Source organism: Scyliorhinus canicula, chromosome 10 (assembly GCF_902713615.1).
Source record: "Scyliorhinus canicula chromosome 10, sScyCan1.1, whole genome shotgun sequence".
Taxonomy (NCBI): Eukaryota; Metazoa; Chordata; class Chondrichthyes; order Carcharhiniformes; family Scyliorhinidae; genus Scyliorhinus; species Scyliorhinus canicula.
In genome coordinates, this window is record NC_052155.1 from 22,285,914 (window position 1) to 22,428,107 (window position 142,194).

The window sequence follows — 142,194 nt, forward strand, 5'->3', positions numbered from 1 at the left end:
TAAGTGGAAGAGCCTTTGCAGATGATCACCAAGAGGCCACTGCAATTTCTTGGGAACATACTTGGGAATGAGAAACTACAATGTCTGGTATTGACTGGTAAAATGGAGGCAGCAGAGTGGGTTAGCCCTGCTGCCTCACGGCGCCGAGGTCCCAGGTTCGATCCTGGCTCTGGGTCACTGTCCATGTGGAGTTTGCACATTCTCCCCGTGTTTGCGTGGGTTTCACCCCCAAAACCCAAAGATGTGCAAGGTAGGTGGATTGGCCTCACTAAATTGCCCCTTAATTGGAAAAATGAATTGGGTACTCTAAATTTATATATATTTTTTAAAGTGAAAAGAAAAGGAGGCAGCAGAGCAAGAGGGATACACCTCTGCTGGCAGTGCATTTCATGCACCCACCGCTCTCTGTGTAAAGAACCTACCTCTGACATCTCCCCTATACCTTCCTCCAATTATGTCCCCCTCGTGACAGCCATTTCCACCCTGGGGAAAAGTCTCTGGCTATCCACTCTATCCATGCCTCTTCTGTAGTCAGCATTTTCCAAGGAGTACACCTTGAGCAGGGGAGTGGACATAAGGAGCACTGAGTAAACCCTCTGATTTCTGCTGACTTGAGGCAGTTCGTAGAGGACAATGTCCTGAGGGAAGGTAACATTGTTGATGGAGAGCTAATTGAGGGCTGAATTGGATATGGTGATCACAGTATAAGATAATTCTGTCTGATCTCAATAGGAGTTACTTGGGAGAGAGCAAGGGTTTAAAGGATACAAATTTCTGTCTTGCAAAGATCGAAACCTGACTCTGCTAGATGATAATGCATAAATACATCAATTTGCAAGATAATGCAAGACTTTAAAAACTTCAATTTGATGTGCAATAATTTTCTAAAATCTTGTATCAAAAAAATCCAATTACCATGAAAATGATGCTTAAAGTGACATAGTTGGAGGTTTATTTATAAATATTGCAGCAGTATTAAATGTTTGCCATTATTTTCGAGACTTTAAGTGATTAAATACGCTTCTGGCTTGTACTTGATTAACACAGCATCAGATGCTGTTTGGGCTGCCATGTGATTAAGTGATACTGAGAACCAGAGACTCATTATACACTTGCAAAAATTAGAGTTGGAAAAGCAGCTTGTGTTCCTACCCGAGGTACTGCTGTGGTTTAGATCTTTGGAAGATCCTGGTGCGGGATAGATTAAAAGACGCACTTTGTGCCCCCTCTTTTAAAACATGCCGTGAGGTTAATAAATCTAGTTTTAGGAAGGATAGACAGCGGTGCAATTAACCTGCCGTGGCTGGTGGAAGGATCTACAAACTAGGAGTGGGTCAACAAGAAGGGAGTTGTTGGAGAAGGAGAGTCTTTGAGGTGTGCCACACGTTAAGATGGCGGAGGGTAAAGGGCCTGTTCTGCTCGGCCAGTGATCAACAGAGCAGCTGGTGGACGTACTAAATGCTATGTTCAGTCAGCAGAGAAGGAAGGCCCTGGAGGACCCGGCCAATGCGGTGGAGCCGCTCAAAACAGGTATCGCGAGAATGGAACAGAGGCTGGAGTCCCAGGGCCGGGCAATCCAGAAAGTGGAGGAGGCGGTGAGGGAGCACGAGGAGCAGTTGGCCACGTGGGTGGCCGAGATGGGGGTGATGTGGGAAAACCAGAAGGAGGCTGGAGGAGGTTGGAGGAGGTGGAGGATCTGAAGACCTGTCGCAGAAGGCAAAATTTGAGGATCATGGGGATGCGCAAAGGAGTGGCCGGTTTACAAGAGATATAAAATAAATATAGGGGATCAAACAAGGCTGAGGAAAGGATGGGTAGGGCAGGTGTTTCATTGGGGACTGGACATGAAGACGAGGGGGGTGACGGTACTGGTAAATAAAAGGGTGGTGTTTGAGGTGGGAAACATTGTGGCTGATTGGGGATGGCGGGGGGGGGGGATTCATGATGGTGAGTGGGAAGTTGGAGGGGATACCGGTGGTCCTGGTAAACGATTATGCCCCAAATTGAGATGATGTGGATTTTATGAGGTGGGGGCTGGGGAAGATTCCTGAGCCAGACTCCCACTGGTTGATCATGGGGTGGATTTTAACATGGTCATTGAGCCAAGTTTGGACCAGTCAAGCCCAAGGTCAGGGAAGGTGTAGACGGTAGTGAGGGAGCTGACGGTGTTTATAGAGCCTATGGGGGTGCTGCACCCATGGAGGTTTGGGAAGCTGATGGCAAAGTAATTTTGGTATTTTTCCCATGTGCACAGTGTGTACTTCTGGATTGAGCTTTTTGTGGTGGATAAGGCGTTGCTGGCAGGGTGGTCGACTCTGACTATTCAGCGATTGTAGTTTCAGAACACGCGCCACACTGGGTTGATCTGCGAATGAACCGGGGCAGTATTTGGAGGCCACAGAGGCAGGGTTGTTGAGGGATAGGTAGAGGCTCCAGATGGAGTTCGGATTGGTGTCCACGGGGAGCGCAGTGGGACAGCTGAGGGCCAAGGGAGCAATTTATGAGTATGGGCGAGCAGGATGTTGGCCCATCAACTGAGGCAGCAGGAGGCAGCGAGGAGATGGGTAAAATTGTTTATTAATTAATTTACAGGATGTGGGCATCACCGGTTTGGCCGGCATTTATTGCCCATCCCTAGTTTCCCTTCAGGAGGTGGTGGTGAGTGGCCTTCTTGAATTGCTGCAGTCCTTGGGGTGTAGGTACACCCACTGTGTTGTTAGGGAGGGAGTTCCAGGATGTTGCCCCACTGACAGTGAAGGAACAGCGATATATTTCCAAGTCAGGGTGGTGAGTGACGTGGAGGGGAACCTCCAGGTGGTTGGGTTCCCAGGTACCTGCCCTTCTAGATGGTAATGGTCTTGGGTTTGGAAGGTGATGTCTGAGGAACCTTGGTGAGTTACTGCAGTGCATCTTGTAGATGGTACACACGGCTGCCACTGTTCGTCAGTGGTGGAGGGTTTGAATGTTTGTGGAAGGAGGAGCAATCAAGTGGGCTGCTTTGGCCTGGATGGTGTCAAGCTTCTTGAGTGTTGTTGGAGCTGCACTCATCCAGGCAAGTGGAGAGTATTCCATTACACTCCTGACTTGTGCCTTGCAGATGGTGGACAGGCTTTGGGGGGGTGTCAGGAGGTGAGTTACTCGCCGTAGGATTCCTAGTCTTTGACCTGCCCTGATAGCCACAGTATTAATGTGGCGAATCCAGTTCAGTTTCTGATCAATGGTAACCCCAGGACGTTGATTGTGGGGGATTCAATGATGGTAATGCCATTGAATATCAAGGGCCGGTGGTTAGATCCTTTCTTGTAGATGGTCATCACCTGGCACTTGTGTGGTGTGAATATAACTTGCCACTTGTCACCCCAAGCCTGGATATTGACCATGTCTTGCTGCATTTGGACATGGAATGCTTCATTATCTGAGGAGTTGTGAAGAGTGCTGAACATCGTGCAGTCATCAGCTTCTGACCTTATGATAGAAGGCAGGTCATTGAGTAAGCAGCTGAAAATGGTTGGGCCTAGGAAACTACCCTGCGGAACTCCTGCAGTGATGTCCTGGAGCTGAGATGCTTGACCTCCAACCACTGCAACCATCTATGACTCCAACCAGCGGAAAGTTTTCCCCCTGATTCCAATTGACTCCAGTTTTGGGCATGGACGAGGCTAAAGGGGTTCTGGCAGGGGTTTGGGGACGTAATGTCCAAGGTGTTGGGGGCAAAGGTGGCCCTGAGCCCAGAGGTAGCAATATTTGGAGTGTATAAAGACCCGGGGGTCCAGGGGGCGAGAGAGGCCAATGTCTTGGCCTTTGCCTCCGATAGCCCAGGGACAGATTTTGCTTGGATGGAGAGACCCAGAGCTGCCAAAAGCGGGCGCGTGGGTGAGTGTCCTGGTGGAATTGCTGAGGCTGGAGAAGGTCCAGTTTGTCCTAAGGGGCTCGGTTGATGGGTTCAGTCGGAGGTGGAAGCCATATATTGACTTCTTTGGGAAGGATTGATGAGTCAGCAAAGGGGAGGGATAAGGGGTTAAAATGGGGAAGGCAGGACGGGAGGAGGGGGCATGGCAGGGGGGGTCGATAAAGAGTGGGTGCTGATTATCATGTTGTATAATTTCACTCCTGCTTTTGTTTGTTTATGCAAAGGCCTGAATGAAATATTTTTAAAAAAAAGAGAATTCTGGAGGAGTGTAATGCAAATTCCCTATAAACATCTCAGTTCTGCGATCGCAGGTGGCCATGGAGATGAGAATTGAAAAGGAGAAAGAGCGAAGAGACAAATCCTTGGCGTGTTGAGTTACAGCCTGCCTGAACAGAGATAAGACACAGCTTGGAACTGTACCTGCAGCGTTGGAGAAGCAGAGAAAAACTGCCTGGAAAAGACCAAGCAGGATTCTTTTCAGGGTCCCGCATTGTGGACCTTCGTGCTGCCAGCGAGGGGTCGGAACATCACGTTCGGATCAGCATCCAGCACTGATCCCGATTTCTCCTATGCCCGATTCTCTGTCCCATCAGGGAATGAATTCCAGGCGTCCGGGACAGAGAATCCCGCCCATGATGTTCCAGAGGGGTCCAGGATGGAATCGCTCTGCCTCAAGCCAAGGAACAAAAAAAGGTGCAAAAACACTGATCAGTGAAGTATACCAACTACGGGAAGGGATGTCAGAAACAGATTTGCAAAGAAATTACAGAGAGGTGCAAGAATTATAGAGTAAAATTATAATGGGAGGCCTCAATTGTCAAAAGATGCACTGGAATAGGAATGGTGCAAAAGGAAGAGGGGCGAGAGTTCCTGCAATGTGTCTAAGATCATTCTCTGCAGCAGTATGTTTCCAGTCCAATGAGGACAGGCACTTTTGGATCTGGTTCTGGGGAATGAGTTGGCCCAAGTGGATCAAATAACCGTGCGAGGAGACAGTGACCATTGTATCTGGTTGGCAATCAGTAGCTAGTGGTGTCCCTCAGGGATCCGTGTTGGGCCCACAATTGTTCACAATTTACATAGATGATTTGGAGTTGGGGACCAAGGGCAATGTGTCCAAGTTTGCAGATGACACTAAGATGAGTGGTAAAGCGAAAAGTGCAGAGGATACTGGAAGTCTGCAGAGGGATTTGGATAGGTTAAGTGAATGGGCTAGGGTCTGGCAGATGGAATACAATGTTGACAAATGTGAGGTTATCCATTTTGGTAGGAATAACAGCAAACGGGATTATTATTTAAACGATAAAATATTAAAGCATGCTGCTGTTCAGAGAGACTTGGGTGTGCTAGTGCATGAGTCACAGAAGGTTGGTTTACAAGTGCAACAGGTGATTAAGGCGGCAAATGGAATTTTGTCCTTCATTGCTAGAGGGATGGAGTTTAAGACTAGGGAGGTTATGTTGCAATTGTATACGGTGTTAGTGCGGCCACACCTGGAGTATTGTGTTCAGTTTTGATCTCCTTACTTGAGAAAGGACGTACTGGCGCTGGAGGGTGTGCAGAGGAGATTCACTAGGTTAATCCCAGAGCTGAAGGGGTTGGATTATGAGGAGAGGTTGAGTAGACTGGGACTGTACTCATTGGAATTTAGAAGGTTGAGGGGGGATCTTATAGAAACATTTAAAATTATGAAGGGAATAGATAGGATAGATGCGGGCAGGTTGTTTCCACTGGCGGGTGACAGCAGAACTAGGGGACATAGCCTCAAAATAAGGGGAAGTTGATTTAGGACTGAGTTTAGGAGGAACTTCTTCACCCAAAGGGTTGTGAATCTATGGAATTCCTTGCCCAGTGAAGCAGTTGAGGCTCCTTCATTACATGTTTTTAAGGTAAAGATAGATAGTTTTTTGAAGAATAAAGGGATTAAGGGTTATGGTGTTCGGGCCGGAAAGTGGAGCTGAGTCCACAAAAGATCGGCCATGATCTAATTGAATGGCGGAGCAGGCTCGAGGGGCCAGATGGCCTACTCCTGCTCCTAGTTCTTATGTATCAGACGGTTTAGGCTGACCATGGAAATGGGCAAGGAACATCCAGAGCAGGGATAATTAATTGGGGGAAAGCCAACTTCGATGGGAGTCGAGGAGTTGGAATCAAACGTTGACAGAAAGGGCAGTGGCTGAACAATGGGCCACTTTCAAAGATAAAGTATTTGCAGGAAATATATTCCCTTGAAGGGGTAAGGTAGGATATATAAATCTAGAGCACCCTGGATGACGAGAGAGATAGAGGTGAAGATGAAAAGGAAGAGTGCATACAACAGCTAGCAGGTAGAAAGTATAATGGAGAATCAGACTGAATATAGAAGGACCAGAGGGGAAGTGACAAAAGTATTAAGAAAAAGAAGGGAGCATGTCAGCAGAGGTAGATTGTTTCTCCCATTCTTGCTTTCAGACATTTCTTTCCTAAAGACTTCCATTGCCTTTTTAAGGCTCTTTTTAAAGCCAATCCTTTTCGTTTTGTTGTCTGATTACAGCTTCAAGTGCCTTTTCTTGTTGAAATTGTCTTCTAGGCTAAAACCTGTTTGGCTTCTCCACATCTCTCTAGGTTGAACCAGTATAGACCAGAGAATGTGGCCACTGATAGATATCAATTGCAGCTTTCCTAAGACCTGAATTAGAGGGGAAAATCTGGCATGATTTCCACCGTCAGATGATATCCAAGGGTCCCCATAACAATTTAATTTGTTCATGTTGAGTGAGAACAGGAGTGAGCAGTGTGTGTAGTGTAGAAAGTCACCAAGCTTGTGACTTCCACCATTTAGAAGGACACGGGTAGCAGATGGACGGGGACACAATCAGCACTGAGTCACTTCACTCAGCATTCTAATGTTATTGTCATTGCTTTACCGGTTCGAAACCCTGGAACGTCCTACTACACAGCATTGTGAAAGTACCTCTACCACTAACAAGGACAGCCAGGAATAGCCAATAAACCTTTCATGTCAATGATACCCGTATCATAAAAATTTGCAATAACTTTTCAACAAACAATATAAATACACAAAAAAGAGAGAATGGGATGATTCATTGTGCTGTGAAAATCTGACCCGTGGGATACAGCTGGTTTAGCACAGGGCTAAAGAGCTGGCTTTGAAAACAGACCAAGGCAGGCCAGCAGCACGGTTCAATTCCCGTACCAGCCTCCCCGAACAGGCGCCGGAATGTGGCGACTCAGGGCTTTTCACAGTAACTTCATTTGAAGCCTACTTGAGACAATAAGCGATTTTCATTTCATTTCAGCTGACTTTAGACCAGTGCCCACAGAGAACAAATTCAGTAAAAAGGTATTTTATTCAGCAGGTAATTAATTGATTACACACAATCTACTTTTCGAACGCAGATTCCCAGAGTTCTAACAGCATGTAGACTATGACTTGTTATGTGATGATGTAAGGTTAACCCTGTCATGATATTTGCACCAGGCAGTCTCTTATCATTAGTGGCAATAATTTTCAAAGTAATGGCACTTGAATAATTGAACTGAGATTATTTGAATTAATTTTTTTTTTAAACTCCACAATTCAGAGCTGAAAGACGCTTCACAAAAGCCTCAAGCTGCTCTGGAATGTCCTCAACACATGTATATATGCACATATGGGCATTTTTGTTATTTTTATTTTAAATTATGGATCAGTGCAAACAACTGTACAAAAGCAGGAGTTATCAGAAGTCCAGGTCACAATCAGGTCGGTATTACTATGCAAATATCCTCCAACCATTTTAATGAATGATAAATACTAAGATAGAAAATAAAGACAGCTCACTGACAAGCACGTAACATTTATCAACTTTGCTCACTGGATGACAATTCTGTTAAATCACTCATCTGTACTTATTATCGTTTACTTCAAGGCCTCGATCCTGAACATTCCTTGCACTGACTGATCCTCAGCTAGAAATATAGATTTCTTTTAATTGGGAAAATTCAATTTAAAATAAAGTACTTTCCACATGCATAATTACAAAACAAAAAAAAGTGGCCTGGAGACTTTTCACAGTTCTTTCTGTAAGAAAACAAAAACCCCCATCTCCATTAAAAGAAAATTCAAGATTTGCCCTCTATGTGCTCACCAACACCATTTCATCTCATGGCTTTTAGATTTATACTTGGGATACTGTAACTTTCATTCACCAAAAGTGAACTGTAGAAAAGGATATATAACAATGGTTACAGTTCACTGCTCGTACAGCTTTCTGGTCAGAGTTTTAAGTGCAGCTGCAATGAGATAAATTGTGCAGAGCTCTTCAAATCGAGGTCTCCTTACGATCTTTGCTTGGAGAGGGTTTCAAAGTTTCCTTCACAGATTTGGGCTGCTCCTGCGCAACTCGTGTGTCGCTCACAACGTCCCTGTGTGGCTGAGCACTAGTGGCATTCTCTCCAGGTTCCTCCTCATCTTCCTGAGTCTCTTCCTCTTGTTTCAGTCTTTGCAGTTGTAACAGTCGAAGCTGCACTCGCAGCTCAATGATTGCCTCTCGTTCATCATGGATTGCTTGATTCAAGTGGTTGTTCTTCACCTGACACAAGAAAAAAGTGAACTTTAAACTGCCTTAGCCACAATCGGGGGAATTCATTAATGAAATTAAACTTCAGAGTTTTCTTGTTGAGCAAATAAAAATTGTAAAAATAAAACCAATTGCAAAAAAAAATGGCTGTGCTTATTTGTGCCGTGACACAAGGGGAGCACTTCCTGCAGTTGCAATCTCAGGGTCGGTAGTATAGTGCCAGCTACAAGCATTAAAACAAACAAGTTGGCTTGACGCAGACCAACAATAAGTTCAAGTTACCCATTTTAGGCTTGTCCAGTCCATAACCAGTTGAAAGTTATTGTACCTAGTCCACCTATCATTTATAAATTGCTCCTTCTGCAAAACATGCTTCTAGATGATTCATTAACGACGAAGATACATAATCAGGAGTTGTCAGCAAAAGATATCCTCATCTTCCAATGTGGAAAATTAATAGTAATATTAGGGGCAACTTTTGGTAAAATATCAATTAAAATGTATTTTGACAAACCTCACACAACGTGGGACTTGAAATAATGACCCTGGGATTAAGAGCCCTATTACGCATCAAATGAGCTACCTGGGCCACGTGGAAGCTCCTACACAAAGCCTTAACAGGCTGGATTTAATTTAAGGGGACAGCACTCACATAAAATCTCATTGAGATTGAGGTCCCATCACAGATTGGGAACTGGGATGAATTGTTGCCAGCAAATTATCTTTATCTATGTGCTACAATGAGATTGATGCCAATCAAAACTCCTGCCGTCCACCAGAAAAGCATCAGGAACAGTTGTTCATGCACTGGCAGTCAGAGTGGGCATGGTGTGCATGCCAACTGCTCCTGGCGGCTTTCCGGTTGTTGACAGGTTAGCACTGCTACATCACGGCGCTGAGGACCCGAGTTCAATCCCGGCCCTGGGTCACTGGCTGTGTGGAGTTTGCACATTCTCCCCGTGCCTGCGTGGGTTTCACCCCCACAATCCAAAGATGTGGAGGTTAGGTGGATTGGCCACGCTAAATTGCCCCAAAATTGGAAAAAAACTAATTGGGTACTCTAAATTTCTTTTTAAATAAATATTTGGAACACTAATGGTCAAGTCAGTCATGAATATTTGGAATGTGTTGTCTAATTGCAAGAATTTACTACAGTACCATCCATTCACTGGGCTGTCCAGAAGAATTCAGTGGCTCCTGTTGGAGCAATTACCAATCTAATGATATAAATTTACCTCCAACTCTTCATTTTGACGCTGAAGATCTTCCAGGATGAGCTGCAGCTCTTCCTCATCCTCACTCTCGCTCTCACTCTCAGAGGAATATTCCTCAGTTTCACTCCGCCCATGCTGTTGCTGTCGACTAAGCAGCACATGGAAGTGAGTCACATTTGTAGTCATTTTACTTTTACACATGGTATTTTAAATGGGTTTAATTTTCCTGCTTCCCTGTCCCAGTCTTGGATAACTATGCTGCCGACTGTAAAGTCAGGTATCTGGCCCACCTCCTTTCTGCTTTGGCACCCTCGGCCACCCGCCAAGCGAAACGCCTGAAAGAGGTGGAGTGCTGCCTGCTGCAGTAAATATCAAATGAATTGCTTAAAAGTGAATTGGACTAATTCCCTCATTTAACAGGGATGAAAGTTTGAGACGGGAAAGGATTTTCAGCTGGGAATGTCAAACAAGCGCAGGGTGGACTTATTGGTTGCTTCTCAGCCTTGTAATCTTAAAATCCCATCTTTCCTTGAATCACAATGACTTGATGCAACGTTAGTTGCAATAATGAATACAAGATAACTATATTTCATTAAAGTGCTAAAAGCAATAGAAATGTAGAATGTTTACAGTAGAAGAATACCATTTCACACTCTCATTTTAGTGTTTTCTCTCCACTAATTCCATTTAATTGCTTTCCATTTATACTCTAATTATCAGGTATCCTTTTTGCTCATTTTGTGCATTCACCCTCTCCTTTTGGCTGATCATTGCTGATTGCCTTCAGCCGACTACGCTCCACACTCTAAGTTCCCTCCTCTTCCAGCTCTCAATCTCTTTCTCCTCCTTCAAGACCCTCTTTAAAACCCACTGACTGAGCTTTGGTTAACCTCCTAACAGAGGTGATGCTGCCTGTGGCTCAAAGCCTTTCTGTAAAAGTTAAAGAGAAAGGAACTTGCATGTATACAGCAATGGCCCAAGGATTTTTCAGACAGTGAATTATTTTTGAAGTGTAGTCATTGTAATGTAGGGAATACAGAAGCCTATTTACAGTTAATAAGGTCCCACAAACAGCAACCTGATAATAACAAGATAATCTAATGTAGTGATGTTAGCCACGGGTAAATATTGGTCAGGACATCCTAGAGAAGACAGTGAAACACTTTTTTCAAATGAAAGGCAGTATATAAATGCACCCATCACTCCTATTTTGAAATAAAGTGATATATCCTCCAATGAAGTGAAAAAAATCCTCAGTAATCCCTCTATTATTCCCTCTATGCTCAACCTCAATATTCTGGGGTACACCCAGCCCTGGATATCAATTTTAATCACTTCTAGCCCCCAACAACTTTTATGCAAATTGGTTCCTCAAAACTACTTCGTATTAAGATCATTCTTTTTTCCACTGTCAAGTCTCCCAGGAACTGCGATTTTCTTATATAAAATGCTCATTTTTTGAGTGGCCTCACCTTTTTAATTATTCTTTGATCCTTAAAACTGTTGGGAGAGTTTTTAAGTAAATGTTTTAGCTGCTCTATAATGCCATCCACGTTTCCTGAAATTAATGTGCAGTTTCAGCAGCGACTGCACTATAAAAGTAGTCCATAATTGGGAAAAACCGATCACTTCATAAACATAACCAAGACCTGCTTAAATCCGGATAATTCATGCTCAACAGATAATGTGGGGATTTTAAGCACAAAAGCTTATTCACCAATAATCCTCCTCATCCATACAAAATTTTCTCAAGTTCTGCTATCTGTACAAACATTTATACCTTCACTCACCTCTGAATTTCTGCAATCTCAGCTCGAAGGCGTTCAATCTCCTCTTTTTCAGATGCAATCTGTCGCCGTAAAAACTGCTCCATGGCCACCAGTTCCTCCTGCTCGGTCAGGATTTCATTCTCCTTTAAAACAACCTCTCTATGTAAGAACTAAAGCAACTCGAGCAACGTCAAAACAGTGACAGTGAAGAACGGAATTCAACTCGGCTAAGTGCCGTGAATATAATGTATCACATAATACTGGAGAATGGCATATCCTGAATGATTAAATGATTAAATGACAAAACATAATACATAATAAACTGAAACCACATTTTTACTTCTTTATCTATTCTTCAAGGCAACTATGCATGGTAAAATATAATTCGATAGGCATCGTGGTTCTCCAGTACCTCATAAAAGTGCAAAAGTAAAATTCTGCAGATATTGGAAATCTGACATTTTTAAAAGAAACTTATAGCACCCAATTCACTTTTTCCAATTAAGGGGCAATTTAGCGTGCCAAATCCACCTAGCCTGCACATCTTTGGGTTGTGGGGGTGAGACCCACGCAAACACGGGGAGAACGCGTAAACTCCACACGGACAGTGACCCAGAGCCAGGATCGAACCTGGGACCTCGGCGCCGTGAGGCAACAGTGCTAACCACTGTATCGCCCTGGAAATCTAACATAACAAAATGCTGGCAGGGTAGCATGGTGGTGCAGTGGTTAGCACTGCTGCCTCACGGCACCGAGAAACCGGGTTCGGCACTGGGTCACTGTCCCTGTAGAGTTTGCATGTTCTCCCCATGTCTGCGTGGGTCTCACCCCCACAACCCAAAACAATGTGCAGGGTAGGTGAATTGGCCACAGTAAATTGCCCCTTAATTGGAAAACAAAATTAATTGGTTCTCTAAATTTATATTAAAAAAATAACAAAATGCTGGAAACACTCAGATCTGATAACTCTTTTTTCTCTTCACAGATGTTAACATTTCAGGTTTTAACGACTAAGGCTTGCTGTTCATCCATATGCTCCTGTGTCTTTCCATCAAGCCTGTACTCCCAACTGTATTATTTCACAGTTACCTACATTAAATTGCATCCATCACGCTTATAAAATATCTTCTAAATAACTTTTAAAAATCCAAGTATTTCTAACACCCTCCTGATATAATCTCAAATTAAGGATTCTAAGAGATGTTAAACTGGCTGATTCTAATTAGCCTACCCTGTCCTCTCTAACTTCATTCAACATTCTTGGGTGCATGCAATGGGGGACCAGTGACACATCCAGCCAGAGCTCTTCCTTTTCTATAGTATCTCTTAACAACCTTTGCAGATCTTTTTCTAGCACACCAGAGTTCTTACACAATTTTGATTTATCTGTCATATCGGCATTCTCCATAATTAGATTGCAGATCGATAGGCATTTTGACCTTATTTCTACTCTTCTTAGAAAACATAGAAAATAGGAGGGGGCCATTCTCTCCTTTGAGCCACCTTTTAGCTGATAAAATCTCTTTCTTTACACTATATGCTCGCCTTTTTCCTTCGCTTTGGCATTTCCCGACTTCTTTCTCATCCTGAATTATTTTTTTTTATTTTTATTTTTTTATTTAGATTACCCAATTATTTTTTCTATTAAGGGGCAATTTAGCGTGGCCAATCCACCTACTCTGCACATTTTTGGGTTGTGGGGGCGAAACCCACGCAGACACGGGGAGAATGTGCAAACTCCACACGGACAGTGACCCAGAGCCGGGATTGAACCTGGGACCTCAGCGCCGTGAGGCGGTTGTGCTAACCACTAGGCCACTGTGCTGCCCCTCATCCTGAATTATTAATGTTTTTACCCCCCTCAAGATTTTCTTGAGTACTCTTCACCCTAGTACGTGCTTCCTTGAAGATCATTTTATCTCTTCAGTTACCCATGAAACTCAATTACTTGATGCATCGTCTTTTCTCCCGAGGAAGATATTTATTTGATACTCTTCCCACCCCATATTTGAATATTGGCCACTGCAGATCCATCAACCAATTTTCTGCAATCTCAGCTCGAAGATGTCCAATCTCCTCTTTTTCAGATGCAATCCATTGCTGTAAAAACTGCTCCAATGCAACCAGTTTCTCCTGCTCGGTCAGGATTTCATTCTCTTTTAACAGTTGTACTTTTTGAATTGACATGGTCTCTTCACATGTTTTTCTAAAATGCATCTGTATACATTACATGTCATTTGCAATGTGTTTGCCCATTTCACCAGCCCACGCCCTCCCAAAATCTGTTTCTGTTCTCCATACTATTTATTACATTTCCAAGTCTTGCATCATTGAAATTGTTTAAATTATGCCCCCTACACCCAAGTCCAGGCCATCAACATATATTCAAAGAACAGTGATCCTAACACTGAGCCCTGGAAAACACAACTACATACTTCCCTCCAGTCTGCTAACTCATCATTCACCAATACTCTCTCTTTTCTCTGTCTTTTAGCTATTTCTATACCCACACTATAATCACTTCTTTAATCCCATGGGCTTCAATTCTGCCGAAAATTCTTGTGTGGGGCATTTTATCAACTACCTTTTGAAAGTTCAAATACACAACAGTCTCACTACCTTCATTAGCCCCCTGTTATTTAGCTGAAGAGCTCAAATCAAGTTTGTCAGACACAATACACCTTAAACAAATCTCTGTTGGCTATCCTTCATTAACCCATGCTTGTCAAAGTGATAATTTTGAAAAAGATTTTTAATTGAACACCCTGCATTCCGTTATCCAGGTTACAATATATAAACGGCATTTTTTCTGTTCTTTGGGGGTGTTAGCATGCTGGTGGAATGGTACCTTTTGAGAATATATATTTCGAGTGGACCAGAACTGTAACAAAGATTCAATTTCTTTATTCTGCATGAGTCACTTTTAAAAGAAGGAATTTAATTTAATTTTTTAGCAAATTGAAAGCTACTTGAAAATTATTTAAAACTCTGGAGTACACACACAAAATCTACGTGGAACTAAAAATTAATTGAGCACTGAATAAAGCTGAAACATTATTCTGCTATTGAGCATACCTGAGCAAGTAGAATATTGATAACTTCTTCTTCATTTTCATTCATTTCTTCTTTAGAAACATCCTCCTTGGAAAGGCTAGCAATTTCCTGGGCAATCTTTGTTTCACATTCCTGAAATTGCATATAAACAAACTGATAAAGTTAATGCACTGGCTATAGTTTCTGGTAGACAACAAACACTCCTGCCTCCTTGATTCCAGTCGGGTATTCTCCAACTACAATTATACAATCTTCTCAGGCAAAAGAGAGATCATTGCTTATTCAGTCAAAACGGAACACAATCTCGAGGAAAGCAACAGTCTTTGCATTCAAATTGCAAGTCAGTCACAAGCACCAAAGTCCAACAGGTCAACACATTTTGTGTGCACTGCGCTAGAGTGGAACATTCTCATTCAACTTCCAGTCCCAGTCAGCATTCACCCTGCAGTCTGCCCAAATAACCATCCTCAGTTGGCAGGAGATTGGAGGCTGTGTGCAAACGACAAGGAGCAGCTTCAATTTAAACATTCCCCTTGGTTCATGCACATAATACGTTTGAAAGAATAATTCCTCAGGTTGCTACGTATCGGAATTATTCATCTACACTGGCATCCACCTGGGAGGTGAATGGATCAAGAACTATAATCATTAGCAAGGATATGGAAAATATGAAAAAATATTTTGACCAATTCCTGATCTTATAACAAGATTGAGTCCTTTATAGTGAACATAAATTTAAAACGCTATTAGAGAGCGCTTTAGGAATCCTCAGGATTTGCCCAAGCCCATGAGCCCTGGGAAAACTGGCCCACAAAAACCAAGCTATTCAGTTATTTGAAATGTTTCTTACTCACTCGAATGTCCTATTCAATCTATGCAGGCTTGGGTGTTTTTATTATTAGGGGATGATGAATCCCAAATCAAATTGTCAAAATGTGTTAATATCACAGCTTGATAGGAGTGCAAATTAATTGATTTAAAAATTCATGGCTCACAAAATCAAAGCCAAGAAACTTTCATTGATGTTTTATTGCAACACGTTCTGAGAAGGTCTTTTACTCGCAATATATGAATGCTTCTCTTAATGTTTTATTACCGGACACAGTATAGAAGCAAGAGCTTTCTTGTTTCTTTGATGGCAAGGCCAGTATATGTTACCCATTCCTAATTGCCCTTGAACTGAGTGGCTTGCTAGGTCATTGAAGAGGGCAGTTAAGAGTCAACCACGTCGCTGTGGATCTGGAGTCACATGGAGGCCAGATCAGGTAAGGACGACAGATTTCCTTCCCGAAAGGGCATTGGTGAACCAGATGGCTTTTTAGGACAATCAATGATAGTTTCTTGCTCACCATTACTGAAAGCAGCTTTCAATTCCAGATTATTATTTTTTACTGAATTCAAATTCCACCAGCTGCTGTTGTGGGATTTGAACCCAGGTCTCCCAAGCACTAGCCTGAGCCTCTTAGAATAGTAGACCAGTGACATTACCACTATGTCACTGTCTTCCCCCAGTCCTCTAAAACTCACCTGCCTTTTTGCTTCACGCAGTTTACGCTTTAGGGCTGTTAAAATTCGCTGCACCTCCCACAATCTTTCTTCTTTGGATAAGTCCTTTATGCCAGCTTGCAGGTCTCTGTGCAAACAATTCAACAGGAATTCCTGGAGACAGAGTGAAAACCCAAGAGAGCATTGTACCGATCACATGAATCCAGAGTTTAAAAGATTCACACAGTAAAAAAAAACAAATGACCAGTGTGCTTTAATGCTAATTTTCCTTTAATTCCTCCACGACCACACATTCTCCAATCAAAGAGAAACAAAATATTCATGTTCCTGAACCTCTATTTATGTCACTTAGAGCTGACCACTAAGAGATTGATTGATTGATAGATATTTATTGTCACATGTACCAAAGTACTGAAAAGTATTTTTCTGTGGCCAAGGGAATGTAAACAGTACGTACATAGTAGACAAAAGAATAATCGACAGAGTACATTGACAAATGGTACATCAACAAATAGTGATTGGTTACAGATGCGGAAACTATAACTAACAAAAGGAATAACTGTATTGACCTCTCCTTGGCTTTTAGGAACATTGTTTCCGATGGTGGGGGAGTCTAGAACCAGGGGTCATAGTTGGAGGATGAGGGGTAAACCTGTTAGGACCGAGGCCAGGAGAAATTTCTTCACCCAGAGAGTGGCGAATCTGTGAAATTCACAACCTCAAAAAGTAGTTGAGGCCAAAACGTGTAATTTCAAGAAGGAATTAGGTATAGTTCTTGGGTCTCAAGGGATGTGGGGGGGGAGGAGGGGGGGGGGGGGGGGGGGGGGGGGGCAGGATCAGGGTATTGAACTTGATGATCAGCCATGATCATAATGAATGGTGGAGCAGGCTCGAAGGGCCAAATGGCCACCTCCTGCTTCTATTTTCTATGTGTCTATGTTTCCTTGGCTTTTGGGAAGTCAAAAGGATATTAAAAAATAGCCTTAACTACTCAAACCTACTAAAACTGCAAATTTAGGTCTGTTGATTTATAATGGAAAACCTATATCTAATATGATGCCGAGCATTAGTATACCAGCAGGGCACACCACTAGAAAATCCTGTCTGCTCAAGTTTGTGATTAAATCTGTTAATTTTTCACGGCAGTCTTTTTTCATCCTTCCCTCAGTTACTAGTCTTTGTGGTGATGATGGATATTCCTCGCTCTGTGCCTACATTCCTCTTAAACTGAACACTAGAAAGTTAATCAAAACTGTCATTTGACTCGCAGTCCCATTTTTCCCCTCATTCCAGAGGGAACATGAGCTTTAATATTGGTATAATGCACCTTAGTTGTGGACCATATAGGTATGTTCTGCCTCAATCTGCAGAGATAGCAAGGAAGACAAATAAATGGAAATAAAATAGGAAACATAATGAGAATGAACAACAAAAATGGAAACAAAGTTATCAAACACATATCGTAATGACCACCATTGCACTTGGCGCAACTCTAGTGAAAATCCTGGCTACAGCCATTTACTGGCACCATCACTAGTATAGATCGAATTGTCACAGTCAGAAAATCATAAGTAAATCTGCTTACTGGTGTGAAAACTGATTATGTAATTTACCATTTTAGTATTCATAACAGTGCTTCGTACTGCATATCAAAATAAATGGTATTTTTTCAATGTATAAAATACTTACGGTTACATTGTAGAATTCACATCTACATTGTTCAACTATTTGTTCTTTGTATTTACACATTGTACGGGTACTTGCTGTTTATTCCCTTATTTTGCTGTTATTATTTTGATCCATGGATGATTATTGGACATGATATTTTGGCAAGCAGCCTGCATCTTTAAGGCAAGCGGAAGAATCCACAAGTTACAGGGGAGATCATTCTGCTATATAGTGCTGGTTTAAACTAGAGATGCAGACGTTTCGGCCCCAGTGAGAGAGATGGGGTTGGACTCTGATGAATGATTAGCTGGTGGCCAAATGAACTGGCTCAACAGGCTGTGCTCTGCCCAGTAACAGGTGGTGATTGGATCCTAGCTAAAATAACTGGATAAAGGAAAATTACTGCGGATGCTGGAATCTGAAACCAAAAAGAAAATGCTGGAAAATCTCAGCAGGTCTGGCAGCATCTGTAGGGAGGGAAAAGAGCGAACGTTTCGAGTTCAGATGACCCTTTTGTCAAAGCTGTGATTGGATCCTGTCCCAATGGGATGCTTTTCAGAATCCCACGGTTTCAATTTTGATTCTGACAGCAAGAAGGAGACAAGACTCTGATAACTCTCCAGAATGGTTGATGTGAACCTGCTGACTCTATCATGAAGCTGACTGTGGGTGCTGAAACTACACAGGTTTGAATACAAACCATGAACGGAGTACGGTTTGAAGTGGTCACCCTGGTGGAGGAGATTAAGCCCAAGTGGAAGGAGGAGTTGGGAGGGGAGGTGCAGACCGGGACATGGGAAGATGCCTTGCGGAGGGTGAACGCGTCCTTGTCGTGTGCGAGGTTGAACCTCATCCAGTTTAAGGTGGTGCATCGGGCTCACATGATGGTGGCGAGGATGAGCTGGTTCTTTGGAGGAGTGGAAGATAGGTGTGGGCAGTGTACAAGGGGCCCACAAATCACATCCACATGTTTGAGGTGAGTCCAAAGTTGAGGGGGGTCTCGCAGGGATTCTCGAATGTTATGTCTGCGATTCTGGGTGTGGGGGTGGCCCTGAGTCCAGAGTTGGTGATATTCAGTGTGTTGGAAGATTCGGGAGTCCAGGTGGGGAGAGAGGCTGATGTATTGTCCTTTGCCTCCCTGATAGCAATCGCTCCTGCTCTCATTTAAACTGGCTAAACCAGCACAGGTCTGCATAAAATCTAAGAACTTTAAGGTCTGCAAGGTCAATACAGTGTTATGAAAACAAAGATACTTTTATGGGATTTATATATTAGAAATAAGTATAGTTTTTAAGTGGATTTAATTTAATGCTTCCGTGCCTGAAAGGGAAAAGCTTATTGCTAAATTCATGCTGGATAAAGGAGTTTGCACGTGTGGAGATTGGTTAAGCTCCAACTGCGTTTCTACTGAGTTTACAGAGGCTGGGCGTGAAGAATAAATAATAATAGCACGGGCATTGCTTCGCACCAGGAGATCATTTTCCTTTATTCTTACTTTAACTGGAAGGCAGAGCAATTGGAGCCTGATCAAGCTCTCAACTTAAAGAAGTGGAACAGTTGGGAATGGTCAGGAAACTTCGCCTCAGACGAAAATGGAAAATGCTGAGGATGGAAGTGACATTGGGAGCCTAGGTGTTCCATTGTAACAAAGTGGGACATATTAGGATAGATTCTTGGCAACTCAATGGAAGACCAGTTTCAATAGGAGGAATGAATGGAAGCATCTGAATAGGAAATGGCTGGTAAAATCGCAGCAGTGGTGCAGGTGAAACATGCTCTTACAGAATCAACGAGAAAGAGGGATAGATCTCAAGATGGTTCAAAGAGTTATTTGAGTACTGCAAAAGGAAGTCAGGCTATTGGAAGTTCTGGATGTATTGTTTCAGAGGGAGAAGTTTTCCCTTAATAAACCATTTCTTCATAGATGCACTGTAAGAGCTTAAATTTCTTGCTTTAAAACATGCCAGGTTTTTTAACTAACATACCAAAATGGCATTTCAGTCGACAGTCCTTGAAACAAATAACAAAATCCAAGCACACAATACAGAAAGTTTAATTATGCATTTCTTCAGAGTAAAGCATCAAACAAAAGAGGAACGGTTGATGTATAACATTCACTCAACTTTACTGTTTCCTTCTATGCGATTTGCAAGATGCTTCTAAACATACCTGCCGCCGAATTTCTTCCTTAATGCTCTCTTGTGTCTCAGGCAAGGCTGGCATTGATGCCACATTAGACCAGCGAAGTGGTTTCACAACTGGCTTCAACTCGATTTCCCCAAACAGCTCTTTAACATGAGTGAAAAGTAGGTATAGCACACGATTGCTGATCTACAGAAGGAAAGGTGGAAATTAGTACATTGCTAAATGTGCCGATTTCTTCCCAGCCTAATTCTAGCACCCCCCAAAATACAGCCTCACACTTGGATATAGTTCCATAAGCACCAGTCATCCTCAATACCTAAGTGACCAATCTCTAGAGCTGTACTTAAAAGGGAAAATGCCCAAATTACCAGAGGGTAAAACAGCATCTTGTAAATGATGTTTTGATGTCACTTCAAGTGGGAAAATAAAGCAGTTGCACTTCACAGGTCTGTCTTCTGTAATAAGGGCCAACATAAATGTGTAATTCACGCAGAGTTCAAAACCATGGCAGCTCTTCAGAACAAACCACAGTTCTATCAAGGTGCTCCAAGGGTACATCGGACAATAACATCAGATCTGTCAGAAGAAACTAGGCTGCCCTCACAGGAATTAATCTCCATAGGTGTGCTGTGAGCAGTGGGAAGACTATATAATCTCTGAAAACAACACAGCACCTGTGCAAGCCATTGACTATTCAAAAATGCCAATGTGCAAAACAGAAAATGCTGGAAATACTCAGGAAGGCAGCATCTGTGAAGAGAAAAACAGAGTTAATATTTCAGGCCGGTAACTCATCAAAACTGTTCTGCTGAAAAGTCACATACCTGATATGTTAACTCTATTTCTCTCTACTGATGCTGCCAGACCGGCTGAGTATTTCCAATATTTTCTGCTTTTAATTGAGATTTCCAGCATTTACAATAGCTTGCTTTTGCATGTCAACATAGAATATTCTAACACCCAAGTGCATCGAGATTTTTATTATTTGGTCATGGGATGTGTATGTTGCTGGCAATGCCTGTATTTAATGCCATTCCCCAATTGTCCTCCAGAAGGTAGTAGTGATCAATATTCTTGAATTGCTCTTTTTTTCTATTTTAAATAAATTTTGAGTATCCAATTCTTTTTTTTCCAATTAGGGGGCAATTTAACATGGCCAATTCACCTAACCTGCATATGTTTTTGGGTTGTGGGGGTTGAGACCCACGCAGACTCAGGGAGAATGTACAAACTCCACACCAACAGCGACCCGGGGCCGGGATCGAACACGGGTCCTCAGTGCCATGAGGCAGCAGTGCTAACCACTGCACCACCGTGCTGCCCCAACATTCTTGAATTGTTGCAGGCCCAAGTATTGAACAGTGTAAACTCTGTCTGCAGTTGGCTTGCTGGTTTATCTGGACCCTGTAGATAGCCCTTTGAATAACAGGCATTTGTCCAGTCCAAAATTAGTGCCTGCAGCGTGGGGTGAAGAAGAAAAAAAGATTGTGCAGGCATTGTTAAAGTCTCCCACACAATTAAGACAGAACCTTTATGCCCTTGCCAAACTTATAATGTGCCTTATTTCAGGTACGATGAACTGTTATTAGTTCAACTTTGGCAGCAATACATTGCTAACAAATATAATCCACAAGTAGACATCCATTTCTTCTATCAAAACATTCCCAACTGGTTGCTCATGCTGCTATTTTTATCTATCAGTATGATTTGCTTCAGCCATGTCAAACCAATGCTTCAATTTTTCTAGACAGCAGTGCTGGTTATGGTTCAGATGGAGCCTTTGCATCTCCTCTCAACCCATCTTTGGTATTTTTACTTATCCCATTTCCACCCACCTTAGCCTTGCATCATCCAACTGTGTCTCTCTCCATAGATGCTGCCTGAGGGGAGTATTTCTGAAATTTTCTGTTTTTATTTATTTCCAGTATCCGAAAAATTATGCTTTTATGTGCAAGGGTTGCTTTGCATCACTTATTCCAGCATCAAGACAATCTATACTTCTATGATCCACTACCATAGACCCATTTCCCTTCCCACTTCATCTTGCACCACGTGTAAACAGCTCTAATTTCTCACTCTCTCAAGATGGAGGCAATCGGTGCAGCTGTCTCTATTACCAACCTTTCCCTGCTACTCCTGACCTCTCCACATCCCCATGAATTCTGACCCAGCCCCTACTCTACATAGAAGAGGGCAGCATTGTCCACTGTATCCTGTAGACAAGAGGAATAACAGTGGTCAGCCATGGGAATATAAATCACGACACTGCCATTTCAGCACTATAAAAGGCAGAATGGAAATTACGCCAACTCAAATTCCCTTTTCCTCTTAAGGTCATCAGACATTCTTTTGCTTAGAAGCTCTGTCCCATTGTGTTCAAAATTCACAATCCAAATCCCTCCAGTTTGACTTCTCCTGTGCACAGAACTGAACTGAGACTGTAACGGTGTCCATAACTGAGGACCATTATCACATCTTCCTCAAACTCCCTGCAACATTTCATATGATGGATGATGCCATCCTTCTTCAACCACTTTCCACCATTGTCTAACTCACTGGAACTGCCCAAGTGGTTTGATTCATCTATCCAACCACATCCTGGACAGTCATCTCTTGGAGTTCCTCAATGATTTTTGGTCCCTTTACCCGCATGCTGCCCCTGAACAATATTGTCCACCGGAAACAGGCCAGCTTCAATGTTTACGCTGGAAAGGTCTACCTCACAACTAAGACATGTCAAATAGTCTTCCTCATTGGTAAATAACTGCTGCTACCTACTTTCCCATCACCTTTGTCACTGTCACAGCTATCTTCAAATCACTATCACATCTTTGATAAATCACAGCTTACTCCAACTGAACATTGGAAACACAACCGCCATTTTCAGTCCTCCCAGGAATTCGACAGAAAGCCATGGCCCTCCCCTTACATTATCACCTCAGCAATTTGTCATCTCCAGGCTCATTTCCCCAATCTCCTTCTTTCTGCCCACCCCTCCTCCCCACAAACTCCGGTGATGCATCTGTCCGTATCCATTTGGGGCTGGTTTAGCACAGTGAGCTAAACAGCTAGCTTGTAATGCAAAACAATGCCAGCAGCGCAGGTTTAATTCCTGAACAGGCACCAGAATGTGGCGACTAGGGGCTTTTCAAAGTAACTTGACTGAAGCCTACATGTGACAATAAGCAATTATTATTATCCTGTCACATACTATTTGTTCAGTACCCCACTGCCACCACCAGTGATGTACACTCACTGTCCCCTAGGATATTAAATATAAACCGGTCTTCAAATCTCTCCAGAATCTGATCCGTCTGAGCTCCGCAACCACCTCCAGCAGCGTTTCACCTTGGACTTTCTCTCCTCTCCTGACCACTGTGAAATTGGTGACGGAGCCTTCAGCCACTTTGATCCTATTCCTTCCCATATCTCCATCTCATCACGTCTGGGTTTTACTTTAGAATCTTATTTTTGCAAACAGGCGTCTTAAAATTACAAAATTATGGGTGGCACGGTAGCATGGTGGTCAACACTATTGTTTCACAGTGTCATGGAGCCGGGTTCGATTCCCAGCTTGGGTCACTGTCTGTGCGGAGTCTACACGTTCTCCACATGTCTGTGTGGGTTTCCTCCCACAAGTCCCAAAAGATGTGCTTGTTAGGTAATTTGGACATTCTGAATTGTCCCTCTGTGTACCAGAACAGGCGCCAGAGTGTGGCAACTAGGGTTCACAGTAACTTCATTGCAGTGTTAACGTAAGCCTACTTGTGACAATAAAGATTCTCAAGCTATTCCTCCAGACAGCTCTTATTGTCTCGTATTCTCCAATTCTGAAGTTCCTTTGGATGATTTATATGAAAAGCACTATGCAAATGTAAGCTGCTATGCCATGAACAGTAAAACTTATTGACTAACACATTTTAAATACCTTTAACAAAGATCATATCCCACCTGTAACTAAAGTAATTACATGCACCAAAATTTTCAACATCTCCAGTGTCCTGGCCAATATTGACCCTCAATCAAAATCGCTCAGAGCAGATCACTGGTCGTTATCACATTTGTGGGCATTTGCTATGTGCAAATTGTTTGCCACGTTTCCCACATTGCAGAAGTGACTACAGTTAAAAAGTACTTCATTGACTCGAAAGTGCTTTGGGCTACTCTGAAGCCAGATAAGTCATTTTCTTTTATTCAAAAATGACAGCATTATTATCCTGGTTGTTCAAAGGCCTCTCATTTATGGAAAGCTGAATGCCAACAGAATTATATAAATATTATCTTTTATAGCTTGACAAAATAAATCAAATCACTATTGAAATTCTGACATCAGCACCCATTAAAAATAAAATCATGATTCATCATTGGTGAAGCAGACTTTATTTGGCCAGCTATGAAAATGCCAGACCGGATACAAGAGCCAGACCAAGCTGCTGCCTGTTGGTAAAGCCTGAACCCGCTCTCTCACTTATCCAAGTCCAATCAGCATTGAAGTGTTCCAACTTCTGCCGACAGGTCTCCACACACATTTCATCCACTGGCAGGTATGTCACCTTGAATCCAATCTGACACAAAGGATTTTGTTTCCCCCCTCCACCCACCCACAAGGAAAATTACGAGTTGGCCATTAAACAACGAGTACAAATCAAAGCCATTACTTGACAGATAGCAGATATGGGAACTCATCACGAGCTGCGCAACTCATCACTAAGCGTGGAAATGCATTATCATCGTTCACCTGAACACAGTAAAATCAATAAGTTGGAAGAATTAAAAGTGGGAGATAAACAAGTGTAAAATTTGTAAATACCACGAAGGTGGTGTTGAGTAGTGGCACCTTTCCATGGGTAGATAAACCCCATATCACTTATTTTGCTACTACTGAACTAACTGTGACTCGCCATCCCATTTGTCTGCCTGGGGAATGTGGTACTGGTAGATCAGAAAGGGAGAAAATATAAAATTAGGCAATTGAAGGAAGGAAAAATAGCAATAAAAGTGAAACCATGCATTTCTCAATTTACAGCATATTCTGTAGCAATTTTAAGAACTGGCTGAAATCCATTCGGTGCTTCATTCAGTACCTGAACAGTGGGACTAAGAACAATAGAAATATTCTGGATATTCATTTTTGTTTCGCTTTCCTTTTCAATGATATGGTCCATGTGGATAATAAGCCAAGAAAAGAGGAGGTAATTGGACACAGGCAGTTCCTTCAGTAGACGCCGACATTCCTGGACTTTTTCACTATCTGTGCCTTTTCCACATGCATCCTCAAAACGCATTACGAGTTCCTTGGTAAGAACATTTTCAGGCAGTTCACGGAGGTATTGTTTCAATAGACTGGCCACCGTGTTTGCATCATAGTCCTCCAGATTTGGAGACTCTTCACGATCATACACAGCTTTCAATTCATCAACTTTTGATTTGGTACCTAAGTGAGGGATAGCAAATAAAAAATACTCATATTTTAACAAAGATTGGCTCCACGTACTGAAAAAAATTTAGTAACCAAACGACTATCTATATCATAACTTTGTTCAAGTAGCAAAGAATTTGACTATAAAATTCTTCACAGGGTTTTGATGGCATGATAGATGGGAGCACTGCCTTTCACCTCCAGCCAGACTGATGGGATGAAAATAGGTTGCAAGGGACATGAGACTTTAGGTGTGATCAACCCAGCTCTTAATAGGTAGGAAAACCCAGCTCTTAATAGGTAGGAATACAAGTGAAAACAGCTTCAAACACATTCAAAAAGGCACAAGGATTCTTATTGTGAGGTGATGAGACAAAGCAAATTGTTGGGGAATGAAATGTAAAGTAAAAATAGAAAATGCACAGAACAACATCTATAAAAATCTAACATGTCTTGGAATTCTGGAGGACAGATGCTGTGTCCGAGCTGGGAAGCTGATGTAAACCCTGATAGCCTGAAAATAAAGGGCTACAGTTCTCAATATTGCCAATCACATCAGGTACTCAAAAAATCTGGAGGAAACAGAAAAGAAAAGAAAAAATCCCTATACAAGTGAAAATATGTTTCAAATTTATTATCCTGCAGGTCATCTTAACTTTAGCACTGCTTTTGTGACGGTACGGCAGCACGGTAGTTAGCACTGCTGCTTCATGGGGCCAGGGTGCGATCCCGTCCGGTGTGGAGTTTGCGCATTCTCCCTGTGTTTCGTGGGTCTCACCCCCACAACCCAAAGATGTGCAGGGTAGGAGGAATGGCTACTCTAAATTTCCCCTTAATTGGAATTTTTTTTTAAGAAAAAAAAAACTTTAGTGCTGCTTTCCTTCCACAACATTGCTAGTGGACAGTTCAAGGAATCTGCAGAAACAATGGTTACAGGAGCATAGGCAACTTTTCCATGAGGAATCTCTTACTGTATACATTAGCCTCCTTTCCATTCCTGAAGATTGTTCAACTCCAGAGAAATGAATTTGGAGAATTAAAAAATAAAGAACTAATGAATAATTAATGTTAGGTTACATACGTAGCCTAAAATTCGTACATCTAGCTTTTGGGAGGGGAAAAAGAGGCAAAGGAGTAATTTCAAGACTCTTACCCCAGGTTGTAAAATTAGTGGAGCTCACGATAAAGCCAATTGTACATAATCTGGAAATCTCCCTTTCCTTATTTTATTCTTTTGTGGGACCTTTAAAAGCACATGAACTTCTTCTGAGTAAGGGGAGTAGTTAACAGATGATAGGCTCATCAAACGTAAGCCTTAACTGTTTGTGAAGAATCTAAAGGGCCCACTCAGTTACTCGTGCAAAAATCAGTTATACTCTAGAGTCTACTAAAGTTGTGGAGGCCATATTCTTTCTGGTTACCTTTACACAACGGCGCCTCCTAGATCTGTGCTAACCCAGCCTGAACTCTTTTTTTATATTCAGTACCAGGATCCGGTGGAGTGCTGACATGGTTAATAGAGCTCGCTAAAAATAGAACAGCAAGTCAGATGACAACACAGCAGAGCATGACTCAAAACATCTGAATCAGACAAATCTTCAAACTCTATATCTAATAGCACTTTAATCTACTAGAAATGATGAATATGTCCCTTATTTAATTGTCTCTTCAATCAAGCATTGTACCTTTTACAGAAGACTAGCAATATCAGATATGGGTAGGGATACACAAAAATCTTGATTTGTACCCAAGTCTTTGCTAGTTGCCAAAATCTACCGGTACAATTCAAGATGACTCCTTCGACTTTGGATATTGCTCTCTCCTCATAATCCCACCCCCTTTCCATAAATCCAAAAAAACGCCTTCTTCTTTCCCACTGCAGAGTAGCCAAAATGCTATTCAGGCATTTCTAAAGAAAGGTAACATGAACTGAACCTAAAACCTAATAGAATGCCGTGGAACTGTAAGTCTTGTCTCAATTAGAATGCAATGAATTTCTTGTGTTAAATCAATCTTGGGGTGGCACAGTGACGCAGTGGTTAACACTGCTGCCTTACGGCACCAAGGGCCCGGGATCGATGCCAGCTTTGGGTCACTGACGGTGTGGAGTTTGCATATAATCCCCGCATCTGCGTGGGTCGCACTCCCCCCAACCCAAAGATGTGCAAGGTAGATGGATTGGCCACGCTAAATTGCCCCTTAATTGGAAAAATCCAAATAAATGTTTTTTTTTTAAATCAATTTTATACATCCTAGATTAGATAGCAGTGAAAATGTATTAATTTGTCCAGAGAGCTGATAGTCACCACTTCAGTCAATTCATTAGAAGAAATTGCGACATTCTTCATTCATGTAAAAGGGAAAGAACTACAAGTACAACGTCAGTCACAAGAATGTCAATTCTGCCTCAGAGTTGATGCAGAATGATGCTCGGAATGCAAGGAATGTTAGAAATGCATAGCATGTTACTAAACATCTGCAAGTTCTTTTGCAGATGCTGAACAAAGTGTGGATTTAACCTAGGTGTTAATTGGAGGGCACAGCATGTTGCCAGTTGTCTGTAAATTCGCACTTTGCATAATAAATGCAAACCTTTATTCTTTCAACACTGGCCAATTTTCCTTTTTCAAAGATTTTGGGAGACTGCTACTGTTTCTGTTTTCTCATCAAACATTTCAAAGGAAATACTGAACAATCCAGAAACAAGTTGAAATTGTACCTGATACTCTATAAATGCCTTCATTCTTCATGCCATAACTTTCAATGTAGTCAATGCACTCTCGAAAAACTGCTGGGAGCTGGATCCCATCATACAGCATAGTCCTCTCAGCAGCTTCAGCCAAGGGAACACCAAAGACAGGTCTGAGAGAAGGAGCAGTATCGACCGGAACTGCTTCCTGTTCAGGAACAGGCTTTTTCTTTTTCTTTTTTTCTTTCCACTGTTTAACAACATCTGCTGCGGTTATATCTTTGGACTTCTTTTCCTTGTGTTTTTCCTCTTTATGTTTTTCCTCCTTGTGCTTTTCTTCCTTTGGCTTCTCTTTGACCTTGAAGTCTTTTTCCTTCTTCTTGGAGAAACTAGGTTTTTTGAAGACATGGATACCCTTTGGCCTTTTCATCTTGGATGGGCTCTCTGCTTCGTCACCTGAGCTGTCCTCTTGGAAGGCCGCATACCCCTCAGCTACAAAAGAAAGAACATTAAGTCAGGGATATAGATAGGCTAGGAGAAAGGGCCGAAATGTGGCAGATGGAGTTTAATGTGGATAAGTGTGAGGTTATTATCCATTTTGGCCAAAAAAATAGAACGGCAAATTATTATCCAAATGGAAAGCAGATTCAAAATGCGCCTGGGCAGAGGGATCTGGGTCTCTTTGTTCGTGAATCGCAGAAAGTCGCGGGCAGCACGATAGCACAGTGGTTAGCACAGTTGCTTCACAGCTCCAGGTTCGATTCCCGACTTGGGTCACTGTCTGTGCGGAGTCTGCACATTCTCAGTGTCTGCGTGGGTTTCCTCCGGGTGCTCCGGTTTCCTCCCACAGTCCAACGGTCTACAGGTTAGGTGGATCGGGGCAGCACGGTGGCACAGTGGGTTAGCCCCGCTGCTTCACGGCGCCGAGGTCCCAGGTTCGACCCCGGCTCTGGGTCACTGTCCATGTGGCGTTTGCACATTCTCCCCGTGTTTGTGTGGGTTTCGCCCCCCCCCCCCCCAAACCCAAAGATGTGCAGGGTCGGTGGATTTGCCACAACAAATTGCCCCTTAATTGGAAAAAATGAATTGGGGACACTAAATTTATAAAAGTTAGGTGGATTGGCCATGCTAAATTGCCCTTAAGTGTCCAAAAAGGTGAGGTGGGGTTACTGGGTTACGGGGATAGGGTGGAGGGTGGGGCTTAAGTGGGGTGCTCTTTCCAAGAGCCAGTGCAGACTTAATGGGCCCAATGGCCTCCTTCTGCACTAAGTTCTATGAAAGTCGGTGTGCAGGTACAGCATGTAATTAAAAGAGGCAAATGGAATTTTAGTGATTATTGCAAAAGGACTGGAACACAAAAGTAGTGAAGTGTTGTTATAGTTGTATAGGGTGTGGGTGAGACCACATCTGGAGTATCGTGTCCAGTTTTGTTGTCCGTATTTGAGGAAGGATGTGGTGGTATTGGAGGCAGTTCAGAGGAGGTTCACCAGATTGATTCCAGGGTGAAAGGGTTGATGTAGGAGGAGAGATTGAACAGTTTGGGCTTATACACGCTGGAGTTTAGAAGAATGTGAGAATCATATTGAGGTATATAAAATACTATGGCTTTGATAAAGTAAACGTCAATCAAATGTTCCCCCTTGTGGGGCAATCTAGAACGTGAGGTCACAGGGGAACTACTTCTCGCTGAGGGTGGTGAATTTGTGGAATTCGCTGCCCCATAGTGCTTTGGGAGTCTGAATCATTAAGTAGTTTCAAGAAGATAGATATATTTCTGATTTTAAAATGGGTTGACGTGAAGAACTGTGGGAGGAAATCAGAGCACCCAGAGGAAACTCACGCAGGCACGGGGAGAACGTGCAGACTCCACACAGACAGTGAGCCAAGTCGGGAATCGCACCTGGGACCCTGGAGCTGTGAAGCAACAGTGCAAACCACTGTGCTACCATAGAACATAACAGCGCAGTACAGGCCCTTCGGCCCACGATGTTGCACCGTCCTGTGAAACCCTTCTAAAGTCCCTCTACACTATTCCCTTATCGTCCATATGCCTATCCAATGACCATTTGAATGCGTTTAGTGTTGGCGAGTCCACTACTGTTGCAGGCAGGGCATTCCACGCCCTTACTACTCTCTGAATAAAGAACCTACCTCTGACATCTGTCCTATATCTATCTCCCCTCAATTTAAAGCTATGTCCCCTCGTGCTGGACATCACCATCCGAGGAAAAAGGCTCTCGATGTCCACCCTATCTAATCCTCTGATCATCCTGTATGCCTCAATTAAGTCCCCTCTTAACCTTCTTCTCTTTAACGAAAACAGCCTCAAGTCCTTCAGCCTTTCCTCATATGATCTTCCCTCCATACCAGGCAACATTCTTGTAAATCTCCTCTGTACCCTTTCCAATGCTTCCACATCCTTCCTATAATGTGGCGACCAGAACTGCACACAATACTCCAAATGCGGCGGCACCAGAGTTTTGTACAACTGCAACATGACCTCATGGCTCCGAAACTCAATTCCTCTACCAATAAAAGCTAACACACCATACGCCTTCTTAACAACCCTCTCAACCTGGGTGGCAACCTTCAGGGATCTATGGACATGGGCACCGAGATCTCTCTGCTCGTCCACACTACCAAGAATCTTACCATTAGCCCAGTACTCTGCCTTCCTGTTATTCCTTCCAAAATGAATCACCTCACAATTTTCTGCATTAAACTCCATTTGCCACCTCTCAGCCCAGCTCTGCAGCTTATCTATGTCCCTCTGTAACTTGTAACATCCTTCTGCACTGTCCACAACTCCACCGACTTTAGTGTCATCTGCAAATTTACTCACCCATCCTTCTACGCCCTCCTCTAGGTCATTTATAAAAATGACAAACAGCAACGGCCCCAAAACAGATCCTTGTGGCACACCACTAGTAACTGGACACCAGTCAGAGCATTTCCCATCAACCACCACCCTTTGTCTTCTATCAACTAGCCAAATTCTGATCCAAACTGCTAAATCACACTGAATCCCATGCCTCTGTATTTTCTGCAATAGCCAACTGTGGGGAACCTTATCAAACGCTTTACTGAAATCCATATACACCACATCAACTGCTTTACCCTCATCCACCTGTTTGGTCACCTTCTCAAAGAACTCAATGAGGTTTGTGAGGCACGACCTAGCATTGTGGATAGCACAATCGCTTCACAGCTCCAGGGTCCCAGGTTCGATTCCGGCTTGGGTCACTGTCTGTGCGGAGTCTGCACATCCTCCCTGTGTGTGCGTGGGTTTCCTCTGGGTGCTCCGGTTTCCTCCCACAGTCCAAAGATGTGCAGGTTAGGTGGATTGGCCATGATAAATTGACCTTACTGTCCAAAATTGCCCTTAGTGTTGGGTGGGGTTACTGGGTTATGGGGATAGGGTGGAGATGTTGACCTTGGGTAGGATGCTCTTTCCAAGAGCCGGTGCAGACTCGATGGGCCGAATGGCCTCCTTCTGCACTGTAAATTCTATGACACTTCACAAAACCATGTTGACTATCTCTAATCAAATTATTCCTTTCCAGATGATTATACATCCTATCTCTTATAAACCTTTCCAAGACTTTTCCCACAACAGAAGTAAGGCTCACTGGTCTATAGTTACCGGGGTTAACTCTACTCCCCTTCTTGTACAAGGGGACAACATTTGCTATCCTCCAGTCCTCTGGCACTATTCCTGTAGACAAAGATGACTTAAAGATCAAAGCCAAAGGCTCAGTAATCTCCTCCCTAGCTTCCCAGAGAATCCTAGGATAAATCCCATCCGGCCCAGGGGACTTATCTATTTTCACACTTTCCAGAATCGCTAACACTTCCTCCTTATGAACCTCAAGCCCTTCTTGTCTAGTAGCCTTTATCTCAGTATTCTCCTCGACAACTTTGTCTTTTTCCTGTGTGAATACTGATGAAAAATACTCATTTAGCACCTCTCCTATCTCCTCGGACTCTACGCACAACTTCCCACCACTGTCCTTGACTGGCCCTACTCTTACCTTGGTCATTCTTTTATTCCTGACATATCTATAGAAAGCTTTAGGGTTACCCTTGATCCTACCTGCCAAAGACTTCTCATGTCCTCGCTTGGCTCTTCTTAGCTCTCTCTTTAGAGCCTTCCTAGCTAACTTGTAACTCTCAAGCTACCCAACTGAACCATCACGTCTCATCTTCACATAAGCCTCCTTCTTCCTCTTGACAAGTGATTCAACTGCTTTAGTAACCCATGGTTCCCTCACTCGACCACTTCCTCCCTGCCTAACAAGTACATACTTATCAAGGATACGCAGTAGCTGTTCCTTGAACATGCTCCACATTTCCATTGTGTCCATCCCCTGCAGTTTTCCTCTCCAGGCGATGCATCCTAAGTCTTGCCTCATCGCATCATAATTGCCTTTCCCCCAGCAATAACTCTTGCCCTGCGGTTTATACCTATCCCTTTCCCATCTCTAAAGTAAACGTAATCGAATTGTGGTCACTATCACCAAAATGCTCACCTACCTCCAAATCTAACACCTGTCCTGGTTCATTACCCAGTACCAAATCCAATATGGCCTCGCCTCTTGTTGGGCTATGTACATACTGCATCAGGAAACCCTCCTGCGCACATTGGACAAAAACGGATCCATCTAAAGCACTCGAACTATAGTGTTTCCAGTCAATATTTGGAAAGTTAAAGTCTCCCATAACAACTACCCTGCTATTTTCGCTCCTATCCAGAATCATCTTTGCAATCCTTTCCTCTACATCACTGGAACTTGTCAAGTGCATTTTGTACAGGCAACAGAGACTGTGATCCCATCATTCTGAGCTGAATGTTAACCCAGATTCCAGAGTTCCAAAGGGTTTGTTTAAGCTACCATGCCATCTACTACATCACCTAAACGTCCTCCACCACCAGTCTTAAAACCATAGTGACAATACACGTGTGCTTTTATTGCAGAGATGTCATGGGCATAATGTACAGTTAACATGTCACAATTCCAGGAAACATCAACTATCACTTACTTCTCTTTTCTTTCTTTTTAAATTTCCCTTTCTTCTTTGCATGTTCCTTTTCATCATCAGATACTATGTCAACAGACTCATGCAGGCCTTCGTGAGGTGGTGAAGGCTCACCAGTACGATACAGTCCTGGGAATTTTGTAGGACTAATTTCCTCGGAGCTTGGTGTACGAGCCAGGCCACTGCTATGTTCAGCCCTGCGATGTTCACTAGGGCTGCTCGTTGGTGGCAGGAAGCATTCAGTCATTGTTGCTCCTTGAAATGGTTATCTTTCATTATCTGTCCATAACACCTAATATTGAAATAATAGAATTATTAAAAATCCTTCTACAACATACAATTAATTTACAATGTGACCATCTGCGCTGTAATAAAAAGCTTTAAATTTGGTCTCGATGCCTATTACAGTAATTAACAAACCTTTCAGCCATCCCACCTCCTGCAGGCAGCAAGTATGAATCGAATAAAATTCCAGTCTGTAGCTGAATTCACAACAATTAACTGATCTTTAAAAGTACAAGCCAATGTTAAGCACTGACGGAAAGGAAACGATGATCCTGTTCTCAAAGATTTCCTGCCAACAAGTGACAGAAGAGGGTTTCAATATCCATTTAAAATGGAAAATACATCACAAGCATCTAGCTTTCTAAATATGAAAGGATATACTTTAAATCCTTCCCAAGGTTCAGCACTGAGATTTCCCAGAAAAGAAGAGGAAATTACTGTGAAAATCGTCTCGTCGCCACATTCTGGCGCCTGTTCAGGTACACAGAGGGAGAATTCAAAATTTCCAATTCACCTAACAAGCACATCTTTTGGGACTTTTGGGAGGAAACCAGAGCACCCGGAGGAAACCCACGCAGACACAGGGAGAATATGCAGACGCCACACAGACAGTGACCCAAGCCAGGAATCGAACGTGGGACCCTGGCGTGTGAAGCAACAGTGCTAACCACTGTGCTGTCATGGTAGAAGCAAGCACAGAAAATAAAATCAGATCCCCGAACGTGACAATATTACGACATTACAAAAAAGGTCAACAAGAAAACATAAGCTTGTAACAAGGAAAAAATTTGAGATGCTACATTCCATCCACATATCTGTAATCTGAAACCTTGACAATGAATAAACACGTGTTTTTTTTGTTGTTTTTGTTAATTTTAGAGTACCCAATTAAGGGGCAACTTAGCATGGCCAATCCATCTATCCTGCACATCTTTGGGTTGCGGGGGCAAAACCCACACAAACACGGGGAGAATGTGCAAACTCCACACGGACAGTGATTCAGAGCCAGGATCGAACCTGGGACCTTGGTGTCATGAGGCAGCAGTGCTAACCACTGTGCCACCCCTTAAACATGTGTGGAAGAAGCCTTTGAAGCGTGAACATTAAGACATGCTAAAAATCCCTTACACAGACCATAAGACAAATGATGAGCTGCTAAATATGGTAACTGCAAAGTGACGGCCAGAAAAGAAAATGTCTTTACTTCAGACACTTGATCACAGCTGAAAAGCTGGAGATCTCGGCAAAGTGAAGTGAAGCTGAAAGGGCTCGACCTGGACACAATTGGATGACAGACATCACAGAGCGGTTGCAGATGAGCTACAGTAGACGTACACGATTTGAACAAGACAGGTGAACATGACATACCATTATAGCAGACCTCCTGATAGCAGTAGCTAAAAGCAGCAGCAATATCATAGGGAAGAGGTGCAGCTTTAAGAAGCATTTCCACAATATCTGTTATATCTGAAACTAAAGTCCTCAATAAACCATCTGAACAGGCAAGACTGGGGAAAATATATCGAACCAAAAATCAATTCCAATATGTTTAAGTGCCTATTTTTCACCTCTCAGTTTAAGAGTCTGTGCTTTAGAGAGAAAGTCGATAGACCATGAAGAACATCACCGCCGAGCACAATCCTGTTCTCCATGGACAAGGCAGCAATGTTTCAACAGATGTCACTCATAACGATTGGCAACGCTGGCCCATTTACTCCAACCCCGAGAAAAATAGCAACAAGGCAATGTTAACATCCAAACTGCTGCTCTGCTGAGAACTTAGCATAAAAAGCCAAACCAGTGTTTTGCAGGCATATGTCATGTATATTTTAAACCAGGGGTGGGCAAACTTTTCCGTGCAAGGGCCACATTCAGAAATTCACAATTCACAAAGGGCCGCATAGTATATTAAGTAAAATAATTACTTCACCCGGTTATGATTCTGGGCGCCTTATATAGAACATAGAACAGTACAGCACAGAACAGGCCCTTCGGCCCTCGACGTTGTGCCGAGCAATGATCATCCTACTCAAGTCAACGTATCCACCCTATACTAGTAAGTAACCCAACAGCCCCCCCATTAACCTTAAAAGAAATTAAAAAAAAAAAAAAAAAAAATTAAAAAAAAAATTTTTTTTTTTTTTAATGACTTGGAGGGCCGCAGAAATTCCTTTGGCGGGCCGCATGCGGCCCGCGGGCCGTAGTTTGCCCACCCCTGTTTTAAACCATCAGGGAACTCCACATTTTTATGTCATGATTTAATCAGTGTATTTACAAAGTGACAACATGATCACCTAATTTAACATTACCTTTACTGAAAATCCCTGAACTCACTCCACTGGGCCAAAGAGGATCGTTCCCAGCCACAGGTTAATTATTGATAGGTGCTGCGTTGTGTGTGCCCTGCCCGAAGGCAGGTCCTTGGCACATCATTTGGTGATGCTTCATTCCGAGCCATTTTTCTTCGCACTTTGCCAGTGGCGCTCTGCCAGTGAGGAATGCAATTTGCTTCTTGACCAAAGGAACAAGCTTTTGTGTACAGTACATATGTGTAGATCATATTTGATGAACAAGGAACGTTGCTTCGCTGCAGCATTTTGAGGAATCACTCCCATGGCCTGCAGGAAGAATGCAGCCGAATTCACAGCCAATGGAATATTCACCTCTGGCTCAAGGAGGTTGGAATATTAAAGGTGGAATTTATGTCACAGTTGCGCAGATCTCATGACTGCCTCACGTGTTGTACAATCTATTCTGGGCACCACATCTCACTGAGATAAAGTGACCTTAGGAAAAGGTGCAGCATGCATTCACCAACAACAACTTGCATTCATATAGAACCTTTAATGTAGTACAAGATCTAAAAGCACTTCACGGATGCATTCTCAAGCAGTATTAGGGATCGAGTCACACCAAGAGCTATTAGAGCAGATGGCCAAACGGGTCAGAGGTAGGTGTTAATAATAATAATAATAATAATAATAATAACCGTTGATTGTCACAAGTATGAAGTTACTGTGAAAAGCCCCTAGTTGCCACATTCCGGCACCTGTTTGGGGAGGCTGGTATGGGAATTGAACCCGCACTACTGGCCTTGTTCTGCATCACAAACCAGCTGTCTAGCCCACTGAACTAATGTTGACGGCAAGGTGTCGATTAAGGTGTCTGAGAGCGAGGCCAGGGATGTGAAAACATGCACAAGAATTTTAAAAGTAAGGTGGACATAACCAGAAGCCAGTATAGGTTAGTGAGCACAGGGCTGATGTGTGAACAGAACTTAGTGCAAATTTGGACAGGGCAGCAGAATTTTGGGTGGCCTTAAATTTACAGAGGGTAGAACATGGGAGGACAGCCAGAAGTGTGCTAGAATAATCAACTCTAGAAAAAACAACAGCATGGACAAAGGTTTCAGCAGCAGATAACCTGGGGGGGGGGGGGGGGGGGGAGAGAGAGGCAGCACAGATGGAAGCTCATCTCAAGGTTAAATATGACATTAAGGATGCAAAGAGTTTGGTTCATCCTCAAACAGCTGCCCAAGGAGAGGGATTGAGACCATGGATACAGAGCACAGTTCACGGCATGGACCAAAGACAATGCCATCAGTCTGCCTAATATTTTATCCAGTACTAGATGCTGGACAAGCAGTTAAATAATTGAGTCAGGGGAGGTGAGCTGGAGCTGGGCATCATCAGCAGAAATGTGGAAACTGACTATAACTTTGGATTATGTCATTGAGCAACAGCATGCGCATATACAGGAGGGGGCCGAGGATAGATTACCAGAGCTAAATGCATTATTATGGAAGTTGTATACATTTAGCCCACATTCCTTCAAGCATCAAGGACCCAGGGATATGATTCAGGTCTTTATGCACGATTGAAGGATTCAATAGGGTAAGACAGAGAAATATTTCCTCTGGTATACAAGTCCAGAATAAGAGGGCATAACTATAAAAAGAGCTAGGCTATTCAGGGGTGATGTCAGGAAGCATTTCTTCATGAAGCAGTGAAAATCTGCAACTCATTCCCTCAAAAAACTGTCATGATTAGGTCAACTGAAAATTTCAGAACTGAGACTGATTGATCGTTGTTATAAGGGATTTGGAACCAAGGAGAGTAAATTGTGAAAATAAAGATTGGCCACAATTCAGCTGAACCGGTTGAAGAGATTGAATGGTCTGCTGCAGTTCCCATGTTCCTAGTGGGCTCATAGGAACTTTTATATTTGCATGGCAATTGTCCGGGAAATGTAAACTTCCTATGGGCAACTAACCGGCACTGGAAACCCATCCGAAACTGTGATTTAAATTGCAAACTTCGGCTGGTTTCTACTGTGTTACATCAGTAGTTACTCAGAAAACATTAAACCACTTCTAGTTTCTGGGTAATTGTTGAACAAACCCACACCGAACCCAAACACCCCAGGGGACTCCCCATTGTTTCCTTCAATACTAGTCACCTCAGCTACTCCGCATGGCAGCAAGTTCCACATTCTAACTGGATAAAGACATTTCCCCTCAATTCCCTATTGGGTCTATTAGTAACTAGTTTATATTTACAGATGTTTATCCAAAACTCTGGTACCCTACACGTCTAACTTATCAGGCCTTTTCATACTCGTAAAAGATAACGCTCAGGTCACCACTCAGTCTTCCCTTTTCGAGGGAAAAATATGTGGCAACTTGCTCATACCCTCAGCACTGCACTATGTCCACGAGATTATATACACAAATGTTGTACTCTGTTCTCTAGAGTGGGAGTTGAACTCTCAATCCGCTGACTCAGAAGCAACAGTGCTCTACGAAGCCACAGCTGACACTCTGTATGGAATCATATATGTACATTATATACTAATCCCCAATAAGTTTATTACTAGATGTTCACAATCTTTGGGGACAAAAAATATTTATATTATCTCAATCCTCCAAGAGGTAAAGCTTGAGAAATCAGCCTATGGATTAGTCCCTTGGGTCAATTCCTCCACACACTTCCAGTAGATCAGCACCTGGGAACAATAACCATTTGAAGAAGATGCTCTGCCTTGACGATCTTTGGGGGCTAACTGTAGGCCCACAAAAGTATTCAAAGGCATACTTTAGCCTGGCAGACTAATTTTTCCTGCAATAATGTTTACCAGTGTCTCCTTGCAGTAATAGCTGCACCCATTGTCAAGTTTTAAAATGAAACAAGTTAAAGCTGTGTTTACAGAAACAGCTGTCGTATGCAGTGCTGAAATAGGCCATTCAGCCCATGCCTGTTTTTATGACCCACTCAAACCTCCCACCATCCTTTCTCATCTCAAATATTCCTTGCTCCATCATATGCTTTTCTAACAGCTCCTAAAATATTGTGATGACACCCTGGGCTAGTGCGCGGTCGGTTCCAGCCACACAGACCCATCACAAGTGAATTAACCAATAATTTGTCGAAATTTAGTTGGCCCTTTAGTTGCTCAATAAGTTTTAGCCACCATGTTTATAAGTTGAACACAATAACCACTTAGTTATAACAGAAACAAAGTTGAAATATGCAGTAATTATAACGGAATAATGACCAACTAATCTACTAACCCCTCCCTTTTACCATCCCACACTCTATCCAAACACACGCAAGTTAGACACATGTGGGTGGGGGGGAAATAATAAGGGGATTGATATGAAATGCAAGACGAGTGTCCTTGCTTCCAATGGTGAATTTGCTGCAGCAGGCTTTCTTCCAGGATGCTTAGGGATCTAAGCCACCGTTGTAGTGTCAGAGATGGTCTTCCGACAGTAACATTCAGTCAGTACCCCCACACTCCCTCTGGAGAGCACTTTTAACTTTTATTAACCCAAGCTTTCATTCAAAGGAATAGTCTCAGGACTGTTTAATTCTTACTTGTTTAGAACTCCACCAGAATGACCAACAGCCTTATTGAAATAAGACAGAGTTCCCCACGAGATTTTAAAAGGGTTTTAAACAATTGAACCCTGCCTGCCGCTGGTGGCTTGACTTTGGTTTCCTTGCAGTTCAAGTCTGGCTGTGCAGAGAGAGGTTTTTGCCTCGGATCTTTAGAAAGAATCCATTAGATGAGCGAGAAATCAGAGTGGTGACCCTCCAGACTTCTGACATCAAAATGAAAGTAAAACCTGGTCTCACTTAGGAACATTCCAGAGACAGCAAAACCAATAGCTGCCTGTCCCCGAGACGAACCTGGCTTCTGGGACAGCTCATTGGCCACCAGCCAAGCCAGTCAGTCCGGATCATCTCTGATGTCACGCCGAAGAGCACATCCTGCTGGAGTTTCCTGTTTTTAAATTAAAGTAGGCTGCTTGGTCTTTAAGGCATTAATCATCCATGGACAAAAAAATGGTAACAGCGATAAAGATCAACAGAAATTAGGGAACAGGCAGAGATTAAACAGGAGCATCCGGACAGTATACATCCTTACTATTTGCTTCAAACACTCCCTTTGGTAGCAAATTCCATATTCCTACCACTCTTCAGGTAAAGAGGTTTCCTATGAATTCCCTCATTCTTAGAAGCTATTTTATAATGATGTCCTTTAAGCTTGCTCTTCCCTACAAGTTGAGACACTATGCCCATATTATTAAAACTTTTGATAATCTTAAATATCTTTCACCTTTCAGCCTTCTCTTTTTCAGAGGAAAAAGCCATGGCCTGTTCATCCTTTCCTGTTATGGATAATATGTTAGTTCTGGCATAATGCTTGTAATTCCTTCTTCCACTTTCTCCAGTGCCTCTACATCATCTTTAAAATATGGTGATCAAGGGCACATGTGGCGCAGTGGATAGCACTGGGACTGCGGCGCTGAGGACCCAGGTTCGAATCCCAGCCCTGGATTACTGTCCGTGTGGTGTTTGCACATTCTCCCCACGTCTGCATGGGTTTCACCCCCACAACCCAAAGATGTGCGGGTAAGGTGGATTGGCCACGCTAAATTGCCCCTTAATTGGAAAAATTGGGTACTCTAAATTAATTTTTTTTAAATATGGTGATCAGAAATGCACACAGTACTCCATGTGTGATCTAACCAAAGTTTGATTATAGGTTTAGTCCAACTTCTTGTTTTCTTAGGGGCAGCACGGTGGTTAGCATAAATGCTTCACAGTTCCAGGGTCCCAGGTTCGGTTCCCGGCTGGGTCACTGTCTGTGCGGAGTCTGCACGTCCTCCCCGTGTGTGCGTGGGTTTCCTCCGGGTGCTCCGGTTTCCTCCCACAGTCCAAAGATGTGCGGGTTAGGTGGATTGGCCATGCTAAATTGCCTGTAGTGTCCTTAAAAGTAAGGTTGGGGGGGGGGGGGGGGGGTTTGTTGGGTTACGGGTGTAGGGTGGATTTGTGGGGTTGAGTAGGGTGATCATTGCTCGGCACAACGTCGAGGGTCGAAGGGCCTGTTCTGTGCTGTACTGTTCTATGTTCTTTTCTGTGCCGAGTGCTCGGTTTGATCTTGTCAGTCTTTTTTGTATTTGTTTTTACGTATACCCCCTTGCCCATGTATATGATTTTTCAAGTAATACGTGGCCTTGATTGTCTTAACATGTAGTTTAATAGTTAACAAGAGTAAAGGCTTACTGGGGTTTTTTTGTTAGAACATTCTATGTATGTTAAAGATGGCTATGGGTAATCCCCGATTCCTTTTTGTCATTTGTTTATGTTAACATGCGGGCTGATGTTTGGGGGTTGGTGGGAGGATGGGATCGTTGTTATTGTTATGGGGTTTGATATATTTGTTGTTGATTATTGTTTGTTGTTGGGGGGGTGTAAATTCGGGAGAAAAATTGTGAAAAAGGAGAATAAAAATATTTCAAAACAAAAAAAACATCTCTGCCATCCTAGATATCAAACCCAAAAAGACTGAGGAGCCAGAGGAATTTCTGGAACGCTTTAATGAAATCTACCGTGGGCAGTCAGGCAACTTGCTATACCAAAATGGTCAGGATCCCCCTCAATATTGTGCTATGTTAATGCATTGCCTACCACCTTCCGTGGCTACTGCCGTGAAATGTAATAACATGAATTGGACAGAGAACCCTCAGCCCCTCTCTACGGCCCGCCGTATGTATCAGCAACCTTGCAACTCCCACCCCCTCTGAGGGGCCATTGGTCCACCGGGACCAAGAGGGCCGGGATATAGAGGGAACAATGCATGTTTCAATTGTGGCCACGCAGATCACTGGCATCAGGAATGCCCATTTAGAAGACAGGTGACAGGAGGAGGATACCCAACGCCAAGGAGGGGGTACCCACCAAGGGGAGAGCAGACGAGGTACACCGACCTTTCCCAAGCAAACCCTTTCCCACCACAAGACTGACTAGCCAGTTTATTCATACAACTGTCCATTCGGACAGAGAACCCATTGTATCTCTGCAGATAGGAGATCAACATTACCCATTTATGATCGACACTGGAGCAGCCATGTCTTCGGTGCAATCGGAACTCCAACTACCATTATCCGACCACACCCAGCATTTGTCGGGATTCCAAGGCCAGATGTGTCCGTATCCCATTTCTGAACCATAAAACATTACAGCGCAGTACAGGCCCTTCGGCCCTCGATGTTGCGCCGACCTATGAAACCACTCTAAAGCCCATCTACACTATTCTCTTATCGTCCATATGTCTATCCAATGACCATTTGAATGCCCTTAGTGTGAAGGTAACTTATTAGAATGAGTCGACAGATCATCAATTTGTGGTCACCACCTGATTTGCTGGCCCGAGATCTACTGTGCATCTTCCAGCTACGGCTAGAATGCAAGGACGAGGGGGTAACGGTTCAATCATGGAGGCCGAGACAACAGTGTTATGTCTCTACTACATCCCAGTGGTGGACGTTGGACATTGAACATTCGCTGCACCATGTTACCCTAGCTTATGACAGAACCGGGAGTTAGAGGACAAATATTGGTCGTTAATTGGGACCGAATGGCCAATCACGATTACAGCCACAGTCACGGGACAAGAAGGTACAGTCGACTTTGTTACAATGCCACCACATTTATGGCGACAATCAGCCTCCGTGGCCCCCCCATATTACACACCAAGTCCACGACCAATACCAGGCCAAGGATCTGGGGCCTATGGTAAGGAGGGCAGTGGACCAATCGGATCCGACAGAGTACACATTCCAAGTACTGCCAGACGGCACTTCCATATGGTACTCCGAGGCCCCTGAGATGGTTAATACCCGACTCCAGCATCATCTGGGGCGCGACGTTTTGGAATATGTCAACCCACAGGTTTGGGCAGATCACCCATCACAGGTGGGACAAGCTAAGGTTACACCCATTAAGGTAGCGATTAAGGACCATGTGACGCTGCCCTCCATTTGGCAATATCCCCGAAACCCCAAGCCATCCCGTCTATTGCCAAATTAATCCAAGAACTGTTGCAACAGGGTATCCTGGTCCCTTGCCAATCAGAATGTAACACACCCATACTTGCGGTGCCCAAACAAGGCAAACCGAACAGTACCGGCTAGTACTGGACTTGCATTCAATTAATGCCATCGCGCAGCCATTACATGCCCTCGCCCCTAATCCCGCTCACATACTGGCTTAAATCCCAGCCCGGGCCCGGGTCTTCGCCATAGTCGACCTCCAACATGCTTTCTTTGCTCTACCACTCATGCCTGAAAGCCAGGCATGTTTGCCTTCACCTACAATGGACAGCAGTATACCTGGACCCGACTTCCGCAGGGATTTGTTAACTCACCCACACTCTTCTCCAGATGTCTGCAGACTCAACTCCAGACTCTGAATTTGAAACATGGTTCTAGTCTCGTACAGTACTTAAATGACCCATTGATAGCCAGCCCCGATGAGCCCAGTAACAGGGAAGACGTGGTACAATTATTAAACCACCTGTCCTCACTGGGCTATGTTGTTTCGCAATCCAAGGTACTGGTGGCCCAGATGAGGGTCAAGTTCCTGGGAGTCCTACTCACAGCCACAGAAAGAAGTCTCGAAACCAGTTGAATTGAACCAATATGCCAATTTCCCGCTCATACCACAGCAAAGGAGGTCCGTGACTGGCTGGGCATGGTAAATTATTGTAGGCAGTGGATACCGAATATCGCTGTCTGTACTAAGCTGCTAACGCCTTACACCAGCAAGGAAGGGACTTTCGCTCTCACTACGGAGGCCCTCGACGCCTTCCGTCTCTTAAAGCAGGCCCTATTACTAGCCCCAGCCCTGGGCAGGCCCTTATATGACCGACCGTTCCAGTTGTACTGTACTATTTTGGAGGGGTGCTCAACGGCAACACTAACCCAGCAACATGGAGATAAGCACCGGCCAGTGGCATACTACTCTTCCAAACTTGATCCAGTAGCACTGGGTCACCCTATTTGCACCGAGATTCTGACAGCCATATACAACAGTTTCCAGGCTGCCGCCAATATAACACTCCAACAAGACATTACCATGTACAGCTCCCACTCGGTCACTGCACCGTTAGGGCAGCTGCAGACTCAGCATCTCACTACGGCTCGTCAGAGTAGGTACGAAATATACCTCTTAAATAATCCTCGGCTGAGATTTAAATATTGTACCACTATCAACCCAGCTTGCTGTCTTAGCAGCCTCCCGATCATGAAGAGGCGCCTGGCCACCACTGTCTGACCCTGATTCATGAAGATACTACAATACGGGAGGATTTGATCGATACCCCGTTAGATCATCCTGACATGACCATGTATGTCGATGGCAGCGCGTTGGTCAGCCCGACCGGCCAAAAGGTGTCAGGGTATGCGATAGTGGATCATGATGCTCTGATCATGGAATCGGCAGCTTTTCAAACCCCCTACTAGGCCCAGCAAGCTGAACTCTTTGCCCTCACCCGTGCTTGCATACTCGGGACGGACCATTGAGTGAATATTTATACCCACTCGAGGTATGCCTTCAGGGTAGTCCATAACTTTAGACAACTCTGGAAAAATAGGGGATTCCTCACCTCAGCGGGGACTGAGATATCCCACCGAAGGTTAGTTAATGACCTACTGCAGGCCCTCCTTTTGCCCGTGCAGATTTCTGTTATTAAATGCGCTGCCCACACGAACGGTAAGACCCCGGTTGATGTTGGTAGCGGACGGGCAGATCATGAGGCGCGAACAGCCGCGCAGACTCAGCAGGTGGTGGTGCCTAAGATGAATCAGACCAAAAGCTCTGAAAGACACAAGTCTGCCTCTGAGAAGTCAATGCCAACCATCCAAGACGTCATAAGGCTACAGGAGGATGCTCCTGAGGGTGATAAGCAAATGTGGAAACAGTTAGGTTGTACATATGATCCTGTATCTTGTTTATGGACCACTCCAGCACATCAGACTTGCATGTCCGATACGCTAGCGTTGTGGGTCATCGAATGTGTACACTTTGCAACTCACTGTGGGGCTCAGGGGACTAGCGACTTGATACTGGACACTTGGTGGCATCCCAAAATACAGGTGCTTGCCCAGCTTATAAGTATCCGGTGTTTGATTTGCCAGGAGTATAACACCGGCAAAGGTATCCCTTGTGAGATGGGGAAAAACCCCGTTGCCCCGTGGTCCCTTTGAAACGCTCCAGATGGATTACATTGAGTTGGAAAGATGTCAATGTTTGGAAAGATGTCAATGTTATTAATATGTTTTGGTTATCGTGGACGTATTGAGCAAATGGATTGAGGCATATCCGACTACTGATAACAAAGCTGCTACTGTGGTTGAGGTTCTAATGAGAGAAATCATTCCCCGGTACCGAATATACGCTCAGTTAGGTTCCGACAACGGGCACCACTTTTTTTTTTATAGAACAGTACAGCACAGAACAGGCCCTTCGGCCCTCAATGTTGTGCCGACAATGATCACCCTAATCAAACCCACGTATCCACCCGAAACCCGTATACCCAACAACCCCCCCCCCCCCCCCCCATAACCTTACTTTTTATGACACTACGGGCAATTTAGCCGGGCCAATCCGCCTAACCCGCACATCTTTGGACTGTGGGAGGAAACCGGAGCACCCGGAGGAAACCCACGCACACACGGGGAGGATGTGCAGACTCCGCACAGACAGTGACCCAGCCGGGAATCGAACCTGGGACCCTGGAGCTGTGAAGCATTTATGCTAACCACCATGCTACCGTGCTTCCCCTTTATCGGTCAGATTAACAAGGAGTTCTGCTCCCAACTGAGCATACGCCAACAGTTACACTGTGCATATAGGCCACAGGCCACCGGGCTTGCTGAAAGACACAATCAGACTCTCAAAACCAAGTTAGCTAAACTGAGAGCGGAAACAGGGTTAACATGGCTAAAGTTGCTCCCTGTCGCTCTTCTCCAGCTGTGGGTTACACCCGCAGGACCGGCCCAACTCTCTCCTGCAGAGATCCTTTATGGCAGGCCCCTCAAAACCCCCTGGAACCAAAAGGTCCCCAAACTGGTCCAGTTTCACCACATGACTGAAGAAATGACGAATTATGTCTTATCCCTCACCAAAGTTCTCAAGGAACTCCATGGCCAGGTTAAAGTGGCTCGCTTGACACCGACCCTATTGTCTAGCTCGCCTCCAGTGCCGCCTGGAAGTTATGTCATGGTAAAAAATTGGGTTCGGTAAGGGTTGGAATCTCGGTGGGAGGGGCCCTTCCAAGTTCTCCTTACTACCCCCACTGCAGCTAATGTAGAAGGGAGGAGTGCTTGGGTCCACCTCCACCACAGCAAGAAAGTCGGTCACTAACCTGCCCCCTTTCCCCAGGACTGTCTTACAGGTTTGGAGCATGTCGGTTTGGATGCGGGCCGCCTGGGCCATCTTCTACCTCGTTCCGATCGTCGTACTCCCACAGGAAGGAATGGGGAGGGACATTATTTCATCCTGTCGTCGGGACCAATCTTCAAGGACATTTCACCTATGCAGAGATAATGTTCTCCACTGCCCTCATGCACGGGGGCATGATACCGGCTCATGGAAGGTGACCAGGTTAACGAACTATGAGGGACAAATGAAACAACTCCATCCATCGGTCCAGACGATTGGAAGGAAAAGCTGTATGGACATTGCCCTGTCTTTGGACTAAATGTAAATTGGATTTTGGATGTAACGTGACTGGTTAAATAAGGTAAAATCATGTCGAGAGGAGGGGATAGGTGGAGATTGCACAGGCAGAAGGGAAAATCGTGATAAGACGGAAAGGGTAAAGCGGGAGGCACAACGGGAATGCGGGGTATCAGAAAGCCTACTCACTTCACTTAGGACCCAAAAAGAAGGGGACCATGAATCTCTTCCTCCAGGCCTATCACCGCATGTATGGCCAAGGACGGGTTGTCTGTTACCCAGACCCCGCCTCGGTGGCCAGATTATTTTCGGTTTCACCACTCTGGGGAACTCCCCAAGCGGTGGTTCACTGCCAGCGTTCCCAGCCACCGCCCAAGCAAGTTACTCTCCCTTACGACACTGATTCAGCCCCACCTGCAATTTGCCTTCCCCTTCCTCGGGGTAATTCCCATTCACACTATGACAAGGTGAGGGAAGGCATACATACCCAACCACTTCTCTCCCAATAGAGACCCTCGGTCATACGAAAACTGTTTCGTTAGAAAGGGGGAACGGATGTATGGTGGTAGAGGTGGAAGAGGATATAGCATGTCTGTTCACCTGTACCGAACAGAAGTGTCATGTAACCCAGACGTTAGGTCAATGCTTCTGCCACAACACCACCTGCGTTCCGTTGAGAGCAGGCCTCCAGCTCCTCTGTGGTTGGGCAAATGTCTCATATAACTGCTGGAAGTAGGGCCTTCAGCATTGCCTGGGAGGCCGAATGGGCATCCAGAAGCTGGATGAACTGAGCCACTGGGAGATCCCTGATCAACCGATATACTGGCTGTGATGCTAGCTTGTACACAGACAACAGATACTACTTCTTCTTTAATGGCACAGCGACCAATGTTTTGTCACCCCCATTTCCCCGACAAATCGCTATCGGAACTCTAGTCCCCATCACAGTCCCCTGCCCCTCTGAGTGGACCCATCACCATCGATTGACACATCGGGCAGTCTCAGCAGAATTCTGCAAGAACTGGAAAAACCCCGGGTCCTAACGCCCAATTGGGGCCACTCAGCAGGATGGGGAATCCTAAGTGTCCTGACGCTGGGAGGCGTGGGGGGTTCTGTGGCGGTCAACAATCGGAACTACTTCATCTGTGGCCTCACTATTTTGGGAAACAAAACACTGGGAGCTCTTGAGGCAATAACGAAAGAATTGGCCCAACTACAATTGTTTACCATGCAGAACCAATACGCCCTCGACTATCTCCTGGCCCGTGACGGTGGGTAATGCGCCATCGTAAAGGGAAAATGTATCATGGGAGTTCAGGACCTAACCGCCAACATCACTAAATTTATGGACCGGATACGGGACCACTTGGACGGCATGAACAACCCAGTTCCTGGGGAAGTTGGGGATTCGGAGGGTGGACGGACTGGATGATAAATATGGCCATGTACTTAACCGTTGCACTCGGTTGCATCATTGTAGGCCTAGCCATCGTTAAATGCGCGATAGGCAGAGTACAGGTTGCACTGGAGCAAATAAGCACCCCTAAAATCTTGATGGTTAGGACCCATGAACACCCGACAGACGACGAGGCGTTACAGCGAGAGCTGGCATTGCAGTGGAGAATTTTCCTGGACGAGGATTAAGGAGGGGGACACAGGATACGGGACACAGCAGGAGGAAATATTAGGGGGTGGATTAGTAGTTATCATAGAATGATAAAAGGAGGGAATGAGGAAATGAACAAAAGAGGATGGCACTGAAGCATTGTGGGAAGTCCGGCTAAGTCAGGAGCATCATGGTGAGGGGGATGGATGATCACAGGGGCCTCAGGCAAAAGGAATGTGAGGGCAGCCTATTGGGACCAGTAATTGCTAAGATTACCTAATATGGCTAGGTTAAGGAAGATAAGGGAACCTAAATTCACTGGCTCCTCAGCCTGAACAGTAGAGAATCTTCTGAAAGGCACTGGATATCCCCCATCACCCATCTGGCTCAGCCAAAGCCTGTCCTGAAATGTAAACCCCTACTCAGTCTTTTCTGCTGTTCCAATTTGCAAAAATGGAATTGACCACCAATTCTCCTTCAGGAGACACCCAAGATTTAGTCTCACCCCTAAGTTACAGAAAGCTAGACACTAACTTCATCTGACCAATACCACGATATTCATCAATATAGTCAACTCAAAGACAGCCTAAAGTCTGGGTATGACAAGCTTCAGGGGTTTCTAAACCTGGGAATGAACTCAATATTCCCCCCCCCAAAAAAAAAACGACACATCAACTGTGCAGTTCAGTCTACCCTCTTTCCCAAATGTCCACAATGCAAGTGTACAGGAGTGCAACACAGTGGGCTAAACAGCTGGCTTGTAATGCAGAACAAGACCAGCAGCGCGAGTTCAATTCCCGTACCAGCCTCCCCGAACAGGCGTCGGAATGTGGCGACTAGGGGCTTTTCACAGTAACTTCATTGAAGCCAACATGTGACAATAAGTGATTCTTATTATTATTATTAATGACCAATGTAGACAAAACCTGTTGGGCCAATGGTACCAATGTCACCCTGCTTCACATTCCAGAAATGTGTACGTTTATTGAGCCATTAAAGTAAATAGACCACATCAGGCTTTGAGCCTCTATCAAGAAATCCAAACAGTTTGTTTTTTTACATGTGTGTGTGTCTAAGTTATCCAGATCAACAAAAATTCATAGATTACCATCCAACTTGTTAGTCTGGGTATCCACCCAACACTGTCCTGACGTCATGGCGTATAAACGACCACTCATATACCAACGGTCAGACTTTATTGCCACTAAAAGGTTGCCTTCGAACCACGGCAATGAAAGTGTAGTTAATGTCCTAGATTCAGGTAGGTGCATGGCTGATCACTTAGCGAACCCTGCCTTGGCGTAGAGCATAGGTGGACAGCTCAATCTATCTTTTTTTTTAAAGTACCACATTTTTTTTAACCCCAAGTAAGGGGCAAATTAGCCTGGCCAATCCACCTACCCTGCACATCTTTGGGTTGTGGGGATGAGAACCACGCAGAAATGGGGAGAATGTGCAAAGTCCACACTGGGTTTGATCCCAGACCTGGGATCAAACCCAGGTCATCGGCGCTGAGGCAGCAGTGCTAACCGCTCAGCTCAATCTATCTTGACTCTGGAAATGCAAAAGGCAAACTGCCTTTGGCAATTTTTTTTGTTTTATGACTTACACCGATGGTGGGTGAGCCCAACAACAAGTGCGCATTTTAGGTAGCACCTTTAATTTTATAAAATGCTCCAAAGTGTTTCACACAAAACGTGACACCAAGCCATTCAATGGGATTTTAGGGGATTTGGCCATGCTTAGAAATGGATTACAGAGCTTAAAACCTAGACAGCACAGTCCCCAGTGGTGAAGTAATTTGAATCAGGGATGCTCAGAGACCAGAATAAGAGGAGCACAGCCAGGATTGTAGGGCTGAGGCATTTAGAGATTTTGTTTTTATTAATTTACAGGATGTGTGTGTTGCTGGCTACGTCAGTATTTCTTGTCCTTGAGAAGGTGGCGCGAGTTGACTTCTTGAACCACTGCCGTCCATGTGGTGTAGGTGCACCCACAGTGCTGTTAGGGAGTAAGTTGCAGGATTCTGACCAAGTGACAGCAAAGGAACAGCAATATGTACCAAGTCTGGATGGTGAGTGGCTTGGAGGGAAACTTTCAGGTGATGGTGTTCCCAAGTGTCTGAAGCTCTTGTCCTTCTGGATGGTAGTAGTTGTGAGTTTGGAAGGTGCTGCCTTGGTGAGTTCCTGTAATGCATTCTGTCGACGGTACACACTGTGTAAGTGGTGGAGCAAATGAATGTTTGTGGATGGGATGCCAATCAAGTGGGTTGCTGAGTGGTGTCAAGCTTCTTCAATGTTTTTGGAGCTGCCTCATCCAGGCAAGTCACATTCCTGACTTGTACCATGAAGATGGTAGACAGGCTTTTGGAACTCAGGAAGTAAGCCACTTTGCCGCTGGATTCCTAGCCTCTGACCTGCTCTTGTAGCCACAGTACTTATATGGCTAGTCCCTTCATCATCAAAGCGATGACTAGTGCAGATGACTGCTGGACAGACCACCGACTCATCTGCTCCTCTGTATTCATTAAACTCCACCAGAAATAGATGAAGAAACAGCTCAGAAAAAAGATCAAACATGCTAGTGAACTTCCAACAATGTCTTCTCCAAAATCTCCAAAGTGCCCATTCTAACGGAGTGGAAGGAAACTGAAAAAAGCTGAAGACAGCCTTCATGTCAGTCATGAAGAAACCATCGACTACAAAACAAGAAACACCAAGACTGGTTCGACGAGATGATCACACCATCAAAGACCTCACCGATAAGAAGAGGAAAGCTCTCTGCATCAGGCAAAATTACGTAATTAACAAAGCACAGATGAGAACTCATCAATTAGCCATGACGGAGATACAAAGAAGAACTAGAGAAATCTAGAACCAAAGGTGGATTGAGAAAGCTAAGGAGCTGCAACTCCTCACTGACAAGCATGATACCTGGGGCTTCTTCAGCGCCACCAAGGCAATATACGGACCCAGTACCCACATTCTCAAACCGGTACAGAGTAAGGACAGAACCCTCTTGAGAGATAAAGAAAACATTGGCCTTCAATGGAGAGAACACTTCAAAAGAATATCTAAACCGTGACACAATTATAGATGAGAACGTGTTTGAGAAAATTTCCCAACTTCCCATCAGAGAAGATCTTGGACTCCCATCAAGCGTGGGCAAAGTTGAAACCGCCATTAAACACGAAAAATAGAAAAGCCGCAGGAGTGGACGGGATTCCAGTGGAGATCAGCCGCCATCTCCATCAGCTTTTCCTGAAAATCTAGGACAGAGAAGAAATCCAGGCTGACCTCGGGGATGCCGTCATTGTCGCCATCTTCAAAAAGGGAGACAAAGTGATAACTACCGAGAAATCTCCCTACCCTCTATCGCTGGGAAGACCATCGTCCAAATCCTCACTCGCAGCCTTCTCCCAGGTTCTTAAGAAATGCTTCCAGAAAGCCAGAGTGGCTTCCGACCAGACCATGATTTTCACTGCTCAGCAACTTCAAGGAGCAGCATCAACCACTCTACTTGGCCTTCAGTGAACTGACTAAGGCTTTTGACTCAGTCAATTGAGAACTGCTATGGAAGACCCTGTTAAAGGCCGGCTGTCCAGAGAAATTCATCAACACCCTCCCGACTCCTCCACGACAAGATGCCGGCAACAGTCCTCACCAATGGAAGACAGAATCCTTAGAGGTCAAGACTGGAGTCAAGCAGGAATGTGTCCACCCTTTTCTCCATCTTAATCACCACCATCCTTCACTTAGTCAAGAACAAACTCCCCAGTGGATTGGACATCGTCTACAGGATGACAAAAACCTTTCCAACCTCATCTGGCTGAAATCGAAGAAGAAAGCAACACTGACATTGCTCTGCTTTTCCTGAAAATCTAGGACAAAGAAATCCCGGCAGCGTCTGGGATGCCGTCATTGCCGCCAAAGTGAGACAAAGTGATAACTACCGAGAAATATATGTGGATGACATTGCCATCTCCACTTTCTCAGAACCTCCCACGCTTGACACCTTTGCAGAAGCATTCCAAAGCATCAGTCTCAGCCTCGAGTCCTTTATCAATCCGCCCTGGGCAAGATCCCTCCAAAATCAGCAGAGAAACCCTACCAAACATGGAACATTTCCCCTACCTGGGAAGGCACCTCTTAATTAAGGCTGATATCCAACACTGCATCCAATCCACAAGCAGTACCTTCGGACACCCAAGGAGTCTTTGATGACCCCGTCATCCATGCTAACACTAAGAGACTCATGTACAAGGCCGTCGTTCTCCCAACTCTTCTATATGGCTGAAGCTTGGACTACGTACAGACGCCACCTCAAGGCCCTGCAGAGATACCACCACTGTCTGAGACGGATTCTCCGCCAAGAGCACCAGCATCAAAGCATCATTCAAAACCAACTCCACTGGGCCAGCTATGTGCTTAGGATGTCAGAGTCCTGACTACCAAAGCAAATCTTCTTTGTCCAACTCAAGGAGGGCTCCTGAACAAGAGGAGGGTGAAGGAAGCACTTGGAAGACACCCTGAAAGCTTACCTAAAGAAATGCAACACAGACGTCAACGCCCAAGAGACCCTGTTCAGAAGAGACCTATTTGGAGGAACCTCCTGATTGAAGGGACACAATTCTTCCAAGGGCATCCAACGGCAAGAGGAAGCCCAGAAAAGGAGCCTGACAAGGGAATACCAGAGATCTAGAGTCCAAGGGTTGATCTCACCTCCACCTGCCAAGTGTGCGTTTGAGGATATTGACAGTACAGGTTTCAGGGTCAAATATGCGGTAGAGAATGAGGTTCAGATTCAGACAATCCAATGTGAGGGATGTTGTCAGTGGCGAGGGAGTGAAATTTCTGGCAGGGTCGAAAGGCAATATCTTCCCAATATGTAATTGGTGGAACTTTCTGCTCATCTTACACTGGATGACAGTGGGGGGACCGATAGAGCAGGGGGTCAGTGTACAAGTGTACACTTGGCTTTGAAGGGCGGCACTGCAGGGAATCATGTAGATGAGGAATAAGAGAAAAGGGAGGACCTGAAGGTGTAGGGGTGTAGCACAGCCATTCAATGAAGATCAGAAATAGGTCAGGATGGGAAGAATGGATAGCAGCTCACATTAGATGAAGAGCTGCAACACAGCTGATTCCATAATGACATCTTCAATGGAAAACCACACCAATATCACACGCAATGCAGTTATATGTCTGCATCTTCGGCAATAGACCGATCCGATAAAAGTATATTTTAGGACGGGTAAAAATCAAAGCGGCAAGGGGGGGGGGGGGGGGGGGGAGACTTGGTGCGGGGTGGACGCAGCAGGGGGAAGAGGACAGTGGGGGGGGGGTAGGTCAGGGCAGCACAGAGAGGGGGGGAACAATGTGAGGGATCGGGAGGCAAAAAGGGGGGTCATGGGGACCCATTGCGGGGGGGTAGGGGTGCGGATGGGGGTAGGGGTGCGGATGGGGGTAGGGGTGCGGATGGGGGTAGGGGTGCGGATGGGGGTAGGGGTGCGGATGGGGGTAGGGGTGCGGATGGGGGTAGGGGTGCGGATGGGGGTAGGGGTGCGGATGGGGGTAGGGGTGCGGATGGGGGTAGGGGTGCGGATGGGGGTAGGGGTGCGGATGGGGGTAGGGGTGCGGATGGGGGTAGGGGTGCGAATGGGGGGCAGGGGTGCGGGGGGGGGCAGGGGTGCGGGGGGGGCAGGGGTGCGGGGGGGGCAGGGGTGCGGGGGGGGCAGGGGTGCGGGGGGGGGCAGGGGTGCGGGGGGGACAGGGGTGCGGGGGGGGGCAGGGGTGCGGGGGGGGCAGGGGTGCGGGGGGGGGCAGGGGTGCGGGGGGGCAGGGGTGCGGGGGGGGCAGGGGTTGCGGGGGGGGCAGGGGTGCGGGGGGGGCAGGGGTGCGGGGGGGGCAGGGGTGCGGGGGGGGCAGGGGTGCGGGGGGGGCAGGGGTGCGGGGGGGGGGCAGGGGTGCGGGGGGGGCAGGGGTGCGGGGGGGCAGGGGTGCGGGGGGCAGGGGTGCGGGGGGGGCAGGGGTGCAGGGGGGGCAGGGGGGGCAGGGGGGCAGGGGTGCGGGGGGGGCAGGGGTGCGGCAGGGGTGCAGGGGGGCAAGGGTGCGGGGGGGCAGGGGTGCGGGGGGGCAGGGGTGCGGGGGGGGCAGGGGTGCGGGGGGGGCAAGGGTGCGGGGGGGGCAAGGGTGCAGGGGGGCAGGGGTGCGGGGGGGCAGGGGTGCGGGGGGGCAGGGGTGCTGGGGGCAGGGGTATGGGTGGGGGGGTAGGGGGTAGAGGGGGGTAGAGGGGGGTAGGGGTGCGGGGGGTGGTTAGGTCGACGGGGGGGGGGGTGGTTGGGTCGACGGGGGGGGTGGTTGGGTCGACGGGGGGGGGGGGTGGTTGGGTCGACGGGGGGGGGGGGGGGGGGGGGTTGGGTCGACGGGGATCTGCCGTTTCCCTGATGTCCGGATCCAAGGCCTGGGCCTTCCTCCGCCCGCCGGGGCCTGCAAACCCGCTCAGCCTCCCCCCCGCCTCTCAGTTTATTTTTTCAGTTTTAAACCAGCCAACAAGCCCGGAGCCTTTACCTGATCACAGCGGGCCGGCTCTCACAGTGACGGTGCTGAGCGGCGCCATCGTCCCGCCGCCGCCGCCCGGGACCTACAGCTGCCGGGAGGGTGGGGGAGGGGCGGGGCTGGGGGGAAGGGGAGGGGCGGGGCTGGGGGGGAGGGGCGGGGCTGGGGGGGAGGGGCGGGGCTGGGGGGGAGGGGAGGGGCGGGTCTGGGGGGGGGGAGGGGAGGGGCGGGGCTGGGGGGAGGGGCGGGGCTTGGGGGGAGGGGAGGAGAGGGAGGGGCTTGAGGGGAGGAGAGAGAGGGGCTTGAGAGGGGAGCGGAGGGAGGGGAGAAGAGGGAGGGGCTTGGGAGGGGAGAAGAGGGAGGGGCTTGGGAGGGGAGGAGAGGGAGGGGCTTGGGAGGGGAGGAGAGGGAGAGGCTTGGGAGGGGAGGTGGGGAGGGGCTGCAGAAGGTGAGGAGAGGCAGGGGGAGGTGAGGAAGGGGCTGGGGAGGGGGAGGGGCTGGGGAGGGGGAGGGGCTGGGGAGGGAGGGGGAGGGGCTGGGGAGGGAGGGGGAGGGGGAGGGGCTGGGGAGGGAGGGGGAGGGGCTGGGGAGGGAGGGGGAGGGGCTGGGGAGGGGGAGGGGGAGGGGCTGGGGAGGGGGAGGGGCTGGGGAGGGGGAGGGGGAGGGGCTGGGGAGGGGGAGGGGCGGGGAGGGGGAGGGGCTGGGGAGGGAGGGGGGTTTGGGAGGGGCTGGGGAGGGAGAGGGGGGCTGGGGTGGGAGAGGAGAGGGGCTGGGGTGGTGCTCGGGAGGGAGAGGGGATGGGCTGGGGAGGGAGAGGGGATGGGCTGGGGAGGGGCTGGGGAGGGAGAGGGGAGGGGCTGGGGAGGGGCTGGGGAGGGAGGGAGGGGGAGGGGCTGGGGAGTTTGGGTGGGAGGGAGGGGGGGGTTTGGGAGGGGCTGGGGAGGGAGAGGGGGGGCTGGGGTGGGAGAGGAGAGGGGCTGGGGTGGTGCTCGGGAGGGAGAGAGGATGGGCTGGGGAGGGAGAGGGGAGGGGCTGGGGAGGGAGAGGGGAGGGGCTGGGGAGGGAGAGGGTGGGGCTGGGGAGGGAGAGGGTGGGGGAGGGGAGGGGCTCGTACTGCGCAGACACGCTGGAGGAGGATTACATGCTGGCCCTCCTGAGCTGCCAGTGCAGATACACACTGGGCTAGGAGCTGGGCTTCAGCACCCAGGGGCAAGGTCTCAGCACCCAGGGGCAAGGTCTCAGCACCCAGGGGCAAGGGCTCAGCACCCGGGAGCAAGGGCTCAGCATCCAGGAGCTGGGCCTCAGCACCCAGGAGCTGGGCCTCAGCACCCAGGGGCAAGGGCTCAGCGCCCAGGGACAAGGGCTCAACACCCAGGGGCAAGGGCTCAGCACCCAGGGGCAAGGGCTCAGCACCCAGGGGCAAGGGCACAGCACCGGGGGGCAAGGGCTCAGCACCCAGGGGCAAGGGCTCAGCACCCAGGGGCAAGGGCTCAGCACCCGGGGGCAAGGGCACAGCACCGGGGGGCAAGGGCTCAGCACCCAGGGGCAAGGGCTCAGCACCCAGGGGCAAGGACTTAGCACCCAGGGGCAAGGGCACAGCACCCGGGGGCAAGGGCTCAGTACCCAGGGGCAAGGGCGCAGCACCCGGGGGCAAGGGCGCAGCACCCGGGGGCAAGGGCTCAGCACCCGGGGGCAAGGATTCAGCACCCGGGGGCAAGGGCTCAGCACCCGGGGGCAAGGGCTCAGCACCGAGGGGCAAGGGCTCAGCACCCGGGGCAAGGGCACAGCACCGGGGGGCAAGGGCACAGCACCCGGGGGCAAGGGCACAGCACCCGGGGGCAAGGGCTCAGCACCGAGGGGCAAGGACTCAGCACCCAGGGGCAAGGGCACAGCACCCGGGGACAAGGACTCAGCGCCCAGGGGCAAGGGCTCAGCACCCAGGGGCAAGGGCTCAGCACCCGGGGGCAAGGGCTCAGCACCCAGGGGCAAGAGCTCAGCACCCAGGGGCAAGGGCTCAGCACCTAGGGGCTGCAGTTTAACATCGGGACCTTCTTCTCCTCGCTTCCCCAGACCCCCCCTCCCAGGCAAAAGCAGCACTCCTTGTGCCTCAGTCTGCATGTGTAGAGGAGGGTAGTGCAGTTGATGTGGTCTACATGGACTCCAGTTCTGCTTTTCGCGAAGGGGCTGGTTTAGCACAGTGGGCTAAATAGCTGGCATGTAATGCAGAAAATGCCAGCAGTGCGGGTTCAATTCCTGTACCGGCCTCCCTGAACAGGTGCCGGAATGTGGTGACTAGGGACTTTTCAACTTCATGGAAGTCTACTTGTGGCAACAAGTGATTATTATTATTGCAAGCTCTCGCCTGAGAGACTGATCAAGAAGGATCCAGTGCAAATTGGATCCAAAGTTGTCTTTGTGACTGGCGGCAGAAAGGGCTGGTGGAAAGTTGTTTTTGTGATTGGGAGCCTGTGTCCAGTGGTGTACCGCAGGGATCCATGCTGGGTCCCTTGCTGTTTGTACTGTACATTAGTGATCTAGACGTGAATGGGTGGGGAGGGGGGGTATGATCAGTAAATTCACAGGTAACACGAGGAGGAAAGCCTCAGATTACAGGATGTTTTTAAAATAAATTTAAAGTACCCAATTTAATTTTTTTCCAAATGAAAAAATGAAATGAAATGAAAATCACTTATTGTCACGAGTAGGCTTCAATGATGTTACTGTGAAAAGCCCCTAGTCGCCACATTCCGGCGCCTGTTTGGGGAGGCTGGTTGAGTGTGGCCAATCCATCTTCGCTGCACATCTTTGAGTTGTGGAGGTGAGACCCACGCAGGCACGGGGGGGGGGGGGGGGGGGGGGAATGTGCAAACTCCACACGTGCAGTGACCCGGGGCCAGGATCGAACCTGGTTCCTCGGTGCTTTGAGGCAGCAGTGCTAACCACTGTGACGCCCAGATTACAGGGTGTTATAGACAGGCTGGTCAGATGGGCAGAAGAGTGGCAAATTGAATTTGACCCTGAAAAGTTTGAGATTATGCATTTTGGGAGACTAACAAGGCAAGGGAATACACAACAAACAGCAGAACGTGAGGATGAACAGAGGAACCTTAGGGGGCAGATCCAAAGATTCCTGAAGGCAGAAGCACAGGTCAATAAGAAGGCTAATGGGATACTTGTCTTTATAAGTAAGAAGTCTTACAACACCAGGTTAAAGTCCAACAGGTTTGTTTCAAACACGAGCTTTCGGAGCACTGCTCCTTCCTCAGGTGATTCACCTGAGGAAGGAGCAGTGCTCCGAAAGCTCATGGGCGAGATTCTCCGCAAATGCGGAGAATTGTAAAGGCTGCCGTGGGACAGGCCGTGACCAACGGCAGCCTTCATGCCCACTTCCGAAGCCGATTCTCCCCCCCCCGGGCGGGGCTAGGAGCGCGACCCCGTGCGTCACGGCCTTGACGACGGTCGTCAAGGCTGCACGTCAAGCGTCACGCCGGCTGACGCGGCCGATGATGTTGGCCGCGCATGCGCATGTTGGACAACTCCAACCCGCGCATGCGCAGTTGGCGTCTTTTCCCTCAGCCGCCCCGCAAGACGTTGCGGCTTGATCTTGCGGGATGACGGAGGGAAAGAGTGCGTCCGTTACGGACGCACGGCCCGCGATCGGTGGGCACCGATCGCGGGCCTATGCCCCCCTTGGCACGGCCGTGGTACTGCCGTGCCAATCGGGTCCCCAGATGCCCCAAACGGGCATCTGGCGCCCGTTTCACGACGGCAGCGAGCAGGTGTGTTTGCTGCCGTTTTGAAACGGGCGTGAAGGCCCGGCCGCTCGGCCCATCAGCCTCGGATACGGCGAGCGGCGATTCGTGGCGTGGGTCGGGCGTGGGGGGGAGAATAGCGGGAGGGCGTGAAAAATGTCAGGAGGCCCTCCCGCTATTCTCCCACCCGGCGTGGTGGGCGGAGTATCGCGCCCCATGTTTGAAACAAACCTGTTGGACTTTAACCTGGTGCTGCAAGACTTCTTACTGTACTCACCCCAGTCCAACGCCAGCATCTCCACATCATGTCTTTATAAGAGCAGGGAGGTTACGATAGAGCTGTATAAAATGCTGGTTAGGCCCCAGCTAGAGTACTGTGTGCAGTTCTGATCACCACAGGATGTGGTTGCATTAGAAAGGGTGCAGAGGAGATTTACCAGGATGTTGCCTGGGCTGGAGCATTTCAGCTATGAAGAGAGGCTGGTTGGACTGGGGTTGTTCTCCTTAGAGCAGAGAAGGCTGAAGGGGGGACCTGACTGAGGTGTACAAAATTATGAGGAATATAGACAGGGGAAGAAACATTTCTCGTTAATACAGGGGTCAATAACCGGGAGACAGATTTAAGGAAAGGGGCAGGAGATTTGGAGGGAATTTGAGGAAAAATATTTTCACCCAAAAGGTGGTTGGAGTCTGGAATTCGCTGCTTGAAAGTGTGGCGGAGGCGAGAATCCTCACAACATTTAAGAAGCATTTAGGTGAGCAATTGAAACACCAGAGCATACAAGGCTATGGGCCAAGTGTAGGAAAATGGGGTTAGAATACATAGGTGTTTAATGAGCATAAGATCCCTACAGTGCAGAAGAAGGCCATTCGGCACATCCAGTCTGCACTGATCCTTCAAAAGACCACCCCATCTAGGCCCAATCACCCACCATTAACCCCCATAACCCCATCTAACCTTTGGACACTAAGGGGCAATTTAGCTTGACCAATCCACCTAACCTGCACATCTTTGGACTGTGGATGGAAACCAGAGCACCCGGAGGAAACCCACGCAGACACGAGGACAATATGCAAACTTAATTCTTTGAGGAAGTGACAAAGTTAATTGACGAGGGAAGGGCTGTAGATGTCATATACATGGACTTCAGTAAGGCATTTGATAAAGTTTCCCATGGTAGGTTGATGGAAAAAGTGAAGTCGCATGGGGTTCAGGGTGTACTATCTAGATGGATAAAGAACTGGCTGGGCAACAGGAGACAGAGAGTAGTGGTGGAAGGGAGTGTCTCAAAATGGAGAAAAGTGACTAGTGGTGTTCCACAGGGATCTGTGCTCGGACCACTGTTGTTTGTGATGTACATAAATGATCTGGATGAAGGTATAGTGTTGCTACTTCTGGAGTGAGTGTGCTGAACACTCAATTTGGCTCTGTTTCTTGTCTAAGCTCTGGAGTCGCCAGGTGTCGTTAAGACACCGCCACAAGCTTCAAGGTGAAGTTCAAAGCAATAAAACCGTACACCAATTAGTAAGTCCAAACAACTAGAGTTTATTATAATACAATTATAATAACTACCCATGCACACGCTAAAAGGATTAAACTTATTCCTACCGCTAAACAACTAATACTTATCTCGAAGGAACTGCTGGGTCAGGGAACAAGGCCTCTTGCTCTGCTCTGGTCTGCAGACTTCAGATTGGTATCAATTGAAAAGGGGGTCAGGAGTGCCTATCTCTGGTAGCGGTCGTTAGGAGGCACTTACTTGTTAGTGGCTGCTGTCCTAAGGCTGGAGTAGGAGACAGGAGCCAGGAGACAGGAGACTGAACCATGTGTGGACCTTTCTTTTATAGGTCCCAGGGGATCTGCGCCCCTTTGGGCGGACTCCTTTACCTGCTTGGAATCGATTGGGTCTCTTCCCAATCGATATGTTTGAACCCCCCAATCATGGGGCAGTTCCTCGGTCACTGGGGCGGTTCTTGGGACTTATTGTTTTGGGCTTCTCTGGCGCCAAAGGGTCTGGCCTTCCATAGAATGTATCGATCTGTGTTTAACTTGTTTCCATTGTATCTGGGGATCGCCCGGTATTGCCTCATTAGTATGTTTTTTGTTTTTTTTTTAACTTAGATTACCCAATTATTTTTTCTAATTAAGGGGCAATTTAGCGTGGCCAATCCACCTACTCTGCACATTTTTGGGTTGTGGGGGCGAAACCCACGCAGACACGGGGAGAATGTGCAAACTCCACACAGACAATGACCCAGAATCGAACCTGGGACCTCAACGCCGTGAGGCGGTTGTGCTAACCACTAGGCCACCGTGCTGCCCGTCCTCATTAGTATGTTAACTGGTTTCTTTTCACAGTGCTGTCTGGTTTCTGCAACAGTCAAAACTGGTTTCTGCAGCCGTCCCAATATACAATCGCTTTGCAAGCTGCTTGCTTTACAACATGTCCATTTTCCCTGCATTCCTTGCAATCTTCCATTTTGTGTTGGGCAGTGGCCACCCCAGGTGGCTACACTCCCTCCTTGTGATCCTCATGAGAAATCATGAAGGATCACCTAAGTATGGTGTCTTTGTGTTCCCTGACCTCAGCGAGTTCCATGGCTTCTATTCGTTCCTCAACTGTGGAAACATTTTTAACTAACATTTTCTGATTGGCGCTATGTCAAAGGGGACATGCATTACCAATTCGAATCGGGAACCTCTAACTATCGCAATAAACTATTCTCATCTCACATTTAAAACATGCTATAACATTCTAAACCCTTACTCATTCATACAACAGCATCTTTACATTTCGTTTTCTGACTCGGCAGTCGAGCGCAGAACATTATAATTCATCCGCAATAATCTTTATTTACAGATCGTATTAAAATTAAATCATTTATTATACATCAAGGGGTTGGGGGGATTGGTGGAATCCGAAAATAGGGGATTGTACTCTGTAAATGGTTGAGGCGCAAGAGCGGGAGGCTCTCCTTCTCCATTTTCTTAACCGGAGGGTCTGCACTATGATGCAGAGAACTGTAATCACCAAAAGTGATTCAATGACGTACGAAAGTGAGTACCAGTTCATGAATTTTGTGCACCAGGTCTGGTCCTTGCTGTTCATTACTGGGCTTTGAGAAGTCGGTGTGTGGGAAACATTAACGGCGGGGGTCATAGGGGAAAACTGGTTTGCGTTTGGCGCACAAAAATACAAAAAAAGTAACTATAAGCATGTAGTTCTTCATCGTGGTCTTCTTCCTTCTGTCCTTTTGTATTGCTGATCTTGCTCTGATCCTTCCTTCGAACGTTCGAAAGCTATGGGATCAAAGCACAGTATCTGTCAATAATTTGTTTAATATCTGTAATGTTAGTGTATCTGTCCTCTCATTCCAATTGTCCCTTAAATGAATGGCCAAGTCACACCCTGTGACTCCCCTCATTTTTTTTTTCAAAAGCGAATTTAGGACCAGACATGTACCTAACAACTTTGCCACTGCGAGCCGTCTCGCAGGTTTTGCGATTTACCATCCAAATGTTCCTGGATGTAAATAGCATATGGAATGGCGGCAGATAGCGAGGGGAACTACCAGAGAATACAGAAAAATATAGATAGATTGGAGAGTTGGGCAGAGAAAAGGCAGATGGAGTTCAATCCAGGCAAATACAAGGTGATTCATTTTGGAAGATCCAATTCAAGAGCAGACTATACGGTCAATGGAAGAGTCCTGGGGAAAATTGATGTACAGAGAGATCTGGGAGTTCAGGTCCATTGTACCCTGAAGGTGGCAACGCAGGTTGATAGAGTGGTCAAGAAGGCATACAGCATACTTGCCTTCATCGGACGGGGTATTGAGTACAAGAGTCGGCAGGTCATGTTACATTTTGGACTTTGGTTCGGCCACATTTGGAATACTGCGTGCAGTTCTGGTCGCCACATTACCAGAAAGATGTGGATGCTTTAGAGAGGGTGCAGAGGATGTTCACCAGGATGTTGCCTGGTATGGAGGGTGCTAGCTATGAAGAAAGGTTGAGTAGATTAGGATTGTTTTCATCGCTGAGGTCCCAGGGTTCGATCCCGGCTCTGGTCACTGTCCGTGTGGAGTTTGCACATTCTCCCCGTGTTTGGCGTGGGTTTCGCCCCCACAAACCCAAAGATGTGCAGGTTAGGTGGATTGAACACGCTAAATTGCCCCTTAATTAGAAAAAAAAAATTAATTGGGTACTCTAAATTTAAAAAAAAAGGATTGTTTTCATTGGAAAGATGGAGGTTGAGGGGAGACCTGATTGAGGTCTACAAAATTATGAGAGGTATGGACAGGCTGGATAGCAACAAGCTTTTTCCAAGAGTGGGGGTGTCAATTACAAGGGGTCACGATTTCAAGGTGAGAGGGTGAAAGTTTAAGGGAGATGTGCGTGGAAAGTTTTTTACGCAGAGGGTGGTGGGTGCCTGCAACGCTTTGCCTGCGGAGGTGATAGATGTGGGCACGATAGCATCATTTACGATGCACCTCGACCAGGGGTGGGCAAACTACGGCCCCGGGCCGCATGTGGCCCGCCAAAGGTCTTTATGCGGCCCACCAAGATCAAGTCATTAAAAAAATTTTTATTTTTTTTTTGTTTTACATTTTTTTTAAATAAGGTTAAGGGGGGGGGGGGGCTGTTGTGTTACTGGTATAGGGTGGATATGTTGACTTGAGTAGGGTGATCATTGCTCTGCACAACATGTGTTTCATGTGAAAAAGAAAGTATGGCCTCAACTTTCCTGTCCCTTGATGTTTCAATTTACCATCTTGCTCTCACGCTCACATTTCTGTCCTTGTTCTGCTGCGATGTTCCAGTGAAGCCCAACACAAGTGTGTGGAACAGGACCTCATCTTGCAATTAGGCATTTTACAGCCTTCTGGACTCAATATTGAGTTCAGCTTCAGACCATGAACTCTGTCCTCCGCTTTTTATTTTTTCTCCTAGTTCCAGTCTGTACCTTGTTATTAAGTTATGTTTTCAGACAGCACTAATTTTTATTCTATTATTAACACATTCTGTTATTTTGCTTTCAGACCGCACTGATCTTTGTTCTGCTATTAACATGTATTCTGGACCAATGCTTTGTTCCTTTACAACTACCATTCCCACTTTTTTCCAATACATCTTTGTAATTTAATGTCCATTACCCTGTAAACTATCACTGGCTTTCCCCTTTTGCTCCACCTGACCCCCACTGTGGTGAATGTATAAATACTGTTAATTCACCAGTATACTGTGTTGCATTCTACCATGCTATTAACCCTGTGGGCTCCATCTATGGGCCACTGTGTGGCTTCACCCACAGGGGGAGATGTGGAGCATGTACAGGCTCCGCCCATGGCTCCGCCCCTTTTAGGAAGTATAAGAGCAGCTGACCTGCGGGACCGTCTTCAGTAATGTACCGGTTGCAGGCTGGCAAAGTTGTAAGCTGATTAAAACCACTGTTTACTTCGACTCGAGTCTCCGAGTGAATTGATGGTCGCATCACCCACCTACTTTTTTAACAGCATAAAACCCATCACGTTTCTACCCTTGACCCCTTGCCGACCAAATATTGAATGCCTTCAATGACCCAGCCTCCACTGCTCTCTGGGATAGAAAATTCTAAAGGTTAATGATTCATTCGGAGAAGAAATTCCACCCCATCTTAAATTAGCCACTGCTTATTTTGAAAAGTTTTAGATTCCCACATGAGAGGAAAGATCTCAAAAGCTACCCTGTCCACATTTTCCCCATGTATGCGTGGGTTTCACCCCCACAACCTAAAGATGTGGGGGGTGATTCTCCAAGCCCCACGCCGGGCCAGAGAATCACTGCAACCGCACCACGATGCCCCCGACTCCGGTGCGCGATTCTCCGAGGTGCGGAGAATCGGCGGCATTTGCGTTGGTGAGTTTGGCACGATGCGGGCCGCTGGAATCGGCAGGGCCGCCGATTCTTTGGCCGAGTGGCCGCACGGATACAACAGAGTCCGCCAGCGCCGTTCCCCCCCCCTTTTGCTGTCGGAGGGAACTCTACGCAAACAGTCGGGGGGGGCAGCATGTGTGGGGGAGGGGGCTCCTTCACCGGGGGGGCCTCCGATGGGGCCTGGCCCACGACCAGGGCCCACCAATCGGCGGGACGGCCTCTCCCCCCGGGCCTACATCCCTGCGCGGCTGACCCCTGAACACCGACGCCATGTTGAGTTGGGGCCGGCGCGCTAAAGAAGTCCCCCGCGCATGCGCGGGTTGGCGCGGTGCCCATTTGGCACCAGGGAGGGAGGCTGGAGCGGTGTGAACCACTCCAGCGCTATGCTGGCCCCCTGTGGGGGACAGAATAGGTCGTACCTGGGTCCGGTTCACGCCATCGTGAAACACGACGGCGTTCACGATGGCGCAAACACTTGATCTCCATTTGGGAGAATCGCCCCCAAGATACTCCATCTGCTTGATTCTGTCTATTCATTGACCCTATCTGTGTCCCTTTGAAGACTCTTTGTGGCTTCACAACTTTGCTTTCCCACCTATCTTTGTATCATCAGCAAAGTTGGCTATTACAGACTCAGTCCTTCCATCCAAGTCATTCAATTCTCTTTAAAAGTATTTTTAGTCAACTAATTTGCAATTGTTTAGCAATTCACAACCCACAAAACCCCCAACCCACCAAACCCCCTTCCCAACTCACCCCCTCCCTCAACAGTCAACAGTAACCAACTCCCGAAAGTGCATGATAAACAAACCCCGACAATTGTAAAACCCATCACTTGAAAATGAAATGAAATGAAAATTGCTTATTGTCACAAGTGGGCTTCAAATGAAGTTACTGTGAAAAGCCCCTAGTCACTACATTCCGGCGCCTGTTCGGGGAGGCTGGTACGGGAATTGAACCGTCCTGCTGGCTTGCCTTGGTCTGCTTTCAAAGCAATTTAGCCCAGTGTGCTAAAGCAGCCACCCTTAAAGCAAATTTCACTTTTTCCAGGGTCAGAAACTCTAACATGTCTCCAGGCCACACTGAGGCACAGAGTGGAGAAACTGACCTCCACCCCAACAAGATCTGTCTACGATCAATCAGTGAGGTGAAGGCTAAACATCTGCCCCTGCACCCGCCTCCAGCTCCGGCCAATCTGACACCCCAAATATGGCTACCAAGGGACGGGCCTCCATATCCATATGTAAAACCCCCGAGATGGTGCTCAACATGATCCTCCAAAACCTTTCCAGCTGCGGGCAGGACCAAACCATATGTACATGATTCGCAAGGCCTCTCCCACATCAGTCTCTACCTCTTTGAACAGCCGGCTCATTCTTGACATTGTGAGATCCTACACTATCTTCAGCTGAATGAGTCCTAGCCTTGTGCACAAAGTCGAGGCATTTCCCCCTACAGCACCTCATACCACAGACCCTTCCTGCCCCTTCGCCTTAACCCCTCCATGGACACCCCATCCTCTTCCAAAATCCTCCCGTAATCGCCGAGACAACACCGCTCTCCAACACCGCCACTCTCCCCCCTCTCTTCCCATCCCCGGAACCTTGCATCCACCTTCCCCAGCTCAAACCCATGATTCCTCCCAACCCAGCTTCCAACTAAAATGCTGCATAAACTGCCTAGAGAACGTCAATGTGGCCACCACCCCTGGACTCACCATTTACATCCTTGGGCCCATCAGGAGTGGCTCCGTTGTCAGCGCCCGCAACCCTGACCCCCTGCAAGAGCCTGCCTCCATCCTCACCCACAAAGGCCCCACCCCCTCCTCCATTCTTTATCTGCATTTGCTGCCCAATAATGAAAACATCTGGGAGGCCCAAACTTCCTCCTCCCCGGCCCCCCCCCCCTCCCCCCACCCCCCCACGTGCCGTCCCCTCTGCAGTATTACTTTCCTAATCCTAGCCACCTTCCCCGCCCAAACAAACAAGATCAGCCTGTCCACCCCACTAAAAAGGTGGCTTGGACAAAAAGACCGGCAGGCATTGGAACAAGAACAGGAATTGCTGCAAAACATTCCCCCTTTGCTGCCTGCACCCGGCCCGCCAACGACAGAGGGAGATTGTCCCACCTCAGCAAATCAGCCTTCACTCTACCCACCAAACTAGTGAAATTAAACTTCCAAAGCCCTGCCCAATCCCGGGCCAGCTGCAACCCCCCCCCCCCCCCCCCCCCCCCCCCCCCCCCCGGATACCTAAAATGCACCGGCGTCAGATCAAATGGATTTTCACACTAACTTTACACTAACTTTGTTGCAGGATTAGTGTACGCCTACTTGTGACAATAATAAAGATTATTACTATCTCATCTGTGAGACTTACCTCCTACTTTCGATTCCCTTCCCAAAGGACCCTGACCACTGACCTATTCATTCTGGCAGAGCCCAGTAACTAATTGTTAGAGCCTTGGGCATGAAGAACATTTGGTTTCTGCCTCAACGCGTACAGCCACCACTCCTTTTTCCACAAACATGCAGGAAAATGGCAATAGAAATAGGCCCCTGGAACATTTACATCATGCTCCAAGTGCTTGCGTTGAGGCAGGGGAGGTGGCAGCAATGTGGTATTGTCACTAGCCTAGTAATTCAGACACCCAGGGTAATGATCTGGGGGCCTGGGTTTGGAATCTCACCATGTCAGATGCTGAATTGGGTTTTAAAAATATGGAACTAAAATTCCAATGATGAGCATGAAACCATTGTCGATTGTTGTAAAAACCCACCTGACTGGCCCAGAAAGCCTTGCATTTCACAACCACTGGATGTTTTAAACTCGTTCTAGCCAATGACTGCACTTGTGCAGTCACTGTTACCATATAAATAATGTGAGACAACGCACCCAGCAAACTCACACAAACAATGTGATGATGTTCTGATAATCTGTTTATGCGATGTTTGAGGGATAAAGATTGGCAAAGAAACCTGCATTTTCTTTGAAACTGCCCGGCTATTCTTCAAATATGTGCCTAGGGGTTAATTGATATCCATCCCACAGCAGATGTGTGGCTTGGAGGGGAACTTGAAGACGGTGATGTTCCCCTCGAATCTTTTGCCCTTTACAGCTGGGAAAAAGTGTTGAAGAGCCTTGGTGAGTTGCTGTAGTATTGTATCTTGCCGATGGTACACACGGCTGCCACGTGTGTGTCGGTAGAGGGAGTGAAGATTAAGCTGGATGGTGGTGGGGTATGTATCAGCATACGGCTTTTTTTCCCTCATCGCTGGAATGGGGCATTCTTGCAAATCTCTGCACCATCTCAGGGACATAGCCTTCCTATAATGCGGTGACAAGAACATTTTAAAGAGGGTTATTCGAAAAGGGAATATATTTTACCAGCAAATTCCTATTAAGACACGGATGATACTATTTAATACGGGGGGTCACTTAAGAATCTAATTTCTGTATCAGACGCCAAGAGAAAAGTATTGAAAGAAAAATTGAAGCCGCCAAAAACCCCAGTTGACTCAATAAAAATCAGTTTTTATTTGGAACATCGCTTGAAATCATGTAACAAGAAGAGACTAAGAATATACAGTCAAGCTATTGACAACCCATAATTATTTACACAGTTCATGGACAGCAGTTTCAAATGTTCTGACAAGTGAACACGCAGATTAAAACAAACTTCTGACACTGCATAATGTAAATAGTATGTGTTTTATCATGGTAATGTTCCTACATAACTATTTATAGGCACTCTTTGTTCTTCAGACTTGTTCTGCAGTTTGATATCAGAAGGCTCATTGTTATCTGCCAGGCACGTGATTCCTCACATTAATACAATTCATTTTTGCACCCAGTGGATGCTTCAGCCACATTGAAGGTCTGTCTAATTAACCATCTCATTGATTCAAGGGGCTCATTTAAAAAAAAAATTTAGAGTACCCAATTCATTTTTTTCCCAATTAAGGGGCAATTTAGCGTGGCCAATCCACCTACCCTGCACATCTTGGGGTTGTGGGAGCGAAACCCACGCAAACACGGGGAGAATGTGCAAACTCCACACGGACAGTGACCCAGAGCCGGGATCAAACCTGGGACCTCGGCGCCGTGAGGCAGCAATGCTAACCACTGCGTCACCGTGTTGCCCTAAGGTGCTCATTTTAAGCTTAGCGTGACAATGGGTAGATGGCAAGGGGGCACCCCCTTGCCTACAGGATGAAACCAGCAGGCAGGAGACCCAGGCCTTGTACGCCTGCAGCCACCAGAGAGCTTTACCCACCATACCAGTGTTACGTGGCAGCTTGGCGTTGAGTTGGCGGCAGGAAACTCAACCTGACTCCCCCTTGGAGCCCAAGTCTTGTGTGGGGTTGACTGACAATCAGAGGAGGAGAATGGGTCCACCTGGCCCCTCAAATTGCAAAGTTTTTTAAAAAAAATAATTTTTATTGAAAAATTTTGTATTTATATAACAACAATGAACCGCAATAAAATACCAACAATAACAATAATGATAACAGTCATAAACATTCGCCCACCCTCAATGAACAACAAAACATATTAACAACAACTTAAATGAACACAATATTAAATTAAATAACCATAGAAAAAATAGAAACAATAATAGAGAACACCCCCCTTTCCCCCCTACCCCCTTTCCCCCCCTCCCCCCCCTCCCCCCCCTCCACCCTCCCCCCTCTCTCCCCCCCCTCCCCCTCCTCCTCCCCTCCCCTCCCCCCCCCACCTCCCCCCACCTCCCCCCTCTCCCCCTCCTCCCCCCTCCTCCTCCCCCCTCCTCCTCCCCCCTCCTCCTCCTCCACCACCCCTCCCCCCACCTCCTCCCACCTCCTCCCACCTCCTCCACCTCCCCCCACTTCCTCCCCCCTCCCCCCTCCCCCCCCTCCGCCCCCCCTCCTCCCCCCCTCCTCCTCCTCCCCCACCTCCCCCCTCCTCCTCCCCTCCTCCTCCTCCACCCACCTCCCCCCTCCTCCTCCCCTCCTCCTCCCCCCTCAGCCTCCCCCCTCCTCCTCCTCCCTCCTCCCACCCCCCTCCCCCCCACCTCCTCCCTCCTCCTCCTCCACCCCCTTCCCCCAACCTCCCTCCACCTCCTCCACCTCCCCCTCCCCCTCCCCCCTCCTCCTCCCCCCCCCCCCTCCCCCCTCCTCCTCCCTCCTTCTCCCCTCCTCCCCCCCTCCCCCTCCCCCCTTCTCTCCCCCTTCCCTTCCCCCCTTCTCCCCCAACCCCCCATCCAAGTCCCATCCTCTATCTGCTCCCCTAGTTCCCCCTCCCATTTAGCCTTCAGCTCCTCCACTGACGACTCCTCCACCTCCTGCATTACCTTATAAATGTCAGACACAGGGCAGCACGGTGGCCTAGTGGTTAGCACAACCGCCTCACGGCGCTGAGGTCCCAGGTGCGATCCCGGCTCTGGGTCACTGTCCTTGTGGAGTTTGCACGTTCTCCCCGTGTCTGCGTGGGTTTCGCCCCCAGAACCCAAAAATGTACAGAGTAGGTTGATTGGCCACGCTAAATTGCCCCTTATATGGAAAAAATAATTGGGTAATCTAAATTTATTTTTAAAAAAAAAAATGTCAGACCCTTCCCCTCTCCGACCCACACCCCCGAAAGCACTCTGTCCATGGCCCCCCCCCCCCCCCCCCCCCCCCCCCCCCCCCCCCCCGGCGAGGGCAGCAAAGGAAATTCCTCCACATGTCGCCTAGCAAACGCCTTTACCTGCAAGTATCTGAACATGTTCCCTTGGGGGAGCCCAAATTTATCTTCCAGTTCCCCCAGGCCCGCAAACCTCCCGCCAATAAACAGGTCCCTCAATTTACTGATGTCAACCCTTTGCCACCCCCTAAATCCCCCATCAGTGTTCCCCGGGATGAACAGATGATTTCCACCTAATGGAGCCTCTATCGAGCCCCCTGTTTCCCCCCTATGCCGTCTCCACTGTCCCCAGATTCTTAGGGTCGCCGCCACCACCGGGCTCGTGGTAAACCTCTAAGGAGAGAGCGGCAACGGCGCCATTACCAGGGCACCCAGGCTCGTACCTCTACAAGACGCCATCTCCATTCTTTTCCACGCCGACCCCCCCATCACCTATTTACGCACCATTGACACATTGGCCGCCCAATAGTACCCCAAAAGGTTGGGCAGCGCCAGCCCGCCTCTATCCCTCCCTCGCTCCAGGAAAACTCTCTTCACTCTCGGAGTCCCATGTGCCCACACAAAGCTCAAAATACTGCTAGTCACCCTTCTAAAGAAGGCCCTGGGGATGAAGATGGGCAGGCACTGAAAGAGGAACAAGAACCTCGGAAGCACCGTCATTTTGACGGACTGCACCCTCCCCGCCAACGACAATGGCACCATGTCCCACCTCTTGAACTCCTCCTCCATCTGATCCACAAGCCTGGTAAAATTATGCTTGTGAAGAGTCCCCCAGTCCCTGGCCACCTGCACCCCCAGGTACCTAAAGCTCTCCCCTGCCCTCCTAAGCGGGAGCCTACCAATTCCTTCCTCCTGGTCTCCAGGGTGCACCACAAACACCTCACTCTTGCCTAGATTTAGTTTATAACCTGAAAAGGTCCCAAACTCAGCTAGCAGCTCCATCACCCCCGGCATCCCTCCCACCGGGTCCGCCACATACAGTAACAGGTCATCGGCATGCAACGACACCCTATGTTCCTCCCCACCTCGCACCAAACCCCTCCACCTCCCTGAATCCCTCAACACCATCGCCAGCGGCTCGATTGCCAATGCAAACAACAAGGGGACAGGGGGCAACCCTCCCTGGTCCCTCGGTAAAGCCGGAAGTACTCCGACCGCCTCCCATTCGTGGCCACACACGCCATCGGGGCCTCATATAGCAGCCTCACCCATCTAATAAACCCTTCACCAAATCTAAACCTCCTCAACACCTCCCATAAGTACCCCCACTCCACTCTATCGAAGGCTTTCTCCGCAACCAGCGCCACCACTATCTCTGCCTCCCCCTCCACCGCCGGCATCATAATAACATTTAACAACCTCCGCACATTCGTGTTCAGCTGCCTTCCCTTAACAAAACCTGTCTGGTCCTCGTGTACAACCCCTGGCACACAGTCCTCTATCCTGGTGGCCAGGATCTTTGCCAGCACCTTGGCATCCACATTAAGGAGAGATATGGGTCTGTATGAACCACACTGCTGGGGGTCCTTGTCCCTCTTTAAGGTTAAAGAAATCAGCGCCTGCGACATTGTCGGGGGCAAAGTCCCCCCTTCCCACGCCTCATTAAGTGTCCGCACCAGCAAGGGGCCCACTAGGTCCACAAACTTTTTATAAAACTCCACCGGGAACCCATCCGGCCCCGGCGCCTTCCCTGACTGCATCTGCACGATCCCCTTAACTAGCTCCTCCAGCTCAATCGGCGCACCCAACCCCTCCACCTTCTCCTCCTGCACTTTCGGGAAAGATAGCCCGTCAAGGAACCTCTCCATTCCCCTCCTCTCCCCCGTTGGCTCCGACCGGTACAGTTCCCCGTAAAAGTCCTTGAAGACCTCATTCACCTCTACCCCCTTCCGCACCACATTCCCACTCTTGTCTCTCACTCCAGCAATTTCCCTAGCCGCATCCCGCTTGCGGAGCTGATGAGCCAGCATCCTACTCGCCTTTTCACCATGTTCATACACTGCCCCTTGTGCCTTCCTCCACTGTGCCTCCGCCTTTCTAGTGGTCAGCAAATCACATTTAGCCTGTAGGCTGCGCCTCTCCCCCAACAATCCCTCCTCTGGTGCCTCCGCGCACCTCCTATCTACCTCCAGCATCTCCAGCATATCCCTCTCACTCCTCTCTCTGTGTGCCCAGATGGATATCAGCTCCCCACGAATCACTGCCTTCAGGGCTTCCCAGACCATCCCCACCCGGACCTCCCCCGTATCATTCACCTCGAGGTACCCCTCAATACTTGCCCGGACCCTCCTGCACACCTCCTCCTCCGCCAACAACCCCAGATCCAACTGCCACAATGGGCGCTGGTCCCGCACCTCACCCATCTCCAACTCTATCCAATGCGGAGCGTGGTCGGAGATTGCAATGGCCGAGTACTCGGCCTCCTCCACTCTCGGAATCAGTCCCCTACTCACCATAAAGAAGTCTATCCGAGAATAAACCCTATGTACATGGGAGAAAAAAGAGTACTCCCGTGCCCTCGGCCTCACAAACCTCCATGGATCCACCCCACCCATCTGGTCCATAAACCCCCTCAGCACCTTGGCCGCCGCCGGCCTCCTACCCGTCCTTGAACTGGACCGATCCAGTGAAGGATCCAACACCGTATTGATGTCCCCCCCCCATAATCAGACCTCCCGCCTCTAGATCCGGGACACGTCCCAGCATACGCCTCATAAAGCCCGCATCGTCCCAATTTGGGGCATACACACTAGCAGTACCACCTTCTCTCCCTGTAGCCTGCCCCTTACCATAACAACCCTACCCCCCTTATCCGCCACTACCTCAGATGCCTCAAACAACACATTTTTCCCCACCAGAATCGCCACTCCCCGGTTCTTCACATCCAACCCGGAGTGGAAAACCTGCCCCACCCACCCCTTCCTCAGACGGACCTGGTCCGCCACCTTCAGGTGGGTCTCCTGAAGCATTGCCACATCTGCCTTTAGCCCCCTCAGATGAGCAAGTACCCTAGACCGCTTCACCGGCCCATTCAGTCCTCTCGTATTCCAGGTGACCAACCAGATCAGAGGGCGTCCCGCCCCCTCCCCCATCGACTAGCCATAGCCCGTCAACTGCCCGCCCCAGGCCAGCACCCCCTGCCCGACCCAGTCCCCACGACGACAACACCTCACCTCTGTCTCCCCGGCCCCCACCAGCTCCTTCCTGACCCTGCCAGCAGCAACCCGGTATTCCCCTATCCCCCCCTCCCTCCCCCCCCAGGCTAGGAAACCTCCTAGCCGCCAACCATCCTCCATTGTACTTCCGTGGGTCAGCTAACTTCTGCTGACCCCGGAAACTCCCGCCAAAAACCCGACCCCTCCCAAAGTGGGATCATCCCCCATCCTGTCACTCCTCAAGGCACCGCTCCAGCGCGGGGAGGAACCAGTTAAGGCGCCCCCCCCGTCATCATCTCCACCCCCCAGCCCCGCAGCGTGGGAAACCAGAGGAAAGCCTGCGCTTTCGCACTGCCCCACCACAACCTTCTGACACAGCTCCCAAATACCAGCCCCACTCCATACCCCCAACCCTATACAGAATACAACAAACCCCCCCAACCCCCCCCCCCGCAAAATACAAAACCCAAACAATGCCCCCCAACAAAAAACAGAACAACACCCCAATAAATAACCATATCAAAATTACAAAAGTACAGAAAAAACACAGCAAAAGCAGAAACCAGCAATAAAGCATTACAACCGACCCCGCAAACCCCAACCCCTTGCTTGAGTCCAGCTTCTCCGTCCGCACGAAGGCCCACGCCTCCTCCGCGGAATCAAAATAATAATGCCGCTCCAAATAAGTTACCCACAATCGCGCAGGCTGCAACATTCCAAACATTATTTTCCTCTTATAGAGCACCTCCTTCGTCCGATTAAACCCGGACCGCCGCTTAGCCACCTCCGCACTCCAGTCCTGGTAGATCCGCACTACCCCATTCTCCCAATTGCTGCTCTTCACCCTCTTGGCCCAGCGCAGCACACACTCCCGATCACTGAACCGGTGGAACCTCACCAGCACCGCACGCGGGGGTTCATTCTCCTTAGGCCTCCTGGCCAGTACTCTGTGGGCTCCCTCCAACTCCAAGGGCAGATGGAAAGATCCTGCCCCCACCAGCGAGTTCAGCATCGTGGCCACGTAGGTTGTCAGATCCGACCCCTCCAGCCCCTCCGCAAGGCCCAAGATCCTCAGATTCTTCCGCCTCATGCGGTGATCAAGCTCCTCGAAGCGGTCTTGCCACTTGTTATGGAGTGCCTCGTGCCCCTCCACCTTACTCACGAGGACCACGGCCTCCTCCTCTCGTTCAGTGGCCTGCGCCTGCAATGCCTGGATGGCAGCACCCTGGGTCGTCTGAATCTCCGAGAACTTTTTATTCATTTCCTGCAGAGAGCTCAGTACCTCAGCCTTAAAATCTGCAAAACAGCGTAGGAGAGCAGCTTGCTGCTCCTGCGCCCACAGCCTCCACTCCTCTTGTGCTCCGCCGGCCGCCATCTTGGAATCCTTCCCCCGTTTTATCTGGGGAGCTGCTGCCGTTTTTTCCCCCTTTCCACTCCGAGTTCGAGTCATGAAATGCGGAGAAAGTCGATCACCACACCTTCTCCCACCGGGAGACGTCGAACAAATTCCGTTTTGGGCTCTAAAAAGAGCCAAAAAGTCCGTTTGAATCGGGAGCTCCCAGATGTGTGGCTTCCTACGTCATCGCCGCCACCGGAAGTCACCCTCAAAAAGCAACGTTAAACATTTCTTCAGACCCTAGTTTTCCCCCCAGAAGTACCTTTAGGAAACACTGGTTACAAAATAAGTGGGGAGTTGCCAACACACCTCAGCCTATTATTATGTCATGGAGCTAATTATGATGCTATCTAAATCTGGGCACGCAAATTTGTATCGTGCACATGGCATCCAACTTGCCATTCTCATAGTCTGGCCAAGGTAGCAATCACTGGAGAGTCAGCGTAAGCGGATGGATAGGTGGCCTGGGACCCTTTTCAGTCTGCTAATGCTTTCTTTACAACAGAAAGAGGAAGTACAAATTGGCCCCAAAGCACCTAAGAGGTCATCCAATCCTCACCCTTGGTTACCCTCAATTGTCCATGATTTTGTTTTGCGCTTAAATGGTTGAGCTCCTGGATATGCATTGTGGGCAGCATAGTAGAACAGGGGTTAGCACTGTTCCTTCACAGCGCCAGGTTCCCAGGTTCGATTCCTGGCTTGGGTCACTGTCTGTGCAGAGTCAGCACGTTCACCCCGTGTCTGCGTGGGGTTCTTTCCAAGTGCTCCGGTTTCCTCCCACAAGTCCCGAAAGACGTGCTTGTTAGGTGAATTCGACATCTGAATTCTCCCTCAGTGTGGCGACTAGGGGCTTTTAAAAAAATTTAGAGTACCCAATTTATTTTTTCCAATTAAGGGGCAATTTAGCGTGTTTAATCCACCTACCCCGCACATCTTTGGGTTGTGGAGACACGCGGAGAATGTGCAAACTCCATACGGACAGTGACCCAGAGCCGGGATCGAACCTGGGACCTCGGTGCTGTGAGACTGCAGTGCTACCACTGCGCCACCGTGCTGCCCTTGTGACTAGGGGCTTTTAACAGTAACTTCATTGCAGTGTTAATAGAAGACCACTTGTGACGATAAAGATTATTATAAATTATTATTATTATATGTGTCAATGTCATCATCTGCAGGATTTAGTCTTCTATTTAGTGCATTACAACTGTGACTACATTTCAAATATATTCAATAGGCTGTAAAGTTTGGAACATCCTGAGGTCATGTATTGCAGAGATCTTTATTTTCCTTTATTTCAAAAATGGCAGTAGGATTATTTGGGTTGTTTAAAAGACTCCGGCAGAGATAGATGTTTGCCATTAGAATTATATAAAAGCTATTTTCAACACCTTTTACAGAGAAATAATTCGGGGGGGGGGGGGGGGGATCACTTCAATGGTCTCTTATGGATCTAAAAGTCAAGGAACACATAAGAAAACAGCAAGGAAATGGGATTATAAAGAAAAGAACTGGCTAAGGGCTAACACTGCCGCAAGCACATGATGGGTCGAATGGCCTGTGCTGTAAATCCAATGATTCTATCTTTGATGTTCTGATTTAGGATTTTCAGGGAACACACGTACAGAAACAGCTGTTTCGAAATCTCTGGCCCACAAAATATGTACAAGACAAGCCAGAGAGTAAAAACGATAAACACAAATAGAACCCAGTTGCCAAGGTTTGGATGATCAGCAGATACAGCTTGGCTTTTTCAACATTATAAGTCTATTTTGCCTGTGCCTCCATCAAAATTGCCATAATTAGGAGCATGTACACATCCAGCACCGCATGAACAGTCTAATCACCCCAACCCACTTGGAGGCAGCAATACCTTAGATTGGAATGAGTAGGGAAGCCAAAGGGCAAAGTGAAAAGTAAATATTTATCTCCTTCCCTAAGGGAACGAGAAAGTCCATTTGGAAGCAATTGATTACTGTTGTACCATGTATTGCCATGGTGATCTGCAATCCACTGCCTGAAAAGGCAGGCGGAAACAAAAATCAATCTATATTTTTAAAGAAAATAAACTGTAGAATTAGGGCCAAGGAGTCGAGGAATGGGATTAAATAACACCTTCAGAGAGCCAGCACACATAGGATGGGCTGAGTGGCCTCCTCCTACGAACACAGGAGTGGACCATTTTACCCATCGTGTCTGTTCTTCCATTCAAACAGATCATGGCTGATCATCTACCTCTACATCATTTTCTTGCACTACCCCATGTTCCAGTGCTGTACCATCTCTGAAAACTTCAGAATGCATTTTCAGATCTCATCAATTCCAAATAAGATTTTTTTCAAATACATTTGGAGTCACTAATTCTCTTTTTTTTCCTATTAAGGGGCAATTTAGCGTGGCCAATCCAACTACCCTACACATCTTTGGGTTGTGGGGGTGAGACCCACACAAACATGGGGAGAATGTGCAAACTCCACACGGACAGTGTGACCAGGGGCCAGGATCGAACCTGGGTCCTCAGAGCAGTGAGGCAGCAGTGCTAACCACTGCACCACCACAGATTGCTTTTTAAAAATCAAAAGTCGGGTTTAATTCCTGCAAAAGGCTCAGTTGGTGAAGTCAGTTCAGGCCACACGGGGCTGGTTTAGCACACTGGGCTAAATCGCTGGCTTTGAAAGCAGACCAAGGCAGGCCAGCAGCACGGTTCAATTCCCGTACCAGCCTCCCCGGACAGGCGCCGGAATGTGGCGACTAGGGGCTTTTCACAGTAACTTCATTGAAGCCTACTCGTGACAATAAGCGATTTTCATTTCATTTCATTTTCATTTTCACAAGCTAGAAGGGAAAAGTTTGATTTCCAGTCAATGCAGAGTTAGCTGACCTCAGCTCTGCCCAGTTTGGGGCAGGGGGCTCCTCAGCAGTGACACTCAGAAGTTGCTTGAAAGAAAAATCAACTAAGCAAGTACACACAACTATGAAAATGACAAGGCCATCAGTGCTAGGCTAGTTGGCACTGAGCCTACAGATAAACAAGATTCCAAATCTAAACACACTGGGCCATTGGAAAGTAGAGGCACGTGGTGGTCAATGTGATATAAAAACAGGAGATACTGCAACAGCTCAGCCAGATTGGCAGCTTCTGTGGAGGGGGAAATGGGAGTTAACATTTTGAGGTCAAAATGACTCTTCTTTGGAATTCGATGTGATTGACATGATGTGTCGAGTGTTTGTGGGTAAAGATGAAGATAGTTAAAATGTGTTACTTTGCTTCACATTCCCAGCCTGCACTGCTGGGTATGAGCGAGAGAGCCAAACATACAAGTCTCTCCCCGTTCGTACACAGCCTCTCCATCGGCAAGACCTCACTGTGCCTCCTTGTGGCCACGCATGGGAACTGGGTCCCTCATGGCCCCAGGCTAAAAGCTTCAACCCCAGACATGCAGGGTGAAGGCCACTGCCAGTTAGACACAGCCTGGCACTCAAAACTAAACCCCTGGCTATCATTTGTGGATACCTCAGGAGAGTTTTTTTAAGATTCCAATTAAGGGGCAATTTAGCATGGTCAATCCACCTACCCTCCACATCTTTGGGTTGTGGGGGTACGTAGACAAGGGGAGCATGTGTAAACTCAACACAGAGAGTGACCTGGGACAGGGGTCAAACCCGGGTATTCGGCACCGTGAGGTAGCAGTGCTAACCACTGTGCCACCATGCTGCCCCTCAGGAGAGCTGAAGGGGGAGTAAACTCTGACAGAAAATCTGGAGTGGAGCCCCATATGTAATCTTTCCAGACACTCCAGCAACCAATCTGATGCCAAACGTAACGCCTTCCATTCTTTTGGACCCAACCAGGAAGCTAGGGAAGCCGAGGGTCTCTATACATTTTGCCAAGGCAAAATTATTTTTATTCGTTCATGGGATGTGGGATCACTGGCTGGGCCAGCATTTATTGTCCAACCCTGAAGGTAATTAAGAGTCAACCACACATTGCTGTGGATCTGGCAGCACTTTGTAGGCCAGACCAGGTAAGGATGGCCGATTTCCTTCCCTAAAGGACATTAGGGAACCAGATGGGTTTTTACAACAATTGACAATGGTTTCATAAGTCATCTTTATTGAATTACGGTTCGATCCCGGCCCCGGGTCACTGCTGGTCTGTGTGGAGTTTGCACAATCTCCCCGTGCCTGCGTGGGTCTCACCCCCATAACCCAAAAAAAGATGTGCAGGGCAGGTGGATTGGCCACGCTAAATTGCCCCTTAATTGGTAAAAAAAATGTTAAAAATTTAAAAAAACAATTTTAAAAATCTTTCATGAATTAAAATTTCACCATCTGCCATGGTGGGATTTGAACCCAGGTCCCAGAGAATTACCAGGGGGTCTCTGGATTACTAGTCCAGTGACAAACATCACTACTCCGAGCAGCACGGTGGCTCAGTGGGTAGCACTGCTGCCTCACGGCGCGAGGTCCCAGATTCGATCCCGGCTCTGGGTCACTGTCCGTGTGGAGTTTGCACATCCTCCCCGTGTTTCTGTGGGTTTCGCCCCCACAGCCCAAAGATGTGCAGGGTAGGTAGATTGGCCACACTAAATTGGAAATAATGAATTGGGCACTCTAAATTTATTTTTTTTAAAACACCACTACTCCACTGCTTCTGACCGTAACTGACTCCCCACGTGACATGGTTGACTATTAGTGCCTCCTCAATTGAATGGCCAATCATTAGAATCACCATTACTTTAGGATCTGAGGATATATATTTTTAAAATCAAGACAAGATATGGTTCCCTGAATGTATTTAAAAGGGAAGGTAAGCTTTACAGCAAATGCGAGGAATTATTCTAAAATGCTATTTGCTTTTTCTCTCTCTTGCTCCTCTGTTCTGAAGATGCCAGGTCCAATAGCCCAGTCTGATACGTGAGCATGCTTAGTTAATGGCTAGGTTATTTGATTGCAGGAGGCTCACAGACAAGCCAAATCCAATAATTATGAGTGACCTTAATCTTCATGTTGATTGGGTTAATCAAATTCGAAAGGGCAACCATGACAATGAAAATGAAAAATGAAAATCACTTATTGTTACGAGTAGGCTTCAATGAAGTTACTGTTAAAAGCCCCTAGCCGCCACATTCCGGCGCCTGTCCGGGGAGGCTGGTACGGGAATTCAACGGTGCTGCTGGCCTGCCTTGGTCTGCTTTCAAAGCCAGCGATTTAGCCCAGTGTGCTAAACAGCCCCCAGTGTGTTAAACAGCCGAGTGTAACAATGAGTGTATTGGGGATTGTTTTCCAAATGTGCTGCTATTGCTTCTTTAATAATTGATTCCAACATTTTTCCAACAATAGATATTAGGCTAATCGGCCTATAATTACCCGCTGTTTGCCTCCCTTTTTGAATAGGGGTGTCACATTGACAGTTTTCCAATCCATTGGTATTTCTCCAGAATCTAAGCATTTTTTGAAAATTACAACGAATGCATCCACCATCACTGCAGCCACTTCTTTTAGGATCCCAGTATGCAAGCCATCAGGGGATATCTGACTTTATCCCCATTTGTTTGTCTAATACTACTTGGGGATTGTTTCCTAGAGCAATATGACATGAAGCCAACCAGGTAACAGGCTATTTTTGGATCTGGTAAATAGGTAATTAGGCAGGTTTAATCAACTACCTTAGAGTAACAGATCCCCTAGGAAATAGTGATCATAACATGTTGGAATTTAATATTCAGTTTAAGAGTGAGAAACTTGGCTCAGAAAAAAAATGAATTGGCCATTTTAAATTAATTTTTTTAAATCCGGGGGAGGAATTAAATACCGTCACCACCTCTAGAGAAGTAGTATTAGACAAACAAATGGGGATAAAGTCAGATATCCCCTGATGGCTTGCATCCTGGGATCCTAAAAGAAGTGGCTGCAGTGATGGTGGATGCATTCGTTGTAATTTTCAAAAAATGCTTAGATTCTGGAGAAATACCAATGGATTGGAAAACTGTCAATGTGACACCCCTATTCAAAAAGGGAGGCAAACAGCGGGTAATTATAGGCCGATTAGCCTAATATCTATTGTTGGAAAAATGTTGGAATCAATTATTAAAGAAGCAATAGCAGCACATTTGGAAAACCATAATCTAATCAAGCAGAGTCAGCATAGCTTCATGAAAAGGAAATCATGTCAACTAAGTCATTGAAGTTTTTCAAGGAAATCTCAACCAGAGGGGAAAGAGGGGAACCAGTAGATGTGCCGTATTTGGACTTCCAGAAGACTTTCGACAAGATACCTCACAAAATGTTAAGTCATAAGATAAGAGCCCATGGTTTTGGAGGTAGATTGGCATGGATGGAGGTAGATTGGCATGGATGGAGGTAGATTGGCATGGATGGAGGTAGATTGGCATGGATGGAGGAAGATTGGCATGGATGGAGGTAGATTGGCATGGATGGAGGAATGGTTAATGGGGATAAGGAGTTATTTTTCAGGTTGGCAAATTGCCATAAGAGGAGTTTCAGAGTGACCAGTGCTGGGACCGCAAAGGTTTCCAATATATATGAATGACTTGGTGGATGGAAGCAAATGTACTGCAGCCAAATATTACAGGTGACACAAAAATAGGTGGAAAGGCAAGTTGTGAGAGGGACACAAACAGTTTGAAAAGAGATATTGAGAAGTTGAGTATGTGGACAAAAAGTTGGCAAATGGAGTAAATGTGGGGAAAATGTGAAGTTGTCATTTTGGAAGGGAGAACAAAAGAACAGTATTATCTAAATGGAGGGGAGGCAGTGGTGTACTGGTATTGCCATTGGACTAGTACTCCAGAGACCCAGGGTAATGCTCTGGAAACCAGGGTTCGAATCCCACCTTGCAAATGGTGAAATTTGGATTCAATTAAAGTCTGGAATTCAAAGTCTAAAGGGTGACCGTGAACCCATTTGTCATAAAAACCCATCTGGTTCATTAATGTTCTTTAAGGAAGGAAATCTGTCGTCCTTACCTGGTCTGGCCTACATGTGACTCCATGTGGTTGATTCTTAAAGCCCTTGGTGCTGGACAGTAAATGGGCGGCATGGTAGCATAGTGGTTAGCACTGTTAATTCACAGCGCCAGGGACCCGGGTTCAATTCCCGCTTGGGTCACTTCTATGCGGAATCTGCACATTCTCCCCATGTCTGTGTGGGTTTCCTCCAAGTGCTCCGGTTTCCTCCCACAAAATCCCGAAAGACGTGCTTGTTAGGTGAATTGGACATTCTGAATTCTCCCTGTGTGTACCCGAACAGGCGCCAGAGGGTGACGACTTGGAGACTTTCACGGTAACTCCATTGCAGTGTTAATGTAAGCCTACTTGTGACAGGAGGAAGGCTTCCTAAATGCATGGGGGCAGCTTGTCAGCCTGTTCCAGAACCTGTTTGAGGCCAACAACAATGAATAGATAGGGAAACAGAAAATCTAGAATGAAAAGAGAGGAAAAAGAAAGACAAGGGGGAACCATAGGAACGCAGAACCCAGGGCAGAAGCGGGGGAAGAGGAAAAAGGGCTGGAGAGACATAAAAGAGAAAATGCAGGAGGGACGTGGGAGGTGGGAGGTGGCAGCCCCCCCTCCCACCCCGCAGCCACAGGGGAAACAAGGCAAAGCCAACGGGGTAAGAAAAGAAAGGAGGAGGAAGTGGAAAGGAAGAAGGAAAAATGTACCCCCCAGACCAACCAGGGGGAACACAAGGGGGGAGGGGGGCAGGGAGGGGTGGGCTCGGGGGAGGGGGGCAGGGAGGGACCGCACGTCGAGCCAGATGGCGGCAGACAGTATATAGGAAAACTTAAGGGAAGGAAAAGACAAGCCTTTCTGTATTGTACAGTGAACTAACACAACCAGCAATGTACATAACTGCTTATTATTCTTGAAAACACCACCAAAAAGATTTTTAAAAAAATAAATCTAATTTTACCTGTGTTGAGACTCCAGGTCAAGTGGGCTGGAATCAATCGTGGGTCAACCCAGGTTGTCGTGACAACAAGGTAAATGCAGAGACATTATTTCCCCTTATGGGAGAGTCTCGGACTAGAGGACATAATCTCAGAATAAAGGGGTGCCAATTTAAAACTGAGATGAGGAGGGTTGTGAGTCTTTGGAACTCCTAGCCACAGAGAGCTGTGGGGTCAGAGTCCTTGTGAAGATTTAAGGCTGAGGTAGACAGATGCTTGCTCAGTCAGGGAATCAAGGGTTATGGGGAAAGGGAAGGAGAGTGCTCGGGAGGAATGTCGGATCAGCCACAATCCTATTGAATGGTGGCGAGGGGCTGAATAACCGACCCATGTGCCTATTCCTTATGCTCGTCCCCAACGAGGTCATCCCTAGCCCGATGGCCTAAGCGGGCCATGGGCTTGGCCCGAAGTCCTTTCTCCTCGTCCACGGGGCTTGCCCATTGCCACCCTCCTTAAACCCCTCCTCATCCGAGGAGATATCGCGCTCCTCCATCTCATCATGGTCCATGTCTCCTCTGCAGCGCCATGTTGTGTCGAGTGCATTAGACCACAAAGATGCGGGACACTCTCTGGGGGCTGTATTGGAGGACACCCCGCCAAGCGGTATCGTAACTAGAATCGCATTTCTAGCTGTCCAATCGCTTGCTCCAGCACCATGTGCTTTGATACATGAGCTTCGTTGTAACATATCTCCAGCTTGGTTTGTGGCCTCCGCACTGGTGTCATCAGCAACTTCTTTATTGGGTGCCCCTGGCCCCTGAGGAGCCGCTGCTCTCCTTCACAGATATCCGGGCCCTGCGAGCATCCCAAGATGTAACTATCATGGATGCTGACTGGGAAACGGGCACATACCTACCGGATCTGCCTTGTGTGGCCACAGACGACCTGGACGTTGAGGGAGTGGAATATCTTACTGTTCATAAATACATGATGCCATAGAGACTGCGGGGCCACGTGGGTGCAGTCTTTCAGACCCTGCACTTGGGACATGCCAGCTAAGTGAGCAAAGCCCATGACACGGGCGCCTTGGCTCTCCTGGTCCAGATCCAAATTGATACACACGTGGGCCATCGCACAAAGGGCATCTGAAACCTCTCTAATACATTTGTGAGCAGCTGATTGGCAGATGCCACACAGATCATCTTTGCTGTCTGGAAACGAGGAGTTTGCATAGACGTTTAGTGTGGCAATGACTTTAAAGGCCACGGGCAGTGGGTGCCCTGGACAGGCGCAGTCTTCTCTGGCACTGTGGCTCCAACATCTGTAGATGAAAGACCAACGTCAGAAGACCCTTGGCCGATACCGTCCCAAATGGAGCTATTCCCTGTGTGGTGTTCCTCCCTGTACAGCTGTGGGCCCAGGCTCCTCCCCATCAGCAGGGTGCTGGCCACATGCAGTGGTACGCCTCTGTCTCTGCTGCTGCTCTATCGCTATGAGTAGAATCACCAACTCGACAAGCTCCATGATTCTCCACAATGATACACTGAAAAGAGAAGGAAACCAAAGTGAGCAGTGTGGATTCCTGAGAAAGCCCTGCCCCTCAGCCCTATGCAGCTCTGGGACCGCCACACAAGCATTTCCCCCTTTATAAAATTTTTTTTTTGAGGTACCCAATTTTTTTTATATTAAGGGGCAATTTACAGAATTGACAGTGCAGAAGGAGGCCATTCGGCCCATCAAGTCTGCACCGGCTCTTTGAAAGAGCACCCTACCCAAGCCCACACCTCCACCCTATCCCCATAACCCAGTAACCCCACCCAACACTAAGGGCAATTTTGGACACTAAGGGCAATTTAGCATGGCCAATCCACCTAACCGGCACATCTTTGGACTGTGGGAGGAAACCGGAGCACCCGGAGGAAACCCACGCACACACGGGGAGAATGTGCAGACTCTGCACAGAGACAGTGACCCAAGCCGGGAATCAAACCTGGGACCCTGGAGCCATGCAGCAATTGTGCTAACCATGATGCTACCGTGCTGCCCTAATTTAGCGTGGCCAATCCACCTAAGCTGCACATCTTTGGGTTGTGGGGGTGAAATCCATGCAGACACGGGGGGAATGTGCAAATTCCATACAGACAGTGGCCTGGGGCCGGGATCCAACCTGGGTCCTCTGCATTGTAGGCAGCAGTGCTAACCACTGTGCCACCCTATACATTTCCCCCTTAGCAAATGCCTCTCCACTAAGCCTCACACCCTCTCCTCCAGGTTGGCATATCCCCAGACTTGTCAATCATATCTCCACCAGCAATACACGACTCACAGGCACATTTCCACCAGCATCCCCTTACCCCACCTGTTCCCCCCCCCCCCCCCCCCCCACTCCTTGCGCTAGGTGACTGGGCTATTGAGTGAATGCATGGGGCCCACATCTGCACTCTCTTTGGTCAGGTCACTTCATGGCTGTAACAGAGTGAGTGATGATAGGCTTCAAAATGAAGCCTTACATTGGGGTTCCCATTAATGTGTCCTGTGCGATGTAAGCTCTTGTGCAAGCATTGGGGTTCAATATTTGGGATGTCAACTCATTGCTTGCTCCAAAAACCAAATCAAATTGAATCCAACTCATGGTCTCTACAAGAGAGACATACAAGATCCAAGCTGACAAGAAAAGGCATTGCACATTATCTTGACCCTGACTCTTGACCTTAGCCAAAAGGCCAAGAAGCAAATCAGTGGCAGTAAACTTTAGCTTTGCATGTTTCATTGGCACAATTAACTTCACAAGGGTGAAATTGCATACCAGCAATTGAATGCCTTTTGGAACAGGTGAGACACAGTTGATTAGAGTGAAGCACACGTCCAGAGGGCACCCTCATTATCCCATTTCACAGCCCTACACATGACAAGCACACATCCAGAGGGCACCCTCATTATCCCATTTCACAGCCCTACACATGACAAGCACACATCCAGAGGGCACCCTCATTATCCCATTTCACAGCCCTACACATGACAAGCACACATCCAGAGGGCACCCTCATTATCCCATTTCACAGCCCAACGCACTTATTCCTGAAAGACAACCTTTTGAGGAAAGTGGAATTGATATTCAATGGAACTTAACTCCTTGGTCCTCTGAACCTTGAGTTCTGATTGTGAGCAATGTAGGAATTTCAGATGTACTGTATTATATGGATTTGGTGCAGTATGGGTTAAAAGTCCAGGTTAGAGTGTGTTTGACTGGTGCAGTCATGTTTCAAATGAATCTGGGGCCAGATTCTCCGCAGCCCCGCGCCAAAATCGCAGCCGGCGTTTAGGCAGAGAATCCTTTTTAATGCCGTAATCAGGCGATTCTCCGGGCCCTGAAAATCGGCGTGACCGTGGAGTACGCCGCGCAGCTGGGGGCCCATTGCCAGAGGCCCGCCAAGCACACCTCCGCTTCCAACGGCGTGGAACTAACCATCCATTGCCGGTCACGATGATGGCGTGGCGGCTGCGGACTCAGTCCGTGGCCACCCTGGTCGGGGGGGGGGGGGGATCGGAGGCCCGGTGAGGCCTTATAGGCGGCCGGCGAGGGCTCGTGCGGCGTTGGGCGCACGCCCGATTGGAGGGGTCTCCTTTCTCTGTCTGGCTGCGCTGTCCGAGTCCGCCATGGAGCTCGGCACGGCCGCTGGAGGCCGCCGCCATGTGCATGCGCAGACTCCGAACCAGAGGTGTGGAGCCCGTATCCGCAGCTAAAGCTGAGAGATTTACCCCGGGTCCCTGCTAGCCGCCTGCAGGGCATTGAATTAGGTCAACTGCTTTCTCGGAATTTCGGGAGTAAAACTCCGCTCTTTTTACACTGGCGTCAACACTTAGCCTCATTTGGGAGAATCCAGCCATTCGTGTCTGTGTGGGTCTCATCCACACGACCCAAAAGATGTGCAGGCTAGGAGGATTGGCCACGCTAAATTGCCCCTTAATTGGAAAAAAAAGTAATCGGGTACTCTAAATTTTAAAAAAAGCTTGGGCTAATTAAATTTTGCTTTGATTAAGGGAATCCCTGTGGCGTTAACTAGATTTCAGCTTGGTATGATGATGTCATTCCTGGGTGACTAAGATATCAGGCATTTTTTGGAAAAGCAGGTTGGTGCAGTTCTGGATGAAGCTGTGACACCGCGTCAGGCAGTTTTGCTCTGTGCAGTTCAGTAAGAGATTAACAGTCTGAGAAGAGGGCAGCACAGTGGCTAGCACTGCTGCCTGGTGAAGCCGAGTTCGATCCCGGCCCCAGGTCACTATCCATGTGGAGTTCTCCCCGTGTCTGCGTGGCTCTCACCCCAACCCCAAAAAGATGTTCAGTGTAGGTGGATTGGCCGTGCTAAATTGCCCCTTAATTGGAACAAAAAGAATTGGGTACTCTAAATTTATTTTTATAAGTAACAAGGGTGAGTTGAAATAAGCTGATAAATATCTTCTGAGGATATACAACTCAAGTTTCTGCATGGGTCTGACAGGAGTCAGATCTTTTCTTTAAAGCAGTGTCAAGTGATCGCTCTTTCTCAAAGAACACCTCTGGAAAGCAAATATCCCTGAATGCCAGTGGTAATTAAAAGTGGATTGAGAGCATTTTTTTCTAATTTAAAGTACCAATTATTTTTTTCCAATTAAGGGGCAATTTAGCGTGACCCACCATTTTCTCTTACCTTTAATGTGAGAGATGAGCCTGCTTGGCCCTCATGATCCCTCTCCAATCAGGTTCACAGCAGGAGAGTGTGGATTTCTTACCTCAGTTCGTAAACTCGGAGTAGCTCCCCTGTTGACTGATCATTACAGGAACTCTTCAAACGGATCAAGTCCACCGTCATTGGGATTGACTGGTCACTGTTTCGATTCAAGGCTTTACTGCAGTCTAAAAGGTCAGCAAAAAACTTACAGCCACCCTTCGACACACAGAGGGCGACGATGTGATGATTTCCCATGGTTTTCATTATATCCCTTGCCAAACACTCCGTTCTGTCCATGATTAAACCACGAGGAATATATACTCTCTCCAGATCATTATAGTAATGTTTAGGGATGCAAAACAGATCAAGGTCATGGTCTTGTTAACCATTGGTGATCACCATGTAGTCAGCCGCCGCCATGCCGCGATTGCACTTTGACCCTGGGTTCAAGTCCCAACACTCCCAGACCACATGCACACTGATGAGCAGACACACATGCGCAGTGCGCCCACATTTTATCTGGTCGCGGCCGACATTTTCAAAGCCGCCCGCTGCTGGCATTGTTAAAAGCCGGCTGCTGCGCGTGAATTCCGGCAATCGGGAACACAGTGATGGCTGGCTCCGAGACCCTCCTGACACCCACCCGCGAGTCTCGACCCCCACTTTGAGAGGACCTCAAACCTATTGAACAGTTGCAGGAGGCTGACACACCTACACTCCAGATCCCCTTACATGCCTCATTCGCCATCACGCCCTCTTCTCCTTCACCCCTGAACAAATCAGAAGACCCTATCCTGAGTGGTGTGACCTCCTCCAGGTGCAAAGCATCCAGGTAACTTTCCCTCCTTCTTGATGTGTCACCAAGTTAGCAGCTCAGCCTCCAGCTCAATTTGTCCGAGCAGAAATTCCTCAAGCCGCAAATATTTACTGCAGACATGTTTGCCCTGGGTATACGCTTTATGGTGCCAAAGAAAGTGCTTATAATTTGGGTCCATTTATACACTGCAATCTACAGTAATTCCAGACAATGAACAGCAGAAATCATTGCAGCTGATTATAATCCTTGGCATCGCCCAACATTAACAGCACACTCTTCGGTATAACTTTCTGGATAACCATGCTGAGTGAGAACCTAGTTTAGTGTGTGATTTGAATGTTTAATCCATGGATGGCAAATGGCAATTGCTCTCTGGAACTCAAAGGGTCAACCCCAGTTGTGAACATAACAATGTGGGAGGTTAGTTCAATCCCTGTACTGTCACATTCTAGGTTAAAGTTACAAGAGCTGGGAAGATCATCACTTGATGACACAAGGATGTCTTTCATACTCTGTGTAAAAGGCTGAGACAAAGAGGGCGTCGACCATGTTGACTAATTGTGCTCCCGGCTCTCACTTCAATCTCCGCATGGGGGGGGGTAATTATGATAAGGTAAATATCAGCATTTGCAAAACAAATGTACATGCCCAAATTATAACTCTTTAACCATTTAAACCACACACCAAATAAAGTTCTTACTCAGCACTGCTGTCCAGAGACACATACTGAAAAGTGCACTGCTAATGTTGGGTGACGCAAGAATTATAATCTAATCTTGGAATCCAACATCATGTGTTAACGCTGCATATTTTAAGGCAAGTTCGAACTGCGTCACAGTGATAATAGTTCTATTAAAGCATGCAGATGGAAAATAACTTAATCTAGTAAATGCAGAATGCAGTCAACTGTACAATATAGTCAAGATCACGCCCAACAGTGCAGGCACAGGAAACTAGAGGAATGATATTCATTCGGAAACTGACTCATTACCTGAGCACTGCTGGTGGGAACAGTTCCAACATTGCAAATCCACCAAATTAAGTTTCAAAAAACTGATTTTTAAAAAAAAAATTTGCAAACAGAGGGGGATTACAACAGTTGCAGGAAACTGGCTTCACAGGCAGGAATGGTGAATGCAAATCCCAGGCACAGCCTCCAGCTGAGCAAATCAGGATCCACTGGGGTGTTTTCGGCTCTGAACGAGAGAACTGCTTTAGGGAGAGTGGCAAGAAGCAGGGGGAACTGGTTGGACCAGTCCTCCCCGTGAACTGAAGCAGAATTGCCAGTCAAACAGAGCAGAAATGATTGCATTAGGCCGCTGTGGGAGATTCAACTCGGCCTGTCTTACTTCACCCAGGAGGCAAAGCAGCTGGTGGGAGGAATCCAGTATTGACGGTTAACAAGAAAATACCTCAGCCTAACCAAGTTATCGTTATTAACTTGACAGAGCATTCCCCTTTGACCAAAATGATTTATTTATCTATTTTTTAAAAAAAATTTACATTTAGAATACCCAATTAATTTTTTCCAATTGAGGGGCAATTTTAGCGTGGCCAATCCACCTAACCCGCACATCTTTGGGTTGTGGAGCAAACCCCATGCAAACACGGGGAGAATGTACAAACTCCACGCGGACAGTGACCCAGAGTCGGGATCGAACCTGGGACCTCCAGCGCCGCGAAGCAGCAGGGCTAACCCACTGCGCCACCGTGCTGCCCTGGGAAAGAAATTCTTGGGCGAGGGTATTAAGGGATACCAGGCATAAGAGATAGGGGCATACAGTTTGCCGAGCCTGCAATACAATCATGGCTGATCTTAGAGTTTACTTCCTATTTTCCACCCACTCCTCTCGTTCCTCGATTCTCGCAGACATCAAAAATTGGTCTATCCCCAGCCTTAAATGTATTCAATAATGGAGCATTTACAATCTTCTGGAGTAGAGAATTCCAAGGATTCACAACCCTTTGACCGAAGAAATTTCTCCTCATCTCAGTCCCATCCGTTGCACGACCCGTTGCGAGTGGGGCCCAAAAACGCGGTGCTCCAGCCAAAGCACCATTCACTTTCAGCTGCACCGAAAACTCCCAGCTGCGATTGAGGACAGAATGTTTTGACCCGCAAATTCATATTATAAATATATAAAATAGAAATGTTATCATTGCCATGATGTGGAGATGCCGGCGTTGGACTGGGGTGAGCACAGTAAGAAGTCTTACAACACCAGGTTAAAGTCCAACAGGTTTGTTTCAAACACGAGCTTTCGGAGCACGGCTCCGAATTCTGATTCACCTGAAGAAGGAGCCGTGCTCCGAAAGCTCGTGTTTGAAACAAACCTGTTGGACTTTAACCTGGTGTTGTAAGACTTATCATTGCCATGATGGAATTAAATTGGAAGCAGGCTTGAGCACTCTTGATCCGAGCATTCCTTTGTCACTCCTGATGCAAGCCTGAGTGACAAATATTTCCAGTGACTACCAGCAACCTGGGCTACCCAAACCAACAGAATATGTTGCACTCAATCATCCTGTTACCGAGGTCTGGAGTTAAAACTTAATTGGAAAGTTTGCAAACAAAGGCTTCACATGAAAAATCTGTACCCCAAAGCTGTTGCACATCAAAATTCAACGGTTCGACAGATGAACAGGACCAATTACTACACAAATATAGTCACAACAGGAGATCAGTTTATTCACACAATATGTTTGTATAGCGGGCATAATGCACAAGGAACAATACATCAAATGAAAGACAGAAAAGTTACAACCGGCTTATTCTGAATATCTACATATGTCAGTACAATGTTTAAATTACAAAACATCAGCAGTAAATTACACTGTAATAAAATCCGCAGTTCTGAATTGCCTGATCAAACACCGTAATAAAATCCGCAGTTCTGAATTGCCTGATCAAACATCCAATTAGTGTCTACATTCTTAAGCATGAAGTGCAGAGGGATTTAACAATAAAAACAGTCAAATAAAATAAAACCTCGCTTAGTAAGAAGGTAACCATCTGAAAGCTCTACGGGTGATATGTGTTGTCCCTTCACCTCTTTTGGGTTCTTGCCTTCAAAAGGTGCAGTTCATGCATTTGACCACTTTGTTGCCGTAATCGATACAATCTGGGCCTATACACTCGCAGCAGGCATTGTGAAACCATCTGTATTTTGAAGCACCCATAGACTCGCACGAGTTCTTGCACTGATGGATAGACATGCAGTCATCAAAGTACACCACTGTGCAGTGAGGTTCTGGAATAAAAAAAAAGACTGAAAAATATTTTCCAACACATCACCAATTCACAGAACCACCTGTAACATAGCAGAAACATTCCAACTTTCACATGAGCGTTAAACAAAACTTTTGACACCAAGCCATAAAGTTGAGTAATGGCCAAAACCCTGGTCATAGAGGTGGGTTATAAGGAGTGTCTTAAAGGAGAGATTTAGGGAGGGAATTCTAGCGGCTATGCAAAAGAAGCTGGAATTGGAGGAGAGCAGAGATCTTCCAGAGCTGTAAAATTGAAGGGGTTTCAGAGATAGCAGGCAAAGGCCATGGAGGTGTTGGAGATGAGGATGGGGGATTTCTAAACTGTGATGGTACCTACTGGGGGTCAATGTAGCTCAGTGGCCACATGGACCATAGGTAAAGGAGGAATGGTATAAATTGGGATTACAGGCATCAATGGTTTGGACAAACACAGTCACACAGAGGGTGCAAAGTGTCGATCAGGACAGGAGAGTTGCATAATCAAGTTGAGAATGAATATTGGCGGGGGTTTCAGCAGCAGACGAGTTAAAGACAAGGCAGAGATAGGTGATGTTTCAGAGGTGGCAGCAGGTGGGAGGAATATGTGGTCGGAAGCTCATTTAACTATTGTAACATAATAATAGAACATAGAACAGTACAGCACAGAACAGGCCCTTCGGCCCTCGATGTTGTGCCGAGCATTGTCCGAAATCAAGATCAAGCTATCCCACTCCCTGTCATTCTGGTGTGCTCCATGTGCCTATCCATTTGAAAGTTGCTAAAGTGTCCGACTGCACTATCACAGTAGGCAGTCCATTCCACACCCTAACCACTCTCCGAGTAAAGAACCTACCTCGGATATCCCTCCGATATCTCCCACCCTGAATCTTATAGTTATGCCCCCTTGTAACAGCTACATCTACCTGAGGAAATAGTCTCTGAACGTCCACTCAATCTATCCCCTTCATCATCTTATAAACCTGTATTAAGTCGCCTCTCATCCTCCTCCGCTCCAAAGAGAAAAGCCCTAGCTCCCTCAACCTTTCCTCATAAGACCTATCCTGCAAACCAGGCAGCATCCTGGTAAATCTCCTTTGTACTCTTTCCAATCTCAGGGTCCAGTAAAAAACCAAGGCTGTGAACCAAGGCTTCAGCCAGGGAAAGACATAATATAAGTTGCTCGGGAATCAGAGCCTATACCAAGGTTCTATACAACTGTAGCATGACATGCCAGTTTTTATACTCAATGCTCTGTCTAATGAAGGTAAGCATTCCGTATTCGCAATGTCTGTTAATTTTACCAATACATTATTCCACCTTCCTGCAGTGCAAAGATTAAAATTTTTCATTAGAAATATCTTACTGAAGAATTATGCCCCCCAAGTAGCACCCAGCACATTAAACAAAACAGTTCTTGAGTCATACACTGTAATTAAGCAGCAGGGAATTATTCTTCAGAACAGTCTGTTACAGAAAACAGAACTGCAAAAACAATGGTTTCAGTTACTGATGCCAAAGTGGGATATAAACTGAAACAATTTGTCCACTGCATCGTTTCTATTTACTGAAGCTGCGTCTTAGCTCATAGGAAAAGATCGCTGGCTCCCTGTGAATTTATAATCCTGTTGTCGTGGTGGGAGGCAATTTAGCAAATCAAACGGCGGGGTGTTGGGGGGGGGGGGGGGAGATAACTCACAAATTAGGAGCAGGAGTAGGCCACTTGGCTCCTCGAGCCTGCTCCAGCATTCAACAAGATGGTTGATCAGATTGTGGCCTCAATACCACATTCCTGCCTACCCCCACGTCACCCCTTGTGAATCGAGAATCTCTCCATTTCTACCTTAAAAATATTAAAAGACTGCTTCCACTGCCTTTTGATGGTAGCCACGATGTGGAGATGCCGGCGTTGGACAGGGATGAGCTCAGTAAGAAGTCTTACAACACCAGGTTAAAGTCCAACAGGTTTGTTTCAAACACTACCTTTCGGAGCACTGCTCCTTCCTCAGGTAAATGAAGAGGTATGCAACATATCTCTCCATTCACCTGAGGAAGGAGCCGTGCTCCGAAAGCTCGTGTTTGAAACAAACCTGTTGGACTTTAACCTGGTGTTGTCAGACTTCTTACTGCATTTTGAGGCAGAGATCCAGAGTCTCTCAGCCCTCAGAGAGAGAGAGAAATTCTCCTCATCTGTCCTAAAGGAGTGATCTCTTATTTTTCAAACACTGACCCCCAGTTCGAGATTCTCCAACAAGAGGAAACATTCTCTCCACATCCCTCACGATCTTAAAATGTTTTGATCAAGTTGTCCTATACTCTTCTTTTTTTTTTTAAATTTAGATTACCCAATTATTTTTTCCAATTAAGGGGCAATTTAGCGTGAACAATCCACCTAGCCTACACATTTTTGAGTTGTGGGGGCGAAACCCACGCAGACACGGGGAGAATGTGCAAACTCCACACGGACAGTGACCCAGAGCCGGGATCGAACCTGGGACCTCAGCGCCGCGAGGCAGCTGTGCTACCCTTCGATACTCTTCTAAACTCCAGCGAATACAAACCTTACATCTTCAACCTTTCCTCATAAGGCAACCTGCCCATTACAGGCATTAATCTAGTAAGCATTATTTGAACTGCTTCTAATGCATTTACATCTTTCCTTAAATAAAGAAATGAATACTGTACATAATACTCTGCCCTGTACAACTGAAGCATTCCCTCCCTACTTTTGTCATCGATTCCGTCACACTAAACGACAGCATTCTGTTAACTTTCCTAATTACTTGCTGTACCTGCATACTAGCCTTTTGCAATTCATGCACTGGACACCCAGATCCCTCTGCACTTCAGAGCTCTGCAATCTCTCACCATTTAGATAATAATCTTTTTCATCATTCCTGCCAAAGTGGACAATGTCATATTTTCTCAGCCTTTGCTCTAAGCAAAGCTACAGACACTAATTGTAGGAGTGATTAAAAACACTTCCCCTTCAGATGGTGCTTATGCAAGGTTGGATATTTTCTGCAGTTGATGTAGCTACTGAGTTCTCTAAAAGCTTTTATCTTTTTCATTTCCTAGCTCTATTCTCCTCAGGTTTTATTAAGCTTATGGTGGCAATTAAGTGGCAGGGGCAATATGTTCTGACAGAATTGTCAACTGAAGAATTATTTGAAATTTAGAACTGACACAAGAAGTAGCTAAATTATCACCTCATTTCCTATTGTGAGAATGTATGACATTTGAAAAAATATTTTGGGGAATATTGTGTACTGTAAAGGCTGTGAGTGTGTGTAGAAATTATTTAATTAAGCTAAGGAAAGGTTAATGGGGGGGACTATGTATCTGGAAGAATCATAGAATTTACAGTATAGAAGGAGGGCATTCGGCCCATTGATTCTGCACTGGTCCTTGGAAAGAGCACCCTATTTAAGCCCAAACCTGCACCCTATCCCTGTAACCCAGCAACCCCACCTTACCTTTGGACACTTCAGGGGCAATTTAACATAGCCAATCCACCTAACCTGCACATCTTTGGACTGTGGGAGGAAACCGGAGCACCCGGAGGAAACCCAGGGGGGAGAATGTGCAAACCCCACACAAAGCCGGAATTGAACGTGGGATCCTGGAGCTGTGAGGCAGCAGTGCTAACCACTGTGCCACCATGCCGCCCCCAATTAGAGTCGAGGGGTGAAAGGAATGAAGGTGCTAAATGCATGCATTTGTAATGAAGTCATGGCCAAGTGGCTTTATGAGTAAATAAGTTCAGAAAGTTGCATTAAGACATAGAAAGGGACTATGTCCCTTTAAACTGTTAAATTTTAAAGGGGAGTATAGTTTGCAACGGTTTCATAAGTAAACAAGGGAAGGTTACTAAATTTTATTCAATTCCCAAAAGTGGGGGCAATTGGAAAGGCGTGAAAGATTTTTATATTTTGGAAAACTTAAGTTCAAAAGTGTGTTGAGAAGAAAGAAATCAAAGATGAATAAGAATATGTAAGGAGAGATGTTGAGTTGATCTGTGGCTAGCTGTGAGAGCAAGATCTCCTGGAAACAGTTCTGGACAGGGAGAAGGTGAAGTTGGAAGGTCAAACCAAAAAGTCTCAGGCTGCAGAGAACAGTCTTGTTTCTGAAGGTTTCTTTGATTTTCACAGAAGAGTGGTAGGTAGTTTGAGAGATTGTATGGTGTGTATTAAAGCAATAGCAGCTTTGACTTGGGGGCAATATTACTGGATTTTTACAGTTAAATACCTGTAAGGGAGTGTTTCCTGTAAGGTGTTTACTTGTGGATCTGACCAAATAAGGATTTTTTTTTGGGAATGCCTTGTATGATTATTTTTTACCGTGCAACTGTAATTTTGTGTGCGTAAGTTTTCTTTTCTTCGTGTTAATAAATCTTTTACTTTAATCTTCAAAATCTCACAAGTGTTACTGAACCTTTGCAGCTGAGGTCAGTGCATTTTCTTCTCAGATTCAGAATATGAAAACAAAGGTATGGCCCGTAAGCCAAGTTTCCCTGGTTTGTAATTAACATCTGCTGTGATTGTAACTATATGTGAGGGAATTGATGGGGTGTAAGAATGGTCCAGCTATTTAACTATCTCGTCCAACCAGACAAGGACCTACTGGAATTCCACTGCAAGCTTTAGGCTTCTATTAGAAGATCAGGGCCAGATTCATCGTCCCACTGGCCTAGTTTTCCTGCTCGGCAGGGCCTCACCGTTCTTCGTCCCGCTAGCCTCGTTTTCCTGCACGGCACGCCCTCACCGCAGCCGGCCAATGGGGTTTCCCATTGTGACCACCCCTCACCGTCGGGAAACCCGGGGGCGTGGGTGTGCTGCCGACGAAGCGGAGGATCCCGCAGATGGAGAATCCCGCAGCAGGTTTTGCATTCTGAAGGGTACGTTGCCGCCTCTAACATGCATCGAATTTGGAAAACCTTGCAAACAAACTAAAACTGAAATTGTGCAAAAGGGAATTGGACACAAAGCCACATGGCGGTCACAACCATAGCTTTTCATTCTAAATGCATTATGCATAATTTCAAACTAGTGAGAGCAACTTGTGCCAAGGAACCAAAGGTCCAAAAAAGAAAAATCCTAATCATACATAAAAATGAAAATAGATCTCGCATATTTTAAACCGGCCAACATTCTTAAAAGATAACTTGATACTGAGTTTGATGATGAACCCTGTGCCATTATTATGCCTGGGCAACATCAAGGCATTGATAAATGAAACAGAATTCCTAACAATAAGCACGGAAAGACTAAAGCGGTCATTTTATATCCCGCACCATGAAGCTCCATCCATTCCTTTGCCACTTAGCCCTCTTACTGTATCTACACCCCTCATACACAAAATAAAATTAGGCGTTTTGTTCATTCTGGAACGGAGCTTGAATATCACGCTTAAAAATCGGCGCAATTGTTTGCAATATTGTCCACTTTTACCTCAGCGAAACACGGTTTCGGAATTCCTTCAATACTCTCCAGGCCACCTTCCATCCTCCACTCATTGAGAATTAAAACCTAGCCGTTGGTATCCCGTCCCACTCAACATCCCCATTTTGCTGCTACATGAACTTAAGGCAGTACCACAAGGAGCCTCATGAGGCAGTAATCAGATGAAAATTGCCAATGAACTAAAAAGAGCGTGACACTCAGTCCAAAGAGGCAGGTTTTCAAGGCAGTGAGGTGTGGGGTGAGAAAGTTAAGGAAATTGAGTTCAGGGCCAAGGTGGGAAAAGCACAGCCCGCTGATGTGCAAGGGGCCAGAGTTGGAGAAATGCAGAGATTGTCAAGGGTAGGAACAGTGAGGTAATGGCCCGTTTTGAACAGAAGGATGAGAACTTTAATCAAGGCATTGGTGGACTGAGAGCCAGAGTAGGTCAGCGAGCACGGGGTGAAAGAGTGTGTGGGATGGAATAAAGGCAACAGAATTTTGGATGAGCTAAAGTGTATATTAGTAATTAACCTGGGATCTTGCACAGTGTTATCGTCACTTCCTTACTTACGTTTTAAATGCCCCTTTGTTTAAATTCCAGAATCCCACTGCCCTATTTATTTATTGATGGCTGGTCAGCCACCATGGATGGTTTACAGAACCTGGACAGAGCAAAGCTTTACTGGCGCCCCCGACCCCTCCCCCACTCAGCCCCACATAACTTTACAAAGCATGGTTACGATGGTCCTAGTTTGGTAAGAAACAAAGAGCTTACCCATGGCATATGCTAAGACATTCTAGCCATGGAATCCAGAGAATCACTACAGTGCAGGAGGCCATTCGGCCCATCGAGAATGCACCGACCCTCTGAAAAGCACCTGACACAGGCCCAATTCTCCCACCCTAACCCCATAACCCTACCTAACCTACACATTCCCAGACACCAAGTGGCAATTTACACATATCACAGAATCGGTGACCAGTGCAGAAGGAGGCCATTCGGCCCATCAAGTCTGCAATAACGCTCTGAAAGAGCACCCTACCTAGGCCCACTCCCCTACACTTATCCCTGTAATGCTGTATCTCCACCTAAACTGCACATCTTTGGACTGTGGGAGGAAACTGGAGCACCTGGAAGAAACCCACGCTGACATGGGGGGAACGTGCAGACTCCACACAGACAGTCACCCAAGGCCGGAATTGAACCCGGGTCCCTGGTGCTGTGAGGCAGCAGTGCTAAGCACCGCTCCATCTCTTACTATCCACTTACATGCTGGTCGAAGGTTTTTGGGTAAATGAGTATTTAAGACTGTTGGGGAAAGGAAGGAGTAGATTGAAAATTCTCAGTCAGGAAGGCGATTTATTTCTACGGCTATTCAGAGTTCAAGAATAATTGATGGAGTAAGTGATGAAACACAGCACAGACTGTAATGGGAAACTCTCTCTCGCTCCTGGGCTCAGTGTAGTCCAAAGTGGACTCAACGAGGGAGGCCTCCTCCCAGCCAGAATGCAGCTGGGGAAATGGAAATCTGGCTTCAGTCAGGATTTGGCAGGCAATGCAACATTACACGAGCTAGCATGGTCGATTCACGTAACCTGCACATCTTTGGACTTGGGCAGAAACTGGAGCACCCGGAGGGAACCCACGCAGACACGGGGAAAATGTACACACTCCACACAATCACCCAAGGTCGAAATTGAACCTGGGTCTCTGGCGCTGTGAGGCAGCAGTGCTAACAACTGCGCCACCCCACGTTTTACCTGGTTCAAGGCCAGAAATATTCTTTTTTTTTATAAATGTTTTTATTCAGTTTTCGTATTTTATATTGAACAAATTACAAATTGTTAGGAGAGAGAAAAAAAAAAAAAAACAAACAAAAACAAACACGCAAAAATTAACATACATATTTACAGGTAAGCATCTTCGTAGTAGTAACTGCGCCCCCCCCCCCCCCCTCAACATGTTTATTTAGCTTGGTTTTGGGCCTTAGCTAGCCATCGAACCCCCCTAACGAACCTGTAGCCCCCCCCCCCCCTCCCGCTACCTTCCCCCGACTATTCTTCCTCTTGTACATTGGCCACAAATAGGTCCCGGAACAGTTGCATGAATGGCTCCCACGTTCTGTGGAAGCCGTCGTCCGACCCTCGGATGGCAAATTTGATTTTCTCCATTTGGAGAGATTCCGAGAGGTCGGACAGCCAGTCCGCAGCTCTGGGCGGTGCTGCTGACCGCCAGCCAAACAGGATTCTACGGCGGGCGATCAGGGAGGCAAAGGCAAGGGCATCCGCCCTCCTCCCCAGGAATAGATCTGGCTGTTCTGAAACCCCGAAGACCGCCACTATCGGGCATGGCTCCACCCTCACTCCCACCACTTTGGACATTACCTCGAAGAAGGCTGTCCAGTACTCCACGAGTCTGGGGCAGGACCAGAACATGTGGGCGTGGTTGGCCGGGCCTCTTTGGCACCGTTCACATCTGTCTTCCACCTCCGGGAAGAACCTACTCATACGGGTTCTTGTTAAGTGGGCTCTATGTACCACTTTTAGTTGCGTCAGGCTGAGCCTTGCGCACGTGGAGGTGGAGTTGACCCTATGCAGTGCTTCGCTCCAGAGTCCCCACCCGATCTCCATCCCCAGGTCGTCCTCCCATTTCCTCCTTGTTGCGTCCAGTACGGTGTCGTCCCTATCTACCAGTCGGTCATACATGTCACTACAGTTCCCTTTCTCTAGGATACTTGCGTCCAGTAGGTCTTCCAGTAGTGTCTGTCGTGGCGGTTGTGGGTACGTCCTTGTCTCCTTTCGTAGGAAGTTTTTGAGCTGCAGGTACCGTAGCTCGTTCCCCCCAGCTAGCTGAAATTTCTCTGTCAGTTCGTCCAGTGTTGCGATCCTGTCGTCCGTGTATAGGTCCCTGACTGTCAGTGTCCCCCCGTCCTGCCTCCACCTTTTGAAGGTGGCGTCGGTCAGTGCTGGTTTGAACCTATGGTTGTTGCAGATGGGAGCCCTGTTCGACATTTTGGTCAGGCCAAGTTGCTGCCGCAGTTGGTTCCAGGATTGGAGGGTGGCTGTCACCACTGGGCTGCTGGAGTGTTTTTTGGGTGGGGATGGGAGTGCTGCCGTGGCGAGGGCCCGGAGGGAGGTTCCCATGCAGGAGGCCTCCTCCGCACGCACCCACTCAGCTTCTGGCTCCTGGATCCATCCCCTTACTCGCTCGGCTGTTGCTGCCCAGTGGTAGAATTGTAGATTCGGGAGGGCTAACCCTCCCCTGGTTTTTGTTTTTTGTAAGACCTTCTTTGGGATCCTAGCATTTTTACCCCCCCATACGAACGCCATGATGAGTTTGTCCAGCGCTTTGAAAAAGGCCTTGGGGATGTAGATCGGAATGGATCTAAACAGGAAGAGGAACCTGGGCAGTACGTTCATTTTGATCGTCTGAACTCTCCCCGCGAGGGAGAGCGGGAGTGTGTTCCATCTTTGCAGGTCCTTTTTAACTTCCTCCGTCAGGCTGGTGAGGTTCCATTTGTGGATCCCTTTCCAGTCATGGGCTATTTGGATCCCCAGGTGCCAGAAATATTCTTAAGCACAGCTTGGCTTCACAAGCATTTGCTCTAAGTAATTTGTAATTTGGAAAAGGAAAGAATTGGGCACTTAAAATTTAAAAAAATAATTAAAAAAATATACATTATTCTTTAACCACTACAAGTCAAAGAGACTGAAACCAGCACCAGAAAATAAATAAAATTTTCCAATACATTTATGGAATACTCAAGTACTTCAAACTTCTCCCACTGAAGAGAGACACTTAAAATCAAGCTTGATTACAGAGTTTCTTCCTCCAGGTGGAACTTGGAAATCTATATTTGTATCAAAACTCTGGAGTCGAGAGAAAATTTCACTTACCTGCCTTGATGTGCTTCTGAAATTCTACGGCAGTTAATCGCCTTAGATCATAAAAATTATAATTTTTTAATTTAGCTCAATATAAAACAGAATCAAACGTTTACCTTTCTCACTCTCGAGTTGTACTTGCGGACTGTCTTCAGGCAGTGACACATTTTGGAGCGGAGACATATCAAAGCTTTCCAGAAACGAGACAAGGTTTTCATGATAGGTGAGCTCTTCAGAGACAGGGAACGAGACAATGTTCCAGTGCAGGTGAGATTCACCTTCTGTTAGGGCACGGAACAGCGAAGGGATGGGCTCATGAAGTTCTTCTACTGTACTCTTGGAGGTTGGTGGCGAATCGCTATAGTTCCTGGGATTGCACATTCCTAGGATTGTAAAAGGACATTAATGTCACAAATGTTTTTCTATCATACAAGTACCCAAATCCGCAGGAGTCGGCCACTCTGTCCCTCGAGCCTGCTCCGCCATTCAATAAGAGCATGGCCGATCGGATTGCAACCCCAGTTCCACATTCCCGCCGCTCAGATTTCGCTTGTCCTCAACAAACCAACTCACGATGGAGGATGGTTTCCCTGGTATCAGCATTCATCAACAAGGTAACCATTCTTGTATGTGGGCCCAAGCAGCCAGTCTTACAATCAGAATTTTGGCCATAAAATTCCACAAAGAAGTCTTGTTGCAGTTGTACGGGGTTTTGGTGAGACCTCACCTGGAGCACCATGTGTAGAGTTTTGGTCTCCACATTTAAGAAAGGATATACTTGCATCGGAGGTGGTACAGCGAAGGTCCATTAAATTGGTGCCTGGGATGAAGGGGTTATCCCATGATGAGTGGCTGAGTAAATTGGGTTTATAATCTCTGGGCTTTTGAAGAATGAGTGACGATCTCATAGAAACCTACAAGATCCTGAAGGGACTTGATAGGGTTGACGCGGCTGAGAGGATATTTCCATTGGTCACGCAATGGAAAACACCGGGGAATAGTTTCAGGATAAAGGAGTCAGTCAGTTAGGACTGAGATGGGAATAAATTACTTCACTCAAAAGTGTTGTGAATCTTTGGAATTCTCTACCCCAGAGGGTTGTGGGGCTGCATTGACAAATACGTTTAAGGCTGGGGTAGAGAATTGCTTGGTCTCTCAGGGAATCAGCAGTTGAGTGGGTTGTAGAGCCCGACTGCCTGCCTCTCTTCCGTGGTTACGATTGTGCTCAGGCATCATAGGGACATAGAAAATAGGAGCAGGCGTAAGCCTTTCTGCCCTTCGAGCCTGCATGATCATGCCAATTGTCTATCCCTACTCCCACTTTCCCTGTACCCTTTGACACTCTTACAGCCTGGAAATCCACTCATTTCCTTCTTAAATATATTCAGTGACTTGGCCTCCACAGCCTTTTATGGTGGAGAATTCCAGAGTTTCATCTCAGTCCTAAATGGTCTACCCCGTATCTCAAGACTTGGACCCCTTGTTCGAGATCTCCCTCCCCCCGCCAGAGGAAACAACATCCCTGCATCTAGCCTGACCCACGCTGTCAAACTTTATATGTTTCAATTAGATTTCTCTCATTCTTCTAAATTCCAGTGAATACAGGCCCAGTAGATCCAACCTCTCCTTGTACAACAATCCTTTATTTTTAGGGATAAGTCAAACAGCTTTAATGGAGGACGTGGCATATTCGCCGTCCAAAATACATGAGATCCCCAAAATTATTACAATAATTAATGCTTCTTTTCAGCAAGGCCACCCCTTGCATCGCGAGAGGTGTGGACAGCTTTGATAAGGCACTCACTCACACGCTCGCTCACAGGGTCCCGCTTCATCCTGTACCCCTCCTGCTCCAAGGGGGCTCAATCCCTTAGATACAGAGAGGCCGCTAGGGTATCTTGCCCAATTTGATAACCGCGTTGTCAGATTTTGGGGTGGGGGCTTGAATGAGTGTAAGGGGAGTGAAAAGAGAGACAAGTGTGTGGGGGGGGGGGGAGCTAACATCCGCTCATCTGGAAAAGGTTTGGGTCAAATTATCGGCCACATGCCTAGCCTTCTCCTCTCCCAACAAACTCACTCTCGGCCTCCCCCCACGGCCCCCTCCCTCTCCAAGGTCACTTGGAGGAATTGTTCACCTTGAGGGACCAGGGCTTAATGGATAGCTGGATCTTCTTCCTCAGTTCCTTGAAGGACCTGGAGCGGTGGTACCTGGTCTCCACAGCGACCGCAGGCCTGGATAGGGTCTCGGCCTCCCGGGACAGGCACAGACCTGCTTCCCCCGGAGGGGCTGGAGTCGGAGGAGAAGGCTCGATGGTGCCGGCTGAGGAAAGCCTGGGCCTGGCCCAGGATGTCCACTTCCTCAGCCTTCTCTTGGCGGGGCTGGGCCGGCACCCGAGGGCGCACGGCAGCGAGGCCTCCAGCCGAACCGAGTTAAGGTTCATCTCGGACTGCGAGCGGCTGCCTCGTACAACAATCTTGCCACGCCATGAATCAGGCTGGTGAAACTTTGCTGCACTTCCTTTCTTAGATAAGGAAATGAAATGAAAATCGCTTATTGTCACAAGTAGGCTTCAAATGAAGTTACTGTGGAAAGCCCCTAGTCGCCACATTCTGGCGCCTGTTCGGGGAGGCTGATACGGGAATTAAACCCACGCTGCTCACCTGCCCTGGTCTGCTTTAAAAGCCAATTCTTTAGCCCTGTGCTTGAGACCAAGACTGCACACAATACTCTGGTCTCACCAAGGCCCTGCACAGCTGCAGTAAAACATCCTTGCTCCCGTATCCTCTTTCAATGAATGCCAGCATACCATTTACCTTCCTAACTGCTCCCTGCACGCTTGCTTTCAGTGACTGTTGCACTGGGACACCCAGGTCCCTTTGTATGTCAATATTTCCCAATCTACCATCATTTAAATAATACTCTGCTATTCGGTTTCTCTGTCCGAAGTGGATAACTGATGAAGTGTCCCTGGTGAAGAAGCACATGGTGTCCACCAGTACTCTTGAGACATTCCGTGGCCATTGGGCTAGCGTGTATCACCAACACCGGGCATGACATTTTAACTTATTAAGTTTAGTTTAAAGTTCAAATTTTTAATAAACAAGAAGTACCCCTTTAAAAGGGGTTGATCATTTGTTTATTGCCACTCAGAAGAATATAAAGAGAGGTGCCTGGGACACCAGGGGTTGGTTTGGGCAGAGGAAGGCATTTGTAATGCTGTATTCTGTAAATAAATCTAGGATTAAGTAAGAGATCGGCACATGGTTTCCTACCTCACTGTCTGTTTGAAGTCAACAGGCTATTCGTTTCCCTGAGTTTGCCCACCATTCAATGACATGTCGTCAAATCCCTTCATAATTTGGACTCACAATAATCTATTTACCTCAGATTATTAACTGAGTTGACCACCTCGTGCTTTTTCTGGGAGAAGGGCCTAGCTCAGATTTTAAGGTTATGCCCCCTTACATTGGCTGGGAAAATGGTGTCATTGTGGTAACGTGACTGGACTAGTAATCCTGAGGCCCATCGAGGCCCAGACTAATGTTCTATAGGCACGGGTTGGTGGGATTTAAATTCAATTAATAAATCTGGAATCTCTCAGTAATGGTGTCCATTACTGATAACTGTTATCAATTGTTGTAAAGACCCATTCAGTTCACAAATGTCCTTTAGGGCAGGAAATCTCCCATCCTTACCTGGTCAGGCCTACATGTGACTTCAGACACACAACAATGTGATTGACTCCAATCTGTCCTCTGAAACGGTCAGTTCAAGGGTATGGGATGGGCAAGAAATGCTGGCCGTCAGTGGCACCAACGTCCCATGAAAAGATATGAAGAGAACAAATTGACTCCTCCACCTAATTCCTTATACTGTATAGATTTCTAAGGAGGCAGAAAATCCTTTCTCTAATGCCCACGCCCTTCACCCCATTCCCTAAACCATCTCCACAGGCTCACACTTTCTCTCATGCGCATCCAAGTCCACCTCCCTCCAGACAATCTGGCACCTTGGCTGGATTTGAATCAGGACCATAAAGTGCAGAGAATAATAAAGGGGAGGTTAAAATCTGTTCAGCTACAGCATTTTAAAAAATCAATAAAGCAGAAAGCCTCCATTGTGTACATATACTGCACCAATATCCCATCACCCGAGATGCATCCACAGCAACTTCCACCTGCATTCTAATTCATTGAGATCATTCTAATTCATGAATGATATAAATCTCCTCTACAACAATCAGCAGACAGCTTATGAAAGAATGGGAACGCTAATTTGTCGGAAAAAGTCAAACAGTATACACTTGGAATTCCCAATGTTTTACAATCAGGACAGATAAATGAAATGGGACAAATATTTTGTGACCCTGTACATCAAGAAGGGCATCATGGTAGCACAGTGGTTAGCACTGTGGCTTCACAGCGCCAGGGTCCCAGGTTCGATTCCCCGCTGGGTCACTGTCTGTGAGGAGTCTGCACGTTCTCCCCGTGTCTGCGTGGGTTTCCTCCGGCTGCTCCGGTTTCCTCCCACAGTCCAAAGACGTACAGGTTAGGTGGATTGGCCATGCTAAATTGCCCGTAGTGTCCAGGTGTCCAGAGAGGGGCTATTGGGTTGCGGGGATGGGGTGGAAGTGAGGGCTTCAGTGGGTTTGGTGCAGACTCGATGGGCCAATTGGCCTCCTTCTGCACTGTATGGTCTATGTTCTAAGAAGCAACAAGTGGCAGTGCTCAGCTTAACTGGATATTCCCCGATGACTAGACAAAGCAAAATAAATTACAGTCACCATACCCGTGGGGGGATAGTGAAAACCATGGTTGAAGATTCAACGAACAACAAGGGTAAGCACAAGGGTAAGCACATTGGACGAATTTGCTCAACAACACAGCAGTAAAGGACGAATTGAACAACTTTAAAGCTATTGTGCTCTGCGCACAGAACAAGAACATACAGAGAATCAATAAACTCAAACTCAAGACTAACAAATATATATATATATATTTTTCTTAAATTTAGAATACCCAATTAATTTTTCCAATTCAGGGGCAATTTAGCATGGCCAATCCACCTAGCCTGCACATCTTTGGGTTGTGAGGGCGAAACCCACGCAAACACGGGGAGAACCTGGGACCTCGGCACCGTGAGGCAGCAGTGCTAGCCACTGTGCCGCGTGCTGCCCAAGACTAACAAATATGACTCAATGAATTAATTGAAATAAGAATGACCTTCTAAGAATCCTGTGAAAAGGACTGGGATAAGTATTAAGAAATTGAAAAATACATTAAAATTATGATCAGTGGGGCAGGAAGGACCCAGAACAGTAAACAAAGAACAAAGAAAAGTCCAGCACAGGAACAGGCCCTTCGGCCCTCCAGGTCTGCGCCGACCATGCTGCCCATCTAAACTAAAATCTTCTACACTTCCGAGGTCCGTATCCCTCTATTCCCATCCTATTCATGTATTTGTCAAGACATCCTTTAAACGTCACTCTCATCCCTGCTTCCACCACCCCCACTAGCAGTGAGTTCCAGGCACCCACTACCCTCTGTGTAAAAAAACTTGTCTCGTACATCTCCTCGAAACCTTGCCCCTCGCACCTTAAACCTATGCCCCCTAATCATTGACCCCTCTAAAAAATCATTTTTCCCCTGGGAAAAAGTCTCTGACTATCCACTTGCCCCTCAGAATTTTATAGATCTCTATCAGGTCGACCCTCAACCTCCTTCATTCGAGTGAGAACAAACCATGTTTATTCAACCTCGCCTCATAGCTAATGCCCTCAATACCAGGCAACATCCTGGTAAATCTCAGTTGACTAGTAGCAGAAATTTTCAAAAGCTCCAAACAAATAAATCACCAGGGCAGATAGAATCAATCCCAGAGATCTCCAGGGAATTAAGAGATATAGGAGACATGGCCCCAAAAATGGCTGTCTATCACTGGACACAGGGGCAATACCCGTACATTAGAATCAGACCAGTGAGGTGCTCCTATTCAAAGCAAAATGGTGAACTACTAGCAGGGACCTACAGATCCATTAGTCTTACTTCTGTTCTGTAGAAAATGATTCTCACCTGAGGAAGGAGCAGTGCTCCGAAAGCTCGTGTTTGAATCAAACCTGTTGGACTTTAACCTGGTGTTGTAAGACTTCTTACTGTGCTCACCCCAGTCCAACGCCGGCATCTCCACATCGTAGAAAATGATGGAATTGATCAGGAATAAACTTGATATGAATGTAACAACAACCTAACGATTGGTAGCCAGCATAGATTCAGAGGGAAAACACTATATCGAAACAAGTCTTTTAACTTTGAGGTGTGGAAAACATTTAGAATAGAATAGAATAGAATAGAACAGTACAGCACAGAACAGGCCCTTCGGCCCTCAATGTTGTGCCGAGCCATGATCACCCTACTCAAACCCACGTATCCACCCTATACCCGTAACCCAACAACCCCCCCTTAACCTTACTTTTATTAGCACACTACGGGCAATTTAGCATGGCCAATCCACCTAACCCGCACATCTTTGGACTGTGGGAGGAAACCGGAGCACCCGGAGCACACAGGGGGAGGACGTGCAGACTCCACACAGACAGTGACCCAGCCGGGAATCGAACCTGGGACCCTGGAGCTGTGAAGCATTTATGCTAACCACCATGCTACCCTGCTGCCCCGAATTTAATAGTATAGATACGGAGACATGATTTCCTCTGGTGGAAGAATCAAGAACAAGGTGTCATTGTCTTAAAAAGAAACCTCGGCCATTCGAGAGTGAAACCAAGACCAATTTCTCCAGAGAGGGTAGTTCACAAACCTTGAAACATCTTGCTCAAAGGTTTGTGGCTGCGGGGACAACGGGAACTTCCAAGACCTAGAGAGATTTTGGTTAGGCAAGTGTATATAGAGGGACCTGGAGCAAAGAGGGTAAACAGAATTGTGGTACAGATCAGCCATGGTTCAACTGAACGGCGGAGCAGGTTCGAGGCGCTGATTGTCCTACATACACTCTTGTTCCTTTTTGAGGATGAGACAGTGAATTTGTGGAAAACCCAATGACGTGTGGTGCTTGGTCTTCCAAAAGACATTTGAGAGAGAAGCAAGGAGTGGGGAGGTGGCAGGTGACTAGAGACAGAAAAACGGAATGAAAGGAAGGGACATTTTTTCAGGTAGCCTTGTAGAAATATCTTCAACTCTAGACCCGCGTACCTTCCTAAAGCAGCTTTTCTCATTATTTTGCTGCTAGGTATGAATTGATTTTGACAAGTTCTGTGCTCTTTATAAAGTCATTTTGTAGAAATCAGTAGAAGCCAAATAGTGCCAAAGGAATTTGGATGAAGGAGTTTGAAAGTTGCTGACTTATGCAGTGGCTAACCATTATTCTGCTAAAGCAAAGGTTCAGCAGGTTTAGGCGTTCACAATTGCAGTAGTGGTTGGTTACAATAATCCAAAACAACACAATCTCCGAATGCTTTTAAAAAATAAATTTAGAGCACCCAATTCTTTTTTTTTTTCAATTAAGGGGCAATTTAGCGTGGCCAATCTACCTAACCTGCACATCTTTGGGTTGTGGGGATGAGACCCACGCAAACACGGGGAGAATGTGAAAACTCCCCATGGACAGTGATCCAGGCTGAGATCAAACTCGGGTCCTTGGCGCTGTGAGGCAGCAGTGCTAACCACTATTCCACCGTGCTGCTCTCTGTCTCTGAATACTGAAGAATAATAAAAATGTTGCCAAAGCTAAGCAACTAGTTGCAAGATCCCTCATCCCCCAACCCCACTTCCCAACAATAGCCAATATTCTCCTCCTCCTTCCACAGCCAATGACTTGTGCTGGGATATAGTTGTACAAATACTCATTGGTTGCCACCGTATTGTTCAAGTGCCCAGTTTTCACTTATGTCTCAACATTGGGTGTTGTACACCCAGTGGCAAGAAAGTCAGTAAACAGCAGCAACCTCTCTCAATTCAACACGTCCAGCATCGATGGGTCAATCATTCAAAACCAGCTCCACTGGGCAGGGAATATCATTCTTATGCCTGACACTGGACTCTCAAAACAACTGGTCTTCTTGGAACTCAGTCATAGCAAAGAGACTCCAGGAGGAGAGTGGAAACGCTTTAGGAATACCCTCAATGCTCCCTGATGTGGTCAAGCAACCCCACAGGCTAACAGGAGTCCCTGACAGGTGACCGACAAAATGTAAAATGTTAATTCAGGATGGCACCGAACACACCGGGAGACTTCTTCTGGAGCACACAGAACAGAAGTCATTCCCGGCTCCGGGTCACTGTCTGTGTCTCACCCCCACAACCCAAAGATGTGCAGGTAGGCAGATCTACCTAGCGTGTTAGCCACGCTAAATTGGCCCTTAAAAATTTTTTTTTAAAAATTCTTTATTCTCCTCCTTTTTCACATTTTCTCCCAAATGTACACCCACCAACAATAATCAATAATCAGTACCAAATATGTCAATCCCCATATCAATAACAACGATCCCAACTTCCCACCAAACCCAAACATCAGGCCGCATATTCACACAAACAAATGACAAAAAGGAATTAGGGATCACCCGTAATCACCATTAACACACATCGCCTCCCTCCCCCCAACCCTCCCACCCACCCCTCCCCAACTAATGTTTGATGTTAGCCAGTTCTTGACAGTACATAATGAATAATGCCCATGAATTGTAGAACCCCTCCATCCTTCCCCTCAGTTCAAACTTAACCTTCTCAAGAGTCAAGAATTCCAACCGCCTGTCCCCCGCCACGCCAGGGCACAGGGTGGAGAGGCTGCTCTCCACCCCAACAGGATCTGCCTTTGGGCGATCAACGAGGCGAAGGCTACAACATCTGCGTCCGCACCGTTTCCAACCCTGGCTGGTCCGACACCCCGAATATGGCCTCCCGGGGCCATACGACCTTTCATATGCATCACTTTAGAAATTACCCTAAAAACCTCCTTCCAGTAATCCTCTAGCCTTGGACAGGACCAAAACACATGAACGTGATTAATAGCCCCCCCCATAACGTTCACACACATCTTCTACTCCTTCAAAGAATCGGCTCATCCTTGCCCTCAGGAGATGCGCTCTGTATACCACCTTCAGCTGTATCAGCCCCAACCTCGCGCACGAGGTGGAGGCATTCACTCTCCGGAGCACCTCACACCAGAACCCCTCCTCCATATCCTCTCCGAACTCTTCCTCCCACTTTGCTTTGATCCCTTCCAGTGGTGCCCTCTCCTCTTCCAAAATAGCTCCGTAAACCACTAACACTACCGCCTTCTCCAGTCCCCCTGTCTTCAGCACCTCCTCCAGCAATGTGAAGGCCAGCTCCACCGGGAAGCTCTGTATCTCCTTTCTGGCAAAGTCTCAAACCTGCATGTATCTAAACATTTCCCCCTGCTCCAGCCCATACTTCACTTCCAGCTCCTTCAATCCTGCAAACCAACCCCCAAGAGTCTTAATCTCCTTCTCCTCCCATTTCCAAAAATTTCCATCCCACTTCCCTGGCTCAAATCTGTGGTTCTCCCGAATCGGCATTTCCGTTGACTTTGTCCCCAACCCAAAATGTTGGTGAAACTGCCTCCAAATTCTCATTGGAGCTATTACTACCGGACTCCCTGAGTATTTCCCCAGGGCTATTGGGAGCGGCGCTGTCGCTAACCCCTTCAATCCCGACCTCCTGCACAAACTCTCCTCCATTCTGACCCACTGGGAATCAACCCCTCTGACCCAGCTCCGCACCTTCTCCACATTCGCCGCCCAGTAGTAATACATCAGGTTCGGAAGACCCAAACCCCCTGCCTGCCTTCCCCTCTGTAGCAGCACCTTTCTAACTCTGCCCACCTTCCCTCCCCATATAAATGAGGTAATCCTTCCCTCAATCTCTCTGAAAAAAACCTTTGGCAGGAAAATCGGCAGGCATTGAAAAATAAACAGAAATCGCGCAACTCGTTCAGTTTAACCACCTGTACCCGACCAGCCAGTGACAGAGGGAGACCATCCCACCTTGCCAGATCAGCTTTCACCCTCCCCACCAAACTAGAAATTTTGTATCTGTGGAGCCCCCCCCACTCCCAAGCAACTTGCACCCCAGGTACCTAAAGTGAGTCCCTTCCCTACGGAATGGCACCCCCCCCCCCAGACACCACAAAATACTCACTCTTGTCTAAATTTAGTTTGTATCCCGAGAAAGAACCAAACACTTGAAGCAGCTCCAATACGCCCCCTATCGGCACACTCGGTTCCGACACGTATAACAGCAAGTCATCGCCATAGAAGGACACCCTATGCTCTATCCCCCCACCACATTATTCCTTTCCATACCTCCGAACTTTGTTTCTGTGGAGAGTTTTCCCCTGATTCCCATCGACTCCAGTTTAGCTAGGGCTACTTGATGCCATACTCGGTCAAATGCTGCCTTAATCTCAAGGGCAGTCACTCTTACCTCACCTCTGGTACACAGCTCTTTTGTCCATGTTTGAATCAAGGTTTTAATGAAGTCAGGAGCTGAGGGACCTGGTGGAACCCAAACTGAGTGTTTGGGAGTAGGTTATTGCTGACCGAGTGCCGTTTGATAACGCTGTTGATGACCTACAGAATACCTACAGTGCAGTAGGAGGCCATTAGGCCCATCAAGTCTGCAACGACCCTCCGAAAGAGAACTCTCCCTAGGCCCAATCCCCCACCCTATCCCTTTATCCCCATGCATTGATCATGGCCAATCCACCTAACCTGCACATCTTTGGACAGTGGGAGGAAATGGAACATCCGGAGGAAACCATTTTCCATCTTGCTGGGTAGATGCTAGTGTTGTGGCTGCACTGGAACAGCTTGGCTAGGAGAACAGCAAGTTCTGGAGCACAAGTCTCCAATACTATTGCTGGAATATTGTCAGGGCCCATAGCCTTTGCAGTATTCAGTACCTTCAGCCATTTCTTGATATCACATAGAATGAATCGTATTGTCTGAAGACTGATGTCTGTGATGCTGGCGACTTCCGGAGGAAACCCTGATCGATCATCCAGTCGGCACTTCTGGCTGAAGTTTATTGCGAATGCTTCAGCCGTATCATTTGCACAGATGTGCTGGGCTCCTCCATCATTGAGGATGGGGATATTTGTGGAGCCTCCTTCTCCACTGAGTTGTTTAATTGTCCACCACCATTCATGGCTGCATGTGGCAGGACGACAGAGCTTAGATCTGATCCGTTGGTTGTGGGGTCGCTTAGCTCAGTCTATTACTTGCTGCTTGACACACAAGTAGTCCTGCGTTGGCACTTCACCAGGTTGACACCTCATTTTTAGGAATGTCTGGTGTTGCTCCTGGAATGCCCTCTTGCACTCTTCATTGAACCAGAGTTGATCCCTGGCTTGGTGGTAATGGTAGAGTGGGGGACATGTCAGTCCTTGAGGTTACAGTTTTTTGGTTGAGTACAATTCTGCTGCTGCTGTTGGTCCACAGCGCCTCATGGATGCCCAATCTTGCGTTGCTAGATCTGTTCGAAGTATATCTCATTTAGCACGGTGGTAGTGCCACACAACACAGTAGCATTGAGGATAGCACAATTGCTTCACAGCTCCAGGGTCCCAGGTTCGATTCCAGCTTGGGTCACTGTCTGTGCAGAGTCTGCACATCCTCCCAGCGTGTGCGTGGGTTTCCTCAGGGTGCTCCGGTTTCCTCCCACAGTCCAAAGATGTGCAGGTTAGGTGGATTGGACATTCTAAATTGCCCTTAGTGTCCAAAATTGCCCTTAATGTTGGGTGGGGTTACTGAGTTATGGGGATAGGGTGGAGGTATTGACCTTGGGTAGGGTGCTCTTTCCAAGAGCCGGTACAGACTCGATGGACCAAATGGCCTCCTTCTGCACTGTAAATTCTATGATGAACACATTTAAGGGTATCCTCAATTTGAAGACGGGACTTTGTCTCCACAAGGACTGTGAGGTGGTCACTTCTAACAATACGGTCAGGGCAGATGCATCTGCGGCAGGCACGTTGTATACCAAAGGTTGTTCCTTTGTAGCAATTGATTACAATTGGTTGAATGGCTTGCTAGACCATTTCAGAGTCAACCACATTGTTGTGGACCTGTATGTCAGACCAAGTAAGGAAGGCAGATTCTCCTCCCGAAAGGACATTATTGATAATCGACAATTGTTTCATGGTTATCATTAGACTTTTATTTCCAGATGTTTTATTGAGTTTTTAAACATGGAACCTGCATCCCTAGAGCATTATTATGGGTCTCTGGATTACCAGTCAAGCATCAATACCACTGCTCCACCACCTCCCAGGAATTAGTGTTGGGATCCTTGCTCTTCCTAATATATAGACTGTGGTGCTCAGAACATAATTTCAAAATTTGCGAATGATGCAAAGATAGGAAATATCATCAACAGTGAAGAGGATAGTCTTGAACTTCAAAAGGACATGGATATGGCAGACAAGTGTCAGATGAAGTCAATGCAGAGAAGTGTGAGGTGATTAATTTTGGCAGGAAGCGTATGGAGAGACAGTATAAATAAACAGACAAACTCTAAAGGAGGCATAGTAACAGAGAGACCTTGGTGTATATGTATGCAAGTCATTGAAGATGGCAGGGCAGATTGAGAGTACAGTTAACAAAGCATACAGTATCTTAGGTTTTATTAATAGAGACATTGAGTACAAGAATAAGGAGGTCATGACTTCCATTGAAGGCCATGGTGTGAATGGTCACACATTTGGTGGTTCCTGCTCGTGGTGGAATTTTGCCCGGCTAATGGGTGGATCTTTTGATTTAAAAAGGTGCAGGAGGGGTGATAAGAGAGTGTCCAACCGGTGGATGGATTTGTGGACAAGAAGTGGCCGAAAAGAAGGGAACAGTTGGTGAAAGCTGGAGTGGTGCCTGCGACACAGGAGAAGATGGCGGAGGATCAGAGATCGGCCCTACCCACTCAGTGGTCGATGGAGCAGCTGATGGGCTTCCTTAACCAAAGTTCACCCAGCAGAGTAAGGAGAATTTGGAGGACCTGGCTAGGGTGGTGAACCCGATAAAGGCGGGGATCGACCGCATGGAGATGAGGCTGGAGGCCCAGAGCCAGGTGATCCAGAAGGTGGAGGAGACGGTGGGGGAGCATGAGATGCAGCTTGCCTCGATGGCAGCGGATATGGGGTTGCTGTGGGATCAGCAGAGGCGGCTGCAGGAGAAAGTGGAGGACCTGGAGAATCGGCCTCGCTGGCAGAACTTGAGGGGTTCGTGAAGGGGAGGCATCTGGCGGCTAAAATCAGGAGGCTGCAGGGCTGCATCGGGGGAAGAGGCTGGGATGTTCACTCTCTCCACTGCTTTTTGCCTTGCCAATAGAACCATTGGCGATGCCGCTGAGAGCGTCGAGGACTGGCAGGGGTTTGTACTGGGGGGGGGGGGGGTTGGAGCACAGGGTCTGGCTTTACGCGGACAATCTGTTACTGTACATTTTGGACCCGTTGAGAGGGGGGGGGGGGGGTTGAAGTTGGGGGATTATGGGGATCCAGGAGGAATTTGGCCATGGTGGCTGGGTTTTGTTGTTGGTTTGGTGGGTGGTTGCTTATTTTGTTAAAATTTATAAGACAAATGCCTTAATAAAATATTTTTCAAAAAAAAAAGAACAAGGAGGTCATGTTGAACTCATACAAGAAAGTCAGGCCTTATCTGGAGGACTGCATCCAATTCTGGGCATCATGCTCGAGAATGGGACTAAGTAGAATGCCCCTCAGAGAGATAGTGCAAGTTCAATGGGCCAAATGGCCTCTTTCTACATTATAAAGATTCTGTCTTATTTACAGATGTCACAGTGGGCGATTTCATGATGATCTACAATTTTCAAGATTAATGTTTTCCAATATCTACAAAAAAATTGAAACTGAATCAATCAGAATATTTTTAAATTTGCAAAGTAGTTTTTAAAAAACCGAACATGTTTAACTTTGATCCAGCAGTGCTCCTGCAGCCTGTACTACATTATAATGACACAACTGGAATGGAATCCTGACTGGCCCAATCATCCTGAAGGCTTCAATCAATTGTAAGTGTCAGCGGAACCCAAAGTTTAAATTACAGCTTTCAACTCCTTTCTTCGTATCTGTTGTTTTACAGAAACTATGCTGTTTTTGTATGAACATTAGTAAGGGGTAAAATGCACCTTTGCAAAATGACGTCACAAGTGGATCGTGTGCAGCAAGGAGCACTTCAGGAATTCGTGGCAAGATACGGAAGAATAGGTGCGGATTTGTTTATGTTCTGAAGCTTTACTTATACACCGCTGCAAATTTTGGGTCTACATTTGATATGCATTTCAGCTCAGCACCAGCAGCCAGTCCTGCAAACAGTCTCCATCTCCCTGAAGGTCAGGAATTGATCTTTACTGCCCAACAACTGTCACAGTCCCTAATGCAGGAGATGCAACAATTAAACCGCCCATTATCACACACATTCACCAGATGCTTTCCATCTGTTCAGATAGGTATAAAATCCCGGGGCTTACCAGTGACCAGAAACTGAACTGGACTAACCATATAAATACTGTGGCTACAAGAGCAGATCACAGGCTGGGAATTCTGTGGTGAGTAACTCAAGTCCTGACTCCCCCAAAGTCTGTCCACCATCTGAAGGCAAAAGTCAGGAGTGTGATGGAACACTCTCCACTTGCCTGGATGAGTGCAGCTCCAACAACACTCAAGAAGCTCCGCGCCATCCAGGACAAAGCAGCCGGCTTGATTGGCACCGTATCAACAAATATTCACTTCCTCCATCACCGACGTAAAATAGCAGCCATGTGTATGTACCACCTACAAGATGTTCGGCAGGAACTCACCAAGGCACCTCGGACATAACCTTCCAAACCCACGACCACTGGCATCTTGAAGGGCAAGAGCAGCAGATACCTGGGAACCCCACCCCCTGGAGGTTCCCCTCCACGTCACTCACTATCCTGACTTGGAAATATATCGCTGTCCTTCACTGTCGCTGGGTCAATAGCCTGGACTTCCTCCCTAACAGCACTGTGGGTTTACCTACACAGGGATCGCAGCAGGTCAAGGCGGCTGCTCACCACCACCTTCTCAAGGGCAATTAGGGATGGACAATAAATGCTGACCCAGCAGGCAACACCCACATCCCATGAATGAATAAATAGTAAACAAAGAAAGCTGGCAAATACTGGTCGTCCAGCCCAACGTTGGTTATGGAGAAAATATCCCAAGACAAAATTAATTGATGTTTGGACACGTATAGACTAATAAATGAGAGCCAACACAGATCAAATAAGGCAAATTGTGTTTGATTAAATTGATCAGGTTATTTGATGAAGTTGCAGAGGGGGTTAATGAGGGTAGAGTAGTTTGCATTTGGACTTCTTTTTAAAATTGTAACTTGTGGAATCAAAGGGCTGAGGCTGCATGTCTAGGAAACAGGCTAAGGAACAGAAACCAGAGTGTAATGCTGGATGGTTTTTTGCAGAATGAAGCAGGGATGACAGGGGTCGCTATTAGATTCATTGCTCTTTTTATGGCCTGGCTTTGGGTATAGGGTGTATATTTTCAAAGTTTGCAGATGGTACAAAACTTGGTTACGTAGTAAACATCAAGGGCGACAGGAAGATTTCAGATATAGATTACTGCAAAGGGAAGACACATGAAAGTTGAAATTTAACACATAGAAATGTGAAGTGAATCACTTTGGCATAAATACTGAGGAAAGACAATATGACCTAAATTATTTAATTTGAAAGCGGGGGAAGGAACAGAGAGATCTGCGGATGTATGTTCACAAATCTTTGAAGGGTGCCGGACATGGTGAGAAGGTTATTAAATGCATACAGGATCCTTGGCTTCATTAATAGAGTGCGAAAGCAAGGAAGTTAGGCTAAACCTAGATTGAAGAAAACATTTGCTGGAGCCCAGCTGAAGCACCATGTCCAATTTGGAGAACCAAATTATAGAACATAGAACAGTACAGCATAGTACAGGCCCTTCGGCCCACAATGTTGTGTTGACCATTTACCCTAATCTAAGATCAACCTAACCTACACCCCTTCAATTTACTGCTGTCCATGTGCCTGTCCAAGAGTCGCTTAAATGTCCCTAATGACTCGGACTCCACCAGCTCCGCTGGAGTTGTAGGAAGGATGTCAAGGCCTTGGAGAAGGTGCAGAGGAGATTCACTGGAGTGGTGCCAGAAATTAGGGATTTCAGTCTGCCTGGAGAAGCTGGGATTGCTCTCTTTAGCATGGACAAGGTTAAGAGGAGATTTGATAGAAGTGTGCAAAATCAGGAAGTGTTTTGAGTCAGTAAAGAAGCAGAAGCGGCAGAAAGCTTAGCAACCTGCGGGCAGGAATTTAAAGTAACTGGCAAAAGAACCAGATGTGACCCAGGAGACATTTGGAGGAGGGAAAAAAACAAATTATTAGGATCTGGAATGCATAACTTGAAAGGGTGTTTGGACCAGGTTCCATTGTAGCTTTCAAAAGAGGATTGGATACATTCTTAAATGGAGGAAATGCACAGGGAAGCCTGTGGGATTAATTGGATAACACTGCCAAGCAGCTAGCACAAAGTACCATGGGCCAAAAGGCTTCCTTCAATGCTGCATCATTCTATGATTCTCCTTAATTTCCTGAAGGCAGACTGATTATATTGGCCTGGTTCTCTTGAATATTAAGCAAAACAGAGACAGCCTAATCCCATAGTGCGCATGTGGTACCAGGGGTCTCTGAACTGACTGTGGATAACAGCAGTAGTTGTGAGCAATTCACCATTGTGATTTTTCTTCTTTGATAATAATACTAGTGTCACAAGTGGGCTTACATTAACACTGCAATGAAGTGACTGTGAAAAGCCCCTAGTTGCCACATTCCGGCACCTGTTCGGGTACACAGAGGGAGAATTCAGAACGTCCAATTCACCTAACAGCACGTCTTTCGGGATTTGTGGGAGGAAGCTGGAGCACCCGGAGGAAACCCACGCAGACACGGGGAGAACGTGCAGACTCCGCACAGACAGTGACCCAAACTGGGAATCGAACCTGGGACCCTGGCGCAGTGAAGCAACGGTGCTAACCACTGTGCTACCTGAGTGAGAGAACCTGCATTATTTCAGCTCAATTGTCTCTTAAAGGCCTGATAAGGTTAGTATCTTGCCATAAACAAGCAGTTAACTAGACCTCCTCATTTAAGATTTTTCCAGTTCATCCCCAGGGACAGTGTGGTGAAAATACTCAGCTACCTCACTGATATATTGGATATTGTGAAAACAATTATGCTGCAACGAATGTGTTACAGGATGAACATGCATGATTGCTATGCCAACATGGAAGCGCATTCCCTTTTTTTTCTTTTTTTATAAATTGAGAGTACCCAATTATTTTTTCCAATTAAGGGGCAATTTAGTGTGGCCAATCCGCCTATCCAACACATCTTTGGGTTGTAGGGGTGAAACCCACGCAGACACGGGGAGAACGTGCAAACTCCATGTGGACAGTGACCCAGGGCTGGGATTCGAACCCAGGTCCTCAACGTCGTAGGCAGCAATGCTAACCACAGTGCCACCGTGCTGCTCTTGGAAGCGCATTGCTGACCACTATCCAATGCCCATGTACACAACAGATTGACTGTGATATTTGGTTTAATAGCCTGCTGCCATTCACTCCTATCTAAGGTTGGTACTTGATCCTGACAATGCAGACATGTTTCAGCAAGGAAGACCAGCAAGGCAGGAAGAGGGATTGCATCCGTCATTACTCTCCCCGAACAGGTGCTGGAATGTGGCGACTAGGGGCTTTTCACAGTAACTTCATTTGAAGCTTACTCGTGACAATAAGCGATTTTCATTTCATTTAATTTCCAAAGGCTCAGCTAGTAAGTGTGCATCATTCAATATACATAACTGAGCCATACACATCAGAAAATCCCAATTGGTTTGTTTGGAGCCCATTGATATTAAGCAGGTAGCAATGTGATGTTTACTGCATTTGGCCAAATGTGCTACCAAAGAGCCCTGGTAAGACTAGAGTGGAGAGTGTTCACGGTACAAGTCTCCAGTAGTTTGAGTCACATTTGATGCAAAGGTCAAGCTGATTGTGGTTGTGAAAGGCTTATACTCAGGACGTCACAGCAGGAGTTCCTCTGGGCAGCGTCCAATGCCTAACCATCCACAGCTGTTTCATCAAAGACCTCCCCGCATTACAAGATCAGGAGTGGGGATGTTTTCTAAGATCGCTTAAAGTACAGTACCATTTGCAACTCCTAAAGCAGTCCATGCCCACATGCAGTAAGAACTTCTCAACATTCAGGCTTGGGTTAACAAGTAACATTTGCGCGACACAAGTGCCAGGCAATTATCATCTCCAACAAGAGAACCAAACGTTGACATTCAAAGGCAATGCAGTCAACAGTCTAGAGTAGCCATTCACCAGAAAATGAATACCACCAGCCTCAGGAAAGCTGTGGTGACAAAATCAGGTCAGAGGCAGGACTCTCTCTGATGAGTAAGTCACCTCCTAACTCCCCAAAGCCTCCGTCCCACTTGAAAGGCACAAGTCATGTATCATAGTTCTTTCATTGCCACTGGGTTAAAATTCTAGAGCTTCCTACTCAACATTGTGGGAATATCTTCACTGTACAGATTGTAGCGGTTCAAGGCGGCGTTTTACTACCATCTTCAAGGTCAAGTAAGGATGAGTGCCTTGCATTTGATGCCTGCCTCCTAGGAACTAATTAAAATAAATTGACCTCAGATTGCTGGGCAAGGGAGGAGAAGGGAGCACACTGCTTAACTGCTGAGTGTTAAGTGGTGACATCTACTGGGAAATGCAAGCCTGGGCACGAGGCAGAAACAGGAGGAAGTTCAGCTGTGATACACATCATGGTTGAATAGTTTGTCAAGACTCATACCATGAACAATGTTTATAGAACTCAGTTATGCTGGAGGAGAGACCACCAGACACGGTTTGTGTTCTGATTACAGTCATGTTGTTTTATAAATATTCCACTGATCTAATTTTTGAATTAGATTAATATTTAAGATTCTTTCTACAATGAGGTCCATTAGGAGAAGCAGCTACTTCTGAAAAAGTGCCAAATGGAGCTCACAAAAGGCACATCAAATTAGGGATTAACTGGTCAACTGGTTCCTGGTGTAAGTGCACAATAAGACAAAAACAAACTTATTGAGCTAATCAACAGCAACAGGAAATGCTGAGTAAACTGTGGCTTCACTGAGCTTAACTACGTTGACTATACTGCGGAATGCTGTTTTGAGATAATCAGCCAAAGATTAAAATTCCTCACAAAGAGGGAAGACAATGGCCAGGATCATCCGGCCCCTCCCCTGCGGAATAGTCAGGATCATCCGGCCCCTCCCCTGTGGAATGGTCAGGATCATCCGGCCCCTCCACTGCGGAATGGTCAGGATCATCCGGCCCCTCCCCTGTGGAATGGTCAGGATCATCCGGCCCCTCCCCTACGGAATGGTCAGGATCATCCGGCCCCTCCCCTGCAGAATGATCAGGATCTTCTGGCCCCATCCCAGGCGGAAAGGTCAGGATCATCCGGCCCCTCTCCTGCGGAATGATCAGGATCATCCAGCCCCTCCCCTGCGGAATGGTCAGGATCATCCGGCCCCACCCCTGCGGAATGGTCAGGATCATCCGGCCCCACCCCTGCGGAATGGTCAGGATCATCCGGCCCCACCCCTGCGGAATGGTCAGGATCATCCGGCCCCATCCCAGGCGGAATGGTCAGGATCATCCTGCCCCTCCCCTGCGGAATGGTCAGGATCATCCGGCCCCACCCCTGCGGAATGGTCAGGATCATCCGGCCCCATCCCAGTCGGAATGGTCAGGATCATCCTGCCCCTCCCCTGCGGAATGGTCAGGATCATCCGGCCCCTGCCCTGCGGAATGGTCAGGATCATCCGGCCCCTCCCCTGCGGAATGGTCAGGATCATCCGGCCCCACCCCAGCGGAATGGTCAGGATCATCCGGCCCCATCCCAGGCGGAATGGTCAGGATCATCCAGCCCCTCCCCTGCGGAATGGTCAGGATCATCCGGCCCCTCCCCTGCGGAATGGTCAGGATCATCCGGCCCCTCCCCTGCGGAATGGTCAGGATCATCCGGCCCCTCCCCTGCGGAATGGTCAGGATCTTCCTGCCCCATCCCCTACAGAATGGTCAGGATCATCCAGCCCCTCCCCTGTGGAATGGCCAGGAGCATCCGGCCCCACACCTGCGGAATGGTCAGGATCATCCGGCCCCTCCCCTGCGGAATGGTCAGGATCATCCGGCACCATCCCCTACAGAATGGTCAGGATCTTCCCGCCCCTCCCCTGCAGAATGGTCAGGATCTTCTGGCCCCTCCCCTGCAGAATGGTCAGGACATACTGACCCCTCCCCTGCGGAATGGTCAGGATCATCCGGCCCCTCCCCTGCGAATGGTCAGGATCATCCGGCCCCTCCCCTACAGAATGGTCAGGATCATCCGGCCCCTCCCCTACAGAATGGTCAGGATCATCCGGCCCCTCCCCTACAGAATGGTCAGGATCATCCGGCCCCTCCCCTACAGAATGGTCAGGATCATCCGGCCCCTCCCCTACAGAATGGTCAGGATCTTCCCGCCCCTCCCCTGCAGAATGGCCAGGACATTCTGACCCCACCCCTGCGGAATGGTCAGGATCATCCAGCCCCTCCCCTGTGGAATGGTCAGGATCTTCTGGCCCCTCCCCTGCAGAATGGCCAGGACATTCTGACCCCTCCCCTGTGGAATGGTCAGGATCATCCGGCCCCTCCCCTGTGGAATGGTCAGGATCTTCCGGCCCCATCCTAGGCGGAATGGTCAGGATCATCCGGCCCCTCCCCTGCGAATGGTCAGGATCATCCGGCCCCTCCCCTGCGGAATGGTCAGGATCATCCGGCCCCTCCCCTGCGGAATGGTCAGGATCTTCCGGCCCCATCCCTGCAGAATGGTCAGGATCATCCGGCCCCTCCCCTGCAGAATGCCCAGGATCATCCAGCCCCTCCCCTGTGGAATGGTCAGGATCACCCAGCCCCTCCCCTGCAGAATGGACAGGACATTCTGACCCCTCCCCTGTGGAATGGTCAGGATCATCCGGCCCCTCCCCTGCAGAATGGTCAGGATCATCCGGCCCCTCCCCTGCAGAATGCCCAGGATCATCCAGCCCCTCCCCTGTGGAATGGCCAGGATAATCCGGCCCCTCCCCTGCAGAATGCCCAGGATCATCCAGCCCCTCCCCTGTGGAATGGTCAGGATCATCCGGCCCCTCCCCTGCGGAATGGTCAGGATCTTCCTGCCCCATCCCCTGCGGAATGGTCAGGATCTTCCTGCCCGTCCCCTGCGGAATGGTCAGGATATTCCGGCCCCTCCCCTGCAGTCTCTTCCAGCAGTGAAAGCTGTTGACCATTGGCTGCCAGCGGTGTGTACAGGCCCCACCCACATCTACAGCATTGTGTGGCTGACCCATCGCTCCGGCGGGGAAGCCACCAGGGAAGGCGAGTCACTTTCGGCGAGACCGGCAGATTCCACCGGTGGGAAGGGTCGGAAAATTCTGCCCTTTTGTGTCTGGATTGGTCAAAATATCAGAAGAGTAAAGATTTAGAACAAATTAAAGGGGAATAAGTGAAAAGTCATGAAAGATATTCAAAAAATAAAAGAATTTATGAAATAGGAGCTGGATTTGGGCCTGTTTGGCCCTTCAAGCCCACTCCTCAATTCAGCAAGATGATTTCTGAACTAAATCTCATCTCGCTGTACTGTCCCCATACATCTAATTCCCTTGATGCCCAAAAATCTACCGACCTTTGTCCTGATTACACATTGAATCCTATCAAATACCGTGGAATATAGTATTCCAGGTAGCCAATATTGGGATAGAGCTCAGAAAATTTGCTCTTCCCCAACTTGTGCATCCTTTCCACAAGCAGCAGTGTGATTGATCCTCCCTCAAATACACAACAAAATGCACAATGCCTGAAAATTGTGTATCTGAATATCATCCTAAATTAAAGAATGGTTTAGCACTGCTGCCTCACGACGCTGAGGTCCCAGGTTTGACCCCGGCTCTGGGTCACTGTCCGCGTGGAGTTTGCACATTCTCCCCGTGTTTGCGTGGGTTTCGACTCCACAATTCCAAAGATGTGCAGGGTGGGTGGATTGGCCACGCTAAATTGCTCCTTAATTGGGAAAAAATGAATTGGGTACCCCAAATTTATTTTAAAAAACAAATTAAAGAATGGTTCCATACACATTTAAACATCTACATTTTAAGCATCACTTCTCGAGATGGATAATGAAATGTTGGTCACTAAATAGCCACAAACCTTGGACAAATCAAAGTCACGTACTTATTAAGGAAATTAAGCACATTTGAAATTCAATGCAGGGAATGCCAAGATAAATCTAAACGAGCTGCAATTATTGTTAAATCAACATTGTATGTTTCTTATTCTTTTACAATTTCAATTCAAAAAGCACAGCTTCAAATATCAATCTAAGAAATTCCGAAATGCCCCTGGGAGGCAAGAGAAAACTCACCCACACAGTCGCAGCACTCGTCCCACAGAGTACCCAAGCAAAGCATGCATTCCTTGCAACACGAGCAGTTCCCATCTATAGGGCGGCACTGACACAGCTCCTGCAAAAAAAACAAACATGCATTATTACAACAGATGAACATCCAAAAACAAAACTATGAGGTTGTGTAAAGGCTTGGGTGAGCATCTGTCATTCAAACATTCTGCTTCAGTGTACCGTATGAAAGAGGAGAACATGTTGAGGTCATTACAGATTCATCTCTGCTGGCTGAGGGAGTTTTGGCCAATTGACCTGAAATTCGCAAATGTTTGGCTATCTGTAAACTAAACCTACTCAGTAATTCACCTAAATTGGTCTTGGTGCCAATTTAGGCCAGTTTCCTACATGGAGTACCTGAGTAGTGGCCTTTAAAGGAACGATTCACAGCTAAACAAGATAACTGTGCTTCTGAACTGTGACTACCTAAATACCTTTCAACTCATTTGAAAGGTGCCTGGATGGGCTCCTCAAGTGCCAGAATCTGCAGGGCTGCGGTCCAAATGTTGGAGAGTTGGATTAGGCTGGGAGGCTTGTTTGGCAACCAGTACATACACGATGTGTGCTGTAAACTTTCTTTGATTCTATAACGGTTTTCATCTCTCCAAGCTTAGCTAAATTTGAAACTGCTCTTGAACGTTACAATTTTCAAAGATGTCAGGAATCAGCTTCACCACTTGTTAAAATGTAAAGATAGCAGGTTTCTGCAATTGTATAGTGCAGTGGTCTGGCCACACCTGGAGTGTTGTGTGCAGTTTGGTGTCCTTAGCTGAGGAAGGATGTTCTTGCTATGGAGGGAGTGAAGCAAAGGTTTACCAGGCTGATTCCTGGGATAGTGGGACTAGCATATGAGGAGAGACTGAGTCGGTTAGAATTCTATTCATTGGGCAGCACGGTGGCCTAGTGGTTAGCACAACCGCCTCATGGCGCTGAGGTCCCAGGTTCGATCCCGGCTCTGGGTCACTGTCCGTGTGGAGTTTGCACGTTCTCCCCGTGTCTGCGTGGGTTTCGCCCCCACAACCCAAAAACAAAATGTGCAGAGTAGGTGGATTGGCCACGCTAAATTGCCCCTTAATTGGAAAAAATAATTGGCTAATCTAAATTTATAAAAAAAAGAATTCTATTCATTGGAGTTTGAAAGAGCGAGAGGGGGCGGCACGTGGCGCAGTGGTTAGCCTGGGACCACGGCGCTGAGGACCTGGGTTCGAATCCTGGCCCTGGGTCACTGTCCGTGTGGAGTTTGCACATTCTCCCCGTGTCTGCGTGGGTTTCACCCCCACAACCCAAAGATGTGCAGGTTAGGTGGATTGGTCACGTTAAATTGCCCCTTAATTGGAAAAAAATAATTGGGTACTCTAAAATTAAAAAAGTGTGAGAGGGGATCGCATAGACACATACAAAATTCTAACATGATTAGACAGGGTAGATTCAGAAATAATGTCCCCGATGGTGGGGGGAATCCAGAACTAGGGGTTACAGTTTGAGGATAAGGGGTAAACCTTTTAGGATTGAGGCGAGGAGAAATTTTCCATCCAGAAAGTGGCGAATCTGTGGAATTCGCTACCACAGAAAGTAGTTGAGGCCAAACATCGTGTAATTTCAAGAAGGAATTAGATATAGCTCTTGGGGCTAAAGGGATCAAGAGATATGGGGGGGGGGGGGAATAGGATCAAGGTATTAAACTTGATGATCAGCTATGATCATACTGATGATGGAACAGGCTCGAAGGGCCAAATGGCCTCCTCCTGCTTCTATTTTTCTATGTTTCTGTTTACCCCCTCCTAATAACTCCCTCTTTGGTTCAATGTCCTTCACAAAATTTGATTGGTGCCTGAGTGGAGGCCCACTCCCTCATGTCATACGAGGAGACAGTGGTCTAATGGTAATGTCATTGGCTCAGAGTAATCTTCTAAAATCTCATTAATTGGATGTGGGCGTCACTCACTAGATTCCCATCCCTAATTGTCCTTGAACTGGGTGGACTGTCAGGCCTATTGGAGAGGGTATTTAAGAGTCAACCACGTTGTTGTGGATCTGGAGTAACATGTAGGCCAGGCCATGTGAGGACGGCAGCTCTCCTTCCCTAAAGGACATTAGCGAGTCAGGTGGCGACGTGGGTTCAAGTCCCACCACAGCAGCTGGTGGAATTTAAATTCAACTAATAATTTGGAATTTTAAATTAAAAGTTGGTTTCAGTAATGGTGACCACAAAACAACGATTATGAAAAACCTCATCTGGTTCACTGCAGAGCACACATACCACCTAAACGAGCAACCATTCGACACCCACAGTGCGCATGTAAAATTTGAATGCAAGTTATGATGAACGTACCACACGCTCCCCTTAAGGCAACGAGTAATTGTCCCAACGGGGCCCAGTTGCACAGCCAGCAGCAATTCCTCCTTACCCAAGAAGTCATTCTCCAAGAATGAACCATGATTCTGTTGACAGATTATTTCACTGTAGGTAAATGAACCAACAGCTTTTTCCTCAATCCACATGCAAGTATACAGGTTCAGCAGGGGTCGGTCAGCTCAGTTGAATGGACGGCTGATTCCTGATTCGGAGCGACACAAAGAGTGAGAGTTCAATTCCCAAAATGCCTAGGGTTATCCATGAGGTTATCCTTGCCCCTCGCCAGCTCTCCCTCAAAAAGGGAAAGCAGCCTATGGTCGTCAAGGACTATGGCGACTTGCATCTCACCTAGTTTCAACTCTGGATAGCAACAAACGCACCAAACCGATCACCATGCAAAAATAGATAGCAAATAATTGCCAAAAGAACTAAGGAGGAAATTAGGAGATTTTTTCCCCCCACACGGTAGGCTAACATCTCAACCATCAGGAATAGTGGAAAACAGAATCCATAATGTTTAAAATGAAATTTCAAATAGTGCATTCAGATTTTAAAAAAATATAAATTTAGAGTACCCAATTCTTTTTTTTTTCCCAATTAAGGGGCAATTTAGCCTGGCCAATTCACCAACTCAGCACATCTTTTTGGGTTGTGAGGGCGAGACCCAAGCAGACATGGGGAGAATGTGCAAACTCCACACGGACAGTGACCCCGGTCCTCGGCACCGTGAGGCAGCAGTGCTAACCACTGCACTGTGCTACCCTAAACAGTGCATTCAGATTTTAGCTCAGTGTAATATTGTTTCCCTCATGTCACCTTTATATACACCACTGTCTCCTGGCGTGTTTGCATGGATCAATGAGGCCTATGTGAAGATGAGGCGTGAAGTTTCAGTTGGGGCGCTTGATAGTTACAAGGAAGCGAGGAAGGATCTAAAGAGAGAGCTGAGACGAGCAAGGAGGGGACATGAGAAGTCTTTGGCAGGTAGGATCAAGGAAAACCCAAAAGCTTTCTATAGGTATGTCAGGAATAAAAGAATGACTAGGGTAAGAGTAGGGCCAGTCAAGGACAGTGGTGGGAAGTTGTGTGTGGAGGCTGAGGAGATAAGCGAGATACTAAATGAATACTTTTCGTCAGTATTCACTCAAGAAAAAGATAATATTGTGGAGGAGAATGCTGAGACCCAGGCTATTAGAATAGATGGCATTGAGGTGCGTAGGGAAGAAGTGTTGGCAATTCTGGACAAGGTGAAAATAGATAAGTCCCCGGGGCCGGATGGGATTTATCCTAGGATTCTCTGGGAAGCCAGGGAAGAGATTGCTGAGCCTTTGGCTTTGATTTTTAGGTCATCATTAGCTACAGGAATAGTGCCAGAGGACTGGAGGATAGCAAATGTGGTCCCTTTGTTCAAGAAGGGGAGTAGAGATAACCCCGGTAACTATAGGCCGGTGAGCCTAACGTCTGTGGTGGGTAAAGTCTTGGAGAGGATTATAAAAGATACGATTTATAATCATCTAGATAGGAATAATATGATTAGGGATAGTCAGCATGGTTTTGTGAAGGGTAGGTCATGCCTCACAAACCTTATCGAGTTCTTTGAGAAGGTGACTGAACAGGTAGACGAGGGTAGAGCAGTTGATGTGGTGTATATGGATTTCAGTAAAGCGTTTGATAAGGTTCCCCACGGTCGGCTATTGCAGAAAATACGGAGGCTGGGGATTGAGGGTGATTTAGAGATGTGGATCAGAAATTGGCTAGTTGAAAGAAGACAGAGAGTGGTAGTTGATGGGAAATGTTCAGAATGGAGTTCAGTTACGAGTGGCGTACCACAAGGATCTGTTCTGGGGCCGTTGCTGTTTGTCATTTTTATAAATGACCTAGAGGAGGGCGCAGAAGGATGGGTGAGTAAATTTGCAGACGACACTAAAGTCGGTGGAGTTGTAGACAGTGCGGAAGGATGTTGCAGGTTACAGAGGGACATAGATAAGCTGCAGAGCTGGGCTGAGAGGTGGCAAATGGAGTTTAATGTGGAGAAGTGTGAGGTGATTCACTTTGGAAAGAATAACAGGAATGCGGAATATTTGGCTAATGGTAAATTCTTGGTAGTGTGGATGAGCAGAGGGATCTCGGTGTCCATGTACATAGATCCCTGAAAGTTGCCACCCAGGTTGATAGGGTTGTGAAGAAGGCCTATGGTGTGTTGGCCTTTATTGGTAGAGGGATTGAGTTCCGGAGCCATGAGGTCATGATGCAGCTGTACCAAACTCTGGTACGGCCGCATTTGGAGTATTGCGTACAGTTCTGGTCGCCTCATTATAGGAAGGACGTGGAAGCTTTGGAACGGGTGCAGAGGAGATTTACCAGGATGTTGCCTGGTATGGAGGGAAAATCTTATGAGGAAAGGCTGATGGACTTGAGGTTGTTTTCGTTAGAGAGAAGAAGGTTAAGAGGTGACTTAATAGAGGCATACAAAATGATCAGAGGGTTAGATAGGGTGGACAGCGAGAGCCTTCTCCCGCGGATGGAGGTGGCTAGCACGAGGGGACATAGCCTTAAATTGAGGGGTAATAGATATAGGACAGAGGTCAGAGGTGGGTTTTTTACGCAAAGAGTGGTGAGGCCGTGGAATGCCCTACCTGCAACAGTAGTGAACTCGCCGACATTGAGGGCATTTAAAAATTTATTGGATAAGCATATGGATGATAAGGGCATAGTGTAGGTTAGATGGCCTTTAGTTTTTTTTTCCATGTCGGTGCAACATCGAGGGCCGAAGGGCCTGTACTGCGCTGTATCGTTCTATGTTCTATGTTCTAATGTATTTTTAAAAACAAGTCAGCATAATATGGAATATATCTTCATCTGACCTGTAGGAGGCGACACTTTACAGTATGAATGAACAGCAGGGTCTCCGTCCAAGGCTATAATCTACACAAGGTGCTCAGGAGACACTGTAAACCAAAGGGCCAGAGATCAAGTGGTTTATGAATATAGTTTGAATCTTACTGCAGATGTATTGAGAAAACTGCATATCCAACATGGAAGTTTTAGAAATTGCAATGAACATCAGCTTTTTTGCAGATATTTTCAAAATTATTTACACTTTAATACGACCATACTTGATAGAATGCAGTCAGTCTAACCTGGCAGCACGGTGGCACAAGTAGATAGCACTGTGGCTTCACAGCGCCAGGGTCCCAGGTTCGTTTTCCCGCTGGGTCACTGTCCGTGTGAAGTCTGCAACATTCTCCCCCGTGTCTGCGTGGGTTTCCTCCGGGTGCTCCGGTTTCCTCCCACAGTCCAAAGACGTGCAGGTTTTGTGGATTGGCCATGCTAAATTGCCCTTGGTGTCCAAAAAGGTTAGGAGGGGTTATGGGGATAGGGTGGAAGTGAGGACTTAAGTGGGTCGGTGCAGACTCGATGGGCTGAATGGCCTCCTTCTGCACTGCATGTTCTATGTTCCCAACTGGAATATTTGTGGTTCCATGTCTTCTAATGGGTAACATTTTCTCAGCATTTTTTTGTTTGATGATCAGCATTGGTGGGATAGATAATAAGGAAACCACTACAGAGCAACACAGCTTCAAAGAATTTAAAATGCCATGAAGTTAAATAGTACCATTGCAAACACTTAGTGGTAACAGATGGAAACCAGTTGCGTTGTTTTAAGCACATTATTTTATCCATATCACCCAGAGGTTAGGCACTTTGACGTGACGGATTACGATATAGTGCCTGCCGCTGGATGTCACTGTCCAGCAAAAGGAATTGTAATGAATGTTCTCCTGACATAGACATTCTTCAAACATCTTTGCCCAGGTTCGTATGTGCAACTGGTCACTTGGGTGAATTGCAGGGGTGAGGAATTTCAGTTCTGAGGCTAGATTGGGTAGGCAAGTTCAACATTATGAGGCACCTGGATAGAGTAGATAAGGAGAAACCGTTCCCGCTCCTGAGAGGGTCAATAACGATAGGGCATTTATTTAAAGCGACTTGCAAAATAAGCAAATGTGATGCGAGGAAAAAGCCCTTTCCATGCAGCGAGTGGTTTGGGTCTGGAATGCACTGCCCCGGAAGAGGCAGGATCAATCGAAGCATTCAAGGGCGTTAGACAATTATTTGAATAGAAACAATGCACAGGGTAACGGGAAAAAGGCAGGATAATGGTAACTCATAATGCTCATTTGGGGAGTTGGTGCAGACATGATAGGCCGAATGGCCTCCTTCTGTACCGTAACAATTCAGGAGATACTGGAAAGTGGCCACCAACTGGAGAACAGCCGTCTAGCACGAGTCAGGGGCTGCAGCAGAGGAAGACAATTGGGCTGGAGGAGAAAAAATAAACACGTAAACCAGATTTAAGTAACTGAAAACAGAACTTTGACAACACACTCTGCATTCAGCTCAGAGCAGTGTTTTTAATTAACCTTTCACTCCCAGGGATTTTAGGATATTCCAAAGTTTCTCTCAGCAAACGACTATGTAAGATTTATGGAGAACGGGGTTAAGAGGGAAAGGAGGGGGAAACTTGCTGCATTTCCTGGAGAAAGTATTCCTGCGGCCTTTAAACAGATGTGCACTGGCACGTACTGATGCAACAAGCTTGTGCTTTTAATCACAATGCACCCCCGATAGGAAATGGTTGCGCGGGTTCTATCTGCTTTGAGGATTATGGCAGGATAAGTCAACAGAGAACTTGCTCTGTACAACAATGCCTACAGGGGAAATGAGAAGCATTTTTGTGCCAGAATATTTATTACTGAGGCCAACAGCCCTAAACAAGCGGATTTAACATAAAGCAGTAGAAAACAGCCGAGCATCGCACGCGACAAAGAAAATGATCATTTTAGTGGCAGCTTTCACTACAAGAACTCTTGCACTGGGAAACGTGTCTGCCGTCTATGCAACTGATGCTTAATTCAACTTTACTGCAATCATACAGTTTTAATAATAATAATCTTTATTAGTGTCACGAGTAGGCTTATATTAACACTGCAATGAAGTTCCTGTGAAAATCCCCTGGTCGCCACACTCCGGCGCCTGTTCGGGTACACAGAGGGAGAATTCAGAATGTCCGAACAGCAAGTCTTTCGGGACTTGTCGGAGGAAACCGGAGCACCCGGAGGAAACCCACACAGACACGGGGAGAATGTGCAGACTCCGCACAGTGACCCAAGTCGGGATTCGAACCCAAGACGCTGGCGCTGTGATGCAACAGTGCTAACCACTGTGCTACTATGCATGGGATAATTTCTCTATCATTTTATAAATAAATTTAGTGTACCCAATTTGTTTTACAATTAAGGGGCAACTTAGCGTGGCCAATCCACCTACCCTGCACATCTTTGGGTCGTGGGGGCGAAACCCATGCAAACACTGGGAGAATGTACAAACTCCACACGGACAGTGACCCGGGCCGGGATCGAACCTGGGACCTCAGCGCCGTGAGACTGCAGTGCTAACCGCTGAGCCACCATGCCGCCGTGTCATTTCTCAATCTTGACGGTGGAGAAATCTGGTGGTGCATCGGCCAGTTATCACATCTCCCACCCGGATTTACTTTTTGCTGACTTCAATGAAAAGTGAAAACTGGGAGGGGGGGAGGGCCTAATGGCTGAAATCTGTCACCGCCAGATTTCCACCTCATCGATGTACAAGTTACTGTTGCCTCTCTGCTGCCATCCTACTCAAGGGCAGCACGGTAGCATTGTGGATAGCACAATCGCTTCACAGCTCCAGGGTCCCAGGTTCGATTCCGGCTTGGGTCACTGTTTGTGCGGAGTCTGCACATCCTCCCCGTGTGTGCGTGGGTTTCCTCCGGGTGCTCCGGTTTCCTCCCACAAGTCCCGAAAGACGTGCTGTTGGGTAATTTGGACATTCTGAATTCTCCCTCCGTGTACCCGAACAGGCGCCGGAATGTGGCGACTCGGATATTTTCACAGTAACTTCATTGCAGTGTTTTTTTTTAATTTAGAGTACCCAATTATTTTTTCCAATTAAGGGGCAATTTAGCGTGGCCAATCCACCTATCCTGCACATCTTTGGGTTGTGGGGGTGAAACCCACGCAGACACGGGGAGAATGTGCAAACTCCTTACGGACAGTGACCCAGAGCCGGGATTCGAACCCGGGTCCTCAGCGCCGTAGGCAGCAATGCTAACCACTGTGCCACCGTGCTGCTCTCTTCATTGCAGTGTTAACGTAAGCCGACTTGTGACAATAAACATTATTTTTAAAATCTTTCAATAAGATCAGAGGGTTAGATAGGGTGGACAGCGAGAGCCTTCTCCCGCGGATGGAGGTGGCTAGCACGAGGGGACATAGCCTTAAATTGAGGGGTAATAGATATAGGACAGAGGTCAGAGGTGGGTTTTTTACGCAAAGAGTGGTGAGGCCGTGGAATGCCCTACCTGCAACAGTAGTGAACTCGCCAACATTGAGGGCATTTAAAAATTTATTGGATAAGCATATGGATGATAAGGGCATAGTGTAGGTTAGATGGCCTTTAGATTTTTTTCCATGTCGGTGCAACATCGAGGGCCGAAGGGCCTGTACTGCGCTGTATCGTTCTATGTTCTATGTTCTATCACCTCTCATTCTTTTCAACCCCAATGGATATAGACCCAACCTCATCAATCTTTCTTCAGAAGTTAAGCCCTTCATCCCATGTGTGAAATAAGAGACCACTCCCTGAACTGGTTCTAAAGCAATCATATCCTTTTTTCAAATAAGGGGACCATAACTGTACACACCATTCTCACCAAGGCCCTGTACAGCTGCAGCAAAACTTCCACACTTTATATTCGATTCCCCTTGCAGTAAACACCAACCCTCCACCTTTGCTCACTGTTAACCTACGTCCCTTCTCTCAAAAAACAGTGCGCCACTTGTGGGAGTGCGGCCCTACCAAAGGTGCAGAGAAACATTTGGCCAAAACAGTGGCTCAGAACAATTTTTAAAATTCAATAGCCTTGGAAGCAAACCTCAGGCTAGCTCCTGTTTCAACCGGACATCTGAACTGAAGGTCAAGCCATCAAGGGAAAAAAAAAAGCTGACAAAAGCAAAATACTGCGGATGCTGGAAATCTGAAATAGAGACAGACAATGCTGGATAAACTCAGCGGGTCTGGCAGCATCTGCAGAGAGAGAGAGAGAGAGAGAGACGTTTCCAGTCCCTGCTACAAAAAAAACAACTCAGTTATAGGAACACACCTGGAAGAACTACAACAACTTCATTCTTCCACGCCTTCTTTACCAGCCAGGAATATGTACACAACCTTATCTCTTCCTAAGCAGAATCATTTTCATTTGAAAAGTGTGGGTATAGTCCCCAAATACCCTCTTCTGGGTCAATCACTTGCAGTAGGCTCAGTTACAGTAGAAAAATAACTAGTCCTGATAAGGCATGTTTGAAATAAACAAAGCTTTGAAGTCATCTACTAAATTGGCCCAAGAGGCACATTTTGCATGTTTCAAGTTGTCTTGATAGGGAGCGAGGGACATTATTTGCAGAACATTGATGGATGGAGTTTGGTTTAGTTCCTGTCCCGACAAATAAGTGCCAACAATCACTTACAAGAGCAATGTATTTGGTTACAGGAAGTGACTCAGTTTATTCATAAAGGCTATTTAAATTTTGTTTTTAAAAAGTGGATCCAATTCTTTCAAATTAAGGGGCCAATCCACCTACCCTGCACATCTTTGGGTTGTAGGGGTGAGACCCATGCAGACATGGGGAGAATGTGCACACCCTACACGGACAGTGACCCAGAGCTGGGATCGAACCCTGGTTCTTGGCGCCATGAGGCAGCAGTGCTAACCACTGCACCACCGTGCCGTCCTATTCATAAAGACAATTGCATTGAATCTTTTAACTCACCCAGAAATGAATCTTTTAATTCATTGCATATAATATCAAAGTCGCCAACGGCATCTTGTGTGAATGTGATAAGGGTAAACATTTACTCCTCGTTCTTCTCGGTTTGTCTACTGTCTCTGTCATGGTTTACCACATCATCCTCCTCCAATGCATCGCTCCACTGTCACCCAGCTGGGACTGCTCTCACCTACCCAATCGGAGCTAAAGAATCACTGGCTTCTCTTTCCCTGATGTACCCCAAAGGTTTCTCCTTGGTGCCGTCCTGTTTCTCATCGTCATGCTGTCCCTTAGCGACATCATCTGAAACTCACCAATTTTCACATGCCCTGTGACGACACCCAGCTCCACCTTTCCTTTGTCTCTCTTGAATCCTCCACAGTCTCTAAATGACCAGAATACTTGCCCAGCACCCAGCAGTGGATGAGGAGAATTGAATATTGAAAGATCAAAGCCATGGGCCGGACTTTTCAGATTCCCGCGGCCAAGTTCTGATGCCGGCTTCAAAAGCGGCACGGGCCACTCCGGCGTCAATGGGCCTCCAGGCCCAGGTATTCACCCCTTCCTAGGGGGCCAGTATGGCGCCGGAGTGGTGTCCGCTCCTCCGGCGCTCGAAAGCCGCCGCTGGTCCGTGCATGCGAGTGGGTTCCAGTCTCCTCGCCGCCCCAGGGCAATGTGGCGGAGCCCTACAAGGGCCCGGCGTGTGGATTATAGGCCCCTTCAAGGAACTAGCCAGCCCGCCGATCAGTATGCCCCAATTGCGGGCCAGACCACTGTGGAGGCCCCCCCCCCCACGCGGTGTTGGATCCCCTGCCCCCCCCCCAACCACCAGGACAGGCCCCGCAGCCAGAACTCCGAGGTCCTGCCTGGTGGGACCATGCGTAACCCATGCCAGTGGGACTCAGCCGAACTCGGCGGGCACTCGGCCTGTCGAGGCGCCAGGTGGGGGTGGGGGGCTTTCAACGGCATCCGGCCGGCCCGGCAGTTTTGTAACACTGATGCATCAGTCACATAAACTCACAAAATGTTCTCTTCAGAAATGATTGTTTGTAATGATCATTGTAGATAATAGTTCATAGAAACGTAGAAAATAGAAGCAGGAGGAGGCCATTCGGCCCTTCAAGCCTGCTCCGCCATTCATTATCATGGCTGATCATCAAGTTCAATACCCTCATCCTGCCTACCCCCCATATGGTGATGGCGGTGCATTTTGGTAGATCAAATCAGGGCAGGACCTACTCAGTTAATGGTAGGGAGTTGAGGAGAGTTACAGAACAAAGAGATCTAGGAATCCAGGTTCATAGCTCCTTGAAGTCGCAGGTGGACAGGATGGTGAAGAAGGCATTCAGCATGCTAGGTTTTATTGGGCAGAATATTGAATGCAGGAATTGGGACGTCTTGTTGAGGTTGCACAAGACATTGGCAAGACCACACATGGAATACTGTGTTTAGTTCTGGCCACCATATTATAGAAAAGGATATTGTTAAACTAGAAAGAGTGCAGAAGAGATTTAGGAGGATGCTACCAGGACTTGATGGTCTGAGTTATAAGGAGAGGCTGGATAGGCTGGGACTTTTGGACCCTGGAGCGTAGGAGGCTCAGGGGTGATCTTATAGAGGTCTATAAAATAATGAGGAGCATAGATAAGGTAGATAGTCAACATCTTTTCCCAAAGGTAGAGGAGTCTAGAACTAGAGGGCATAGGTTTAAGGTGAGAGGGGAGGGATACAAAAGGGGAAATTTCTTCACACCGAGGGTGGTGAGTGTCTGGAACGAGCTGCCAGAGGCAGTGGTAGAGGCGGGTACAATTTTGTTCTTTAAAAAGCAGTTACATGGGCAGGGTGGGTATGGAGGGATATAGGCCAAATGCGAGCAAGTGCGACTAGCTTAGTGATAGAAACTGGGCGGCATGGACAAGCTGGGCCGAAGGGCCCGTTTCCATGCTATTTTTCTTTGATAAATTTAGAGTACCCAATTAATTCTTTCCAATTAAGGGGCAATTTAGGGTGGCCAATCCACCTACCCTGCACATCTTTGGGTTATGGGGGCGAAACCCACACAAACACGGGGAGATTGTGCAAACTCCATACGGACAGTGACCCAGAGCCGGTATCGAACCTGGGACCTCGGCGCCGTGAAGCAGCAGGGCTAACTCACTGCGCCACCGTGCTGCCCTGCTGTAAACATCTATGACTCTATGATTCTATCCCTTGATCCCTTTAGCCCTACCTAATTCCTTCTTGAAATTACATAACATTTTGGCCTCAACGGCTTTCTGTGGTAGTGAATTCCACAGATTCACCACTCTCTGGGTGAAGAAATATCCCCTCGCCTCAGTCTTAAAAGGTTTACCCCTTTATCTTCAATCTGTGACCCCTAGTTCTGGACTCCCCCATTATCGGGGACATTATTTCTGAATCTACCCTGTCTGATCCTGTTTAGAATTTTGTACGTTTCTATAAGATCCCCTCTCACTCTTCTAAAGTCCAAAGAATAGAATCCTAACCGACTTAGTCTCTCCTCATAGAACAGCCGCGCCATCCCAGGAATCAGCCTGGTAAACCTTTGCCGCATTCCCTCCAAAGCAAGAACATCCTTCCTCAGATAAGGACACCAAAACTGCACACAATGCTCCAGATGTGGCCTCACCAAAGCCTTATACAATGCAGTAAAACATCTCTATTCCTTTAATCAAATTCTCTCGCTTGAAGCCAACATACCATTTGCTTTCTTTACTGCCTGCTGTACCTGCACACTTACTTTCAGCGACTGATGCAGGAGGACACCAAGATCTCACCGAGTATCCACCTCTCTGGGCTGGTTTAGCTCACTCGGCTAAATCGCTGGCTTTTAAAGCAGACCATGCAGGCCAGCAGCACGGTTCGATTCCCGTACCAGCCTCCCCGGACAGGCACCGGAATGTGGCGACTAGGGGCTTTTCACAGTAACTTCATTGAAGCCTACTCGTGACAATAAGCGATTTTCATTTCATTTCTCAATTTACACCCATTCAAATAATAATCTGCCTTTCTATTTTTACTACCGAAGTGGACATTTCACATTTATCCACCTTATACAGCATCTGCCATGCATCTGTCCACTCACCCAGCCTGTCCAAATCCCACTGAAGCATCTCTGCATCCTCCTCACAGCTCAGCCTCCCACCCAACTTTGTATCATTTGCAAATCTGGAGATATTACATTTATGTCCCTCGTCCAAATCATTCATATATAATGTGAACAGTTGTGGTCCTAATAATAGTAATAATCTTTATTAGTGTCACAAGTAGGCTTACATTAACACTGCAATGAAGTTACTGTGAAAATCCCCTAGTCGCCACATTCCGACGCCTGCTCGGGTACACAGAGGGAGAATTCAGAATGCCCAATCACCTGACAAGCACATCTTTCAGGACTTGTGGGAGGAAACCGGAGCGCCCGGAGGAAACCCACGCAGACACGGGGAGAACGTGTAGACTCCGCACAGTGACTCAAACAGGAATCGAACCCAGGACCCTGGCGTGGTCCTAGCAATGAGGTACCCCACTAGTGACTGCCTGCCAATCAGAAAAGGACCCATTTATTCCAACATTTTGCTTTCTGTCTGCTAACCAGCTTTTTATCCATCTCAAAACACTACCTGTAATCCCATACGCTTTAACTTTGCATATTAATCCGCTATGTGTGACCTTATCGAAAGCCTTCTGAAAGTCTAAATAAACCACATCCACCGGTTCTCCCTGGTCGACTCTACTAGTTCCATCTTCAAAGAATTCTAATAGATTTGTCAAGCATAACTTTCCTTTTGTAAATCCATGCTGACTTTGTTTCCAAATGCTGTGCTATGAATTCCTTGACAATGGACTCCAGCAACTTCCCTTCTATTGACATTAGGCTCACTGGTCTATATAGTTTCCTGTTTTCTCTCGACCTCCCATTTCTGAATAGCGGCGTTACATTGGCTACCCTCCAATCTGTAGGAACCATTCCAGAGTTCTAAAAATTTTGGAGAATGACCACCAATGGATCTACTACGTCCAGGGCCACTTCCTTAAGTACTCTGGGATGAAGATTATCAGGGCCTGGAGGTTTGTCCACCTCCAATGCCATTAATTTCCCCCAAACCATTTCTTTACTAATACTAATTTCCTTCAGCTGCTCACTAAAACTTATGCTTCTCAGAACTCAGGAGGGGGGGGGGGGGGTACTGCATCCGGAGTGTATAACTCTAGCTACCCAGAATAGAACACTGTTGGAAAAGAGTAGACCAAAACGTTAATGAACATTTTCCACCTTAACCTGGACTGAGAATCATTTATGGCACAGAAGGTGGCTAGTTGGTCCATTGACTCCATGCTAGCTCTCCCCGGACCAATTTAATCAGTCCCATTCTCCACTCAATCCATGTGGCCTTGCAAATTTCCTTCCCGTGTCCTTCCAATTTCCTTATGAAATCATTGATTGTTCCTGCTTGCACCACGCTAGTGGGCATCACCAGTCATTCCAGGTCATCACCACTCTCAGCACAAAAAGGTTCTTGCTCACATTCCCCTTGCATCTCTTGCACAAAAGAGTGGTGAACAGAACTCTACACAATACTCTACTTGTAGCACAATCAGAGCTTTGTATAGGTTCAGTATAACTTCCCTGCTTTTGGACTCGATGCCTTTGTTTAAGAAACCCAAGATCACATACATGTTTGCTAATCACTCTCTCCAATATGTCCTTCCACCTTCAAAAACAAATGACATGCACTCTCAGATCTCTCAGTCCCTGCACATTCTTTAGAACCATGCCATTAAGTCTACATTGACTCTCCCTATCCTTTCTGCTAAAATACATCACCCTATACATTAATGCCTTAAATTCCAACTTCCACTTGCCTGTTCATTCAGCTTAAATATAGCAATAACAAAGTGGTCCTAGCTGTGATCCTTGGGAAACACCATCCTTCAGAATGAAAACTAGCGATTTACCATGACCTTTTCTCTCCTTAGGCCAATTCTGTTCATCCAATTGGACACTGACCCTCCTATTCCAAGGACTTCAATTTTGTTCAACAGCCTTTCATGGGGTACTTTGTTAAACACTTCCTCAAAATCTAAATAGACTTCATCTACTGCATTCCCTTCAACAATGTTATTCTTATCAAAAATGTCAATCAGAATAGTCAACATGATCTGTCTTTTACAAATCTGGGTGGGTTATTCTTAATCAACTTAAACTTCTCCACTCCTGTTCATGTCTTCCCGATTATTGTTTCTAAAACCTTATCCACTATTGATGTTAAATTGACCGGCTTGTAGTTTATTAGCTTGTAGTTTATTAGGATAGTCCTTATACCCTTGAATAAGGCTGCCACATTTGCCTCTCCCAATTCTCTGGCACCTCCCATGCATTTAAGGAAGACTGGAAGTTTATGGCAAGCTCTTCCACCATATTCACCCCCACACCCTTCAGCAACCTGGGGTGCAAGGCACCTGGACCAGCTGATGTATATACTCTGAAGCATAGCCAGTCTTTCAAGTAACTCCTCCTTCTCGACTTTCACCCCATCCATTGCTTCCACTATCACCACTTTCATTAACATTTTGGCTGATTTCTCTTCTTAAGTAAACACCAAGCACTTATCAAGTGTTCCAGCCTTGCCCTGTGCCTCTAAACATTTTTTTTTTACAGATGCACCATAGAAAGCATCCTATCTGGCTGCATCACAGCCTGGTATGGCAACTGCTCGGCCCAAGACCATAATAAACGACAGAGAGTCGTGAACACAGCCCAGTCAATCACGCAAACCCACCTCCCATCCATTGACTCTATCTACATGTCTCGCTGCCTTGGGAAAACATGTAGCATAATCAAAGACCCCTCCCTCCCGGGTTATTCATTCTTCCATCGGGCAGGAGATACAAAACTCTGAGATCACGCATGAACAGATTGAAAAACAGCTTCTTCCCTGCTGTTACCAGGCTCCTTATTGACCCTTTTATGGTCTGAACTGATCTCTCCATGCACCTTCTCTACTGGGTGGTACTATACTCCATGTGCTTCACCAAATGTCTATGTATTTACATTGTGTCTTTATCGTATGTCTATGTTTTTCATGTATGGAACAATCTGTCTGGACTGTACACAGGACAATAATTTTCACTGTACCACGGCACACGTGACAATAAACCCAAATCCAACATATCACAGAATCGGTGACCAGTGCAGAAGGAGGCCATTCGGCTCATCAAGTCTGCAATGACGCTCTGAAAGAGCACCCTACCTAGGCCCACTCCCCTACACTTATCCCTGTAATGCTGTATCTCCACCTAAACTGCACATCTTTGGACTGTGGGAGGAAACTGGAGCACCTGGAAGAAACCCACGCTGACATGGGGAGAACATGCAGACTCCACACAGACAGTCACCCAAGGCCGGAATTGAACCCGGGTCCCTGGTGCTGTAAGGCAGCAGTGCTAAGCACCACTCCATCTCTTACTATCCACTTACATGCTGGTCGAAGGTTTTTGGGTAAATGAGTATTTAAGACTGTTGGGGAAAGGAAGGAGTAGATTGAAAATTCTCAGTCAGGAAGGCGATTTATCTCTACGGCTATTCAGAGTTCAAGAATAATTGATGGAGTAAGTGATGAAACACAGCACAGACTGTAATGGGAAACTCTCTCTCGCTCCTGGGCTCAGTGTAGTCCAAAGTGGACTCAACGAGGGAGGCCTCCTCCCAGCCAGAATGCAGCTGGGGAAATGGAAATCTGGCTTCAGTCAGGATTTGGCAGGCAATGCAACATTACACGAGCTGCCAGCATTTCATTCAGACTTGTATGTTTATGCCAGAAAGCTAGAACTGGTGCAGCTGCACTTCAGTTTTATCTGGTCAACCCACGTGCCTGCACAAAATACCAATGATAACATATCAAAAACAGGAAAGATATGGAAAACCTAGAGTGTCAAACTAGGAACTCCATGTCTCATGTGCAGACTTTTTAAACATTGGGCAATCTCTTGTTGAACCAGTTCTGTGATTTATACTCAAAGCATTAGTCATGGAACATGCATATAGGCAGCTCTTTAAATGTAAACCTAGTCGTGGCTTTGTTTAGATATTACACAAAACAACAGCTGGTTGGGCATGTGTAACAGCTGCAACGCAGGCTGATGAGTATTTAAACTACAAATAAGAACAAGAAATTATGGAAATTCTCAGCTAGCCAGGCAGCACCTGTGGAAAGAAACCGAGTTAATGGGTTTAATTTTCCCATAGACGTTGGGACCTTTACAGGAGGTCCCGACATCGCGTCCAGCCTCAGCACTGACCTCAGCCTCTGCATTCGTATGTGGGCAGGTTTGCCATGCACCAGACACAAATGCAACAGCCCGCAGCACCAATTGACCGACAGTCCCTCTGGTAAAGGTGGGCATTGCTGAGGGACATAGATGCGCTCCTCAAAATGGAGTCATAGAAACAAATAAAATAAGAGGAGGCCTATCGAGCCTGCTCCACCATTCATTATGATCTTGGCTGATCATCCAACTCAGTAACCTGTTCTTGCTTCCCCCCCCCCCCATATCCTTTGATTCTTTTAGCCCCAAGAATTATATCCAACTCCTTCTTGAAAACATACAATGTTTTGGCTTCAACTGCTTTTTGTGGTAGCAAATTCCACAGGCCCACCACTCTCTGGGAGAAGAAATTTCTCCTCATCTCAGTCCTAAATGATTTACCCAGTATCCTTAGACTGGGACCCCCATTCCTCTGGACTCCCCACCATTGGGAACATGTTTCCTGCATCGACCCGGTTTAGTCCAATTAGAATTTTACAGGTTTCGATGAGATCCCCCTTCATTCTTCTAAACTCCAGCGAATATAATCCTAAACGACTCCATCTCTCCTCATGTACGTCCCGCCATCCCAGGAATCAGTCTGGCAAACCCATTGTAGCACTCTTTCTATAGCAAGAACATCCTTCCTCGGATAAGGAGACCAAAACTGCATACAGTATTCCAGCTAGTTGTTAGTTGTTCTTCAAAAGACAAAAAAATAGAAATCCCTCACGGACACAGAGATCCAGAGACCTCTGTTGCAATGATCTGTACCCTGGAGCATGTCAGAACAGTTTTCATTCATTCCAAAGCCAGACAGTGAAGGACGAAACCAGATCGCAATCTTACTAATATTAGATTTATTTACAGAAGGTAACATTATAAATAGCTCCCTCCTCCCTAACCAACACACAATATTCTTTTATACTATGATCATTACTATGGTGATGGTGATACAGTTAATTACAGAGCTGTCATGGCAACATTTGCCCAGAATCAGATCAACCATCAAATGGTGCAGCAGGCTCAAGGGGCCGAATGGAGTCTGGGGATATGGACAGTGGTGGCAGAGGCTCCAGTTTCTTTCCATCACCAGGCTGACCAGGAATCTCTCCTGCTCTTCTTAAAAAAAATAAATTTAGAGTACCCAATTATTTTTTTTTCCAATTAAGGGGCGATTTAGAGTGGCCAATCCTAACCTACACATCTTTGGGTTGCGGGGGTGAGACCCACGCTAACACGGATAGAATGTGCAAACTCCACATGGACAGAGACCCGGGGCCGGGATCGAACCCGTCCTCAGCGCCGTAGGCAGCAGTGCTAACCACTGCGCCGCACTTCCGCCCCTCTCTTCCTCTTACCAACTGCCATTGGTGTATGTTGGAACATTTTGCAGGTTTCTGCCTGCGTTATAAACACACCTTCCTTGGCCGTCAGGTTCCAAAACAGGATATTGTTTGAGCACGATCTAGGCTGACACAAGAAGAATTCTTTCTTGTACCAGATACCATAGCATTCAACTCAGTATGAAAGCACAGCTGGAGTAACTGTTGTAATGTAGGATTACAGGATACTGTGGCTACCAGGGCAGGTCAAAGGCTAAGAATCCTCCGGCAAGTAACTCACCTCCTGACTCCCCAAAGCCTGTCCGCCATCTACAAAGCTTAAGCCGGGGGTGTAAGGGATACCCTCCACTT

General features: G+C 47.0%; 2 protein-coding genes across 6 annotated transcripts; both read right to left on the minus strand.

Annotated features, from left to right (window-relative positions):
- Positions 1-7,241: 7,241 nt before the first annotated feature.
- Positions 7,242-54,574, minus strand: ralbp1 (ralA binding protein 1). Of its 5 annotated transcripts, none has more exons than XM_038808688.1 (10): positions 54,462-54,574; positions 32,977-33,265; positions 27,967-28,428; positions 24,913-25,262; positions 19,853-20,014; positions 16,037-16,168; positions 14,531-14,641; positions 11,477-11,598; positions 9,708-9,834; positions 7,242-8,484 (listed from the first exon to the last, which is right to left on the minus strand). In XM_038808688.1, exons 2-10 carry the CDS (start codon positions 33,218-33,220, stop codon positions 8,215-8,217), a joined length of 1,980 nt encoding a protein of 659 aa, XP_038664616.1. In that variant the 5' UTR covers positions 33,221-33,265; positions 54,462-54,574; the 3' UTR covers positions 7,242-8,214. The 5 variants fall into 5 exon arrangements, with proteins under 5 accessions (XP_038664616.1, XP_038664618.1, XP_038664617.1 ...); XM_038808690.1 differs by lacking the exon at positions 54,462-54,574 and adding an exon at positions 39,135-39,158; XM_038808689.1 differs by lacking the exon at positions 54,462-54,574 and adding an exon at positions 35,568-35,591.
- A 35,856-nt stretch (positions 54,575-90,430) lies between these two features.
- On the minus strand, positions 90,431-138,349 carry twsg1a (twisted gastrulation BMP signaling modulator 1a). The gene is made up of 4 exons (XM_038810455.1): positions 138,149-138,349; positions 122,909-123,008; positions 100,456-100,722; positions 90,431-91,018 (listed from the first exon to the last, which is right to left on the minus strand). The coding sequence occupies exons 1-4, from the start codon at positions 138,347-138,349 to the stop codon at positions 90,837-90,839; spliced, it is 750 nt and encodes a 249-aa protein (XP_038666383.1). The 3' UTR covers positions 90,431-90,836.
- Positions 138,350-142,194: the final 3,845 nt, after the last annotated feature.

Bases quoted from the DNA above. Each gene is read 5' to 3' on its own strand.
- ralbp1 (XM_038808688.1), bottom strand. From the start codon at position 33,220: ATGACTGAATGCTTCCTGCCACCAACGAGCAGCCCTAGTGAACATCGC. The intron at 25,263-27,966 runs GTACAATTTCAA...TCCCTCACTTAG, and splicing joins AGGCATTTATAGAGTATCAG to GTACCAAATCAAAAGTTGAT. The intron at 20,015-24,912 runs GTACTGAATGAA...TTCCTTCTGTAG, and splicing joins TTCTTAGTCCCACTGTTCAG to ATCAGCAATCGTGTGCTATA.
- twsg1a (XM_038810455.1), bottom strand. From the start codon at position 138,349: ATGTTGACTATTCTGATTGACATTTTTGATAAGAATAACATTGTTGAA. The intron at 123,009-138,148 runs GTAAATCGCTAG...TTTTTTTTGCAG, and splicing joins TAAGGAGAGAAAAGGTCATG to GAGCTGTGTCAGTGCCGCCC. The intron at 100,723-122,908 runs GTGAGTTTTCTC...TTACAATCCTAG, and splicing joins CGAGTGCTGCGACTGTGTGG to GAATGTGCAATCCCAGGAAC.